Below are 125,636 nucleotides of genomic sequence, written 5' to 3'. Positions count from 1 at the left end.
AGGCTCAATAATCCAGTATATTTATGAAATATGCGACTCTAAGGTTTAAATGCATTAAATTGATCCTTTCTGGATAGTTGGATATTATGCCTGCAGGAAAATATTTGTGTATATGATAAATCTAGAATACAAACATAATACAAACATTTTATTTTCCAGAGTAAATCTTGGAATGCAAAGCGACAGGGCAGGTCACTCAGTTATATGGTAGTTAAGCATTCAAAGTAAATCAAATTATTAAATTAAATGTTGAACATTTCTATCAGGCAGCCTCATCTTAACAAACAAAAAGAAAAATCCACTCACACTGCATGGCAGGCAGCAGTCTGACCTGCACTCATCCACCCTCCTGTCTGATTTACTGCTTGTCTTATTTATGTCATGTCTGCTATTTTATTCTATTCTATTGTCATTTATCAGACGCTTTTATCCAAAGTGAGTTACATATGATACTGAGAACAACGCAAGCAGGAAATCAAACATTAGAGGACATCATAGGAAGGTGCTGGTGGACTGCTGACACGTAATGCAACAGGTGTCCCCACCCCCCACCCCCCAGACAATAATCATATTGATGAATCTCAACATGAATAACTGCAAACATCAAATACAGCTCAGTCTAGTGGTTTACTGTGTCCCTCCCAGTCTCCAACAGCCCATCCTGGAGCAACACAACCATACAAGACCACCGTCCTCATTAATACAAAACAACCCAAAAAGCTGAGATCATGATAAGACTGGTTTTCTATTCCAAATATATTGTAAAGCAACATGAGATGTAAAACCGTCTTTAACAGCTGACTTTACCTAAACAGCCAGAGACCTGCAGGTAAACAGTAAATAACATTATAATAAAGCAGACCTGCAGGTAAACAGTAAATAACATTATAATAAAGCAGAGACCTGCAGGTAAACAGTAAATAACATTATAATAAAGCAGAGACCTGCAGGTAAACAGTAAATAACATTATAATAAAGCAGAGACCTGCAGGTAAACAGTAAATAACATTATAATAAAGCAGACCTGCAGGTAAACAGTAAATAACATTATAATAAAGCAGACCTGCAGGTAAACAGTAAATAACATTATAATAAAGCAGACCTGCAGGTAAACAGTAAATAACATTATAATAAAGCAGAGACCTGCAGGTAAACAGTAAATAACATTATAATAAAGCAGAGACCTGCAGGTAAACAGTAAATAACATTATAATAAAGCAGAGACCTGCAGGTAAACAGTAAATAACATTATAATAAAGCAGAGACCTGCAGGTAAACAGTAAATAACATTATAATAAAGCAGAGACCTGCAGGTAAACAGTAAATAACATTATAATAAAGCAGAGACCTGCAGGTAAACAGTAAATAACATTATAATAAAGCAGACCTGCAGGTAAACAGTAAATAACATTATAATAAAGCAGACCTGCAGGTAAACAGTAAATAACATTATAATAAAGCAGACCTGCAGGTAAACAGTAAATAACATTATAATAAAGCAGAGACCTGCAGGTAAACAGTAAATAACATTATAATAAAGCAGAGACCTGCAGGTAAACAGTAAATAACATTATAATAAAGCAGACCTGCAGGTAAACAGTAAATAACATTATAATAAAGCAGACCTGCAGGTAAACAGTAAATAACATTATAATAAAGCAGAGACCTGCAGGTAAACAGTAAATAACATTATAATAAAGCAGAAACCTGCAGGTAAACAGTAAATAACATTATAATAAAGCAGAGACCTGCAGGTAAACAGTAAATAACATTATAATAAAGCAGACCTGCAGGTAAACAGTAAATAACATTATAATAAAGCAGAGACCTGCAGGTAAACAGTAAATAACATTATAATAAAGCAGACCTGCAGGTAAACAGTAAATAATATTATAATAAAGCAGACCTGCAGGTAAACAGTAAATAACATTATAATAAAGCAGAGACCTGCAGGTAAACAGTAAATAACATTATAATAAAGCAGAGACCTGCAGGTAAACAGTAAATAACATTATAATAAAGCAGAGACCTGCAGGTAAACAGTAAATAACATTATAATAAAGCAGACCTGCAGGTAAACAGTAAATAACATTATAATAAAGCAGAGACCTGCAGGTAAACAGTAAATAACATTATAATAAAGCAGACCTGCAGGTAAACAGTAAATAACATTATAATAAAGCAGAGACCTGCAGGTAAACAGTAAATAACTTTATAATAAAGCAGACCTGCAGGTAAACAGTAAATAACATTATAATAAAGCAGAGACCTGCAGGTAAACAGTAAATAACATTATAATAAAGCAGACCTGCAGGTAAACAGTAAATAACATTATAATAAAGCAGAGACCTGCAGGTAAACAGTAAATAACATTATAATAAAGCAGAGACCTGCAGGTAAACAGTAAATAACATTATAATAAAGCAGACCTGCAGGTAAACAGTAAATAACATTATAATAAAGCAGAGACCTGCAGGTAAACAGTAAATAACATTATAATAAAGCAGAGACCTGCAGGTAAACAGTAAATAACATTATAATAAAGCAGACCTGCAGGTAAACAGTAAATAACATTATAATAAAGCAGACCTGCAGGTAAACAGTAAATAACATTATAATAAAGCAGAGACCTGCAGGTAAACAGTAAATAACATTATAATAAAGCAGAGACCTGCAGGTAAACAGTAAATAACATTATAATAAAGCAGAGACCTGCAGGTAAACAGTAAATAACATTATAATAAAGCAGACCTGCAGGTAAACAGTAAATAACATTATAATAAAGCAGAGACCTGCAGGTAAACAGTAAATAACATTATAATAAAGCAGACCTGCAGGTAAACAGTAAATAACATTATAATAAAGCAGACCTGCAGGTAAACAGTAAATAACATTATAATAAAGCAGAGACCTGCAGGTAAACAGTAAATAACATTATAATAAAGCAGACCTGCAGGTAAACAGTAAATAACATTATAATAAAGCAGAGACCTGCAGGTAAACAGTAAATAACATTATAATAAAGCAGAGACCTGCAGGTAAACAGTAAATAACATTATAATAAAGCAGAGACCTGCAGGTAAACAGTAAATAACATTATACTAAAGCAGAGACCTGCAGGTAAACAGTAAATAACATTATAATAAAGCAGAGACCTGCAGGTAAACAGTAAATAACATTATAATAAAGCAGAGACCTGCAGGTAAACAGTAAATAACATTATAATAAAGCAGAGACCTGCAGGTAAACAGTATATAACATTATAATAAAGCAGACCTGCAGGTAAACAGTAAATAACATTATAATAAAGCAGACCTGCAGGTAAACAGTAAATAACATTATAATAAAGCAGAGACCTGCAGGTAAACAGTAAATAACATTATAATAAAGCAGAGACCTGCAGGTAAACAGTAAATAACATTATAATAAAGCAGAGACCTGCAGGTAAACAGTAAATAACATTATAATAAAGCTGAGACCTGCAGGTAAACAGTAAATAACATTATAATAAAGCAGACCTGCAGGTAAACAGCAAATAACATTATAATAAAGCAGAGACCTGCAGGTAAACAGTAAATAACATTATAATAAAGCAGACCTGCAGGTAAACAGTAAATAACATTATAATAAAGCAGAGACCTGCAGGTAAACAGTAAATAACATTATAATAAAGCAGAGACCTGCAGGTAAACAGTAAATAACATTATAATAAAGCAGACCTGCAGGTAAACAGTAAATAACATTATAATAAAGCAGAGACCTGCAGGTAAACAGTAAATAACATTATAATAAAGCAGAGACCTGCAGGTAAACAGTAAATAACATTATAATAAAGCAGACCTGCAGGTAAACAGTAAATAACATTATAATAAAGCAGACCTGCAGGTAAACAGTAAATAACATTATAATAAAGCAGAGACCTGCAGGTAAACAGTAAATAACATTATAATAAAGCAGACCTGCAGGTAAACAGTAAATAACATTATAATAAAGCAGAGACCTGCAGGTAAACAGTAAATAACATTATAATAAAGCAGAGACCTGCAGGTAAACAGTAAATAACATTATAATAAAGCAGAGACCTGCAGGTAAACAGTAAATAACATTATAATAAACCAGAGACCTGCAGGTAAACAGTAAATAACATTATAATAAAGCAGACCTGCAGGTAAACAGTAAATAACATTATAATAAAGCAGAGACCTGCAGGTAAACAGTAAATAACATTATAATAAAGCAGACCTGCAGGTAAACAGTAAATAACATTATAATAAAGCAGAGACCTGCAGGTAAACAGTAAATAACATTATAATAAAGCAGAGACCTGCAGGTAAACAGTAAATAACATTATAATAAAGCAGAGACCTGCAGGTAAACAGTATATAACATTATAATAAAGCAGACCTGCAGGTAAACAGTAAATAACATTATAATAAAGCAGACCTGCAGGTAAACAGTAAATAACATTATAATAAAGCAGAGACCTGCAGGTAAACAGTAAATAACATTATAATAAAGCAGAGACCTGCAGGTAAACAGTAAATAACATTATAATAAAGCAGTCCTGCAGGTAAACAGTAAATAACATTATAATAAAGCAGACCTGCAGGTAAACAGTAAATAACATTATAATAAAGCAGACCTGCAGGTAAACAGTAAATAACATTATAATAAAGCAGAGACCTGCAGGTAAACAGTAAATAACATTATAATAAAGCAGAGACCTGCAGGTAAACAGTAAATAACATTATAATAAAGCTGAGACCTGCAGGTAAACAGTAAATAACATTATAATAAAGCAGACCTGCAGGTAAACAGTAAATAACATTATAATAAAGCAGACCTGCAGGTAAACAGTAAATAACATTATAATAAAGCTGAGACCTGCAGGTAAACAGTAAATAACATTATAATAAAGCAGAGACCTGCAGGTAAACAGTAAATAACATTATAATAAAGCAGACCTGCAGGTAAACAGTAAATAACATTATAATAAAGCAGACCTGCAGGTAAACAGTAAATAACATTATAATAAAGCAGAGACCTGCAGGTAAACAGTAAATAACATTATAATAAAGCAGAGACCTGCAGGTAAACAGTAAATAACATTATAATAAAGCAGAGACCTGCAGGTAAACAGTAAATAACATTATACTAAAGCAGACCTGCAGGTAAACAGTAAATAACATTATAATAAAGCAGAGACCTGCAGGTAAACAGTAAATAACATTATAATAAAGCAGAGACCTGCAGGTAAACAGTAAATAACATTATAATAAAGCAGAGACCTGCAGGTAAACAGTATATAACATTATAATAAAGCAGACCTGCAGGTAAACAGTAAATAACATTATAATAAAGCAGACCTGCAGGTAAACAGTAAATAACATTATAATAAAGCAGACCTGCAGGTAAACAGTAAATAACATTATAATAAAGCAGAGACCTGCAGGTAAACAGTAAATAACATTATAATAAAGCAGACCTGCAGGTAAACAGTAAATAACATTATAATAAAGCAGAGACCTGCAGGTAAACAGTAAATAACATTATAATAAAGCAGAGACCTGCAGGTAAACAGTAAATAACATTATAATAAAGCTGAGACCTGCAGGTAAACAGTAAATAACATTATAATAAAGCAGACCTGCAGGTAAACAGCAAATAACATTATAATAAAGCAGACCTGCAGGTAAACAGTAAATAACATTATAATAAAGCAGACCTGCAGGTAAACAGTAAATAACATTATAATAAAGCAGAGACCTGCAGGTAAACAGTAAATAACATTATAATAAAGCAGAGACCTGCAGGTAAACAGTAAATAACATTATAATAAAGCAGACCTGCAGGTAAACAGTAAATAACATTATAATAAAGCAGAGACCTGCAGGTAAACAGTAAATAACATTATAATAAAGCAGAGACCTGCAGGTAAACAGTAAATAACATTATAATAAAGCAGACCTGCAGGTAAACAGTAAATAACATTATAATAAAGCAGACCTGCAGGTAAACAGTAAATAACATTATAATAAAGCAGAGACCTGCAGGTAAACAGTAAATAACATTATAATAAAGCAGACCTGCAGGTAAACAGTAAATAACATTATAATAAAGCAGAGACCTGCAGGTAAACAGTAAATAACATTATAATAAAGCAGAGACCTGCAGGTAAACAGTAAATAACATTATAATAAAGCAGAGACCTGCAGGTAAACAGTAAATAACATTATAATAAAGCAGAGACCTGCAGGTAAACAGTAAATAACATTATAATAAAGCAGACCTGCAGGTAAACAGTAAATAACATTATAATAAAGCAGAGACCTGCAGGTAAACAGTAAATAACATTATAATAAAGCAGACCTGCAGGTAAACAGTAAATAACATTATAATAAAGCAGAGACCTGCAGGTAAACAGTAAATAACATTATAATAAACCAGAGACCTGCAGGTAAACAGTAAATAACATTATAATAAAGCAGACCTGCAGGTAAACAGTAAATAACATTATAATAAAGCAGAGACCTGCAGGTAAACAGTAAATAACATTATAATAAAGCAGAGACCTGCAGGTAAACAGTAAATAACATTATAATAAAGCAGAGACCTGCAGGTAAACAGTAAATAACATTATAATAAAGCAGACCTGCAGGTAAACAGTAAATAACATTATAATAAAGCTGAGACCTGCAGGTAAACAGTAAATAACATTATAATAAAGCAGACCTGCAGGTAAACAGCAAATAACATTATAATAAAGCAGACCTGCAGGTAAACAGTAAATAACATTATAATAAAGCAGACCTGCAGGTAAACAGTAAATAACATTATAATAAAGCAGAGACCTGCAGGTAAACAGTAAATAACATTATAATAAAGCAGAGACCTGCAGGTAAACAGTAAATAACATTATAATAAAGCAGACCTGCAGGTAAACAGTAAATAACATTATAATAAAGCAGAGACCTGCAGGTAAACAGTAAATAACATTATAATAAAGCAGAGACCTGCAGGTAAACAGTAAATAACATTATAATAAAGCAGACCTGCAGGTAAACAGTAAATAACATTATAATAAAGCAGACCTGCAGGTAAACAGTAAATAACATTATAATAAAGCAGAGACCTGCAGGTAAACAGTAAATAACATTATAATAAAGCAGACCTGCAGGTAAACAGTAAATAACATTATAATAAAGCAGACCTGCAGGTAAACAGTAAATAACATTATAATAAAGCAGAGACCTGCAGGTAAACAGTAAATAACATTATAATAAAGCAGAGACCTGCAGGTAAACAGTAAATAACATTATAATAAAGCAGACCTGCAGGTAAACAGTAAATAACATTATAATAAAGCAGAGACCTGCAGGTAAACAGTAAATAACATTATAATAAAGCAGACCTGCAGGTAAACAGTAAATAACATTATAATAAAGCAGAGACCTGCAGGTAAACAGTAAATAACATTATAATAAACCAGAGACCTGCAGGTAAACAGTAAATAACATTATAATAAAGCAGACCTGCAGGTAAACAGTAAATAACATTATAATAAAGCAGAGACCTGCAGGTAAACAGTAAATAACATTATAATAAAGCAGAGACCTGCAGGTAAACAGTAAATAACATTATAATAAAGCAGAGACCTGCAGGTAAACAGTAAATAACATTATAATAAAGCAGAGACCTGCAGGTAAACAGTATATAACATTATAATAAAGCAGACCTGCAGGTAAACAGTAAATAACATTATAATAAAGCAGAGCCTGCAGGTAAACAGTAAATAACATTATAATAAAGCAGAGACCTGCAGGTAAACAGTAAATAACATTATAATAAAGCAGAGACCTGCAGGTAAACAGTAAATAACATTATAATAAAGCAGAGACCTGCAGGTAAACAGTAAATAACATTATAATAAAGCAGAGACCTGCAGGTAAACAGTAAATAACATTATAATAAAGCAGAGACCTGCAGGTAAACAGTAAATAACATTATAATAAAGCAGAGACCTGCAGGTAAACAGTAAATAACATTATAATAAAGCAGAGACCTGCAGGTAAACAGTAAATAACATTATAATAAAGCAGAGACCTGCAGGTAAACAGTAAATAACATTATAATAAAGCAGAGACCTGCAGGTAAACAGTAAATAACATTATAATAAAGCAGAGACCTGCAGGTAAACAGTAAATAACATTATAATAAAGCAGAGACCTGCAGGTAAACAGTAAATAACATTATAATAAAGCAGAGACCTGCAGGTAAACAGTAAATAACATTATAATAAAGCAGAGACCTGCAGGTAAACAGTAAATAACATTATAATAAAGCAGAGACCTGCAGGTAAACAGTAAATAACATTATAATAAAGCAGAGACCTGCAGGTAAACAGTAAATAACATTATAATAAAGCAGAGACCTGCAGGTAAACAGTAAATAACATTATAATAAAGCAGAGACCTGCAGGTAAACAGTAAATAACATTATAATAAAGCAGAGACCTGCAGGTAAACAGTAAATAACATTATAATAAAGCAGAGACCTGCAGGTAAACAGTAAATAACATTATAATAAAGCAGAGACCTGCAGGTAAACAGTAAATAACATTATAATAAAGCAGAGACCTGCAGGTAAACAGTAAATAACATTATAATAAAGCAGAGCCTGCAGGTAAACAGTAAATAACATTATAATAAAGCAGAGACCTGCAGGTAAACAGTAAATAACATTATAATAAAGCAGAGACCTGCAGGTAAACAGTAAATAACATTATAATAAAGCAGAGACCTGCAGGTAAACAGTAAATAACATTATAATAAAGCAGAGACCTGCAGGTAAACAGTAAATAACATTATAATAAAGCAGAGACCTGCAGGTAAACAGTAAATAACATTATAATAAAGCAGAGACCTGCAGGTAAACAGTAAATAACATTATAATAAAGCAGAGACCTGCAGGTAAACAGTAAATAACATTATAATAAAGCAGAGACCTGCAGGTAAACAGTAAATAACATTATAATAAAGCAGAGACCTGCAGGTAAACAGTAAATAACATTATAATAAAGCAGAGACCTGCAGGTAAACAGTAAATAACATTATAATAAAGCAGAGACCTGCAGGTAAACAGTAAATAACATTATAATAAAGCAGAGACCTGCAGGTAAACAGTAAATAACATTATAATAAAGCAGAGACCTGCAGGTAAACAGTAAATAACATTATAATAAAGCAGAGACCTGCAGGTAAACAGTAAATAACATTATAATAAAGCAGAGACCTGCAGGTAAACAGTAAATAACATTATAATAAAGCAGAGACCTGCAGGTAAACAGTAAATAACATTATAATAAAGCAGAGACCTGCAGGTAAACAGTAAATAACATTATAATAAAGCAGAGACCTGCAGGTAAACAGTAAATAACATTATAATAAAGCAGAGACCTGCAGGTAAACAGTAAATAACATTATAATAAAGCAGAGACCTGCAGGTAAACAGTAAATAACATTATAATAAAGCAGAGACCTGCAGGTAAACAGTAAATAACATTATAATAAAGCAGAGACCTGCAGGTAAACAGTAAATAACATTATAATAAAGCAGAGACCTGCAGGTAAACAGTAAATAACATTATAATAAAGCAGAGACCTGCAGGTAAACAGTAAATAACATTATAATAAAGCAGAGACCTGCAGGTAAACAGTAAATAACATTATAATAAAGCAGAGACCTGCAGGTAAACAGTAAATAACATTATAATAAAGCAGAGACCTGCAGGTAAACAGTAAATAACATTATAATAAAGCAGAGACCTGCAGGTAAACAGTAAATAACATTATAATAAAGCAGAGACCTGCAGGTAAACAGTAAATAACATTATAATAAAGCAGAGACCTGCAGGTAAACAGTAAATAACATTATAATAAAGCAGAGACCTGCAGGTAAACAGTAAATAACATTATAATAAAGCAGAGACCTGCAGGTAAACAGTAAATAACATTATAATAAAGCAGAGACCTGCAGGTAAACAGTAAATAACATTATAATAAAGCAGAGACCTGCAGGTAAACAGTAAATAACATTATAATAAAGCAGAGACCTGCAGGTAAACAGTAAATAACATTATAATAAAGCAGAGACCTGCAGGTAAACAGTAAATAACATTATAATAAAGCAGAGACCTGCAGGTAAACAGTAAATAACATTATAATAAAGCAGAGACCTGCAGGTAAACAGTAAATAACATTATAATAAAGCAGAGACCTGCAGGTAAACAGTAAATAACATTATAATAAAGCAGAGACCTGCAGGTAAACAGTAAATAACATTATAATAAAGCAGAGACCTGCAGGTAAACAGTAAATAACATTATAATAAAGCAGTGACCTGCAGGTAAACAGTAAATAACATTATAATAAAGCAGAGACCTGCAGGTAAACAGTAAATAACATTATAATAAAGCAGAGACCTGCAGGTAAACAGTAAATAACATTATAATAAAGCAGAGACCTGCAGGTAAACAGTAAATAACATTATAATAAAGCAGAGACCTGCAGGTAAACAGTAAATAACATTATAATAAAGCAGAGACCTGCAGGTAAACAGTAAATAACATTATAATAAAGCAGAGACCTGCAGGTAAACAGTAAATAACATTATAATAAAGCAGAGACCTGCAGGTAAACAGTAAATAACATTATAATAAAGCAGAGACCTGCAGGTAAACAGTAAATAACATTATAATAAAGCAGAGACCTGCAGGTAAACAGTAAATAACATTATAATAAAGCAGAGACCTGCAGGTAAACAGTAAATAACATTATAATAAAGCAGAGACCTGCAGGTAAACAGTAAATAACATTATAATAAAGCAGAGACCTGCAGGTAAACAGTAAATAACATTATAATAAAGCAGAGACCTGCAGGTAAACAGTAAATAACATTATAATAAAGCAGAGACCTGCAGGTAAACAGTAAATAACATTATAATAAAGCAGAGACCTGCAGGTAAACAGTAAATAACATTATAATAAAGCAGAGACCTGCAGGTAAACAGTAAATAACATTATAATAAAGCAGAGACCTGCAGGTAAACAGTAAATAACATTATAATAAAGCAGAGACCTGCAGGTAAACAGTAAATAACATTATAATAAAGCAGAGACCTGCAGGTAAACAGTAAATAACATTATAATAAAGCAGAGACCTGCAGGTAAACAGTAAATAACATTATAATAAAGCAGAGACCTGCAGGTAAACAGTAAATAACATTATAATAAAGCAGAGACCTGCAGGTAAACAGTAAATAACATTATAATAAAGCAGAGACCTGCAGGTAAACAGTAAATAACATTATAATAAAGCAGAGACCTGCAGGTAAACAGTAAATAACATTATAATAAAGCAGAGACCTGCAGGTAAACAGTAAATAACATTATAATAAAGCAGAGACCTGCAGGTAAACAGTAAATAACATTATAATAAAGCAGAGACCTGCAGGTAAACAGTAAATAACATTATAATAAAGCAGAGACCTGCAGGTAAACAGTAAATAACATTATAATAAAGCAGAGACCTGCAGGTAAACAGTAAATAACATTATAATAAAGCAGAGACCTGCAGGTAAACAGTAAATAACATTATAATAAAGCAGAGACCTGCAGGTAAACAGTAAATAACATTATAATAAAGCAGAGACCTGCAGGTAAACAGTAAATAACATTATAATAAAGCAGAGACCTGCAGGTAAACAGTAAATAACATTATAATAAAGCGAGACCTGCAGGTAAACAGTAAATAACATTATAATAAAGCAGAGACCTGCAGGTAAACAGTAAATAACATTATAATAAAGCAGAGACCTGCAGGTAAACAGTAAATAACATTATAATAAAGCAGAGACCTGCAGGTAAACAGTAAATAACATTATAATAAAGCAGAGACCTGCAGGTAAACAGTAAATAACATTATAATAAAGCAGAGACCTGCAGGTAAACAGTAAATAACATTATAATAAAGCAGAGACCTGCAGGTAAACAGTAAATAACATTATAATAAAGCAGAGACCTGCAGGTAAACAGTAAATAACATTATAATAAAGCAGAGACCTGCAGGTAAACAGTAAATAACATTATAATAAAGCAGAGACCTGCAGGTAAACAGTAAATAACATTATAATAAAGCAGAGACCTGCAGGTAAACAGTAAATAACATTATAATAAAGCAGAGACCTGCAGGTAAACAGTAAATAACATTATAATAAAGCAGAGACCTGCAGGTAAACAGTAAATAACATTATAATAAAGAAAGCAGAGACCTGCAGGTAAACAGTAAATAACATTATAATAAAGCAGAGACCTGCAGGTAAACAGTAAATAACATTATAATAAAGCAGAGACCTGCAGGTAAACAGTAAATAACATTATAATAAAGCAGACCTGCAGGTAAACAGTAAATAACATTATAATAAAGCAGACCTGCAGGTAAACAGTAAATAACATTATAATAAAGCAGACCTGCAGGTAAACAGTAAATAACATTATAATAAAGCAGAGACCTGCAGGTAAACAGTAAATAACATTATAATAAAGCAGAGACCTGCAGGTAAACAGTAAATAACATTATAATAAAGCAGACCTGCAGGTAAACAGTAAATAACATTATAATAAAGCAGAGACCTGCAGGTAAACAGTAAATAACATTATAATAAAGCAGACCTGCAGGTAAACAGTAAATAACATTATAATAAAGCAGAGACCTGCAGGTAAACAGTAAATAACATTATAATAAAGCAGAGACCTGCAGGTAAACAGTAAATAACATTATAATAAAGCAGACCTGCAGGTAAACAGTAAATAACATTATAATAAAGCAGAGACCTGCAGGTAAACAGTAAATAACATTATAATAAAGCAGACCTGCAGGTAAACAGTAAATAACATTATAATAAAGCAGAGACCTGCAGGTAAACAGTAAATAACATTATAATAAAGCAGAGACCTGCAGGTAAACAGTAAATAACATTATAATAAAGCAGAGACCTGCAGGTAAACAGTAAATAACATTATAATAAAGCAGAGACCTGCAGGTAAACAGTAAATAACATTATAATAAAGCAGACCTGCAGGTAAACAGTAAATAACATTATAATAAAGCAGACCTGCAGGTAAACAGTAAATAACATTATAATAAAGCAGAGACCTGCAGGTAAACAGTAAATAACGGACCGAGCCCTGATTGAAATGCATCCTTAATACGACAGCAGCTGATAGTAACATTATTTAGGGAATTTAAGGGATAACTGATTCACTCACCTCCGTCACCGACATGAAGCCGGACATCTTCATCACTGACAGCAGTTTCTCCCTAGTCCTCACATTCTGCAGCTCGCTGTCTGAAAGACAAAAACACAACTGGAGCACAAACAGGACCAGAACTACAAGCAGAACCTCGACCAAAACCAGCAACAGAACCACATCCCAGCAGCTTAAGGTCCTCTGTACGGCAGCGTACGGTAGATCTGCTTACGGCAGGACTGCATCCGTGTAGGGCAGGACTACGTCTGCGTAGGGCAGGACTACGTCTGCGTAGGGCAGGACTACGTCTGCTTACAGCAGGACTGCATCTGCGTAGGGCAGGACTGCGTCTGCGTAGGGCAGGACTACGTCTGCTTACAGCAGGACTGCATCTGCGTAGGGCAGGACTGCGTCTGCGTAGGGCAGGACTACGTCTGCGTAGGGCAGGACTGCGTCTGCGTAGGGCAGGACTGCGTCTGCGTAGGGCAGGACTGCGTCCGTGTAGGGCAGGACTGCGTCCGTGTAGGGCAGGACTACGTCCGTGTAGGGCAGGACTACGTCCGTGTAGGGCAGGACTGCATCCGTGTAGGGCAGGACTACGTCTGTGTAGGGCAGGACTGCATCTGCGTAGGGCAGGACTACGTCTGTGTAGGGCAGGACTACGTCTGCTTACGGCAGGACTACGTCTGCGTAGGGCAGGACTGCGTCTGCGTAGGGCAGGACTACGTCTGCGTAGGGCAGGACTGCGTCCGTGTAGGGCAGGACTGCGTCTGCGTAGGGCAGGACTACGTCTGCGTAGGGCAGGACTGCGTCCGTGTAGGGCAGGACTGCGTCTGTGTAGGGCAGGACTGCGTCCGTGTAGGGCAGGACTGCGTCCGTGTAGGGCAGGACTGCGTCCGTGTAGGGCAGGACTGCGTCCGTGTAGGGCAGGACTGCGTCTGTGTAGGGCAGGACTACGTCCGTGTAGGGCAGGACTGCCTCTGCGTAGGGCAGGACTACGTCTGTGTAGGGCAGGACTACGTCTGCTTACGGCAGGACTGCATCTGCGTAGGGCAGGACTGCCTCCGTGTAGGGCAGGACTGCGTCCGTGTAGGGCAGGACTACGTCTGCGTAGGGCAGGACTACGTCTGCGTAGCGCAGGACTGCGTCTGTGTAGGGCAGGACTACGTCTGCGTAGCGCAGGACTGCGTCTGCGTAGGGCAGGACTACGTCTGTGTAGGGCAGGACTACGTCTGCGTAGGGCAAGACTACGTCTGCGTAGGGCAGGACTACGTCTGCGTAGGGCAGGACTACGTCTGCGTAGCGCAGGACTGCGTCTGCGTAGGGCAGGACTACGTCTGCGTAGGGCAGGACTACGTCTGCGTAGGGCAGGACTACGTCTGCGTAGGGCAGGACTGCGTCTGTGTAGGGCAGGACTGCGTCTGCTTACGGCAGGACTGCGTCTGTGTAGGGCAGGACTGCGTCTGTGTAGGGCAGGACTACGTCTGTGTAGGGCAGGACTGCATCGCGTAGGGCAGGACTGCGTCTGCGTAGGGCAGGACTGCGTCTGTGTAGGGCAGGACTGCGTCTGCGTAGGGCAGGACTACGTCTGCTTACGGCAGGACTGCGTCCGCGTAGGGCAGGACTGCGTCCGCGTAGGGCAGGACTGCGTCCGCGTAGGGCAGGACTGCGTCCGCGTAGGGCAGGAATGCGTCCGCGTAGGGCAGGACTGCGTCTGCGTAGGGCAGGACTACGTCTGCGTAGGGCAGGACTACGTCTGCGTAGGGCAGGACTACGTCTGCGTAGGGCAGGACTACGTCTGCGTAGGGCAGGACTGCGTCCGTGTAGGGCAGGACTGCGTCCGCGTAGGGCAGGACTACTTCCGCGTAGGGCAGGACTGCGTCCGCGTAGGGCAGGACTGCGTCCGCGTAGGGCAGGACTGCGTCCGCGTAGGGCAGGACTGCGTCCGTGTAGGGCAGGACTACGTCCGTGTAGGGCAGGACTGCGTCCGTGTAGGGCAGGACTACGTCCGTGTAGGGCAGGACTACGTCCGTGTAGGGCAGGACTGCATCTGCGTAGGGCAGGACTGCGTCTGCGTAGGGCAGGACTGCATCTGCGTAGGGCAGGACTGCGTCTGCTTACGGCAGGACTGCGTCTGTGTAGGGCAGGACTACGTCTGCGTAGGGCAGGACTGCATCTGCGTAGGGCAGGACTGCGTCCGCGTAGGGCAGGACTGCGTCCGCGTAGGGCAGGACTACGTCTGCGTAGGGCAGGACTGCGTCCGTGTAGGGCAGGACTACGTCCGCGTAGGGCAGGACTACGTCCGCGTAGGGCAGGACTACGTCTGCTTACGGCAGGACTGCATCTGCGTAGGGCAGGACTGCGTCTGCGTAGGGCAGGACTGCGTCTGTGTAGGGCAGGACTACGTCTGCGTAGGGCAGGACTGCGTCTGCGTAGGGCAGGACTGCGTCTGTGTAGGGCAGGACTGCGTCTGCGTAGGGCAGGACTGCGTCTGCGTAGGGCAGGACTGCATCTGCGTAGGGCAGGACTACGTCTGCGTAGGGCAGGACTACGTCTGCGTAGGGCAGGACTGCGTCTGCTTACGGCAGGACTGCGTCTGTGTAGGGCAGGACTACGTCTGTGTAGGGCAGGACTGCATCGCGTAGGGCAGGACTGCATCTGCGTAGGGCAGGACTGCGTCCGCGTAGGGCAGGACTGCGTCCGCGTAGGGCAGGACTGCGTCCGCGTAGGGCAGGACTGCGTCCGCGTAGGGCAGGACTGCGTCCGCGTAGGGCAGGACTACGTCCGCGTAGGGCAGGACTACGTCTGCGTAGGGCAGGACTGCGTCTGCGTAGGGCAGGACTACGTCTGCGTAGGGCAGGACTGCGTCTGCGTAGGGCAGGACTGCGTCTGCTTACGGCAGGACTGCGTCTGTGTAGGGCAGGACTGCGTCTGTGTAGGGCAGGACTACGTCTGTGTAGGGCAGGACTGCATCGCGTAGGGCAGGACTGCATCTGCGTAGGGCAGGACTGCGTCTGCGTAGGGCAGGACTACGTCTGCTTACGGCAGGACTGCATCTGCGTAGGGCAGGACTGCGTCTGCGTAGGGCAGGACTGCATCTGCGTAGGGCAGGACTGCGTCTGCGTAGGGCAGGACTGCGTCTGCGTAGGGCAGGACTGCGTCTGCTTACGGCAGGACTGCGTCTGTGTAGGGCAGGACTACGTCTGCGTAGGGCAGGACTACGTCTGCGTAGGGCAGGACTGCGTCTGCGTAGGGCAGGACTGCGTCTGCTTACGGCAGGACTGCGTCTGTGTAGGGCAGGACTGCATCTGCGTAGGGCAGGACTGCGTCTGCGTAGGGCAGGACTGCGTCCGCGTAGGGCAGGACTGCGTCCGTGTAGGGCAGGACTGCGTCCGCGTAGGGCAGGACTACGTCCGCGTAGGGTAGGACTACGTCCGCGTAGGGTAGGACTGCGTCCGCGTAGGGCAGGACTGCGTCCGCGTAGGGCAGGACTACGTCCGCGTAGGGCAGGACTACGTCCGCGTAGGGCAGGACTACGTCTGCTTACGGCAGGACTGCATCTGCGTAGGGCAGGACTGCGTCTGCGTAGGGCAGGACTGCGTCTGTGTAGGGCAGGACTGCGTCTGTGTAGGGCAGGACTACGTCTGCGTAGGGCAGGACTGCGTCTGCGTAGGGCAGGACTGCGTCTGTGTAGGGCAGGACTGCGTCTGCGTAGGGCAGGACTACGTCTGCTTACGGCAGGACTGCATCTGCGTAGGGCAGGACTGCATCTGCGTAGGGCAGGACTGCGTCTGCGTAGGGCAGGACTGCATCTGCGTAGGGCAGGACTACGTCTGCGTAGGGCAGGACTGCGTCTGCGTAGGGCAGGACTGCGTCTGCTTACGGCAGGACTGCGTCTGTGTAGGGCAGGACTACGTCTGTGTAGGGCAGGACTGCATCGCGTAGGGCAGGACTGCATCTGCGTAGGGCAGGACTGCGTCCGCGTAGGGCAGGACTGCGTCTGCGTAGGGCAGGACTACGTCTGCTTACGGCAGGACTGCGTCCGCGTAGGGCAGGACTGCGTCCGCGTAGGGCAGGACTGCGTCCGCGTAGGGCAGGACTGCGTCCGCGTAGGGCAGGAATGCGTCCGCGTAGGGCAGGACTGCGTCTGCGTAGGGCAGGACTACGTCTGCGTAGGGCAGGACTACGTCTGCGTAGGGCAGGACTACGTCTGCGTAGGGCAGGACTACGTCTGCGTAGGGCAGGACTGCGTCCGTGTAGGGCAGGACTGCGTCCGCGTAGGGCAGGACTACTTCCGCGTAGGGCAGGACTGCGTCCGCGTAGGGCAGGACTGCGTCCGCGTAGGGCAGGACTGCGTCCGCGTAGGGCAGGACTGCGTCCGTGTAGGGCAGGACTACGTCCGTGTAGGGCAGGACTGCGTCCGTGTAGGGCAGGACTACGTCCGTGTAGGGCAGGACTACGTCCGTGTAGGGCAGGACTGCATCTGCGTAGGGCAGGACTGCGTCTGCGTAGGGCAGGACTGCATCTGCGTAGGGCAGGACTGCGTCTGCTTACGGCAGGACTGCGTCTGTGTAGGGCAGGACTACGTCCGCGTAGGGCAGGACTGCATCTGCGTAGGGCAGGACTGCGTCCGCGTAGGGCAGGACTGCGTCCGCGTAGGGCAGGACTACGTCTGCGTAGGGCAGGACTGCGTCCGTGTAGGGCAGGACTACGTCCGCGTAGGGCAGGACTACGTCCGCGTAGGGCAGGACTACGTCTGCTTACGGCAGGACTGCATCTGCGTAGGGCAGGACTGCGTCTGCGTAGGGCAGGACTGCGTCTGTGTAGGGCAGGACTACGTCTGCGTAGGGCAGGACTGCGTCTGCGTAGGGCAGGACTGCGTCTGTGTAGGGCAGGACTGCGTCTGCGTAGGGCAGGACTGCGTCTGCGTAGGGCAGGACTGCATCTGCGTAGGGCAGGACTACGTCTGCGTAGGGCAGGACTACGTCTGCGTAGGGCAGGACTGCGTCTGCTTACGGCAGGACTGCGTCTGTGTAGGGCAGGACTACGTCTGTGTAGGGCAGGACTGCATCGCGTAGGGCAGGACTGCATCTGCGTAGGGCAGGACTGCGTCCGCGTAGGGCAGGACTGCGTCCGCGTAGGGCAGGACTGCGTCCGCGTAGGGCAGGAATGCGTCTGTGTAGGGCAGGACTACGTCTGTGTAGGGCAGGACTGCATCGCGTAGGGCAGGACTGCATCTGCGTAGGGCAGGACTGCGTCCGCGTAGGGCAGGACTGCGTCTGCGTAGGGCAGGACTACGTCTGCTTACGGCAGGACTGCGTCCGCGTAGGGCAGGACTGCGTCCGCGTAGGGCAGGACTGCGTCCGCGTAGGGCAGGACTGCGTCCGCGTAGGGCAGGAATGCGTCCGCGTAGGGCAGGACTGCGTCTGCGTAGGGCAGGACTACGTCTGCGTAGGGCAGGACTACGTCTGCGTAGGGCAGGACTACGTCTGCGTAGGGCAGGACTACGTCTGCGTAGGGCAGGACTGCGTCCGTGTAGGGCAGGACTGCGTCCGCGTAGGGCAGGACTACTTCCGCGTAGGGCAGGACTGCGTCCGCGTAGGGCAGGACTGCGTCCGCGTAGGGCAGGACTGCGTCCGCGTAGGGCAGGACTGCGTCCGTGTAGGGCAGGACTACGTCCGTGTAGGGCAGGACTGCGTCCGTGTAGGGCAGGACTACGTCCGTGTAGGGCAGGACTACGTCCGTGTAGGGCAGGACTGCATCTGCGTAGGGCAGGACTGCGTCTGCGTAGGGCAGGACTGCATCTGCGTAGGGCAGGACTGCGTCTGCTTACGGCAGGACTGCGTCTGTGTAGGGCAGGACTACGTCCGCGTAGGGCAGGACTGCATCTGCGTAGGGCAGGACTGCGTCCGCGTAGGGCAGGACTGCGTCCGCGTAGGGCAGGACTACGTCTGCGTAGGGCAGGACTGCGTCCGTGTAGGGCAGGACTACGTCCGCGTAGGGCAGGACTACGTCCGCGTAGGGCAGGACTACGTCTGCTTACGGCAGGACTGCATCTGCGTAGGGCAGGACTGCGTCTGCGTAGGGCAGGACTGCGTCTGTGTAGGGCAGGACTACGTCTGCGTAGGGCAGGACTGCGTCTGCGTAGGGCAGGACTGCGTCTGTGTAGGGCAGGACTGCGTCTGCGTAGGGCAGGACTGCGTCTGCGTAGGGCAGGACTGCATCTGCGTAGGGCAGGACTACGTCTGCGTAGGGCAGGACTACGTCTGCGTAGGGCAGGACTGCGTCTGCTTACGGCAGGACTGCGTCTGTGTAGGGCAGGACTACGTCTGTGTAGGGCAGGACTGCATCGCGTAGGGCAGGACTGCATCTGCGTAGGGCAGGACTGCGTCCGCGTAGGGCAGGACTGCGTCCGCGTAGGGCAGGACTGCGTCCGCGTAGGGCAGGACTGCGTCCGCGTAGGGCAGGACTGCGTCCGCGTAGGGCAGGACTACGTCCGCGTAGGGCAGGACTACGTCTGCGTAGGGCAGGACTGCGTCTGCGTAGGGCAGGACTACGTCTGCGTAGGGCAGGACTGCGTCTGCGTAGGGCAGGACTGCGTCTGCTTACGGCAGGACTGCGTCTGTGTAGGGCAGGACTGCGTCTGTGTAGGGCAGGACTACGTCTGTGTAGGGCAGGACTGCATCGCGTAGGGCAGGACTGCATCTGCGTAGGGCAGGACTGCGTCTGCGTAGGGCAGGACTACGTCTGCTTACGGCAGGACTGCATCTGCGTAGGGCAGGACTGCGTCTGCGTAGGGCAGGACTGCATCTGCGTAGGGCAGGACTGCGTCTGCGTAGGGCAGGACTGCGTCTGCGTAGGGCAGGACTGCGTCTGCTTACGGCAGGACTGCGTCTGTGTAGGGCAGGACTACGTCTGCGTAGGGCAGGACTACGTCTGCGTAGGGCAGGACTGCGTCTGCGTAGGGCAGGACTGCGTCTGCTTACGGCAGGACTGCGTCTGTGTAGGGCAGGACTGCATCTGCGTAGGGCAGGACTGCATCTGCGTAGGGCAGGACTGCGTCCGCGTAGGGCAGGACTGCGTCCGTGTAGGGCAGGACTGCGTCCGCGTAGGGCAGGACTACGTCCGCGTAGGGTAGGACTACGTCCGCGTAGGGTAGGACTGCGTCCGCGTAGGGCAGGACTGCGTCCGCGTAGGGCAGGACTACGTCCGCGTAGGGCAGGACTACGTCTGCGTAGGGCAGGACTACGTCTGCTTACGGCAGGACTGCATCTGCGTAGGGCAGGACTGCGTCTGCGTAGGGCAGGACTGCGTCTGTGTAGGGCAGGACTGCGTCTGTGTAGGGCAGGACTACGTCTGCGTAGGGCAGGACTGCGTCTGCGTAGGGCAGGACTGCGTCTGTGTAGGGCAGGACTGCGTCTGCGTAGGGCAGGACTACGTCTGCTTACGGCAGGACTGCATCTGCGTAGGGCAGGACTGCATCTGCGTAGGGCAGGACTGCGTCTGCGTAGGGCAGGACTGCATCTGCGTAGGGCAGGACTACGTCTGCGTAGGGCAGGACTGCGTCTGCGTAGGGCAGGACTGCGTCTGCTTACGGCAGGACTGCGTCTGTGTAGGGCAGGACTACGTCTGTGTAGGGCAGGACTGCATCGCGTAGGGCAGGACTGCATCTGCGTAGGGCAGGACTGCGTCCGCGTAGGGCAGGACTGCGTCCGCGTAGGGCAGGACTGCGTCCGCGTAGGGCAGGACTGCGTCCGCGTAGGGCAGGACTACGTCTGCGTAGGGCAGGACTGCGTCTGCGTAGGGCAGGACTGCGTCTGCGTAGGGCAGGACTGCGTCTGCGTAGGGCAGGACTGCATCGCGTAGGGCAGGACTGCATCTGCGTAGGGCAGGACTGCGTCTGCGTAGGGCAGGACTGCGTCTGCGTAGGGCAGGACTGCGTCTGCGTAGGGCAGGACTACGTCTGCGTAGGGCAGGACTGCGTCTGCGTAGGGCAGGACTGCGTCTGCTTACGGCAGGACTGCGTCTGCGTAGGGCAGGACTACGTCTGCGTAGGGCAGGACTACGTCTGCGTAGGGCAGGACTGCGTCTGCGTAGGGCAGGACTGCGTCTGTGTAGGGCAGGACTGCATCTGCGTAGGGCAGGACTGCGTCTGCGTAGGGCAGGACTGCGTCCGCGTAGGGCAGGACTGCGTCCGCGTAGGGAGGGACTGCGTCCGCGTAGGGCAGGACTGCGTCCGCGTAGGGCAGGACTACGTCCGCGTAGGGTAGGACTACGTCCGCGTAGGGTAGGACTGCGTCCGCGTAGGGCAGGACTGCGTCTGCGTAGGGCAGGACTGCGTCCGCGTAGGGCAGGAATGCGTCTGCGTAGGGCAGGACTGCGTCTGCGTAGGGCAGGACTACGTCTGCGTAGGGCAGGACTACGTCTGCGTAGGGTAGGACTGCGTCCGCGTAGGGCAGGACTGCGTCTGCGTAGGGCAGGACTGCGTCCGCGTAGGGCAGGACTGCGTCCGTGTAGGGCAGGACTGCGTCTGCGTAGGGCAGGACTACGTCCGCGTAGGGCAGGACTGCGTCCGTGTAGGGCAGGACTGCGTCCGTGTAGGGCAGGACTGCGTCCGTGTAGGGCAGGACTACGTCCGTGTAGGGCAGGACTACGTCCGTGTAGGGCAGGACTACGTCCGTGTAGGGCAGGACTACGTCCGTGTAGGGCAGGACTGCATCTGCGTAGGGCAGGACTGCGTCTGCGTAGGGCAGGACTGCATCTGCGTAGGGCAGGACTACGTCTGCGTAGGGCAGGACTGCGTCTGCGTAGGGCAGGACTGCGTCTGCTTACGGCAGGACTGCGTCTGTGTAGGGCAGGACTACGTCTGTGTAGGGCAGGACTGCATCGCGTAGGGCAGGACTGCATCTGCGTAGGGCAGGACTGCGTCCGCGTAGGGCAGGACTACGTCTGCGTAGGGCAGGACTGCGTCCGTGTAGGGCAGGACTACGTCCGCGTAGGGCAGGACTACGTCTGCGTAGGGCAGGACTACGTCTGCTTACGGCAGGACTGCATCTGCGTAGGGCAGGACTGCGTCTGCGTAGGGCAGGACTGCATCTGTGTAGGGCAGGACTACGTCTGCGTAGGGCAGGACTGCGTCTGCGTAGGGCAGGACTGCGTCTGTGTAGGGCAGGACTACGTCTGCTTACGGCAGGACTGCATCTGCGTAGGGCAGGACTGCGTCTGCGTAGGGCAGGACTGCATCTGCGTAGGGCAGGACTACGTCTGCGTAGGGCAGGACTACGTCTGCGTAGGGCAGGACTGCGTCTGCTTACGGCAGGACTGCGTCTGTGTAGGGCAGGACTACGTCTGTGTAGGGCAGGACTGCATCGCGTAGGGCAGGACTGCGTCCGCGTAGGGCAGGACTGCGTCCGCGTAGGGCAGGACTGCGTCCGCGTAGGGCAGGACTGCGTCCGCGTAGGGCAGGACTGCGTCCGCGTAGGGCAGGACTGCGTCCGCGTAGGGCAGGACTGCGTCTGCTTACGGCAGGACTGCGTCTGCGTAGGGCAGGACTACGTCTGCGTAGGGCAGGACTGCGTCTGCGTAGGGCAGGACTGCGTCTGCTTACGGCAGGACTGCGTCTGTGTAGGGCAGGACTGCGTCTGTGTACGGCAGGACTACGTCTGTGTAGGGCAGGACTGCATCGCGTAGGGCAGGACTGCATCTGCGTAGGGCAGGACTGCGTCTGTGTAGGGCAGGACTGCGTCTGCGTAGGGCAGGACTACGTCTGCTTACGTCAGGACTGCATCTGCGTAGGGCAGGACTGCGTCTGCGTAGGGCAGGACTGCATCTGCGTAGGGCAGGACTGCGTCTGCGTAGGGCAGGACTACGTCTGCGTAGGGCAGGACTGCGTCTGCGTAGGGCAGGACTACGTCTGCGTAGGGCAGGACTACGTCTGCGTAGGGCAGGACTGCGTCTGCGTAGGGCAGGACTGCGTCTGTGTAGGGCAGGACTGCATCTGCGTAGGGCAGGACTGCATCTGCGTAGGGCAGGACTACGTCCGCGTAGGGCAGGACTGCGTCCGCGTAGGGCAGGACTGCGTCCGCGTAGGGCAGGACTACGTCCGCGTAGGGTAGGACTACGTCCGCGTAGGGTAGGACTGCGTCCGCGTAGGGCAGGACTGCGTCCGCGTAGGGCAGGACTGCGTCTGCGTAGGGCAGGACTGCGTCCGCGTAGGGCAGGAATGCGTCCGCGTAGGGCAGGACTGCGTCTGCGTAGGGCAGGACTACGTCTGCGTAGGGCAGGACTACGTCTGCGTAGGGCAGGACTGCGTCCGTGTAGGGCAGGACTGCGTCTGTGTAGGGCAGGACTACGTCTGCGTAGGGCAGGACTACGTCTGCTTACGGCAGGACTGCATCTGCGTAGGGCAGGACTGCGTCTGCGTAGGGCAGGACTGCGTCTGCGTAGGGCAGGACTACGTCTGCGTAGGGCAGGACTGCGTCTGCGTAGGGCAGGACTGCGTCTGCGTAGGGCAGGACTACGTCTGCTTACGGCAGGACTGCATCTGCGTAGGGCAGGACTGCGTCTGCGTAGGGCAGGACTGCATCTGCGTAGGGCAGGACTACGTCTGCGTAGGGCAGGACTACGTCTGCGTAGGGCAGGACTGCGTCTGCGTAGGGCAGGACTGCGTCTGCTTACGGCAGGACTGCGTCTGCGTAGGGCAGGACTACGTCTGCGTAGGGCAGGACTACGTCTGCGTAGGGCAGGACTACGTCTGCTTACGGCAGGACTGCGTCTGCGTAGGGTAGGACTGCGTCTGCTTACGGCAGGACTGCGTCCGCGTAGGGCAGGACTGCGTCTGCGTAGGATAGGACTGCGTCCGCGTAGGGCAGGACTGCGTCTGCGTAGGATAGGACTGGGTCCGTTTACAGTAGGACTGCGTCTGCGTAGGGCAGGACTGCGTCCGCGTAGGGCAGGACTGCGTCTGCGTAGGATAGGACTGGGTCCGTTTACAGTAGGACTGCGTCTGCGTAGGGCAGGACTGCGTCTGCTTACGGCAGGACTGCGTCTGCTTACGGCAGGACTGCGTCCGCGTAGGGCAGGACTGCGTCTGCGTAGGATAGGACTGGGTCCGTTTACAGTAGGACTGCGTCTGCGTAGGGCAGGACTGCGTCTGCTTACGGCAGGACTGCGTCTGCGTAGGGCAGGACTGCGTCCGCGTAGGGCAGGACTGCGTCTGCTTACGGCAGGACTGCGTCTGCGTAGGGCAGGACTGCGTCTGCTCACGGTACAACTGGGTCTGCGTACGGTAGGACTGCGTCTGCTTACGGTAGACCTGTGTCTGCGTAGGATAGGACTGGGTCCGGTCACAGTAGGACTGGCTCTTTTTACAGTAGGATTGCATCTGCGTACGGTAGGACTGTGTCTGCGTACGGTAGAACTGTGTCCGCGTATGGTAGGACTGGGTCTGCGTAGGGTAGAACTGTGTCCGCGTATGGTAGAACAGCGTCTGCGTACGGTAGGACTGCGTCTGCGTAGGGTAGGACTGCATCACCTTACGGTAGGACTGCGTCTACGTAAGGCAGAAATGCGTCCGCGTAGGGCAGGACTGCGTCTGCGTACGGTAGGAGTGGGTCTGCTTACGGTAGGATGGTATTTGTCTGACTCCGCTCCGCTTCTGCGTCTCCTTGGGGGTCCGTTTTTTCCTATACTGGGACTAACTAGTCTCCTTCCTCCTACATGGATAATGAAAATTCTCGCAGGTGGTCTCGTGTGTTGAAGTTGGACCTTACTAAGACTACACTGGTGTTCACTTTTAACACTACCTCTGAACCCCTTTTACAGCATCCTCCTCCTAGTCGGTATCGGGGTAACACTTTTAATAAGGTCTGCGTAGGGTAGGACTGGGTCTGCCTACGGTAGAACTGGGTCTGCGTACGGTAAAACTGTGTCCGCGTATGGTAGGACTGGGTCTGCGTAGGCTTATAGGACTGCGTCTGCGTAGGGTAGGACTGGGTCCGCGTAGGGTAGGACCGGGTCTGCGTAGGGTAGGACTGGGTCTGCGTAGGGTAGGACTGGGTCTGCTTACGTAGGACTGCGTCTGCGTACGGTAGAACAGCGTCTGCGTAGGGTAGGACTGCGTCTGCGTAGGGTAGGACCGGGTCTGCGTAGGGTAGGACTGGGTCTGCTTACGTAGGACTGCGTCTGCGTACGGTAGAACAGCGTCTGCGTAGGGTAGGACTGCGTCTGCGTAGGGTAGGACTGCATCACCTTACGGTAGGACTGCGTCTACGTAAGGCAAAAATGCGTCCGCGTAGGGCAGGACTGCGTCTGCATACGGTAGGAGTGGGTCTGCTTACGGTAGGACTGGGTCTGCTTACGGTAGGACTGGGTCTGCTTACGGTAGGAGTGGGTCTGCTTACGGTAGGACTGGGTCTGCTTACGGTAGGAGTGGGTCTGCTTACGGTAGGACTGGGTCTGCGTACGGTAGGAGTGGGTCTGCTTACGGTAGGACTGGGTCTGCGTACGGCAGGACTGGGTCTGCGTACGGTAGGAGTGGGTCTGCGTACGGTAGGACTGGGTCTGCGTACGGCAGGACTGGGTCTGGTTTTAATATGTTACTCATTTATTAAGCTTCTTTTATGTAGTACAAGTTTTATATTCTGCATAGTTTAGAGTAGTTCAGTAAGCTTGCTTTAGTAGATTCATGCATAAAACCAAGTGTTCTGTTCAAGGCCTGCTTCAGCTTTAACTGTTGTTATCTCCAAGCTAGCAGTTGTTTTGACTCGTGCTGCCAGGCAGAGGTTGTTTAGAGAATGCTGTAACACTCTGAGCAGGGGCAGAGCTCTCGAGACCTCTCGCTCGCAACATCTGTACATGATCAATAAATCTGAACAGAAAACAGTTGATTAATAGATTTATTTCTCATCGGATAAATTCCACGACAATTTGGTGTCAGAAGTGGGATCCCATGTGCTTCTTCCGGGACCGGACTGAGGGGCAGGCCACCTGGATCCAAACAGATTCATCCTCAAACCTCGCGTAGGCCTTGAGAGTGACGAGGGCCACAGTCAACGGTTTCGGTCGATCACGAGGGGATCTCAACCCACGTGTGGGTTTATCTGGTGAGAAGTATATTTTCCCAAATTATAATTCAGAGTGGTTTTGAAATAATATTATAGATTGAGTGATTCTTAATGCTAATCAAACTGAAACAGATTTGTTATGAAATTGTCGACTGTTTTCATAATACTGGTGGTTGCGCTTTTTTTCCCCAGGACTGACTTTGACAAATAGACACTTAGAGACATAGACTCTGTGAGATCAGGTTCCGAAACGAAGCCCTGTGAGTAGAAATACGAGATCAGGTTCCAAAAAGAAGCCCTGTGAGTAGAAATGCGAGATCAGGTTCCAAAAAGAAGCCCTGTGAGTAGAAATGCGAGATCAGGTTCCAAAAAGAAGCCCTGTGAGTACGAGATCAGGTTCCGAAACGAAGCCCTGTGAGTGCGAGATCAGGTTCCGAAATGAAGCCCTGTGAGTAGTACTACGAGATCAGGTTCCAAAACGAAGCCCTGTGAGTAGTACTACGAGATCAGGTTCCGAAACGAAGCCCTGTGAGTAGAAATGCGAGATCAGGTTCCAAAAAGAAGCCCTGTGAGTGCGAGATCAGGTTACTAAACGAAGCCCTGTGAGCAGACTTTTAGGACTGACATAACAGAAATATAAGATCAGGTGACGATGGGGAATATAGGGGGAAAGGAGGAGCAATCTAAACCAGATTCACCTATTATGATGTTGATGAAAAAGAAATATGGGAATGAATGTTGTGAATTTCTCGTTTTGTGGTGTGAAAAGTTCGGGTTTCCTGATGGTGGATCACTTAGTAAGAACCAGTTGAAGAAGTTGAGAGATGAACTAGAAAAGGAACGCTGTAAGATGTTGGAAAGAAAAACGGTTAAGAGTGAAGATGTGAAAATGATGTACAGAATGAATGAATGTCTAAAGAAATGGGAACAAGAGTGTGAATTAAGAGGAAGTAAGGGCCAGAAGAAAAGCCAGACAGTTATGTCTGGAGTAGCACATGGTGATAAGGGACAGGAGAGGCCTGCTAAGAAACCTAATGTTAAACCAGGAACCTCAGCTTCTCTTTATCCTTCAATACAGACATCCATGTGGGCATCTTCAGTCGACTACTCTCTGGACTCCACCCTTCCGCCTTATTGTCCAACTGATCAGCTCTATCGGGAGAGAAAAGATGATGGACCGAGCTCACAGCACAGCAGCGCGCAGCCATCATCGTCTGAGGCCGAGGCCTTGCCACGTGTCGCCACCCCATCACCTCCAGTACTCAGTCCAGTCCACCAGGCGTCGCCCGAGGCCGTGCCACGTGTCGCCACCCCATCACCTCCAGTACTCAGTCCAGTACACCAGGCGTCGCCCGAGGCCTTGCCACGTCTCGCCACCCCCCCACCTCCGGTACTCAGTCCAGTCCACCAGGCGTCGCCCGAGGCCGTGCCACGTGTCGCCACCCCATCACCTCCAGTACTCAGTCCAGTACACCAGGCGTCGCCCGAGGCCGTGCCACGTGTCGCCACCCCATCACCTCCAGTACTCAGTCCAGTACACCAGGCGTCGCCCGAGGCCTTGCCACGTCTCGCCACCCCCCCACCTCCGGTACTCAGTCCAGTCCACCAGGCGTCGCCCGAGGCCGTGCCACGTGTCGCCACCCCATCACCTCCAGTACTCAGTCCAGTCCAGCAGGCGTCGCCCGAGGCCGTGCCACGTGTCGCCACCCCATCACCTCCAGTACTCAGTCCAGTACACCAGGCGTCGCCCGAGGCCGTGCCACGTGTCGCCACCCCATCACCTCCAGTACTCAGTCCAGTCCAGCAGGCGTCGCCCGAGGCTGTGCCACGTGTCGCCACCCCATCACCTCCAGTACTCAGTCCAGTCCACCAGGCGTCGCCCGAAGCCGTGCCACGTGTCGCCACCCCATCACCTCCGGTACTCAGTCCAGTACACCAGGCGTCGCCCGAGGCCGTGCCACGTGTCGCCACCCCATCACCTCCAGTACTCAGTCCAGTCCACCAGGCGTCGCCCGAAGCCGTGCCACGTGTCGCCACCCCATCACCTCCGGTACTCAGTCCAGTACACCAGGCGTCGCCCGAGGCCGTGCCACGTGTCGCCACCCCATCACCTCCAGTACTCAGTCCAGTACACCAGGCGTCGCCCGAGGCCGTGCCACGTGTCGCCACCCCATCACCTCCGGTACTCAGTCCAGTACACCAGGCGTCGCCCGAGGCCGTGCCACGTGTCGCCACCCCATCACCTCCGGTACTCAGTCCAGTCCAGCAGGCGTCGCCCGAGGCCGTGCCACGTGTCGCCACCCCATCACCTCCGGTACTCAGTCCAGTCCACCAGGCGTCGCCCGAGGCTGTGCCACGTGTCGCCACCCCATCACCTCCGGTACTCAGTCCAGTCCAGCAGGCGTCGCTACAGGACAACCTTGCAGGGGCCTTTGGTGCACAATGCACCATCAGTTCCACACAGTCTGATCCTCCTATTTCCAGCCGTACTAGACAGCAGACGATGGCTCATGTTCCCCAACTGCCGATGGTACAGGTGGGGGGACCACATGGGGCTCCAATGTTTGTTTACCGAGCGTGGACTCCGAATGATATCATAAAGGCTGCAAAACACCTGCCGCCTCCTGAAAAGGGAGGAGATGTTCTTGCCAAGGCGTTGGAGGAGTTTATCCGGGATTTCACTCCCACCTCTGGTGAATTGGGTCGAGTCATGATGAACGTCCTCACCCCCTCCCAATTCTCTCCTCTGAGACCCCTGTTCAACATGCATTTCCAGCCGGCGACCCCTGCATGGAACCAGGAGTCCGCAAAGGACCAAGACCTTGACTACAGAGAGTGGGTTGTTCGGTTTCTGCAGTCTGTCAGAGACTTTTTCCCAGTTACCAGTGATCTTTCCAAGATCAGTCTTTGCACGCAGAAGCCAGGTGAAGCCGTGGAGGACTTCCTGGAACGTTTGCAAACTGTTTTTGATGCTCATAGTGGTTTAGAGAAACCCCTGGGGTACCCCGACGCTCGCATGGGCCCCTATGAGGGCCTTCTGAAGCAGCAGTTTCTCAGCAACATGGACCCCCGGCTTGCTGACGCGGTCAAGGACTCCTGTGTGGGTTGTTTTGATTCATCTGTGCGTCTGGCTGATGTGGTTCGCCATGCTAAACACCAGCAGCGCAGGCGGGATGACAAAGCTGCTAAGGACCAGCAGAAAAAGGAGGACACTCATCACAAGACGCAGCTCCACCTCCTCACACACGTGGGAACCCGTTATCCACCTCCTGACATGCAACAACGTGATGACGTTTGTTACTGTTGCTTCCAACCAGGCCACTGGGCTCTGCAGTGCCCCCTGAAATCTCGGCGTCGCAGGGGGAGAGGTCGTAGACGTGGCTACTTCCGCAGTGGGGAAAGGGGAGGACTTAGGGGACCGGCCAGACCCCAGTTGGCAGACTGAGAGGTGAAGCAGGGTGGAGCTTCAGAGGGGAGTTCGACTGAGGACCGCCCTTCTCTGGCGCCAGACCACACAGATAAGTGCTCACCCACACCAACACACACACTGCTGCAAACACCCACGGAAGAGAGTATTTTAAATCTGCCCACAATGATGTTGACTGTTGGAACAAAGAAACTCAGTTTTATTGTTGATTCTGGAGCAACGTTTTCAGTGATTCGCCACTCTGACCTGCTGAACACCAGCCTTAGTGGGAGGCATCTCTATTCTCTGGTTGCAAGTGGTTCGGAAGTAAAGGAAAACTTTACTGTTCCTCTTACTTGCTCCTCAGATGGTGCTCCCTCATTCAAACATTCATTCTTGCTTTCTAAATGCTGTCCATTTAATCTGCTGGGACGGGATCTTATGATTGCTATGAGTATTGAACTTCGTTCGACCCCACTTGGAGTGGAGGTCTATCCCAATTCTAAATCTGCCTACTCCTTAGTGAATCATGTATCTTCGGGCGGCGTGTTTATCTACCAGTGGTGGATAAACTCAGAGCAGTCTGAACAGCTGTGTTCTATGGCACGCGAGCGGCTTTCACATGCTGCACAGTACATGTCTGCAGAGCGTCTTCATTGCGCTGCACACGTGGCCTGTGCTCCTGACCTTGGCTTTGAAAAACATTTCTTTGCAGGCATAGAAGATGCTGTACACTCCCAAGATCTGTTTTGGTCCTCCACGAGATGTGCCCTCTCTATTCTGCTTAATCCAGACCAGCAGGAATTGTTTGATGTGCAGAATAGCAGTCATGTAGCTCTTGGGAAATCAGATGACTGGCAGGACCTAGGGCCCTGGATGAGGGCCTGTCTATCTGCATCAGATTGGCTGCCCACTTCTGACAGTTCGGTCTTGTTTTCTCCTTCCTTGAACGTCTGCAAAACCCCATGTCAGCTCCAGCTTCCAGCTCTGAGATCGCTTCACGTCATCCATACTTCTCTGACTGCCTCTCTTGTTTCTTCCCCTTCACAGGATGGCCAGTTCTCTGAATTGGGTTCGGTTCCTGACTGTGTGTGGGCTTCCCATCCCTATGATGTTGGACTCATAAAGAACTGTCAACCGTTGGTGGTCACGCCTAAGTCTCACTTTCGCCCTCGCCGGGCTCAGTATCCCCTGAGGCCTGAAGCAATTGCAGGCATACGGCCGGTTTTTCATTCACTCCTGCAGTCGGGTGTGGTAGTGCCTTGTGATGACTCTCCTGTTAACACGCCCATTCTGCCAATTAGGAAGTACCGTGAGCCCCCTGCACCAGAGGAGTGGTGTTTTATCCAGGATCTTACTGCCGTAAATGCAGCAGTGCATGCTCGCACTCTGGTGGTGCCAAATCCTCATACCATCTTGTCTACAGTTCCTCCGCATTCTAGGTGGTTTACGGTGATCGACCTAAGCAACGCCTTCTATAGCGTTCCTGTGGACAAGGGATCTCAGTTTTGGTTTGCATTTCAGTTTGCGGGCCGGGCTACACCTTCACTCGGATGCCACAGGGGTATTGTGAGTCACCCACTGTGTATAACCAGGCCCTGGTCGGTTCTCTGTCTTCTTTGGTTTTGACGGGGGGGTCTGCCCTCCTCCAGTACATGGATGATTTGCTTCTTTGTGCGCCGACGAGGGAGCAATGTGTAGCTGACACTGTGGCTCTGCTCTGCCACTTGGCGGCGGAGGGTCACAAGGTCAGCAAAAGGAAGATGCAGTTTGCTCAACCTGAGGTTGTGTTTCTGGGTCACTGCGTCTCTGGGCGGGGCAGGCGTCTCTCTTCGAAACATCTCACAGCGATTCAGAAGGCTCCCAAGCCTGAGACGGTGAGGCAGCTCCTTTCGTTCATAGGACTCTGTTCATACTGCCGAGCCTTTGTTCCTAACTTCTCAGAGTACTCCAACCCCTTCGTGCCCTGACACATTCCCTGCCCATGTCAGCGAGGCTGCGGTGGACTCCGGAGGCCTCATCGCCCTTTGAGGCCCTGAAGTCGGCCCTTCAGTCTCCTCCTACGCTGGGGCTCCCTGATCCGTCTAAGCCATTCACCCAGACCGTGAGTGGGCGTGGAGGTTGCATGACTTCTGTTCTCCTTCAGGACCACGGTGGCTCTATGAGACCAGTTGCTTGTTTCTCGTGTAAACTGGATCCGGTTGCTGCTGGTTTGCCTCACTGTCTGCGTGCTGTGGCTGCAGCTGACAGAGCTCTGGCTGCTTCAAGGGACATAGTTGGTTACTCTGATCTCACCTTGCTGGTCCCTCATGAAGTCCACCTGATCTTGTCCGAGCACAGAACTTCGCCCTTCTCCGCTCCGCGGTTCCTGAGATATCACACAAGCCTCTTGGGCCTCCCTAATGTCACTGTGAAGCGTTGCACTGTTCTCAATCCGGCCACCCTCCTGCCCACTCCTGACGATGGCACACCCCATGACTGTGTGGCTGAACTGACCATCCTTTGCACCCCCAGGCCTGACCTTTCTGACCGGCCTCTGGTGGGTCCTGACTTGGTTTTTTATGTTGACGGCTCTGCTTCTCGGGACTCTGACACAGGAGTTAGTTATGCTGGGTATGCCGTTTGCTCCGCTACTGATGTCGTGGAGGCTGCTGCTCTCCCGGCTCATTTCTCGTCGCAGGCTGCTGAACTCGTGGCACTCACTCGCGCTTGCTCGTTGGCTCGGGACAGGACGGTGACCGTGTGGACTGACTCGCGTTACGCATTTGGGGTTGTGCATGATTTTGGGGCGCTCTGGAAACACCGTGGTTTCCTCAGGTCGGACGGTAAACCTGTGCTCCATCATGCTCTGATCGACAGGCTTTTATCTGCTGTTTTGCTTCCTTCACAGATTGCTGTATGTAAGTGCTCTGCTCACACTAACGGTTCAGACCCCGTTTCTACAGGGAATGCACGGGCGGATGCTGCTCGGGGCCCCCTGTCCTCTCGGATGTCTTTTTTTGCTCTTGTTGCAGTGTCTTCAGAGGTTCCGTCCTCCCTCTCTGCGATGCAGTCCCTGGCTTCGCAGGATGATAGGCGTCTATGGAGGAAAGCGGGTGCCACCTGCTCTGATGCGGGCTGGTTTGGGCCTGGTGGTAAACCTTGCTTGCCCTCTGCTTTGTTTCATCATTTTGCTAAGTTGTCACATGGTTTGGACCATGTGTCCAAAGGGGGAATGATGGACATGGTGGCGGCGCATTGGTTCACAAGGGGTTTCACGGCGTGTGCTCAGCGGTACTGCCAGGCGTGCTTGGTTTGTGCTTCCCACAATCCGGGCAGGCAGGCACGGGACGCTCACAGTGCGGCACATCCACCCCCTGCAGGGCCGTTTGAACATGTGATGATGGACTTCATTGAACTCTCGCCCTCTGAAGGAAAGAGGTATTGTCTTGTTGTTGTGGACATGTGGTCTAAGTGGGTTGAGGCTTTTCCCACTTCGAAGGCAGATGCGTCTGCTGTGGCGCGGGCCCTACTGTGTGAAATAATTCCTCGCTGGGGTCTCCCTGGACGTCTGTCCAGTGACTGGGCAACTCATTTTGCTAATGAGGCACTGTCTCAGATTTCCCTGCATCTAGGCATTGATGTCAGGAAACACTGCTCCTACAGTTCGACGAGTGGGGGAGCAATTGAGAGGGAAAATGGGACCCTGAAGAACAAACTGGCGAAGTACTGTGCAGAATCAGGCCTCCCTTGGACGAAGGCCCTTCCCATTGTGCTGATGTATATGCGCATGCGTAGGAGGGAAAGATCTAACCTCAGTCCTTTTGAGATTCTGTTTGCAGCTCCACCGAACGTTGGGATGGGCCCACCCAAGGCGCCGCCTCCTGATACGGCTCTGTGTGAGAGCAACATGTTGTCGTATTGTGCTAACCTGACTAAAACTCTTTCAGGAATCCGCTCACAGGTGTCAGCATCCCTCCCTTTGCCCGCGGAGGGACAGCTCCATTTGTTTAGACCTGGGGACTTCGTTCTGGTTAAGAGCTTCAAGAGACGGAGGTGGAATCAACGGCATTGGGAGGGGCCCTTCCAGGTTCTCCTGATCACTCAGACTGCAGTGAAGGTGGGGGAGAGAGCCACGTGGGTGCACGCGACTCATTGCAGGAAGGTGCCTCCTCCCGCTGAGGATCCTCCAGCTGCTTCTGGTCCACCCTAGCAGCGTTGTCACCCCACTCAACATAGGGGCAGAATAATCCCCTGTGGTGGTGTTGGATGTGAGAAGGTCTACTCTCACATCTGAAGACTTGTGGCCTTCACTTCTGTACATCCTCAGTGTAAGGTGAACTCTGCTCTTCGTCTTGCTGCTACCTCTGTCGCAGCAGTGTAACGCACCACCCAGCAGAGGGCAGAATAATCCCTGTGGTAGCGTGGGTAGTGAGACAGTCTACTCTCACACCTGAAGACCAGCCGCCGTTCTCAAACAATATCAGTGTGGAGTGAAACTAGCGTCCACCTGCAACAGTAGCGTGCCAAGCTCCAACGCAAGTTCCGCCCACCCGGTGTCATGGAGAGGAATCGACCCTGGCACCCATTCAGGGTTCATGGTCGGTCATTAAAAGGCTCAATGTGTTGCTTGGTCATTTTTGCTGTAATCATTGTGTTCCCTATTGTCTTCTTTAATCAATCTGCTTTGCCTCTTGTTAACCTCACTGTGGCAACCACCCCTCTGCCTCTCCCTACAGCGTCTCCTTTATCCCGTGGTCGCCGGGTGTCTAGGTGGATTCCGATAAGCAAGCCCATCTACTCTTATACCCCGATTGCCGTTCTTCAGAGCCCCTGCTCGGGCTCTTCCTCCTCCATGTTTGAGACGTCTGCGCCTTATGTGTGTTACAATACCCTTTCATTTTCTGCCACGGTGACTCTTCCTCTGTCCTCTCTCCGGTTCTTTGAGAAGCGCGGTGATCAGTGGACTGGTTACCAGTGGTATTTGTCTGACTCCGCTTCTGCATCTCCTTGGGGGTCCGTTTTTTCCTATACTGGGACTAACTAGTCTCCTTCCTCCTACATGGATAATGAAAATTCTCGCAGGTGGTCTCGGGTGTTGAAGTTGGACCTTACTAAAACTACACTGGTGTTCACTTTTAACACTACCTCTGAACCCCTTTTACAGCATCCTCCTCCTAGCCGGTATCGGGGTAACACTTTTAATAAGGTCTGCGTCTGCGTAGGGTAGGACTGGGTCCATTTACGGTAGGACTGGGTCCATTTACGGTAGGACTGGGTCCATTTACGATAGGACTGCGTCTGCGTAGGGTAGGACTGGGTCCGTTTACGGTAGGACTGCGTCTGCGTAGGGTAGGACTGGGTCGGTTTACGGTAGGACTGGGTCCGTTTACGGTAGGACTGGGTCCATTTACGGTAGGACTGGGTCCATTTACGATAGGACTGCGTCTGCGTAGGGTAGGACTGGGTCCGTTTACGGTAGGACTGCGTCTGCGTAGGGTAGGACTGGGTCCGTTTACGGTAGGACTGCGTCTGCGTAGGGTAGGACTGGGTCCGTTTACGGTAGGACTGGGTCGGTTTACGGTAGGACTGGGTCCGTTTACGGTAGGACTGGGTCCATTTACGATAGGACTGCGTCTGCGTAGGGTAGGACTGGGTCCGTTTACGGTAGGACTGCGTCTGCATAGGGTAGGACTGGGTCCGTTTACGGTAGGACTGCGTCTGCGTAGGGTAGGACTGGGTCCGTTTACGGTAGGACTGGGTCCATTTACGATAGGACTGCGTCTGCGTAGGGTAGGACTGGGTCCGTTTACGGTAGGACTGCGTCTGCGTAGGGTAGGACTGGGTCCGTTTACGGTAGGACTGCGTCTGCGTAGGGTAGGACTGGGTCCGTTTACGGTAGGACTGCGTCTGCGTAGGGTAGGACTGGGTCCATTTACGGTAGGACTGCGTCTGCGTAGGGTAGGACTGGGTCCGTTTACGGTAGGACTGCGTCTGCGTAGGGTAGGATTGGGTCCGTTTACGGTAGGACTGGGTCCATTTACGGTAGGACTGCGTCTGCGTAGGGTAGGACTGGGTCCGTTTACGGTAGGCTTGGGTCCATTTACGATAGGACTGCGTCTGCGTAGGGTAGGACTGGGTCCGTTTACGGTAGCACTGTGTCTGCGTAGGGTAGGACTGGGTCCGTTTACGGTAGGACTGGGTCTGCGTAGGGTAGGACTGGGTCCGTTTATGGTAGGACTGGGTCCGTTTACGGTAGGACTGGGTCCGTTTACGATAGGACTGCGTCTGTGTAGGGTAGGACTGGGTCCGTTTACGGTAGGACTGCGTCTGCGTAGGGTAGGACTGGGTCCGTTTACGGTAGGACTGCGTCTGCGTAGGGTAGGACTGGGTCCATTTACGGTAGGACTGCGTCTGCGTAGGGTAGGACTGGGTCCGTTTACGGTAGGACTGCGTCTGCGTAGGGTAGGATTGGGTCCGTTTACGGTAGGACTGGGTCCATTTACGGTAGGACTGCGTCTGCGTAGGGTAGGACTGGGTCCGTTTACGGTAGGCTTGGGTCCATTTACGATAGGACTGCGTCTGCGTAGGGTAGGACTGGGTCCGTTTACGGTAGCACTGTGTCTGCGTAGGGTAGGACTGGGTCCGTTTACGGTAGGACTGGGTCTGCGTAGGGTAGGACTGGGTCCGTTTACGGTAGGACTGGGTCCGTTTACGGTAGGACTGGGTCCATTTACGATAGGACTGCGTCTGTGTAGGGTAGGACTGGGTCCGTTTACGGTAGGACTGCGTCTGCGTAGGGTAGGACTGGGTCCGTTTACGGTAGGACTGCGTCTGCGTAGGGTAGGACTGGGTCCATTTACGGTAGGACTGCGTCTGCGTAGGGTAGGACTGGGTCCATTTACGGTAGGACTGCGTCTGCGTAGGGTAGGATTGGGTCCGTTTACGGTAGGACTGGGTCCATTTACGGTAGGACTGCGTCTGCGTAGGGTAGGACTGGGTCCGTTTACGGTAGGCTTGGGTCCATTTACGATAGGACTGCGTCTGCGTAGGGTAGGACTGGGTCCGTTTACGGTAGCACTGTGTCTGCGTAGGGTAGGACTGGGTCCGTTTACGGTAGGACTGGGTCCATTTACGGTAGGACTGCGTCTGCGTAGGGTAGGACTGCATAAACACAAAGTGTCATGTTTTTCAGAGGAAACTAGCAGATGGACATGAGGTCCACTTTTACCAGCCTGCTCCCTCTACCCATCTTTACCTGTGACTGGTTCGTCCAGGACCAGCCTCCCACCAGGTTTCAGCACTCTGACCATCTCTGCCAACGTCTCTGACGCATGGATGGAGGAGCTGTCGACTAGGAGACAGGACAACACCCAGTCGAAGCTGGAAGCTGCATGAGATGCTGAAAAAGAGAGGAAAGAAACTGAGTCTTCTTCGTGAGCTGGTTGTTATGGGTTTCTGTTAAACGGGACTTGGTATGAAGTATTCCGATTCCAGGCTTTTCTTTACAGGTGTTAAAACTCAAACTTTATCAGATGAGTAACTCACAAAGCAACAGTCTCTCCATGTTCTCCACAGACACCTTCCCATCTGCACCGACGACAGCAGTGACTTCCTCAGCAAAGCCTTTCAGGGCTGCTGGAGCCGAAGGCCGAGTCCAGACCAGCAGCACATCGTCTCCGGGTCTGATGCCAAGTTCTGCCATGACTTCCTCCACAAAACTTCACGTCTCGTTGCTGCAAGTGTGGCGAGAACAACTCTGATTATGTGCCGTAAACATCTGGAGACATTTGTTGTAATCGACTGTGAGTCGCAGCGTTAGGGCCTGCAGGTTTACAGAATGCGGACAAGACTTCCCCCCCCTCCACCCTACCTTCCAACACAAAGCTGAGAGGGGGATGTTCCCAAAATGGCGGTCTGGTCCAGACAACCTCTAAAAAGCTTTTCGGTACATGAACAAGATAAAACGAAGGAGGTCTGCCGGCGTACGCCGGGTTTTGTGCGACAGCTTTATAAATATTTTATATTTACCCTATATTTTTGCTCTTTCAAGGCTTGTTATGATGAGTCTCCATGGCAACGAAAGACATGTTTACAATCAGGATCAACTGATTAACCTCTCCCAAATCAGGATTATCAGCGAAACGACACATCAAATCCCGATGGAGTTGAAAAGAAAGAGAAGAGGATGCAGAGCGGGAGTCAGAGAGCGAAGAAAGCGATGGAGATTTAAACCATTTTTACCGACCGTCTAAATGGGTAATGTGAGATCGCTAGCTAACAAAACGGACGACCTCGAGATGCCAACAAGGTCTCAGAAAGAATACAGAGAGTGCAGTATTATGTGCTTCACCGAGATATGGCTGCATGAACACATCCCTGACTGTAATGTGTCTGTACCGGGCTTTAAAACGGTCTGTGCAGACCGCAGTAGACAAGGAAGAAGTTAGAAAGTCAGCTCCAGCAGAATAACCTGAGGGATGTGTGGTCTGGAATGAAGAAGATCACCGGCTTCAAGTTAAAGGGGGACCAGCCTGATGGAGGTCTGGACAGAGCTAATGAGCTGAACATATTCTTCAACAGGTTCAGTTCACCCCCTACCTCCAGCCCAACAGACCACACACCCTCCATAAGCCCACTGCTTTCCTGTCACGCCTCCAATCTGTCCCCCTGCAGCTCAGTCATGGACCAGAACACAGCTTCATCTCCCTCCACATCAGGACATCCTGAGACCTCCACCTTGTTTGTCTCCTGCAATCAGGTTAAGAAGCAACTTGAGAAACTGAACCAGAACAAGGCTGCAGGTCCAGATGGTATCAGTCCCAGAGTTCTCAAGACCTGCTCAGAACAACTATGTCCGATTCTCCAGCACCTTTTCAACACCAGTCTGAGACAAAATAGAGTCCCAGTGCTGTGGAAAACCTCCTGCCTTGTTCCAGTGCCTAAAAAACACAACCAGCTGAACCAAGTGACTACAGACCAGTTGCCCTGACATCTCACATCATGAAAGTCCTGGAGAGACTCTTACTGGCTCACCTCAACAAGCAAGTAAACACCTTTCAGGACCCATTCCAGTTTGCATATCGTAATGGACTTGGGGTGGAAGATGCCATCATATACCTGCTCCAGAGAACACACTCTCATCTGGACCATTCAGGCAGCACTCTGAGGGTCATGTTCTTTCATTTCTCAGTGCTTTTAATACCATTCAGCCTGCTTTGTTATGTGAGAAGCTCCATAAATTCCAGGTGGATACCTCCACAACCACCTGGATCTATGACTACCTCACAAACAGACCCCAGTTTGTGAGACTGAAAGGTTGTGTGTCTGAGATGGAGGTCAGCAGCACTGGTGCACCACAAGGAACTGTACTCTGGCCATTCCTCTTCACTCTGTACACCTCAGACTTCCAGTACAACTCTGAGTCCTGTCATCTGCAGAAATACTCTGATGACTCTGCAGTTGTGGGGTGTATCAGGGATGGACAAGAAGCAGAGTACAGAGAACTGGTCAGTCAGTTTGTTAAATGGTGCGGTGACAATCATCTCATATTAAATAGCAGCAAAACAAAAGAGATGATTGTTGACTTCAGGAGGAAGAAGAATAAACAAAGCACTGTTTCCATCCTGGGAGAGGAGGTGGAGGTGGTGGAGGAATACAAGTACCTTGGAGTTCAGCTGGACAACAAACTGGACTGGAAATGCAACACTGACTACATCTACAAGAAAGGTCAGAGCAGACTGTACTTCTTAAGGAAGCTGAGATGGTTTAACGTCTGCACCAAGATGTTGCATATCTTCTAGAAGTCTGTTGTGGAGAGTGCAGTCAGCTTTGCAGCATCTGCTGGGGTAGTAGCATCAGAACCAGAGACTTGAAGAGAATCAACAAACTGATCCAGAAAGCTGCTTCTGTGCTTGGAGTAACTCTGGAGCCGCTGGAGCTGATTGTCCAAAGAAGAATGCTGCACAAGCTGATGAAGATGATGATCAACCCTGGTTATCTGGTTAACCAGGGTTACCTGGTGACCACGGAGGGAAACTGTGACGCAGTAGAGACGTGATAAACTGTGACGTAGTCTGTACGTCATAAATCAGCCCGAAGCCTCCACAGAATCATTATAAACCTCCAGAAGCTTCTTTACTTCAGGAAAACGCAGTCTTACCTGAAATTCGCCTGCAGTCTGAACGCAGCTTGGTCGGAACTCCAGTTCTGCGACAACAACCAGTTTCCGGTTTTTATTTTCAAAATAAACTTTTAGGAAAAGAATAACGTCGTCTGGGACATTCACTATGTCTCAGAAAAGAGAAACTGTAGCGTTAACACACATCATACTGAAAATAATAAGTACTTCAGGCACATAAATGTACTTTTCTTTATTAAAAAACAATTTAAGAATATTTATTTGATGATTGAACTTTTGTTTTGTTAGTGTACTCCGCTTCGGCAGGACTTCCGGTATATAGCGTCGCATTTTCATGACGTAACTGTGAAGCAGCTGGACATGGCGGCGTTCCTGAGAGGCGTTGGAGGGCTCGTGCGGGTCAGAGGGCTCCTGCGGGGTTTGCGGGGGCTGGGCTGCGGTGAGAACTGGATTATTCTTCAGGTTCATGACTTTACAGGAGGCAGTTTCTCTGCATTTAGACAGACTGCTGCTGCAAAGTAAAGGAAAGTGAAGGACAGAAACCTGCAGCATCACGTGGTTCCTGACCAGAGCCACGTAGTAAAAGAGTTACGACACTCTGAACTCGCCGACATGCGGTCATGTGGTTCATGTAGCTCTCAGTAGTTCCAAACAACTCAGCGCCGTCAGTCCATTTTAGTGGGTTTCTGGCGGTAGGCGGCGCAAATACATCAATTTTCCTCCCACTTTACCCTCAGTATTGCCCAATAATGTGTATTGATTACTATACTGTCTATAAAATTTATCAAAGCTTTATTTTTGGAAGCAGCAGAGACGAAATTTATCATCAACAGGAACGAGATGGTAAACACACCAGAAAATAAATCTGCTGACTATATTTAACGATCTTTTATACACACACACACACACACACACACACACACACACATATATATATATATATATATATATATATATATATATATATATATATATATATATATATAGGGTTTACTTCAGGATTTGCAGTCTCCAAACGCTCCAGCAATGGAAACCAGTCAGTCAGTCTGTTCTAACTGGTGTCAGATGGGAAATGAGCTGAATGGCAGAGAGGATCTTAATAAATCATTTTAAAGATGTTACTAACATTAAATCAGTTTATCACGTCTTAATAAACTCAACTTTCAATCAAACAGACAACAATAAAACATTTTTATACAGTATAACTTGACAGTCTGACTGTGTGCAGGCTGGATGAGAAGGTAACCACGGCAACGCGGAGCTGCTGGGAGGAACTGGGAAGCTATCTGAGGATGTGACTGGTCTTACTGGAGCAGCAACACATTTCTAGGTTTCATGTTGATGCAGAAGATGGAAAAGACTGGAAAACTACATCAGACAGAGGAAACCTGGAGGTTCACCAGGCTCTGACATCCACTGGAAAACATTAAACACACATTAATACCATCAAATATTTCTTATTTAACTCAGAACATGCAGATTTCTCCAGCAGGACCAGGCTGTCTCTGCATCCATGCTGCTGAGACTTTATCTCTTCATGGATGTAAAACTCCAACTAAATTCACCTCATTAGTCTCAGTAAAAAAGTTCTGTCTGTAGTTCATATTATAATGTCTAGTTTACAAGCAGGAATTAAAACCAGGGAAACTAATTCAGCCATCACCAAAGGATAAATCTACAATCCAACAAAATCTTTCCATGCGAACAAACAGCTGATAACTGCAATAAAATCATGATGAAAACAGATTTACTGATGTCGTCTGGAGTCTGGTTGCTGTTAACTAACCGCAGTTTAAACTACCACTAGCTGGTTAATTACACAACTAATAAACTTAAACTGGGCCAATTCTAATAACACAGTTGACTTGATTTGTTGCAGGATATTTAGGTAATGACGCACGACACCAAACACTGTCGTCATTTCACTTACCTGGAAAATGCTTCCAAAACAGCGAAACTGAATGACGGTCGGCGGACCAATCGGTTGCTCCATGAACCACGTGACTTCCACGTTCGTTCTGTAGGCGGCGATGGGAGCGTTGCCACTCGCTGGAGGGTTAGGGCTCCGGTGACGATATATATCATTGTGCTGTTTTCACGTCCTCAGTTTGAGTTTGTTTTGTGAGAGAAAACTGGTCGTGTGAAATATTCTTCTAGAAATGTATTTGATGCCTGTTATTGATCAACCAGGAGCTGATCAGAGAGTTTCCTTCCCGGCAGCAGCGCCGCCGCCGTGCAGCAGCCTGAGACGAAGCTTCCACTGCGCAGCGCTGAGGCTGCAGGACAAACCCTCGTCCTCCTCCACGACGTACCATGAGCACGACCAGGCTCCGTCCGCGCACGCCGCTTCCCAGCAGGACCCTGATCCAGCAGCAGAAACCGCCAGCAGGTCAGTCAGCAGGAAGGCTTCGTTCCTCCTCCCGAACACCGTCCCATCCTCAGAACTCTGTTTCTCTGTGAAGTGGCCAGAGCGAAGACCAGGACGAGGACTACGAGACGGAGGAGCAGCTTCAGGCTCGGATCCTGACGGCGGCGCTGGAGTTTGTCCCTCAGCATGGCTGGTCCGTGGAGGCCATCGCAGCCGGAGCTGAGGTGAGTCTAAACCGGTTTCAGTCTGATTCCCATTTCAGCACGTCGGACCACTTCAACACAAGGTCAGGTTGGAAGGAAGAGAGGGATCAGGAAGGTCTCCAGCTGGTGAAACGGACAGCAACCAGGCCAGGGGGTGGGCACGCCGTTAAAATGTGTCCACTGGTCATCGGGGGAATTAAAGACTGATTTCTGATTAATTCTTAATATTTTGTCTTTAAGGAAAATAGAAAGCCAGTGTTTCCTCATGCAGTGGTTCCACTGGGAAAGATGACAACTCCAGCATCATTCCAAACATAAACTGATTAAAATAAAATGTCAGTCCATTTTTAACGGTCGATTTATGAATCTTCTTGTGTTTCTGGTTTAACTTTGCATTTACAAAATTTTGGAGTTTCCTTGTGATTCCAGTGAAGTCCTGAAACGTCGGCTGTCGCTCCCAGTCTCTAGGTTTGTCCTCTGCGTCCTCGGGGATGTTCTACAACGGTGCCGGAGACCTGGTCCTGCATTTCATCGCTCGCTGCAACGCTCAGCTGACGGAGGTCCTGTCTGAGCAGCACGACCAGCTGCAGCTGGGTCAGGCCGAGTACGCAATCCAGCCGTCCCCACATCCAGAGCCCGTTTGACCACAGACACGCCCCACATCCAGAGCCCGTTTGACCACAGACACGCCCCACATCCAGAGCCCGTTTGACCACAGACACGCCCCACATCCAGAGGCCGTTTGACCACAGACACGCCCCACATCCAGAGCCCGTTTGACCACAGACACGCCCCACATCCAGAGGCCGTTTGACCACAGACACGCCCCACATCCAGAGGCCGTTTGACCACAGACACGCCCCACATCCAGAGCCCGTTTGACCACAGACACGCCCCACATCCAGAGCCCGTTTGACCACAGACACGCCCCACATCCAGAGCCCGTTTGACCACAGACACGCCCCACATCCAGAGCCCGTTTGACCACAGACACGCCCCACATCCAGAGCCCGTTTGACCACAGACACGCCCCACATCCAGAGCCCGTTTGACCACAGACACGCCCCACATCCAGAGCCCGTTTGACCACAGACACGCCCCACATCCAGAGCCCGTTTGACCACAGACACGCCCCACATCCAGAGGCCGTTTGACCACAGACACGCCCCACATCCAGAGCCCGTTTGACCACAGACACGCCCCACATCCAGAGCCCGTTTGACCACAGACACGCCCCACATCCAGAGGCCGTTTGACCACAGACACGCCCCACATCCAGAGCCCGTTTGACCACAGACACGCCCCACATCCAGAGCCCGTTTGACCACAGACACGCCCCACATCCAGAGCCCGTTTGACCACAGACACGCCCCACATCCAGAGCCCGTTTGACCACAGACACGCCCCACATCCAGAGCCCGTTTGACCACAGACACGCCCCACATCCAGAGCCCGTTTGACCACAGACACGCCCCACATCCAGAGCCTGTTTGACCACAGACACGCCCCACATCCAGAGCCTGTTTGACCACAGACACGCCCCACATACAGAGATTTCACGGTTTTAGTCTTTAATTCATAGTCAGGCAGAAGATTCAACGTCTAAATTTACCAGGACGAAGCAGAACATCAGATAAACATAAACATCCGTAAAGTTTTGGGATTTATTGTGTAAACAGTTTAGAAGTTGACAAAATCACCTCATTTTATGTTTTATTCTGGAATCAACGAGTTAACAGAAAACAAGACCTCCTGTAAGGACTGATAACTGTCTGATCTCAGTTTCTCAGAAAAAAAGTTTTTTATATATTTATTAAGCTTCATTACTGTAATGAATAACTGAATATGAATATAATATAAACATGATGGACATGGTTGATAAGCGAAGGGATAGAAGCTGTTTACATGCGGTCAATATCTTTTTGGAAAATTGAGGTGTGGGAAGACCATGGTCATCCTTGGACATCTTTAAATCCAGAAAGTTGATGATGGTTAAATTCCAAGATAAATTTGAGATGATCTTTTGTAATATTTGCAAAAACATGAAAGTCTAAAAGTTTGTTGTCAGAGCCTGAGAAAACTAAAATGACACCGTCTATGCGGTTCTGAGTGGTGGTTGTCTGAAATGTGTCCCGTTGTCCCAAAGCATTATTATGGAAGCGGCAGACACATGGAAGCTCATCACGGTCGCGATAAAACGCTTCCTGCTTGGATGAAAGCATCAGGTTGTTTTTCCAGGAGTCTCTGCTTTAAATCAGGACCAGAGAAAACATTCAGATATGAAAATAAAAGCTGGTTTCACAGATTTACCTGTGAAATGAACTTTCAGCTGCATTTACAGGAGAAAGAAGACCTCTGAGTTTCTCCGCGACACTGTGGAGACTAGGCTACGGATGTACATCCCCTATATCGAAACATGGCCGCAGGTAAACATTCCTACTTGTTCCCAGCACAAAAACCTGGCTTTCTGTGTGCCAGGACACCACTTCTTCATTCTTCACTTTGCATGTTTGTCTTTAGGCGATGAGCATCCTGCTGCTTCCTCACAACATCCCGCAAAGCCTGAAGCACCTGTCCACCATGGTGGACGACATCTGGTACTACGCTGGAGACCGCTCCACTGATGTGAGTCGGTCTTATCACCCCCCATTCGCCTCCTCGACTGCACATACCTTCCTGTCCGCCTTCCATCACTACCCCCGCAGTATCCGGCCGGGCTCCTCGCGCCATGGTGCTGCACCAATATTTCTGACACTGTCAGAAGTATTATATAGCGTACGTCTGCACTCTACGTCCCAGGTCCTACGTAGCGTACATCTGTAGTCTACGTCCCAGGTCCTACGTAGCGTACATCTGTAGTCTACGTCCCAGGTCCTATGTAGCGTACGTCTGCACTCTACGTCCCAGGTCCTACGTAGCGTACGTCTGCACTCTACGTCCCAGGTCCTACGTAGCGTACATCTGCACTCTACGTCCCAGGTCCTACGTAGCGTACGTCTGCACTCTACGTCCCAGGTCCTACGTAGCGAACGTCTTTAGTCTACTTCCCAGGTCCTACGTAGCGTACATCTGTAGTCTACATTCGTGATCCTACGTAGCGTACGTCTGTAGTCTACGTCCCAGGTACTACGTAGCGTACATCTGTAGTCTATGTCCCAGGTCCTATGTAACGTATATCTGTTGTTTACGTCCCAGGTCCTACGTACCGTACGTCTTTAGTCTACGTCCGAGATCCTACGTAGCGTACGTCTGTAGTCTACTTCCCAGGTCCTACGTAGCGTACGTCTGTAGTCTACGTCCCAGGTACTACGTAGCGTACATCTGTAGTCTATGTCCCAGGTCCTACGTAACGTATATCTGTTGTTTACGTCCCAGGTCCTACGTACCGTACGTCTTTAGTCTACGTCCGAGATCCTACGTACCGTACGTCTGTAGTCTATGTCCCAGGTCCTACGTAACGTATATCTGTTGTTTACGTCCCAGGTCCTACGTACCGTACGTCTTTAGTCTACGTCCCAGGTCCTACGTAGCGTACGTCTGTAGTCTACTTCCCAGGTCCTACGTAGCGTACGTCTGTAGTCTACGTCCCAGGTCCTACGTAGCGTACGTCTGTAGTCTACGTCCCAGGTCCTACGTAGCGTACGTCTGTAGTCTACGTCCCAGGTCCTACGTAGCGTACGTCTGTTGTCTACGTCCCAGGTCCTACGTAGCGTACGTCTGTAGTTTACGTCACAGGTCCTACGTAGCGTACGTCTGTAGTCTATGTCCCAGGTCCTACGTAGCGTACATCTGTAGTCTACGTCCCAGGTCCTACGTAGCGTACGTCTGTAGTCTACGTCCCAGGTCCTACGTAGCGTACATCTGCACTCTACGTCCCAGGTCCTACGTAGCGTACGTCTGCACTCTACGTCCCAGGTCCTACGTAGCATACGTCTGCACTCTACGTCCCAGGTCCTACGTAGCGTACGTCTGCACTCTACGTCCGAGGTCCTACGTAGCGTACGTCTGTAGTCTACGTTCGAGGTCCTACGTAGCGTACATCTGTAGTCTACTTCCCAGGTCCTACGTAGCGTACGTCTGCACTCTACGTCCCAGGTCCTACGTAGCGTACGTCTGTAGTCTACGTCCCAGGTCCTACGTAGCGTACGTCTGTAGTCTACGTTCGAGGTCCTACGTAGCGAACGTCTTTAGTCTACTTCCCAGGTCCTACGTAGCGTACGTCTGCACTCTACGTCCCAGGTCCTACGTAGCGTACATCTGTAGTCTACGTCCCAGGTCCTACGTAGCGTACATCTATAGTCTACGTCCCAGGTCCTACATAGCGTACGTCTGTAGTCTACGTTCGAGGTCCTACGTAGCGAACGTCTTTAGTCTACTTCCCAGGTCCTACGTAGCGTACGTCTGCACTCTACGTCCCAGGTCCTACATAGCGTACGTCTGCACTCTACGTCCCAGGTCCTACGTAGCGTACGTCTGCACTCTACTTTCCAGGTCCTACGTAGCGTACATCTGTAGTCTACGTTCGAGGTCCTACGTAGCGTACATCTGTAGTCTACGTCCCAGGTCCTACGTAGCGTACGTCTGTAGTCTACGTCCCAGGTCCTACGTAGCGTACGTCTGTAGTTTACGTCACAGGTCCTACGTAGCGTACGTCTGTAGTCTACGTCCCAGGTCCTACGTAGCGTACGTCTGTAGTTTACGTCCCAGGTCCTACGTAGCGTACGTCTGTAGTCTATGTCCCAGGTCCTACGTAGCGTACATCTGTAGTCTACGTCCCAGGTCCCACGTAGCGTACGTCTGTAGTCTACGTCCGAGATCCTACGTAGCGTACGTCTGTAGTCTACTTCCCAGGTCCTACGTAGCGTACGTCTGCACTCTACGTCCCAGGTCCTACATAGCGTACGTCTGCACTCTACTTCCCAGGTCCTACGTAGCGTACATCTGTAGTGTACGTTCGAGGTCCTACGTAGCGTACATCTGTAGTCTACGTCCCAGGTCCTACGTAGCGTACATCTGTAGTCTACGTCCCAGGTCCTACGTAGCGTACATCTGTAGTCTACGTCCCAGGTCCTACGTAGCGTACATCTGTAGTCTACGTCCCAGGTCCTACGTAGCGTACGTCTGTAGTCTACGTCCCAGGTCCTACGTAGCGTACGTCTGTAGTTTACGTCACAGGTCCTACGTAGCGTACGTCTGTAGTCTACATCCCAGGTCCTACGTAGCGTACGTCTGTAGTCTACGTCCCAGGTCCTACGTAGCGTACGTCTGTAGTTTACGTCCCAGGTCCTACGTAGCGTACGTCTGTAGTCTATGTCCCAGGTCCTACGTAGCGTACATCTGTAGTCTACGTCCCAGGTCCCACGTAGCGTACGTCTGTAGTCTACGTCCCAGGTCCTACGTAGCGTACGTCTGCACTCTACGTCCCAGGTCCTACGTAGCATACGTCTGCACTCTACGTCCCAGGTCCTACGTAGCGTACGTCTGCACTCTACGTCCGAGGTCCTACGTAGCGTACGTCTGTAGTCTACGTTCGAGGTCCTACGTAGCGTACATCTGTAGTCTACTTCCCAGGTCCTACGTAGCGTACGTCTGCACTCTACGTCCCAGGTCCTACGTAGCGTACGTCTGTAGTCTACGTCCCAGGTCCTACGTAGCGTACGTCTGTAGTCTACGTTCGAGGTCCTACGTAGCGAACGTCTTTAGTCTACTTCCCAGGTCCTACGTAGCGTACGTCTGCACTCTACGTCCCAGGTCCTACGTAGCGTACATCTGTAGTCTACGTCCCAGGTCCTACGTAGCGTACATCTATAGTCTACGTCCCAGGTCCTACGTAGCGTACGTCTGTAGTCTACGTTCGAGGTCCTACGTAGCGAACGTCTTTAGTCTACTTCCCAGGTCCTACGTAGCGTACGTCTGCACTCTACGTCCCAGGTCCTACATAGCGTACGTCTGCACTCTACGTCCCAGGTCCTACGTAGCGTACGTCTGCACTCTACTTTCCAGGTCCTACGTAGCGTACATCTGTAGTCTACGTTCGAGGTCCTACGTAGCGTACATCTGTAGTCTACGTCCCAGGTCCTACGTAGCGTACGTCTGTAGTCTACGTCCCAGGTCCTACGTAGCGTACGTCTGTAGTTTACGTCACAGGTCCTACGTAGCGTACGTCTGTAGTCTACGTCCCAGGTCCTACGTAGCGTACGTCTGTAGTTTACGTCCCAGGTCCTACGTAGCGTACGTCTGTAGTCTATGTCCCAGGTCCTACGTAGCGTACATCTGTAGTCTACGTCCCAGGTCCCACGTAGCGTACGTCTGTAGTCTACGTCCGAGATCCTACGTAGCGTACGTCTGTAGTCTACTTCCCAGGTCCTACGTAGCGTACGTCTGCACTCTACGTCCCAGGTCCTACATAGCGTACGTCTGCACTCTACTTCCCAGGTCCTACGTAGCGTACATCTGTAGTGTACGTTCGAGGTCCTACGTAGCGTACATCTGTAGTCTACGTCCCAGGTCCTACGTAGCGTACATCTGTAGTCTACGTCCCAGGTCCTACGTAGCGTACATCTGTAGTCTACGTCCCAGGTCCTACGTAGCGTACATCTGTAGTCTACGTCCCAGGTCCTACGTAGCGTACGTCTGTAGTCTACGTCCCAGGTCCTACGTAGCGTACGTCTGTAGTTTACGTCACAGGTCCTACGTAGCGTACGTCTGTAGTCTACATCCCAGGTCCTACGTAGCGTACGTCTGTAGTCTACGTCCCAGGTCCTACGTAGCGTACGTCTGTAGTTTACGTCCCAGGTCCTACGTAGCGTACGTCTGTAGTCTATGTCCCAGGTCCTACGTAGCGTACATCTGTAGTCTACGTCCCAGGTCCCACGTAGCGTACGTCTGTAGTCTACGTCCCAGGTCCTACGTAGCGTAAGTCTGTAGTCTACGTCCGAGATCCTACGTAGCGTACGTCTGTAGTCTACTTCCCAGGTCCTACGTAGCGTACGTCTGCACTCTACGTCCCAGGTCCTACATAGCGTACGTCTGCACTCTACTTCCCAGGTCCTACGTAGCGTACATCTGTAGTCTACTTCCCAGGTCCTACGTAGCGTACATCTGTAGTCTACGTCCCAGGTCCTACGTAGCGTACATCTGTAGTCTACGTCCCAGGTCCTACGTAGCGTACGTCTGTAGTCTACTTCCCAGGTCCTACGTAGCGTACATCTGTAGTCTACATTCGTGATCCTACGTAGCGTACGTCTGTAGTCTACGTCCCAGGTCCTACGTAGCGTACATCTGTAGTCTACTTCCCAGGTCCTACGTAGCGTACGTCTGCACTCTACGTCCCAGGTCCTACGTAGCGTACGTCTGTAGTCTACGTCCCAGGTCCTACGTAGCGTACGTCTGTAGTCTACGTTCGAGGTCCTACGTAGCGAACGTCTTTAGTCTACTTCCCAGGTCCTACGTAGCGTACGTCTGCACTCTACGTCCCAGGTCCTACGTAGCGTACATCTGTAGTCTACGTCCCAGGTCCTACGTAGCGTACATCTATAGTCTATGTCCCAGGTCCTACGTAGCGTACGTCTGTAGTCTACGTTCGAGGTCCTACGTAGCGAACGTCTTTAGTCTACTTCCCAGGTCCTACGTAGCGTACGTCTGCACTCTACGTCCCAGGTCCTACATAGCGTACGTCTGCACTCTACGTCCCAGGTGCTACGTAGCGTACGTCTGCACTCTACTTTCCAGGTCCTACGTAGCGTACATCTGTAGTCTACGTTCGAGGTCCTACGTAGCGTACATCTGTAGTCTACGTCCCAGGTCCTACGTAGCGTACATCTGTAGTCTACGTCCCAGGTCCTACGTAGCGTACGTCTGTAGTCTACGTCCCAGGTCCTACGTAGCGTACGTCTGTAGTTTACGTCACAGGTCCTACGTAGCGTACGTCTGTAGTCTACGTCCCAGGTCCTACGTAGCGTACGTCTGTAGTTTACGTCCCAGGTCCTACGTAGCGTACGTCTGTAGTCTATGTCCCAGGTCCTACGTAGCGTACATCTGTAGTCTACGTCCCAGGTCCCACGTAGCGTACGTCTGTAGTCTACGTCCGAGATCCTACGTAGCGTACGTCTGTAGTCTACTTCCCAGGTCCTACGTAGCGTACGTCTGCACTCTACGTCCCAGGTCCTACATAGCGTACGTCTGCACTCTACTTCCCAGGTCCGACGTAGCGTACATCTGTAGTCTACTTCCCAGGTCCTACGTAGCGTACGTCTGTAGTCTACGTCCCAGGTCCTACGTAGCGTACGTCTGTAGTCTACGTCCCAGGTCCTACGTAGCGTACGTCTGTAGTCTACGTCCCAGGTCCTACGTAGCGTACATCTTTAGTCTACTTCCCAGGTCCTACATAGCGTACGTCTTTAGTCTACGTCCCAGGTCCTACGTAGCGTACGTCTGTAGTCTACGTCCCAGGTCCTACGTAGCGTACGTCTGTTTTCTACGTCCCAGGTCCGACGTATCGTACGTCTGTAGTCTACGTCCCAGTTCCTACATAGCGTACGTCGGTAGTCTACTTCCCAGGTCCTACGTACCGTACGTCTGTTGTCTACGTCCCAGGTCCTACGTAGCGTACGTCTGTAGTCTACGTCCCAGGTCCTACGTAGCGTACGTCTGTTTTCTACGTCCCAGGTCCGACGTATCGTACGTCTGTAGTCTACGTCCCAGTTCCTACATAGCGTACGTCTGTAGTCTACTTCCCAGGTCCTACGTACCGTACGTCTGTTGTCTACGTCCGAGATCCTACGTAGCGTACGTCTGTAGTCTACGTCCGAGATCCTACGTAGCGTACGTCTGTTTTCTATGTCCCAGGTCCTACGTAACGTACGTCTGTAGTGTACGTCCAGGTCCTACGTAGCGTACGTCTGTAGTCTACTTCCCGGTTCCTACGTAGCGTAGGTCTGTAGTCTACTTCCCAGGTCCTACGTAGCGTACATCTGTAGTCTGCTTCCCAGGTCCTACGTAGCGTACATCTGTAGTCTACGTTCGAGGTCCTACGTAGCGTACATCTGTAGTCTACTTCCCAGGTCCTACGTAGCGTACGTCTGTAGTCTACTTCCCAGGTCCGACGTAGCGTACATCTGTAGTCTACTTCCCAGGTCCTACGTAGCGTACGTCTGTAGTCTACGTCCCAGGTCCTACGTAGCGTACGTCTGTAGTCTACTTCCCAGGTCCTACGTAGCGTACGTCTGTAGTCTACTTCCCAGGTCCTACGTAGCGTACGTCTGTAGTCTACGTCCCAGGTCCTACGTAGCGTACGTCTGTAGTCTACTTCCCAGGTCCTACGTAGCGTACGTCTGTAGTCTACGTCCCAGGTCCTACGTAGCGTACGTCTGTAGTCTACGTCCCAGGTCCTACGTAGCGTACGTCTGTTTTCTACGTCCCAGGTCCGACGTATCGTACGTCTGTAGTCTACGTCCCAGTTCCTACATAGCGTACGTCGGTAGTCTACTTCCCAGGTCCTACGTACCGTACGTCTGTTGTCTACGTCCCAGGTCCTACGTAGCGTACGTCTGTAGTCTACGTCCCAGGTCCTACGTAGCGTACGTCTGTTTTCTACGTCCCAGGTCCGACGTATCGTACGTCTGTAGTCTACGTCCCAGTTCCTACATAGCGTACGTCTGTAGTCTACTTCCCAGGTCCTACGTACCGTACGTCTGTTGTCTACGTCCGAGATCCTACGTAGCGTACGTCTGTAGTCTACGTCCGAGATCCTACGTAGCGTACGTCTGTTTTCTATGTCCCAGGTCCTACGTAACGTACGTCTGTAGTGTACGTCCAGGTCCTACGTAGCGTACGTCTGTAGTCTACTTCCCGGTTCCTACGTAGCGTAGGTCTGTAGTCTACTTCCCAGGTCCTACGTAGCGTACATCTGTAGTCTGCTTCCCAGGTCCTACGTAGCGTACATCTGTAGTCTACGTTCGAGGTCCTACGTAGCGTACATCTGTAGTCTACTTCCCAGGTCCTACGTAGCGTACGTCTGTAGTCTACTTCCCAGGTCCGACGTAGCGTACATCTGTAGTCTACTTCCCAGGTCCTACGTAGCGTACGTCTGTAGTCTACGTCCCAGGTCCTACGTAGCGTACGTCTGTAGTCTACTTCCCAGGTCCTACGTAGCGTACGTCTGTAGTCTACTTCCCAGGTCCTACGTAGCGTACGTCTGTAGTCTACGTCCCAGGTCCTACGTAGCGTACGTCTGTAGTCTACTTCCCAGGTCCTACGTAGCGTACGTCTGTAGTCTACGTCCCAGGTCCTACGTAGCGTACGTCTGTAGTCTACGTCCCAGGTCCTACGTAGCGTACATCTGTAGTCTACGTCCGAGGTCCTACGTAGCGTACATCTGTAGTCTACGTCCCAGGTCCGACGTATCGTACGTCTGTAGTCTACGTCCCAGTTCCTACATAGCGTGCGTCTGTAGTCTACTTCCCAGGTCCTACGTAGCGTACATCTGTAGTCTACGTTCGTGGTCCTACGTAGCGTACATCTGTAGTCTACATCCAAGGTCCTACGTAGCGTACGTCTGTAGTCTACTTCCCAGGTCCTACGTAGCGTACGTCTGTCGTCTACGTCCCAGGTCCTACGTAGCGTACGTCTGTAGTCTACGTCCCAGGTCCTACGTAGCGTACGTCTGTAGTCTACGTCCCAGGTCCTACGTAGCGTACATCTGTAGTCTACTTCCCAGGTCCTACGTAGCGTACTTCTGTCGTCTACGTTCGTGATCCTACGTAGCGTACGTCTGTAGTCTACTTCCCAGGTCCTACGTAGCGTACGTCTGTTGTCTACGTCCCAGGTCCTACGTAGCGTACGTCTGTAGTCTACTTCCCAGGTCCTACGTAGCGTACATCTGTAGTCTACATTCGTGATCCTACGTAGCGTACGTCTGTAGTCTACGTCCCAGGTACTACGTAGCGTACATCTGTAGTCTATGTCCGAGATCCTACGTACCGTACGTCTTTAGTCTACGTCCCAGGTCCTACGTACCGTACGTCTGTAGTCTATGTCCCAGGTCCTACGTAACGTATATCTGTTGTTTACGTCCCAGGTCCTACGTACCGTACGTCTTTAGTCTACGTCCCCGGTCCTACGTAGCGTACGTCTTTAGTCTACGTCCGAGATCCTACGTACCGTACGTCTGTAGTCTATGTCCCAGGTCCTACGTAACGTATATCTGTTGTTTACGTCCCAGGTCCTACGTACCGTACGTCTTTAGTCTACGTCCCAGGTCCTACGTAGCGTACGTCTTTAGTCTACGTCCGAGATCCTACGTACCGTACGTCTGTAGTCTATGTCCCAGGTCCTACGTAACGTATATCTGTTGTTTACGTCCCAGGTCCTACGTACCGTACGTCTTTAGTCTACGTCCCAGGTCCTACGTAGCGTACGTCTATAGTCTACTTCCCAGGTCCTACGTAGCGTACGTCTGTAGTCTACGTCCCAGGTCCTACGTAGCGTACGTCTGTAGTCTACGTCCCAGGTCCTACGTAGCGTACGTCTGTAGTCTACGTCCCAGGTCCTACGTAGCGTACGTCTGTAGTCTACGTCCCAGGTCCTACGTAGCGTACGTCTGTAGTCTACGTCCCAGGTCCTACGTAGCGTACGTCTGTAGTCTACGTCCCAGGTCCTACGTAGCGTACATCTGCACTCTACGTCCCAGGTCCTACGTAGCGTACGTCTGCACTCTACGTCCCAGGTCCTACGTAGCGTACGTCTGCACTCTACGTCCCAGGTCCTACGTAGCGTACGTCTGCACTCTACGTCCCAGGTCCTACGTAGCGTACATCTGCACTCTACGTCCGAGGTCCTACGTAGCGTACATCTGCACTCTACGTCCGAGGTCCTACGTAGCGTACATCTGCACTCTACGTCCCAGGTCCTACGTAGCGTACATCTGCACTCTACGTCCCAGGTCCTACGTAGCGTACGTCTGCACTCTACGTCCCAGGTCCTACGTAGCGTACGTCTGCACTCTACGTCCCAGGTCCTACGTAGCGTACATCTGCACTCTACGTCCGAGGTCCTACGTAGCGTACGTCTGCACTCTACGTCCGAGGTCCTACGTAGCGTACATCTGCACTCTACGTCCCAGGTCCTACGTAGCGTACGTCTGCACTCTACGTCCCAGGTCCTACGTAGCGTACGTCTGCACTCTACGTCCCAGGTCCTACGTAGCGTACGTCTGCACTCTACGTCCCAGGTCCTACGTAGCGTACATCTGCACTCTACGTCCCAGGTCCTACGTAGCGTACGTCTGCACTCTACGTCCCAGGTCCTACGTAGCGTACGTCTGCACTCTACGTCCGAGGTCCTACGTAGCGTACATCTGCACTCTACGTCCCAGGTCCTACGTAGCGTACGTCTGCACTCTACGTCCCAGGTCCTACGTAGCGTACGTCTGCACTCTACGTCCCAGGTCCTACGTAGCGTACGTCTGCACTCTACGTCCCAGGTCCTACGTAGCGTACGTCTGCACTCTACGTCCCAGGTCCTACGTAGCGTACGTCTGCACTCTACGTCCCAGGTCCTACGTAGCGTACGTCTGCACTCTACGTCCCAGGTCCTACGTAGCGTACGTCTGCACTCTACGTCCGAGGTCCTACGTAGCGTACGTCTGCACTCTACGTCCGAGGTCCTACGTAGCGTACATCTGCACTCTACGTCCGAGGTCCTACGTAGCGTACATCTGCACTCTACGTCCCAGGTCCTACGTAGCGTACATCTGCACTCTACGTCCCAGGTCCTACGTAGCGTACGTCTGCACTCTACGTCCCAGGTCCTACGTAGCGTACGTCTGCACTCTACGTCCCAGGTCCTACGTAGCGTACATCTGCACTCTACGTCCGAGGTCCTACGTAGCGTACGTCTGCACTCTACGTCCGAGGTCCTACGTAGCGTACATCTGCACTCTACGTCCCAGGTCCTACGTAGCGTACGTCTGCACTCTACGTCCCAGGTCCTACGTAGCGTACGTCTGCACTCTACGTCCCAGGTCCTACGTAGCGTACATCTGCACTCTACGTCCGAGGTCCTACGTAGCGTACATCTGCACTCTACGTCCGAGGTCCTACGTAGCGTACATCTGCACTCTACGTCCGAGGTCCTACGTAGCGTACATCTGCACTCTACGTCCCAGGTCCTACGTAGCGTACATCTGCACTCTACGTCCCAGGTCCTACGTAGCGTACGTCTGCACTCTACGTCCCAGGTCCTACGTAGCGTACATCTGTAGTCTACGTCCCAGGTCCTACGTAGCGTACGTCTGTAGTCTACGTTCGAGGTCCTACGTAGCGAACGTCTTTAGTCTACTTCCCAGGTCCTACGTAGCGTACATCTGTAGTCTACGTCCCAGGTCCTACGTAGCGTACGTCTGTAGTCTACGTTCGAGGTCCTACGTAGCGAACGTCTTTAGTCTACTTCCCAGGTCCTACGTAGCGTACGTCTGCACTCTACGTCCCAGGTCCTACGTAGCGTACGTCTGCACTCTACTTCCCAGGTCCTACGTAGCGTACGTCTGCACTCTACTTCCCAGGTCCTACGTAGCGTACGTCTGCACTCTACGTCCCAGGTCCTACATAGCGTACGTCTGCACTCTACTTCCCAGGTCCTACGTAGCGTACATCTGTAGTCTACGTTCGAGGTCCTACGTAGCGTACATCTGTAGTCTACGTCCCAGGTCCTACGTAGCGTACGTCTGTAGTCTACGTTCGAGGTCCTACGTAGCGAACGTCTTTAGTCTACTTCCCAGGTCCTACGTAGCGTACATCTGTAGTCTACATTCGTGATCCTACGTAGCGTACATCTGTAGTCTACGTCCCAGGTCCTACGTAGCGTACATCTGTAGTCTACGTCCCAGGTCCTACGTAGCGTACATCTGTAGTCTACGTCCGAGATCTTACGTAGCGTACATCTGTAGTCTACGTCCCAGGTCCTACGTAGCGTACGTCTGTAGTCTACGTCCGAGATCCTACGTAGCGTACATCTGTAGTCTACGTCCCAGGTCCTACGTAGCGTACGTCTGTAGTCTACGTTCGAGGTCCTACGTAGCGAACGTCTTTAGTCTACTTCCCAGGTCCTACGTAGCGTACATCTGTAGTCTACATTCGTGATCCTACGTAGCGTACGTCTGTAGTCTACGTCCCAGGTACTACGTAGCGTACATCTGTAGTCTATGTCCCAGGTCCTATGTAACGTATATCTGTTGTTTACGTCCCAGGTCCTACGTACCGTACGTCTTTAGTCTACGTCCGAGATCCTACGTACCGTACGTCTGTAGTCTATGTCCCAGGTCCTACGTAACGTATATCTGTTGTTTACGTCCCAGGTCCTACGTACCGTACGTCTTTAGTCTACGTCCCAGGTCCTACGTAGCGTACGTCTGTAGTCTACTTCCCAGGTCCTACGTAGCGTACGTCTGTAGTCTACGTCCCAGGTCCTACGTAGCGTACGTCTGTAGTCTACGTCCCAGGTCCTACGTAGCGTACGTCTGTAGTCTACGTCCCAGGTCCTACGTAGCGTACGTCTGTTGTCTACGTCCCAGGTCCTACGTAGCGTACGTCTGTAGTTTACGTCACAGGTCCTACGTAGCGTACGTCTGTAGTCTATGTCCCAGGTCCTACGTAGCGTACATCTGTAGTCTACGTCCCAGGTCCTACGTAGCGTACGTCTGTAGTCTACGTCCCAGGTCCTACGTAGCGTACATCTGCACTCTACGTCCCAGGTCCTACGTAGCGTACGTCTGCACTCTACGTCCCTGGTCCTACGTAGCATACGTCTGCACTCTACGTCCCAGGTCCTACGTAGCGTACGTCTGCACTCTACGTCCGAGGTCCTACGTAGCGTACGTCTGTAGTCTACGTTCGAGGTCCTACGTAGCGTACATCTGTAGTCTACTTCCCAGGTCCTACGTAGCGTACGTCTGCACTCTACGTCCCAGGTCCTACGTAGCGTACGTCTGTAGTCTACTTCCCAGGTCCTACGTAGCGTACATCTGTAGTCTACGTCCCAGGTCCTACGTAGCGTACGTCTGTAGTCTACGTCCCAGGTCCTACGTAGCGTACGTCTGTAGTCTACGTTCGAGGTCCTACGTAGCGAACGTCTTTAGTCTACTTCCCAGGTCCTACGTAGCGTACGTCTGCACTCTACGTCCCAGGTCCTACGTAGCGTACATCTGTAGTCTACGTCCCAGGTCCTACGTAGCGTACATCTATAGTCTACGTCCCAGGTCCTACGTAGCGTACGTCTGTAGTCTACGTTCGAGGTCCTACGTAGCGAACGTCTTTAGTCTACTTCCCAGGTCCTACGTAGCGTACGTCTGCACTCTACGTCCCAGGTCCTACATAGCGTACGTCTGCACTCTACGTCCCAGGTCCTACGTAGCGTACGTCTGCACTCTACTTTCCAGGTCCTACGTAGCGTACATCTGTAGTCTACGTTCGAGGTCCTACGTAGCGTACATCTGTAGTCTACGTCCCAGGTCCTACGTAGCGTACGTCTGTAGTCTACGTCCCAGGTCCTACGTAGCGTACGTCTGTAGTTTACGTCACAGGTCCTACGTAGCGTACGTCTGTAGTCTACGTCCCAGGTCCTACGTAGCGTACGTCTGTAGTTTACGTCCCAGGTCCTACGTAGCGTACGTCTGTAGTCTATGTCCCAGGTCCTACGTAGCGTACATCTGTAGTCTACGTCCCAGGTCCCACGTAGCGTACGTCTGTAGTCTACGTCCGAGATCCTACGTAGCGTACGTCTGTAGTCTACTTCCCAGGTCCTACGTAGCGTACGTCTGCACTCTACGTCCCAGGTCCTACGTAGCGTACGTCTGCACTCTACTTCCCAGGTCCTACGTAGCGTACATCTGTAGTGTACGTTCGAGGTCCTACGTAGCGTACATCTGTAGTCTACGTCCCAGGTCCTACGTAGCGTACATCTGTAGTCTACGTCCCAGGTCCTACGTAGCGTACATCTGTAGTCTACGTCCCAGGTCCTACGTAGCGTACATCTGTAGTCTACGTCCCAGGTCCTACGTAGCGTACGTCTGTAGTCTACGTCCCAGGTCCTACGTAGCGTACGTCTGTAGTTTACGTCACAGGTCCTACGTAGCGTACGTCTGTAGTCTACATCCCAGGTCCTACGTAGCGTACGTCTGTAGTCTACGTCCCAGGTCCTACGTAGCGTACGTCTGTAGTTTACGTCCCAGGTCCTACGTAGCGTACGTCTGTAGTCTATGTCCCAGGTCCTACGTAGCGTACATCTGTAGTCTACGTCCCAGGTCCCACGTAGCGTACGTCTGTAGTCTACGTCCCAGGTCCTACGTAGCGTACGTCTGCACTCTACGTCCCAGGTCCTACGTAGCATACGTCTGCACTCTACGTCCCAGGTCCTACGTAGCGTACGTCTGCACTCTACGTCCGAGGTCCTACGTAGCGTACGTCTGTAGTCTACGTTCGAGGTCCTACGTAGCGTACATCTGTAGTCTACTTCCCAGGTCCTACGTAGCGTACGTCTGCACTCTACGTCCCAGGTCCTACGTAGCGTACGTCTGTAGTCTACGTCCCAGGTCCTACGTAGCGTACGTCTGTAGTCTACGTTCGAGGTCCTACGTAGCGAACGTCTTTAGTCTACTTCCCAGGTCCTACGTAGCGTACGTCTGCACTCTACGTCCCAGGTCCTACGTAGCGTACATCTGTAGTCTACGTCCCAGGTCCTACGTAGCGTACGTCTGCACTCTACGTCCCAGGTCCTACATAGCGTACGTCTGCACTCTACGTCCCAGGTCCTACGTAGCGTACGTCTGCACTCTACTTTCCAGGTCCTACGTAGCGTACATCTGTAGTCTACGTTCGAGGTCCTACGTAGCGTACATCTGTAGTCTACGTCCCAGGTCCTACGTAGCGTACGTCTGTAGTCTACGTCCCAGGTCCTACGTAGCGTACGTCTGTAGTTTACGTCACAGGTCCTACGTAGCGTACGTCTGTAGTCTACGTCCCAGGTCCTACGTAGCGTACGTCTGTAGTTTACGTCCCAGGTCCTACGTAGCGTACGTCTGTAGTCTATGTCCCAGGTCCTACGTAGCGTACATCTGTAGTCTACGTCCCAGGTCCCACGTAGCGTACGTCTGTAGTCTACGTCCGAGATCCTACGTAGCGTACGTCTGTAGTCTACTTCCCAGGTCCTACGTAGCGTACGTCTGCACTCTACGTCCCAGGTCCTACATAGCGTACGTCTGCACTCTACTTCCCAGGTCCTACGTAGCGTACATCTGTAGTGTACGTTCGAGGTCCTACGTAGCGTACATCTGTAGTCTACGTCCCAGGTCCTACGTAGCGTACATCTGTAGTCTACGTCCCAGGTCCTACGTAGCGTACATCTGTAGTCTACGTCCCAGGTCCTACGTAGCGTACATCTGTAGTCTACGTCCCAGGTCCTACGTAGCGTACGTCTGTAGTCTACGTCCCAGGTCCTACGTAGCGTACGTCTGTAGTTTACGTCACAGGTCCTACGTAGCGTACGTCTGTAGTCTACATCCCAGGTCCTACGTAGCGTACGTCTGTAGTCTACGTCCCAGGTCCTACGTAGCGTACGTCTGTAGTTTACGTCCCAGGTCCTACGTAGCGTACGTCTGTAGTCTATGTCCCAGGTCCTACGTAGCGTACATCTGTAGTCTACGTCCCAGGTCCCACGTAGCGTACGTCTGTAGTCTACGTCCCAGGTCCTACGTAGCGTACGTCTGTAGTCTACGTCCGAGATCCTACGTAGCGTACGTCTGTAGTCTACTTCCCAGGTCCTACGTAGCGTACGTCTGCACTCTACGTCCCAGGTCCTACATAGCGTACGTCTGCACTCTACTTCCCAGGTCCTACGTAGCGTACATCTGTAGTCTACGTTCGAGGTCCTACGTAGCGTACATCTGTAGTCTACGTCCCAGGTCCTACGTAGCGTACATCTGTAGTCTACGTCCCAGGTCCTACGTAGCGTACGTCTGTAGTCTACGTTCGAGGTCCTACATAGCGAACGTCTTTAGTCTACTTCCCAGGTCCTACGTAGCGTACATCTGTAGTCTACATTCATGATCCTACGTAGCGTACGTCTGTAGTCTACGTTCGAGGTCCTACATAGCGAACGTCTTTAGTCTACTTCCCAGGTCCTACGTAGCGTACATCTGTAGTCTACATTCGTGATCCTACATAGCGAACGTCTTTAGTCTACGTCCCAGGTCCTACGTAGCGTACATCTGTAGTCTACGTCCCAGGTCCTACGTAGCGTACGTCTGTAGTCTACTTCCCAGGTCCTACGTAGCGTACGTCTGCACTCTACGTCCCAGGTCCTACGTAGCGTACGTCTGTAGTCTACGTCCCAGGTCCTACGTAGCGTACGTCTGTAGTCTACGTTCGAGGTCCTACGTAGCGAACGTCTTTAGTCTACTTCCCAGGTCCTACGTAGCGTACGTCTGCACTCTACGTCCCAGGTCCTACGTAGCGTACATCTGTAGTCTACGTCCCAGGTCCTACGTAGCGTACATCTATAGTCTATGTCCCAGGTCCTACGTAGCGTACGTCTGTAGTCTACGTCCCAGGTCCTACGTAGCGTACGTCTGTAGTTTACGTCCCAGGTCCTACGTAGCGTACGTCTGTAGTCTATGTCCCAGGTCCTACGTAGCGTACGTCTGTAGTTTACGTCACAGGTCCTACGTAGCGTACGTCTGTAGTCTACGTCCCAGGTCCTACGTAGCGTACGTCTGTAGTTTACGTCCCAGGTCCTACGTAGCGTACGTCTGTAGTTTACGTCACAGGTCCTACGTAGCGTACGTCTGTAGTCTACGTCCCAGGTCCTACGTAGCGTACGTCTGTAGTTTACGTCCCAGGTCCTACGTAGCGTACGTCTGTAGTCTATGTCCCAGGTCCTACGTAGCGTACATCTGTAGTCTACGTCCCAGGTCCCACGTAGCGTACGTCTGTAGTCTACGTCCGAGATCCTACGTAGCGTACGTCTGTAGTCTACTTCCCAGGTCCTACGTAGCGTACGTCTGCACTCTACGTCCCAGGTCCTACATAGCGTACGTCTGCACTCTACTTCCCAGGTCCTACGTAGCGTACATCTGTAGTGTACGTTCGAGGTCCTACGTAGCGTACATCTGTAGTCTACGTCCCAGGTCCTACGTAGCGTACATCTGTAGTCTACGTCCCAGGTCCTACGTAGCGTACATCTGTAGTCTACGTCCCAGGTCCTACGTAGCGTACATCTGTAGTCTACGTCCCAGGTCCTACGTAGCGTACGTCTGTAGTCTACGTCCCAGGTCCTACGTAGCGTACGTCTGTAGTTTACGTCACAGGTCCTACGTAGCGTACGTCTGTAGTCTACATCCCAGGTCCTACGTAGCGTACGTCTGTAGTCTACGTCCCAGGTCCTACGTAGCGTACGTCTGTAGTTTACGTCCCAGGTCCTACGTAGCGTACGTCTGTAGTCTATGTCCCAGGTCCTACGTAGCGTACATCTGTAGTCTACGTCCCAGGTCCCACGTAGCGTACGTCTGTAGTCTACGTCCCAGGTCCTACGTAGCGTACGTCTGTAGTCTACGTCCGAGATCCTACGTAGCGTACGTCTGTAGTCTACTTCCCAGGTCCTACGTAGCGTACGTCTGCACTCTACGTCCCAGGTCCTACATAGCGTACGTCTGCACTCTACTTCCCAGGTCCTACGTAGCGTACATCTGTAGTCTACGTTCGAGGTCCTACGTAGCGTACATCTGTAGTCTACGTCCCAGGTCCTACGTAGCGTACATCTGTAGTCTACGTCCCAGGTCCTACGTAGCGTACGTCTGTAGTCTACGTTCGAGGTCCTACATAGCGAACGTCTTTAGTCTACTTCCCAGGTCCTACGTAGCGTACATCTGTAGTCTACATTCATGATCCTACGTAGCGTACGTCTGTAGTCTACGTTCGAGGTCCTACATAGCGAACGTCTTTAGTCTACTTCCCAGGTCCTACGTAGCGTACATCTGTAGTCTACATTCGTGATCCTACATAGCGAACGTCTTTAGTCTACGTCCCAGGTCCTACGTAGCGTACATCTGTAGTCTACGTCCCAGGTCCTACGTAGCGTACGTCTGTAGTCTACTTCCCAGGTCCTACGTAGCGTACGTCTGCACTCTACGTCCCAGGTCCTACGTAGCGTACGTCTGTAGTCTACGTCCCAGGTCCTACGTAGCGTACGTCTGTAGTCTACGTTCGAGGTCCTACGTAGCGAACGTCTTTAGTCTACTTCCCAGGTCCTACGTAGCGTACGTCTGCACTCTACGTCCCAGGTCCTACGTAGCGTACATCTGTAGTCTACGTCCCAGGTCCTACGTAGCGTACATCTATAGTCTATGTCCCAGGTCCTACGTAGCGTACGTCTGTAGTCTACGTCCCAGGTCCTACGTAGCGTACGTCTGTAGTTTACGTCCCAGGTCCTACGTAGCGTACGTCTGTAGTCTATGTCCCAGGTCCTACGTAGCGTACGTCTGTAGTTTACGTCACAGGTCCTACGTAGCGTACGTCTGTAGTCTACGTCCCAGGTCCTACGTAGCGTACGTCTGTAGTTTACGTCCCAGGTCCTACGTAGCGTACGTCTGTAGTCTATGTCCCAGGTCCTACGTAGCGTACATCTGTAGTCTACGTCCCAGGTCCCACGTAGCGTACGTCTGTAGTCTACGTCCGAGATCCTACGTAGCGTACGTCTGTAGTCTACTTCCCAGGTCCTACGTAGCGTACGTCTGCACTCTACGTCCCAGGTCCTACGTAGCGTACGTCTGCACTCTACTTCCCAGGTCCTACGTAGCGTACATCTGTAGTGTACGTTCGAGGTCCTACGTAGCGTACATCTGTAGTCTACGTCCCAGGTCCTACGTAGCGTACATCTGTAGTCTACGTCCCAGGTCCTACGTAGCGTACATCTGTAGTCTACGTCCCAGGTCCTACGTAGCGTACATCTGTAGTCTACGTCCCAGGTCCTACGTAGCGTACGTCTGTAGTCTACGTCCCAGGTCCTACGTAGCGTACGTCTGTAGTTTACGTCACAGGTCCTACGTAGCGTACGTCTGTAGTCTACATCCCAGGTCCTACGTAGCGTACGTCTGTAGTCTACGTCCCAGGTCCTACGTAGCGTACGTCTGTAGTTTACGTCCCAGGTCCTACGTAGCGTACGTCTGTAGTCTATGTCCCAGGTCCTACGTAGCGTACATCTGTAGTCTACGTCCCAGGTCCCACGTAGCGTACGTCTGTAGTCTACGTCCCAGGTCCTACGTAGCGTACGTCTGCACTCTACGTCCCAGGTCCTACGTAGCATACGTCTGCACTCTACGTCCCAGGTCCTACGTAGCGTACGTCTGCACTCTACGTCCGAGGTCCTACGTAGCGTACGTCTGTAGTCTACGTTCGAGGTCCTACGTAGCGTACATCTGTAGTCTACGTCCCAGGTCCTACGTAGCGTACATCTGTAGTCTACGTCCCAGGTCCTACGTAGCGTACGTCTGTAGTCTACGTCCCAGGTCCTACGTAGCGTACGTCTGTAGTTTACGTCACAGGTCCTACGTAGCGTACGTCTGTAGTCTACGTCCCAGGTCCTACGTAGCGTACGTCTGTAGTTTACGTCCCAGGTCCTACGTAGCGTACGTCTGTAGTCTATGTCCCAGGTCCTACGTAGCGTACATCTGTAGTCTACGTCCCAGGTCCCACGTAGCGTACGTCTGTAGTCTACGTCCGAGATCCTACGTAGCGTACGTCTGTAGTCTACTTCCCAGGTCCTACGTAGCGTACGTCTGCACTCTACGTCCCAGGTCCTACGTAGCGTACGTCTGCACTCTACTTCCCAGGTCCTACGTAGCGTACATCTGTAGTGTACGTTCGAGGTCCTACGTAGCGTACATCTGTAGTCTACGTCCCAGGTCCTACGTAGCGTACATCTGTAGTCTACGTCCCAGGTCCTACGTAGCGTACATCTGTAGTCTACGTCCCAGGTCCTACGTAGCGTACATCTGTAGTCTACGTCCCAGGTCCTACGTAGCGTACGTCTGTAGTCTACGTCCCAGGTCCTACGTAGCGTACGTCTGTAGTTTACGTCACAGGTCCTACGTAGCGTACGTCTGTAGTCTACATCCCAGGTCCTACGTAGCGTACGTCTGTAGTCTACGTCCCAGGTCCTACGTAGCGTACGTCTGTAGTTTACGTCCCAGGTCCTACGTAGCGTACGTCTGTAGTCTACGTCCCAGGTCCTACGTAGCGTACATCTGTAGTCTACGTCCCAGGTCCCACGTAGCGTACGTCTGTAGTCTACGTCCCAGGTCCTACGTAGCGTACGTCTGCACTCTACGTCCCAGGTCCTACGTAGCATACGTCTGCACTCTACGTCCCAGGTCCTACGTAGCGTACGTCTGCACTCTACGTCCGAGGTCCTACGTAGCGTACGTCTGTAGTCTACGTTCGAGGTCCTACGTAGCGTACATCTGTAGTCTACTTCCCAGGTCCTACGTAGCGTACGTCTGCACTCTACGTCCCAGGTCCTACGTAGCGTACGTCTGTAGTCTACGTCCCAGGTCCTACGTAGCGTACGTCTGTAGTCTACGTTCGAGGTCCTACGTAGCGAACGTCTTTAGTCTACTTCCCAGGTCCTACGTAGCGTACGTCTGCACTCTACGTCCCAGGTCCTACGTAGCGTACATCTGTAGTCTACGTCCCAGGTCCTACGTAGCGTACATCTATAGTCTACGTCCCAGGTCCTACGTAGCGTACGTCTGTAGTCTACGTTCGAGGTCCTACGTAGCGAACGTCTTTAGTCTACTTCCCAGGTCCTACGTAGCGTACGTCTGCACTCTACGTCCCAGGTCCTACATAGCGTACGTCTGCACTCTACGTCCCAGGTCCTACGTAGCGTACGTCTGCACTCTACTTTCCAGGTCCTACGTAGCGTACATCTGTAGTCTACGTTCGAGGTCCTACGTAGCGTACATCTGTAGTCTACGTCCCAGGTCCTACGTAGCGTACGTCTGTAGTCTACGTCCCAGGTCCTACGTAGCGTACGTCTGTAGTTTACGTCACAGGTCCTACGTAGCGTACGTCTGTAGTCTACGTCCCAGGTCCTACGTAGCGTACGTCTGTAGTTTACGTCCCAGGTCCTACGTAGCGTACGTCTGTAGTCTATGTCCCAGGTCCTACGTAGCGTACATCTGTAGTCTACGTCCCAGGTCCCACGTAGCGTACGTCTGTAGTCTACGTCCGAGATCCTACGTAGCGTACGTCTGTAGTCTACTTCCCAGGTCCTACGTAGCGTACGTCTGCACTCTACGTCCCAGGTCCTACATAGCGTACGTCTGCACTCTACTTCCCAGGTCCTACGTAGCGTACATCTGTAGTGTACGTTCGAGGTCCTACGTAGCGTACATCTGTAGTCTACGTCCCAGGTCCTACGTAGCGTACATCTGTAGTCTACGTCCCAGGTCCTACGTAGCGTACATCTGTAGTCTACGTCCCAGGTCCTACGTAGCGTACATCTGTAGTCTACGTCCCAGGTCCTACGTAGCGTACGTCTGTAGTCTACGTCCCAGGTCCTACGTAGCGTACGTCTGTAGTTTACGTCACAGGTCCTACGTAGCGTACGTCTGTAGTCTACATCCCAGGTCCTACGTAGCGTACGTCTGTAGTCTACGTCCCAGGTCCTACGTAGCGTACGTCTGTAGTTTACGTCCCAGGTCCTACGTAGCGTACGTCTATAGTCTATGTCCCAGGTCCTACGTAGCGTACATCTGTAGTCTACGTCCCAGGTCCCACGTAGCGTACGTCTGTAGTCTACGTCCCAGGTCCTACGTAGCGTACGTCTGTAGTCTACGTCCGAGATCCTACGTAGCGTACGTCTGTAGTCTACTTCCCAGGTCCTACGTAGCGTACGTCTGCACTCTACGTCCCAGGTCCTACATAGCGTACGTCTGCACTCTACTTCCCAGGTCCTACGTAGCGTACATCTGTAGTCTACGTTCGAGGTCCTACGTAGCGTACATCTGTAGTCTACGTCCCAGGTCCTACGTAGCGTACATCTGTAGTCTACGTCCCAGGTCCTACGTAGCGTACGTCTGTAGTCTACGTTCGAGGTCCTACATAGCGAACGTCTTTAGTCTACTTCCCAGGTCCTACGTAGCGTACATCTGTAGTCTACATTCGTGATCCTACGTAGCGTACGTCTGTAGTCTACGTTCGAGGTCCTACATAGCGAACGTCTTTAGTCTACTTCCCAGGTCCTACGTAGCGTACATCTGTAGTCTACATTCGTAATCCTACATAGCGAACGTCTTTAGTCTACGTCCCAGGTCCTACGTAGCGTACATCTGTAGTCTACGTCCCAGGTCCTACGTAGCGTACGTCTGTAGTCTACTTCCCAGGTCCTACGTAGCGTACGTCTGCACTCTACGTCCCAGGTCCTACGTAGCGTACGTCTGTAGTCTACGTCCCAGGTCCTACGTAGCGTACGTCTGTAGTCTACGTTCGAGGTCCTACGTAGCGAACGTCTTTAGTCTACTTCCCAGGTCCTACGTAGCGTACGTCTGCACTCTACGTCCCAGGTCCTACGTAGCGTACATCTGTAGTCTACGTCCCAGGTCCTACGTAGCGTACATCTATAGTCTATGTCCCAGGTCCTACGTAGCGTACGTCTGTAGTCTACGTTCGAGGTCCTACGTAGCGAACGTCTTTAGTCTACTTCCCAGGTCCTACGTAGCGTACGTCTGCACTCTACGTCCCAGGTCCTACATAGCGTACGTCTGCACTCTACGTCCCAGGTGCTACGTAGCGTACGTCTGCACTCTACTTTCCAGGTCCTACGTAGCGTACATCTGTAGTCTACGTTCGAGGTCCTACGTAGCGTACATCTGTAGTCTACGTCCCAGGTCCTACGTAGCGTACGTCTGTAGTCTACGTCCCAGGTCCTACGTAGCGTACGTCTGTAGTTTACGTCACAGGTCCTACGTAGCGTACGTCTGTAGTCTACGTCCCAGGTCCTACGTAGCGTACGTCTGTAGTTTACGTCCCAGGTCCTACGTAGCGTACGTCTGTAGTCTATGTCCCAGGTCCTACGTAGCGTACATCTGTAGTCTACGTCCCAGGTCCCACGTAGCGTACGTCTGTAGTCTACGTCCGAGATCCTACGTAGCGTACGTCTGTAGTCTACTTCCCAGGTCCTACGTAGCGTACGTCTGCACTCTACGTCCCAGGTCCTACATAGCGTACGTCTGCACTCTACTTCCCAGGTCCGACGTAGCGTACATCTGTAGTCTACTTCCCAGGTCCTACGTAGCGTACGTCTGTAGTCTACGTCCCAGGTCCTACGTAGCGTACGTCTGTAGTCTACGTCCCAGGTCCTACGTAGCGTACGTCTGTAGTCTACGTCCCAGGTCCTACGTAGCGTACATCTTTAGTCTACTTCCCAGGTCCTACATAGCGTACGTCTTTAGTCTACGTCCCAGGTCCTACGTAGCGTACGTCTGTAGTCTACGTCCCAGGTCCTACGTAGCGTACGTCTGTTTTCTACGTCCCAGGTCCGACGTATCGTACGTCTGTAGTCTACGTCCCAGTTCCTACATAGCGTACGTCGGTAGTCTACTTCCCAGGTCCTACGTACCGTACGTCTGTTGTCTACGTCCCAGGTCCTACGTAGCGTACGTCTGTAGTCTACGTCCCAGGTCCTACGTAGCGTACGTCTGTTTTCTACGTCCCAGGTCCGACGTATCGTACGTCTGTAGTCTACGTCCCAGTTCCTACATAGCGTACGTCTGTAGTCTACTTCCCAGGTCCTACGTACCGTACGTCTGTTGTCTACGTCCGAGATCCTACGTAGCGTACGTCTGTAGTCTACGTCCGAGATCCTACGTAGCGTACGTCTGTTTTCTATGTCCCAGGTCCTACGTAACGTACGTCTGTAGTGTACGTCCAGGTCCTACGTAGCGTACGTCTGTAGTCTACTTCCCGGTTCCTACGTAGCGTAGGTCTGTAGTCTACTTCCCAGGTCCTACGTAGCGTACATCTGTAGTCTGCTTCCCAGGTCCTACGTAGCGTACATCTGTAGTCTACGTTCGAGGTCCTACGTAGCGTACATCTGTAGTCTACTTCCCAGGTCCTACGTAGCGTACGTCTGTAGTCTACTTCCCAGGTCCGACGTAGCGTACATCTGTAGTCTACTTCCCAGGTCCTACGTAGCGTACGTCTGTAGTCTACGTCCCAGGTCCTACGTAGCGTACGTCTGTAGTCTACTTCCCAGGTCCTACGTAGCGTACGTCTGTAGTCTACTTCCCAGGTCCTACGTAGCGTACGTCTGTAGTCTACGTCCCAGGTCCTACGTAGCGTACGTCTGTAGTCTACTTCCCAGGTCCTACGTAGCGTACGTCTGTAGTCTACGTCCCAGGTCCTACGTAGCGTACGTCTGTAGTCTACGTCCCAGGTCCTACGTAGCGTACATCTGTAGTCTACGTCCGAGGTCCTACGTAGCGTACATCTGTAGTCTACGTCCCAGGTCCCACGTAGCGTACGTCTGTAGTCTACGTCCCAGTTCCTACATAGCGTACGTCTGTAGTCTACTTCCCAGGTCCTACGTAGCGTACATCTGTAGTCTACGTTCGTGGTCCTACGTAGCGTACATCTGTAGTCTACATCCAAGGTCCTACGTAGCGTACGTCTGTAGTCTACTTCCCAGGTCCTACGTAGCGTACGTCTGTCGTCTACGTCCCAGGTCCTACGTAGCGTACGTCTGTAGTCTACGTCCCAGGTCCTACGTAGCGTACGTCTGTAGTCTACGTCCCAGGTCCTACGTAGCGTACATCTGTAGTCTACTTCCCAGGTCCTACGTAGCGTACTTCTGTCGTCTACGTTCGTGATCCTACGTAGCGTACGTCTGTAGTCTACTTCCCAGGTCCTACGTAGCGTACGTCTGTTGTCTACGTCCCAGGTCCTACGTAGCGTACGTCTGTTGTCTACGTCCCAGGTCCTACGTAGCGTACGTCTGTAGTCTACGTCCCAGGTCTGACGTAGCGTACGTCTGTTGTCTACGTCCGAGATCCTACGTAGCGTACGTCTGTAGTCTACGTCCGAGATCCTACGTAGCGTACGTCTGTTTTCTATGTCCCAGGTCCGACGTATCGTACGTCTGTAGTCTACGTCCCAGTTCCTACATAGCGTACGTCTGTAGTCTACTTCCCAGGTCCTACGTAGCGTACATCTGTAGTCTACGTTCGAGGTCCTACGTAGCGTACATCTGTAGTCTACTTCCCAGGTCCTACGTAGCGTACGTCTGTAGTCTACTTCCCAGGTCCGACGTAGCGTACATCTGTAGTCTACTTCCCAGGTCCTACGTAGCGTACGTCTGTAGTCTACGTCCCAGGTCCTACGTAGCGTACGTCTGTAGTCTACTTCCCAGGTCCTACGTAGCGTACGTCTGTAGTCTACTTCCCAGGTCCTACGTAGCGTACGTCTGTAGTCTACGTCCCAGGTCCTACGTAGAGTACGTCTGTAGTCTACTTCCCAGGTCCTACGTAGCGTACGTCTGTAGTCTACGTCCCAGGTCCTACGTAGCGTACGTCTGTAGTCTACGTCCCAGGTCCTACGTAGCGTACATCTGTAGTCTACGTCCGAGGTCCTACGTAGCGTACATCTGTAGTCTACGTCCCAGGTCCGACGTATCGTACGTCTGTAGTCTACGTCCCAGGTCCTACGTAGCGTACGTCTGTCGTCTACGTCCCAGGTCCTACGTAGCGTACGTCTGTAGTCTACGTCCCAGGTCCTACGTAGCGTACGTCTGTAGTCTACGTCCCAGGTCCTACGTAGCGTACATCTGTAGTCTACTTCCCAGGTCCTACGTAGCGTACTTCTGTCGTCTACGTTCGTGATCCTACGTAGCGTACGTCTGTAGTCTACTTCCCAGGTCCTACGTAGCGTACGTCTGTTGTCTACGTCCCAGGTCCTACGTAGCGTACGTCTGTTGTCTACGTCCCAGGTCCTACGTAGCGTACGTCTGTAGTCTACGTCCCAGGTCTGACGTAGCGTACGTCTGTTGTCTACGTCCGAGATCCTACGTAGCGTACGTCTGTAGTCTACGTCCGAGATCCTACGTAGCGTACGTCTGTTTTCTATGTCCCAGGTCCGACGTATCGTACGTCTGTAGTCTACGTCCCAGTTCCTACATAGCGTACGTCTGTAGTCTACTTCCCAGGTCCTACGTAGCGTACATCTGTAGTCTACGTTCGAGGTCCTACGTAGCGTACATCTGTAGTCTACTTCCCAGGTCCTACGTAGCGTACGTCTGTAGTCTACTTCCCAGGTCCGACGTAGCGTACATCTGTAGTCTACTTCCCAGGTCCTACGTAGCGTACGTCTGTAGTCTACGTCCCAGGTCCTACGTAGCGTACGTCTGTAGTCTACTTCCCAGGTCCTACGTAGCGTACGTCTGTAGTCTACTTCCCAGGTCCTACGTAGCGTACGTCTGTAGTCTACGTCCCAGGTCCTACGTAGCGTACGTCTGTAGTCTACTTCCCAGGTCCTACGTAGCGTACGTCTGTAGTCTACGTCCCAGGTCCTACGTAGCGTACGTCTGTAGTCTACGTCCCAGGTCCTACGTAGCGTACATCTGTAGTCTACGTCCGAGGTCCTACGTAGCGTACATCTGTAGTCTACGTCCCAGGTCCGACGTATCGTACGTCTGTAGTCTACGTCCCAGTTCCTACATAGCGTACGTCTGTAGTCTACTTCCCAGGTCCTACGTAGCGTACATCTGTAGTCTACGTTCGTGGTCCTACGTAGCGTACATCTGTAGTCTACATCCAAGGTCCTACGTAGCGTACGTCTGTAGTCTACTTCCCAGGTCCTACGTAGCGTACGTCTGTCGTCTACGTCCCAGGTCCTACGTAGCGTACGTCTGTAGTCTACGTCCCAGGTCCTACGTAGCGTACGTCTGTAGTCTACGTCCCAGGTCCTACGTAGCGTACATCTGTAGTCTACTTCCCAGGTCCTACGTAGCGTACTTCTGTCGTCTACGTTCGTGATCCTACGTAGCGTACGTCTGTAGTCTACTTCCCAGGTCCTACGTAGCGTACGTCTGTTGTCTACGTCCCAGGTCCTACGTAGCGTACGTCTGTTGTCTACGTCCCAGGTCCTACGTAGCGTACGTCTGTAGTCTACGTCCCAGGTCTGACGTAGCGTACGTCTGTTGTCTACGTCCGAGATCCTACGTAGCGTACGTCTGTAGTCTACGTCCGAGATCCTACGTAGCGTACGTCTGTTTTCTATGTCCCAGGTCCGACGTATCGTACGTCTGTAGTCTACGTCCCAGTTCCTACATAGCGTACGTCTGTAGTCTACGTCCGAGATCCTACGTAGCGTACGTCTGTAGTCTACTTCCCAGGTCCTATTTAGCGTACATCTGTAGTCTCCGTTCGTCATCCTACGTAGCGTACGTCTGTAGTCTACGTCCGAGATCCTACATAGCGTACGTCTGTAGTCTACTTCCCAGGTCCTACGTAGCGTAGGTCTGTAGTCTACGTCCCAGGTCCTATGTAGCGTACATCTGTAGTCTACTTCCCAGGTCCTACGTAGCGTACATCTGTAGTCTACTTCCCAGGTCCCACGTAGCGTACATCTGTAGTCTACGTTCGAGGTCCTACGTAGCGTACATCTGTAGTCTACTTCCCAGGTCCTACGTAGCGTACGTCTGTAGTCTACTTCCCAGGTCCGACGTAGCGTACATCTGTAGTCTACTTCCCAGGTCCTACGTAGCGTACGTCTGTAGTCTACGTCCCAGGTCCTACGTAGCGTACGTCTGTAGTCTACTTCCCAGGTCCTACGTAGCGTACATCTGTAGTCTACGTCCCAGGTCCTACGTAGCGTACATCTGTAGTCTACGTCCCAGGTCCTACGTAGCGTACGTCTGTAGTCTACTTCCCAGGTCCTACGTAGCGTACGTCTGTAGTCTACGTCCCAGGTCCTACGTAGCGTACATCTGTAGTCTACGTCCGAGATTCTACGTAGCGTACGTCTGTAGTCTACGTCCCAGGTCCTACGTAGCGTACGTCTGTAGTCTACGTCCCAGGTCCTATGTAGCGTACATCTGTAGTCTACGTCCGAGATCCTACGTAGCGTACGTCTGTAGTCTACTTCCCAGGTCCTATGTAGCGTACATCTGTAGTCTACGTTCGTGATCCTACGTAGCGTACGTCTGTAGTCTACGTCCCAGGTCCGACGTAGCGTACGTCTGTTGTCTACGTCCCAGGTCCTACGTAGCGTACGTCTGTAGTCTACGTTCGTGATCCTACGTAGCGTACATCTGTAGTCTACGTCCCAGGTCCTATGTAGCGTACATCTGTAGTCTGCGTTCGTCATCCTACGTAGCGTACGTCTGTAGTCTACGTCCCAGGTCCGACGTAGCGTACGTCTGTTGTCTACGTCCCAGGTCCTACGTAGCGTACGTCTGTAGTCTACGTTCGTGATCCTACGTAGTGTACGTCTGTAGTCTACTTCCCAGGTCCTATGTAGTGTACGTCTGTAGTCTACTTCCCAGGTCCTACGTAGCGTACGTCTGTAGTCTACTTCCCAGGTCCTACGTACCGTACGTCTGTTGTCTACGTCCGAGATCCTACGTAGCGTACGTCTGTAGTCTACATTCGAGTTCCTACGTAGCGTACGTCTGTAGTCTACTTCCCAGGTCCTACGTAGCGTACGTCTGTAGTCTACTTCCCAGGTCCTATGTAGCGTACATCTGTAGTCTACGTTCGTGATCCTACGTAGCGTACGTCTGTAGTCTACATTCGTGATCCTACGTAGCGTACGTCTGTAGTCTACTTCCCAGGTCCTATGTAGCGTACATCTGTAGTCTACGTTCGTTATCCTACGTAGCGTACGTCTGTAGTCTACGTCCGAGATCCTACGTAGCGTACGTCTGTAGTCTACTTCCCAGGTCCTATGTAGCGTACATCTGTAGTCTACTTCCCAGGTCCTATGTAGCGTACATCTGTAGTCTACGTTCGTGATCCTACGTAGCGTACGTCTGTAGTCTACATTCGTGATCCTACGTAGCGTACGTCTGTAGTCTACTTCCCAGGTCCTACGTAGCGTACGTCTGTAGTCTACTTCCCAGGTCCTACGTAGCGTACGTCTGTAGTCTACGTCCCAGGTCCTACGTAGCGTACGTCTGTAGTCTACGTCCCAGGTCCTACGTAGCGTACATCTGTAGTCTACGTCCGAGGTCCTACGTAGCGTACATCTGTAGTCTACGTCCCAGGTCCGACGTATCGTACGTCTGTAGTCTACGTCCCAGTTCCTACATAGCGTACGTCTGTAGTCTACTTCCCAGGTCCTACGTAGCGTACATCTGTAGTCTACGTTCGTGGTCCTACGTAGCGTACATCTGTAGTCTACATCCAAGGTCCTACGTAGCGTACGTCTGTAGTCTACTTCCCAGGTCCTACGTAGCGTACGTCTGTCGTCTACGTCCCAGGTCCTACGTAGCGTACGTCTGTAGTCTACGTCCCAGGTCCTACGTAGCGTACGTCTGTAGTCTACGTCCCAGGTCCTACGTAGCGTACATCTGTAGTCTACTTCCCAGGTCCTACGTAGCGTACTTCTGTCGTCTACGTTCGTGATCCTACGTAGCGTACGTCTGTAGTCTACTTCCCAGGTCCTACGTAGCGTACGTCTGTTGTCTACGTCCCAGGTCCTACGTAGCGTACGTCTGTTGTCTACGTCCCAGGTCCTACGTAGCGTACGTCTGTAGTCTACGTCCCAGGTCTGACGTAGCGTACGTCTGTTGTCTACGTCCGAGATCCTACGTAGCGTACGTCTGTAGTCTACGTCCGAGATCCTACGTAGCGTACGTCTGTTTTCTATGTCCCAGGTCCGACGTATCGTACGTCTGTAGTCTACGTCCCAGTTCCTACATAGCGTACGTCTGTAGTCTACTTCCCAGGTCCTACGTACCGTACGTCTGTTGTCTACGTCCGAGATCCTACGTAGCGTACGTCTGTAGTCTACGTCCGAGATCCTACGTAGCGTACGTCTGTAGTCTACTTCCCAGGTCCTATTTAGCGTACATCTGTAGTCTACATCCGAGTTCCTACGTAGCGTACGTCTGTAGTCTACTTCCCAGGTCCTACGTAGCGTACGTCTGTAGTCTACTTCCCAGGTCCTATGTAGCGTACATCTGTAGTCTACGTTCGTGATCCTACGTAGCGTACGTCTGTAGTCTACATTCGTGATCCTACGTAGCGTACGTCTGTAGTCTACTTCCCAGGTCCTATGTAGCGTACATCTGTAGTCTACGTTCGTTATCCTACGTAGCGTACGTCTGTAGTCTACGTCCGAGATCCTACGTAGCGTACGTCTGTAGTCTACTTCCCAGGTCCTATGTAGCGTACATCTGTAGTCTACTTCCCAGGTCCTATGTAGCGTACATCTGTAGTCTACGTTCGTGATCCTACGTAGCGTACGTCTGTAGTCTACATTCGTGATCCTACGTAGCGTACGTCTGTAGTCTACTTCCCAGGTCCTACGTAGCGTACGTCTGTAGTCTACTTCCCAGGTCCTACGTAGCGTACGCCTGTAGTCTACTTCCCAGGTCCTACGTAGCGTACGTCTTTAGTCTACTTCCCAGGTCCTACGTAGCGTACGTCTTTAGTCTACTTCCCAGGTCCTACGTAGCGTACGTCTTTAGTCTACTTCCCAGGTCCTACGTAGCGTACATCTGTAGTCTACGTCCCAGGTCTGACGTAGCGTACGTCTGTAGTCTACGTCCCAGGTCCTACGTAGCATCCATCTGTAGTCTACGTCCGAGGTCTTACGTAGCGTACGTCTCAATCAATCAATCAATACTTTATTAGGTCCCCGAAGGGCAATTTGTGTGCAGCCGGTAGCATAAAAGTGCAATCAGTCAACAACAACAAACAATAAAAATAGTAAAATAATAAAATAAAAATAGTAAAATAATAAAATAATAATAAAATAATATAATAAAATAATAAAAGGCAAGTTAAATAACAGTGGAAACATGGTAAGATGAGAACATCACAGCACATAAAGCGACGCTAAAAGTAGCAAATTAACAACTATGATTTATTTAAAAATCCAATGGCTCTTGGGATGAAGGAGTTTCTGACTCTATTGGTTTTAAACTTAGGCACGCAATATCTCCTGCCTGAGCGCAATGGCTGAAACTGCCTGTGCAGAGGATGGGCAGGATCTGCAAGGATTTTCTTTGCCTTGCATACAGCCCTGCATTTGTAAAGGTCCCACAAATCACTTAACTGACAGCCAGTAATTTTACTGCACTCTTTAACTATGCTTTGTAAGCGGTTTCGATGTAGTCTGTAGACTACATTCGAGGTCCTACATAGCGTACGTCTGTAGTCTACTTCCCAGGTCCTACATACCGTACGTCTGTTGTCTACGTCCGAGATCCTACGTAGCGTACGTCTGTAGTCTACGTCCGAGATCCTACGTAGCGTACGTCTGTTTTCTACGTCCCAGGTCCGACGTATCGTACGTCTGTAGTCTACGTCCCAGTTCCTACATAGCGTACTTCTGTAGTCTACTTCCCAGGTCCTACGTACCGTACGTCTGTTGTCTACGTCCGAGATCCTACGTAGCGTACGTCTGTAGTCTACGTCCGAGATCCTACGTAGCGTACGTCTGTAGTCTACTTCCCAGGTCCTATGTAGCGTACATCTGTAGTCTACGTTCGTCATCCTACATAGCGTACTTCTGTAGTCTACTTCCCAGGTCCTACGTACCGTACGTCTGTTGTCTACGTCCGAGATCCTACGTAGCGTACGTCTGTAGTCTACGTCCGAGATCCTACGTAGCGTACGTCTGTAGTCTACTTCCCAGGTCCTACGTAGCGTACATCTGTAGTCTACGTTCGAGGTCCTACGTAGCGTACATCTGTAGTCTACTTCCCAGGTCCTACGTAGCGTACGTCTTTAGTCTACTTCCCAGGTCCGACGTAGCGTACATCTGTAGTCTACTTCCCAGGTCCTACGTAGCGTACGTCTGTAGTCTACGTCCCAGGTCCTACGTAGCGTACGTCTGTAGTCTACTTCCCAGGTCCTACGTAGCGTACGTCTTTAGTCTACGTCCCAGGTCGTACGTAGCGTACGTCTGTTTTCTACGTCCCAGGTCCGACGTATCGTACGTCTGTAGTCTACGTCCCAGTTCCTACGTACCGTACGTCATTTGTTTACGTCCCAGGTCCTACGTAGCGTACGTCTGTTGTCTACGTCCCAGGTCCTTCGTAGCGTACGTCTGTAGTCTACGTCCCAGATCTGACGTAGCGTACGTCTGTAGTCTACGTCCCAGGTCCTACGTAGCGTACATCTGTAGTCTACGTTCGAGGTCCTACGTAGCGTACATCTGTAGTCTACTTCCCAGGTCCTACGTAGCGTACGTCTTTAGTCTACTTCCCAGGTCCTACGTAGCGTACATCTGTAGTCTACTTCCCAGGTCCTACGTAGCGTACGTCTGTAGTCTACGTCCCAGGTCCTACGTAGCGTACGTCTGTAGTCTACTTCCCAGGTCCTACGTAGCGTACATCTTTAGTCTACTTCCCAGGTCCTACATAGCGTACGTCTTTAGTCTACGTCCCAGGTCCTACGTAGCGTACGTCTGTAGTCTACGTCCCAGGTCGTACGTAGCGTACGTCTGTTTTCTACGTCCCAGGTCCGACGTATCGTACGTCTGTAGTCTACGTCCCAGTTCCTACATAGCGTACGTCGGTAGTCTACTTCCCAGGTCCTACGTACCGTACGTCTGTTGTCTACGTCCCAGGTCCTACGTAGCGTACGTCTGTAGTCTACGTCCCAGGTCCTACGTAGCGTACGTCTGTTTTCTACGTCCCAGGTCCGACGTATCGTACGTCTGTAGTCTACGTCCCAGTTCCTACATAGCCTACGTCTGTAGTCTACTTCCCAGGTCCTACGTACCGTACGTCTGTTGTCTACGTCCGAGATCCTACGTAGCGTACGTCTGTAGCGTACGTCTGTAGTCTACGTCCGAGATCCTACGTAGCGTACGTCTCTCGTCTACGTCCCACGTCCTACGTAGCGTACGTCTGTAGTGTACGTCCCAGGTCCTACATAGCGTACATCTGTAGTCTACTTCCCAGGTCCTATGTAGCGTATGTCTTTAGTCTACTTCCCAGGTCCTACATAGCGTACGTCTTTAGTCTACTTCCCAGGTCCTACGTAGCGTACATCTGTAGTCTACGTCCCAGGTCCTACGTAGCGTACATCTGTAGTCTACGTCCCAGGTCCTATGTAGCGTACGTCTCTAGTCTACGTTCGTGATCCTACGTAGCGTACGTCTGTAGTCTACGTTCGTGATCCTACGTAGCGTACGTCTGTAGTCTACTTCCCAGGTCCTACGTACCGTACGTCATTTGTTTACGTCCCAGGTCCTACGTAGCGTACGTCTGTTGTCTACGTCCCAGGTCCTTCGTAGCGTACGTCTGTAGTCTACGTCCCAGATCTGACGTAGCGTACGTCTGTAGTCTACGTCCCAGGTCCTACGTAGCGTACATCTGTAGTCTACGTTCGAGGTCCTACGTAGCGTACATCTGTAGTCTACTTCCCAGGTCCTACGTAGCGTACGTCTTTAGTCTACTTCCCAGGTCCGACGTAGCGTACATCTGTAGTCTACTTCCCAGGTCCTACGTAGCGTACGTCTGTAGTCTACGTCCCAGGTCCTACGTAGCGTACGTCTGTAGTCTACTTCCCAGGTCCTACGTAGCGTACGTCTGTAGTCTACTTCCCAGGTCCTACGTAGCGTACGTCTGTAGTCTACGTCCCAGGTCCTACGTAGCGTACGTCTGTAGTCTACTTCCCAGGTCCTACGTAGCGTACGTCTGTAGTCTACGTCCCAGGTCCTACGTAGCGTACGTCTGTAGTCTACGTCCCAGGTCCTACGTAGCGTACATCTGTAGTCTACGTCCGAGGTCCTACGTAGCGTACATCTGTAGTCTACGTCCCAGGTCCGACGTATCGTACGTCTGTAGTCTACGTCCCAGTTCCTACATAGCGTACGTCTGTAGTCTACTTCCCAGGTCCTACGTAGCGTACATCTGTAGTCTACGTTCGTGGTCCTACGTAGCGTACATCTGTAGTCTACATCCAAGGTCCTACGTAGCGTACGTCTGTAGTCTACTTCCCAGGTCCTACGTAGCGTACGTCTGTCGTCTACGTCCCAGGTCCTACGTAGCGTACGTCTGTAGTCTACGTCCCAGGTCCTACGTAGCGTACGTCTGTAGTCTACGTCCCAGGTCCTACGTAGCGTACATCTGTAGTCTACTTCCCAGGTCCTACGTAGCGTACTTCTGTCGTCTACGTTCGTGATCCTACGTAGCGTACGTCTGTAGTCTACTTCCCAGGTCCTACGTAGCGTACGTCTGTTGTCTACGTCCCAGGTCCTACGTAGCGTACGTCTGTTGTCTACGTCCCAGGTCCTACGTAGCGTACGTCTGTAGTCTACGTCCCAGGTCTGACGTAGCGTACGTCTGTTGTCTACGTCCGAGATCCTACGTAGCGTACGTCTGTAGTCTACGTCCGAGATCCTACGTAGCGTACGTCTGTTTTCTATGTCCCAGGTCCGACGTATCGTACGTCTGTAGTCTACGTCCCAGTTCCTACATAGCGTACGTCTGTAGTCTACTTCCCAGGTCCTACGTAGCGTACATCTGTAGTCTACGTTCGAGGTCCTACGTAGCGTACATCTGTAGTCTACTTCCCAGGTCCTACGTAGCGTACGTCTGTAGTCTACTTCCCAGGTCCGACGTAGCGTACATCTGTAGTCTACTTCCCAGGTCCTACGTAGCGTACGTCTGTAGTCTATGTCCCAGGTCCTACGTAGCGTACGTCTGTAGTCTACTTCCCAGGTCCTACGTAGCGTACGTCTGTAGTCTACTTCCCAGGTCCTACGTAGCGTACGTCTGTAGTCTACGTCCCAGGTCCTACGTAGCGTACGTCTGTAGTCTACTTCCCAGGTCCTACGTAGCGTACGTCTGTAGTCTACGTCCCAGGTCCTACGTAGCGTACGTCTGTAGTCTACGTCCCAGGTCCTACGTAGCGTACATCTGTAGTCTACGTCCGAGGTCCTACGTAGCGTACATCTGTAGTCTACGTCCCAGGTCCGACGTATCGTACGTCTGTAGTCTACGTCCCAGTTCCTACATAGCGTACGTCTGTAGTCTACTTCCCAGGTCCTACGTAGCGTACATCTGTAGTCTACGTTCGTGGTCCTACGTAGCGTACATCTGTAGTCTACATCCAAGGTCCTACGTAGCGTACGTCTGTAGTCTACGTTCGTTATCCTACGTAGCGTACGTCTGTCGTCTACGTCCCAGGTCCTACGTAGCGTACGTCTGTAGTCTACGTCCCAGGTCCTACGTAGCGTACGTCTGTAGTCTACGTCCCAGGTCCTACGTAGCGTACGTCTGTAGTCTACGTCCCAGGTCCTACGTAGCGTACATCTGTAGTCTACTTCCCAGGTCCTACGTAGCGTACTTCTGTCGTCTACGTTCGTGATCCTACGTAGCGTACGTCTGTAGTCTACTTCCCAGGTCCTACGTAGCGTACGTCTGTTGTCTACGTCCCAGGTCCTACGTAGCGTACGTCTGTAGTCTACGTCCCAGGTCTGACGTAGCGTACGTCTGTTGTCTACGTCCGAGATCCTACGTAGCGTACGTCTGTAGTCTACGTCCGAGATCCTACGTAGCGTACGTCTGTTTTCTATGTCCCAGGTCCGACGTATCGTACGTCTGTAGTCTACGTCCCAGTTCCTACATAGCGTACGTCTGTAGTCTACTTCCCAGGTCCTACGTACCGTACGTCTGTTGTCTACGTCCGAGATCCTACGTAGCGTACGTCTGTAGTCTACGTCCGAGATCCTACGTAGCGTACGTCTGTAGTCTACTTCCCAGGTCCTATTTAGCGTACATCTGTAGTCTCCGTTCGTCATCCTACGTAGCGTACGTCTGTAGTCTACGTCCGAGATCCTACATAGCGTACGTCTGTAGTCTACTTCCCAGGTCCTACGTAGCGTAGGTCTGTAGTCTACGTCCCAGGTCCTATGTAGCGTACATCTGTAGTCTACTTCCCAGGTCCTACGTAGCGTACATCTGTAGTCTACTTCCCAGGTCCCACGTAGCGTACATCTGTAGTCTACGTTCGAGGTCCTACGTAGCGTACATCTGTAGTCTACTTCCCAGGTCCTACGTAGCGTACGTCTGTAGTCTACTTCCCAGGTCCGACGTAGCGTACATCTGTAGTCTACTTCCCAGGTCCTACGTAGCGTACGTCTGTAGTCTACGTCCCAGGTCCTACGTAGCGTACGTCTGTAGTCTACTTCCCAGGTCCTACGTAGCGTACATCTGTAGTCTACGTCCCAGGTCCTACGTAGCGTACATCTGTAGTCTACGTCCCAGGTCCTACGTAGCGTACGTCTGTAGTCTACTTCCCAGGTCCTACGTAGCGTACGTCTGTAGTCTACGTCCCAGGTCCTACGTAGCGTACATCTGTAGTCTACGTCCGAGATTCTACGTAGCGTACGTCTGTAGTCTACGTCCCAGGTCCTACGTAGCGTACGTCTGTAGTCTACGTCCCAGGTCCTATGTAGCGTACATCTGTAGTCTACGTCCGAGATCCTACGTAGCGTACGTCTGTAGTCTACTTCCCAGGTCCTATGTAGCGTACATCTGTAGTCTACGTTCGTGATCCTACGTAGCGTACGTCTGTAGTCTACGTCCCAGGTCCGACGTAGCGTACGTCTATTGTCTACGTCCCAGGTCCTACGTAGCGTACGTCTGTAGTCTACGTTCGTGATCCTACGTAGCGTACATCTGTAGTCTACGTCCCAGGTCCTATGTAGCGTACATCTGTAGTCTGCGTTCGTCATCCTACGTAGCGTACGTCTGTAGTCTACGTCCCAGGTCCGACGTAGCGTACGTCTGTTGTCTACGTCCCAGGTCCTACGTAGCGTACGTCTGTAGTCTACGTTCGTGATCCTACGTAGTGTACGTCTGTAGTCTACTTCCCAGGTCCTATGTAGTGTACGTCTGTAGTCTACTTCCCAGGTCCTACGTAGCGTACGTCTGTAGTCTACTTCCCAGGTCCTACGTACCGTACGTCTGTTGTCTACGTCCGAGATCCTACGTAGCGTACGTCTGTAGTCTACATCCGAGTTCCTACGTAGCGTACGTCTGTAGTCTACTTCCCAGGTCCTACGTAGCGTACGTCTGTAGTCTACTTCCCAGGTCCTATGTAGCGTACATCTGTAGTCTACGTTCGTGATCCTACGTAGCGTACGTCTGTAGTCTACATTCGTGATCCTACGTAGCGTACGTCTGTAGTCTACTTCCCAGGTCCTATGTAGCGTACATCTGTAGTCTACGTTCGTTATCCTACGTAGCGTACGTCTGTAGTCTACGTCCGAGATCCTACGTAGCGTACGTCTGTAGTCTACTTCCCAGGTCCTATGTAGCGTACATCTGTAGTCTACTTCCCAGGTCCTATGTAGCGTACATCTGTAGTCTACGTTCGTGATCCTACGTAGCGTACGTCTGTAGTCTACATTCGTGATCCTACGTAGCGTACGTCTGTAGTCTACTTCCCAGGTCCTACGTAGCGTACGTCTGTAGTCTACTTCCCAGGTCCTACGTAGCGTACGTCTGTAGTCTACGTCCCAGGTCCTACGTAGCGTACGTCTGTAGTCTACGTCCCAGGTCCTACGTAGCGTACATCTGTAGTCTACGTCCGAGGTCCTACGTAGCGTACATCTGTAGTCTACGTCCCAGGTCCGACGTATCGTACGTCTGTAGTCTACGTCCCAGTTCCTACATAGCGTACGTCTGTAGTCTACTTCCCAGGTCCTACGTAGCGTACATCTGTAGTCTACGTTCGTGGTCCTACGTAGCGTACATCTGTAGTCTACATCCAAGGTCCTACGTAGCGTACGTCTGTAGTCTACTTCCCAGGTCCTACGTAGCGTACGTCTGTCGTCTACGTCCCAGGTCCTACGTAGCGTACGTCTGTAGTCTACGTCCCAGGTCCTACGTAGCGTACGTCTGTAGTCTACGTCCCAGGTCCTACGTAGCGTACATCTGTAGTCTACTTCCCAGGTCCTACGTAGCGTACTTCTGTCGTCTACGTTCGTGATCCTACGTAGCGTACGTCTGTAGTCTACTTCCCAGGTCCTACGTAGCGTACGTCTGTTGTCTACGTCCCAGGTCCTACGTAGCGTACGTCTGTTGTCTACGTCCCAGGTCCTACGTAGCGTACGTCTGTAGTCTACGTCCCAGGTCTGACGTAGCGTACGTCTTTTTTCTACGTCCGAGATCCTACGTAGCGTACGTCTGTAGTCTACGTCCGAGATCCTACGTAGCGTACGTCTGTTTTCTATGTCCCAGGTCCGACGTATCGTACGTCTGTAGTCTACGTCCCAGTTCCTACATAGCGTACGTCTTTAGTCTACTTCCCAGGTCCTACGTACCGTACGTCTGTTGTCTACGTCCGAGATCCTACGTAGCGTACGTCTGTAGTCTACGTCCGAGATCCTACGTAGCGTACGTCTGTAGTCTACTTCCCAGGTCCTATTTAGCGTACATCTGTAGTCTCCGTTCGTCATCCTACGTAGCGTACGTCTGTAGTCTACGTCCGAGATCCTACATAGCGTACGTCTGTAGTCTACTTCCCAGGTCCTACGTAGCGTAGGTCTGTAGTCTACGTCCCAGGTCCTATGTAGCGTACATCTGTAGTCTACTTCCCAGGTCCTACGTAGCGTACATCTGTAGTCTACTTCCCAGGTCCCACGTAGCGTACATCTGTAGTCTACGTTCGAGGTCCTACGTAGCGTACATCTGTAGTCTACTTCCCAGGTCCTACGTAGCGTACGTCTGTAGTCTACTTCCCAGGTCCGACGTAGCGTACATCTGTAGTCTACTTCCCAGGTCCTACGTAGCGTACGTCTGTAGTCTACGTCCCAGGTCCTACGTAGCGTACGTCTGTAGTCTACTTCCCAGGTCCTACGTAGCGTACATCTGTAGTCTACGTCCCAGGTCCTACGTAGCGTACATCTGTAGTCTACGTCCCAGGTCCTACGTAGCGTACGTCTGTAGTCTACTTCCCAGGTCCTACGTAGCGTACGTCTGTAGTCTACGTCCCAGGTCCTACGTAGCGTACATCTGTAGTCTACGTCCGAGATCCTACGTAGCGTACGTCTGTAGTCTACGTCCCAGGTCCTACGTAGCGTACGTCTGTAGTCTACGTCCCAGGTCCTATGTAGCGTACATCTGTAGTCTACGTCCGAGATCCTACGTAGCGTACGTCTGTAGTCTACTTCCCAGGTCCTATGTTGCGTACATCTGTAGTCTACGTTCGTGATCCTACGTAGCGTACGTCTGTAGTCTACGTCCCAGGTCCGACGTAGCGTACGTCTGTTGTCTACGTCCCAGGTCCTACGTAGCGTACGTCTGTAGTCTACGTTCGTGATCCTACGTAGCGTACATCTGTAGTCTACGTCCCAGGTCCTATGTAGCGTACATCTGTAGTCTGCGTTCGTCATCCTACGTAGCGTACGTCTGTAGTCTACGTCCCAGGTCCGACGTAGCGTACGTCTGTTGTCTACGTCCCAGGTCCTACGTAGCGTACGTCTGTAGTCTACGTTCGTGATCCTACGTAGTGTACGTCTGTAGTCTACTTCCCAGGTCCTATGTAGTGTACGTCTGTAGTCTACTTCCCAGGTCCTACGTAGCGTACGTCTGTAGTCTACTTCCCAGGTCCTACGTACCGTACGTCTGTTGTCTACGTCCGAGATCCTACGTAGCGTACGTCTGTAGTCTACATCCGAGTTCCTACGTAGCGTACGTCTGTAGTCTACTTCCCAGGTCCTACGTAGCGTACGTCTGTAGTCTACTTCCCAGGTCCTATGTAGCGTACATCTGTAGTCTACGTTCGTGATCCTACGTAGCGTACGTCTGTAGTCTACATTCGTGATCCTACGTAGCGTACGTCTGTAGTCTACTTCCCAGGTCCTATGTAGCGTACATCTGTAGTCTACGTTCGTTATCCTACGTAGCGTACGTCTGTAGTCTACGTCCGAGATCCTACGTAGCGTACGTCTGTAGTCTACTTCCCAGGTCCTATGTAGCGTACATCTGTAGTCTACTTCCCAGGTCCTATGTAGCGTACATCTGTAGTCTACGTTCGTGATCCTACGTAGCGTACGTCTGTAGTCTACATTCGTGATCCTACGTAGCGTACGTCTGTAGTCTACTTCCCAGGTCCTACGTAGCGTACGTCTGTAGTCTACTTCCCAGGTCCTACGTAGCGTACGCCTGTAGTCTACTTCCCAGGTCCTACGTAGCGTACGTCTTTAGTCTACTTCCCAGGTCCTACGTAGCGTACGTCTTTAGTCTACTTCCCAGGTCCTACGTAGCGTACGTCTTTAGTCTACTTCCCAGGTCCTACGTAGCGTACATCTGTAGTCTACGTCCCAGGTCTGACGTAGCGTACGTCTGTAGTCTACGTCCCAGGTCCTACGTAGCATCCATCTGTAGTCTACGTCCGAGGTCTTACGTAGCGTACGTCTCAATCAATCAATCAATACTTTATTAGGTCCCCGAAGGGCAATTTGTGTGCAGCCGGTAGCATAAAAGTGCAATCAGTCAACAACAACAAACAATAAAAATAGTAAAATAATAAAATAAAAATAGTAAAATAATAAAATAATAATAAAATAATATAATAAAATAATAAAAGGCAAGTTAAATAACAGTGGAAACATGGTAAGATGAGAACATCACAGCACATAAAGCGACGCTAAAAGTAGCAAATTAACAACTATGATTTATTTAAAAATCCAATGGCTCTTGGGATGAAGGAGTTTCTGACTCTATTGGTTTTAAACTTAGGCACGCAATATCTCCTGCCTGAGCGCAATGGCTGAAACTGCCTGTGCAGAGGATGGGCAGGATCTGCAAGGATTTTCTTTGCCTTGCATACAGCCCTGCATTTGTAAAGGTCCCACAAATCACTTAACTGACAGCCAGTAATTTTACTGCACTCTTTAACTATGCTTTGTAAGCGGTTTCGATGTAGTCTGTAGACTACATTCGAGGTCCTACATAGCGTACGTCTGTAGTCTACTTCCCAGGTCCTACATACCGTACGTCTGTTGTCTACGTCCGAGATCCTACGTAGCGTACGTCTGTAGTCTACGTCCGAGATCCTACGTAGCGTACGTCTGTTTTCTACGTCCCAGGTCCGACGTATCGTACGTCTGTAGTCTACGTCCCAGTTCCTACATAGCGTACTTCTGTAGTCTACTTCCCAGGTCCTACGTACCGTACGTCTGTTGTCTACGTCCGAGATCCTACGTAGCGTACGTCTGTAGTCTACGTCCGAGATCCTACGTAGCGTACGTCTGTAGTCTACTTCCCAGGTCCTATGTAGCGTACATCTGTAGTCTACGTTCGTCATCCTACATAGCGTACGTCTGTAGTCTACGTCCCAGGTCCTACGTAGCGTACGTCTGTTGTCTACGTTCGAGGTCCTACGTAGCGTACGTCTGTAGTCTACTTCCCAGGTCCTACGTACCGTACGTCTGTTGTCTACGTCCGAGATCCTACGTAGCGTACGTCTGTAGTCTACGTCCGAGATCCTACGTAGCGTACGTCTGTAGTCTACTTCCCAGGTCCTATGTAGCGTACATCTGTAGTCTACGTTCGTCATCCTACATAGCGTACGTCTGTAGTCTACGTCCCAGGTCCTACGTAGCGTACGTCTGTTGTCTACGTTCGAGGTCCTACGTAGCGTACGTCTGTAGTCTACTTCCCAGGTCCTACGTAGCGTACATCTGTAGTCTACGTTCGAGGTCCTACGTAGCGTACATCTGTAGTCTACTTCCCAGGTCCTACGTAGCGTACGTCTTTAGTCTACTTCCCAGGTCCGACGTAGCGTACATCTGTAGTCTACTTCCCAGGTCCTACGTAGCGTACGTCTGTAGTCTACTTCCCAGGTCCGACGTAGCGTACATCTGTAGTCTACTTCCCAGGTCCTACGTAGCGTACGTCTGTAGTCTACGTCCCAGGTCCTACGTAGCGTACGTCTGTAGTCTACTTCCCAGGTCCTACGTAGCGTACGTCTTTAGTCTACGTCCCAGGTCGTACGTAGCGTACGTCTGTTTTCTACGTCCCAGGTCCGACGTATCGTACGTCTGTAGTCTACGTCCCAGTTCCTACGTACCGTACGTCATTTGTTTACGTCCCAGGTCCTACGTAGCGTACGTCTGTTGTCTACGTCCCAGGTCCTTCGTAGCGTACGTCTGTAGTCTACGTCCCAGATCTGACGTAGCGTACGTCTGTAGTCTACGTCCCAGGTCCTACGTAGCGTACATCTGTAGTCTACGTTCGAGGTCCTACGTAGCGTACATCTGTAGTCTACTTCCCAGGTCCTACGTAGCGTACGTCTTTAGTCTACTTCCCAGGTCCTACGTAGCGTACATCTGTAGTCTACTTCCCAGGTCCTACGTAGCGTACGTCTGTAGTCTACGTCCCAGGTCCTACGTAGCGTACGTCTGTAGTCTACTTCCCAGGTCCTACGTAGCGTACATCTTTAGTCTACTTCCCAGGTCCTACATAGCGTACGTCTTTAGTCTACGTCCCAGGTCCTACGTAGCGTACGTCTGTAGTCTACGTCCCAGGTCGTACGTAGCGTACGTCTGTTTTCTACGTCCCAGGTCCGACGTATCGTACGTCTGTAGTCTACGTCCCAGTTCCTACATAGCGTACGTCGGTAGTCTACTTCCCAGGTCCTACGTACCGTACGTCTGTTGTCTACGTCCCAGGTCCTACGTAGCGTACGTCTGTAGTCTACGTCCCAGGTCCTACGTAGCGTACGTCTGTTTTCTACGTCCCAGGTCCGACGTATCGTACGTCTGTAGTCTACGTCCCAGTTCCTACATAGCCTACGTCTGTAGTCTACTTCCCAGGTCCTACGTACCGTACGTCTGTTGTCTACGTCCGAGATCCTACGTAGCGTACGTCTGTAGCGTACGTCTGTAGTCTACGTCCGAGATCCTACGTAGCGTACGTCTCTCGTCTACGTCCCACGTCCTACGTAGCGTACGTCTGTAGTGTACGTCCCAGGTCCTACATAGCATACATCTGTAGTCTACTTCCCAGGTCCTATGTAGCGTATGTCTTTAGTCTACTTCCCAGGTCCTACATAGCGTACGTCTTTAGTCTACTTCCCAGGTCCTACGTAGCGTACATCTGTAGTCTACGTCCCAGGTCCTACGTAGCGTACATCTGTAGTCTACGTCCCAGGTCCTATGTAGCGTACGTCTCTAGTCTACGTTCGTGATCCTACGTAGCGTACGTCTGTAGTCTACGTTCGTGATCCTACGTAGCGTACGTCTGTAGTCTACTTCCCAGGTCCTACGTACCGTACGTCATTTGTTTACGTCCCAGGTCCTACGTAGCGTACGTCTGTTGTCTACGTCCCAGGTCCTTCGTAGCGTACGTCTGTAGTCTACGTCCCAGATCTGACGTAGCGTACGTCTGTAGTCTACGTCCCAGGTCCTACGTAGCGTACATCTGTAGTCTACGTTCGAGGTCCTACGTAGCGTACATCTGTAGTCTACTTCCCAGGTCCTACGTAGCGTACGTCTTTAGTCTACTTCCCAGGTCCGACGTAGCGTACATCTGTAGTCTACTTCCCAGGTCCTACGTAGCGTACGTCTGTAGTCTACGTCCCAGGTCCTACGTAGCGTACGTCTGTAGTCTACTTCCCAGGTCCTACGTAGCGTACATCTTTAGTCTACTTCCCAGGTCCTACATAGCGTACGTCTTTAGTCTACGTCCCAGGTCCTACGTAGCGTACGTCTGTAGTCTACGTCCCAGGTCGTACGTAGCGTACGTCTGTTTTCTACGTCCCAGGTCCGACGTATCGTACGTCTGGAGTCTACGTCCCAGTTCCTACATAGCGTACGTCGGTAGTCTACTTCCCAGGTCCTACGTACCGTACGTCTGTTGTCTACGTCCCAGGTCCTACGTAGCGTACGTCTGTAGTCTACGTCCCAGGTCCTACGTAGCGTACGTCTGTTTTCTACGTCCCAGGTCCGACGTATCGTACGTCTGTAGTCTACGTCCCAGTTCCTACATAGCGTACGTCTGTAGTCTACTTCCCAGGTCCTACGTACCGTACGTCTGTTGTCTACGTCCGAGATCCTACGTAGCGTACGTCTGTAGTCTACGTCCGAGATCCTACGTAGCGTACGTCTGTTTTCTACGTCCCAGGTCCTACGTAACGTACGTCTGTAGTGTACGTCCAGGTCCTACGTAGCGTACGTCTGTAGTCTACTTCCCGGTTCCTACGTAGCGTAGGTCTGTAGTCTACTTCCCAGGTCCTACGTAGCGTACGTCTGTAGTCTACGTCCCAGGTCCTACGTAACGTACGTCTGTAGTGTACGTCCAGGTCCTACGTAGCGTACGTCTGTAGTCTACTTCCCGGTTCCTACGTAGCGTAGGTCTGTAGTCTACTTCCCAGGTCCTACGTAGCGTACATCTGTAGTCTACTTCCCAGGTCCTACGTAGCGTACATCTGTAGTCTGCTTCCCAGGTCCTACGTAGCGTACATCTGTAGTCTACGTTCGAGGTCCTACGTAGCGTACATCTGTAGTCTACTTCCCAGGTCCGACGTAGCGTACATCTGTAGTCTACTTCCCAGGTCCTACGTAGCGTACGTCTGTAGTCTACGTCCCAGGTCCTACGTAGCGTACATCTGTAGTCTACTTCCCAGGTCCTACGTAGCGTACATCTGTAGTCTGCTTCCCAGGTCCTACGTAGCGTACATCTGTAGTCTACGTTCGAGGTCCTACGTAGCGTACGTCTGTAGTCTACGTCCCAGGTCCTACGTAGCGTACGTCTGTAGTCTACTTCCCAGGTCCTACGTAGCGTACGTCTGTAGTCTACGTCCCAGGTCCTACGTAGCGTACGTCTGTAGTCTACGTCCCAGGTCCTACGTAGCGTACATCTGTAGTCTACGTCCAAGGTCCTACGTAGCGTACGTCTGTAGTCTACTTCCCAGGTCCTACGTAGCGTACGTCTGTCGTCTACGTCCCAGGTCCTACGTAGCGTACGTCTGTAGTCTACGTCCCAGGTCCTACGTAGCGTACGTCTGTAGTCTACGTCCCAGGTCCTACGTAGCGTACATCTGTAGTCTACTTCCCAGGTCCTACGTAGCGTACGTCTGTAGTCTACTTCCCAGGTCCTACGTAGCGTACGTCTGTAGTCTACGTCCCAGGTCCTACATAGCGTACGTCTGTAGTCTACTTCCCAGGTCCTACGTAGCGTACATCTTTAGTCTACTTCCCAGGTCCTACGTAGCGTACGTCTGTTGTCTACGTCCCAGGTCCTACGTAGCGTACGTCTGTAGTCTACGTCCCAGGTCTGACGTAGCGTACGTCTGTAGTCTACGTCCGAGATCCTACGTAGCGTACGTCTGTTTTCTACGTCCCAGGTCCGACGTATCGTACGTCTGTAGTCTACGTCCCAGTTCCTACATAGCGTACGTCTGTAGTCTACTTCCCAGGTCCTACGTACCGTACGTCTGTTGTCTACGTCCGAGATCCTACGTAGCGTACGTCTGTAGTCTACGTCCGAGATCCTACGTAGCGTACGTCTGTAGTCTACTTCCCAGGTCCTATTTAGCGTACATCTGTAGTCTACGTTCGTCATCCTACGTAGCGTACGTCTGTAGTCTACGTCCGAGATCCTACGTAGCGTTTGTCTGTAGTCTACTTCCCAGTTCCTACGTAGCGTAGGTCTGTAGTCTACTTCCCAGGTCCTACGTAGCGTACATCTGTAGTCTACTTCCCAGGTCCTACGTAGCGTACATCTGTAGTCTACGTTCGAGGTCCTACGTAGCGTACGTCTGTAGTCTACGTCCGAGGTCCTACGTAGCGTACGTCTGTAGTCTACTTCCCAGGTCCTACGTAGCGTACGTCTGTAGTCTACTTCCCAGGTCCTACGTAGCGTACATCTGTAGTCTACGTCCCAGGTCCTACGTAGCGTACATCTGTAGTCTACGTCCCAGGTCCTACGTAGCGTACATCTTTAGTCTACTTCCCAGGTCCTACATAGCGTACATCTGTAGTCTACTTCCCAGGTCCTATGTAGCGTACATCTGTAGTCTACGTCCCAGGTCCTACGTAGCGTACGTCTGTAGTCTACGTCCCAGGTCCTACGTAGCGTACGTCTGTAGTCTACGTCCCAGGTCCTACGTAGCATAAATCTGTAGTCTACTTCCCAGGTCCTACGTAGCGTACATCTGTAGTCTACTTCCCAGGTCCTATGTAGCGTACATCTGTAGTCTACGTCCCAGGTCCTACGTAGCGTACGTCTGTAGTCTACGTCCCAGGTCCTACGTAGCGTACGTCTGTAGTCTACGTCCCAGGTCCTTCGTAGCATAAATCTGTAGTCTACTTCCCAGGTCCTACGTAGCGTACGTCTGTAGTCTACGTCCCAGGTCCTACGTAGCGTACGTCTGTAGTCTACGTCCCAGGTCCTACGAAGCGTACGTCTGTAGTCTACGTCCCAGTTCCTACGTAGTGTACGTTTGTAGTCTACGTCCCAGTTCCTACGTAGTGTACGTCTGTAGTCTACGTCCCAGTTCCTACGTAGCGTACATCTGTAGTCTACGTCCAAGGTCTTACATAGCGTACGTCTGCAGTCTACTTCCCAGGTCCTACGTAGCGTACATTTGTAGTCTACGTTCGAGGTCCTACGTAGCGTACGTCTGTAGTCTACGTTCGAGGTCCTACGTAGCGTACGTCTGCAGTCTACTTCCCAGGTCCTACGTAGCGAACGTCTTTAGTCTACTTCCCAGGTCCTACGTAGCGTACGTCTGCACTCTACGTCCCAGGTCCTACGTAGCGTACATTTGTAGTCTACGTTCGAGGTCCTACGTAGCGTACGTCTGCAGTCTACTTCCCAGGTCCTACATAGCGTACGTCTGCAGTCTACTTCCCAGGTCCTACGTAGCGTACATTTGTAGTCTACGTTCGAGGTCCTACGTAGCGAACGTCTTTAGTCTACTTCCCAGGTCCTACGTAGCGTACGTCTGTAGTCTACGTCCCAGGTCCTACGTAGCGTACGTCTGTAGTCTACGTCCCAGGTCCTACGTAGCGTACATCTGTAGTCTACGTCCAAGGTCTTACATAGCGTACGTCTGCAGTCTACTTCCCAGGTCCTACGTAGCGTACATTTGTAGTCTACGTTCGAGGTCCTACGTAGCGTACGTCTATAGTCTACGTTCATGGTCCTACGTAACGTACGTCTGTAGTCTACGTCAATAAAAAAAAAAATTCGAGTCTAAGAATTAAAAATATTTTTATCCTTATTCTGACTAAACTTCTTTCTTCATAACTTGGTGGCGTTTAGTTTTATGATCTCCCCGCAAAGCATGTTCATTTATTTAAATCTGTTTTAATATTACAATGTAACTTTATGTTTAAAGTGCATCATAAATAAAGTTGACCAAAGTGCATCAATCTGCAGAGTTAAAACGAGAATAAATAGCGTATAAGCGGACATGAAATTGTCAAATACTAGAAAGAAGAGTAAAACAATCAGTCATCTATCAAAATGTCAACAGCCACTGTAATAGGTCAGATGATTCTTTAGCAGAGATTTAACAGGTGAAGTGGAGGCGTGTCTAACATACGAACGAAGCTCATTCTGTCGTCTAGGTGTCGCCACCTTGCCTCTCTGAGCTTCCGGTCGTGTTTGGTAAAGTCAGTGGAAATACAGAAAGTTTAACCCTGTTTTCATTTCCTTTCACGTCTCCTTGCTTGTTATGAAACATCTTCCACGTCTCCTGTCTTTTCAGTTAAAGCTCTTTGAATTTTCAGTTAAATCTGTCAAAAACAAGGACATGATGTTTCTGTGTTCTGCAGATGAACTGGTACACCAAGCGAGCCGTGCTGACGGGCATCTATAACACCACGGAGCTGGTCATGGTTCAGGATTCCTCACCGAATTTTCAGGAAACCTGGAACTTCTTGGATAACCGCATTCAAGATGTGGTCAACTTGGCCTCCACAGCCAAACAGGTAGAGAAGAACAGTCTAGTAAGGGTGGGTTGGAGCATTGAAGAGTATCAAAGTATTATTTTTCCTGAAAGGGTATAAATGATGCAACAAACATCCAAATGAGGAAACAGGAGAGAAAAGACGCTGTTTAAAAGTTTGCTTTATGGTCTACAGGCGCAATCGACTGGAGAAGCTGTGGTGCAGGGCTTGATGGGAGCTGCTCTTACTGTGAGTATATGTCACTCCCGCGCCGCTTAGCGCCTCTGTCTACGTCTACCTCTGTCGGCGCGCCGGACTCCGGTCGGCGCCTCTGTCGGCGCACCGGACTCTGGTCGGTGCCTCTGTCGGCGCGCCGGACTCCGGTTGGCGCCGGACTCCGGTCGGCGGTTAGTTTAGAGCAGCCTCTCTCGGGGGTCCTCTTGTGATTTGATTGGCAGCTTTGTTGTTTTCACACACAACTCTTGTTAACAGGACAATTGAGTTTTTTAGCCATGTTGAAGATGAAGCAGCAGAAATGTAAAATCAGATGTATCTATAAATATTTATCTGGATGTTTTTTTCTTCCAGCTCAAGAACCTGACAGGTGTGAACCAGAAGCGATGATGTCAGACATCTATCAGTCGCAGCTCATCGTGTCATAAACTAAAGATCCGGTTTCATTTCCATCTTCATTCTGTCTGACTGACTCAAAGTGTTGAATTCTGGTTTGTCAGCAGCTGCCGGTATCTTCTACACCTGCAGCGCCTGCTGTAGCTTTTTGGTTGTTTTGTTTAACAACATTTTAGTCGTGCTCTAATCCCGCCTGTACAGAAGTAATCCTTCATCTGTAATTTAGTTGTTGAATCACAAATTCAATAAAGTATAAGCTATATATTTAACGTTTTGTCCTATTTGTTCCTAATAAACCAGCTTCTCAAAAAACTCTTGTATTTTCTCATGTTCTTCAGATAAAATAAACTGGTTTAAAACTGGTCGTAAGGATCTGTAGCTGCTATTTATTCTGTTAATTATGGTCACAACTGCCTTCTTTACATTTATAGAAATCTTTCTGAAGATGGAACTAAAGGACTGTTTATCTTTTATTTTGCTCTTTTGAACTTTTAAGAGTTATTTTATGAGAAAATAAAGTCTGTCGGAAAAACAAAACTTGACCCGGAAGTGAACGGAAACCCGCCTCCAGCTGATCATAAGAACCAATCAGAGACCTCCACTGGATCCCCTGTCCAATCAGCAGCCGGTGATTATTTCCGTGGAGGCAGTCGATGCGGAGCCGCGTTTCTCATCAGATTTACGGTTAAAAACTTATCATGCCGTATGCTAATCAGCCCACGGTTAAAATCACAGAGCTCACGGACGAAAATGTCAAGTTTGTCATTGAAAACACGGATTTAGCGTAAGTATTTACAGTATTCGCATGTAAAATGCGCCGTTTAGACCAGAGAGCCGCCATAACGCTAGACTTTAATCAGAACAAACTTCTAGTTTATCCTGATAAATTTAGATTATCTGGTAATATCTGTAAATAACAGGGTTTTCTGGACGTCAACATATTGATCTGTTAACAGATAATAGAGAAAGATCGATGAAGCTTTGAGGCTTTATAAAGGAGCGACACCTGGTGGTCAGAGGGAGTTACTGCAGGCACAGTTATTTCTCCAGCTTTTACTTCTAACACTTTAATTTTTATCTGTTTATTCTGAGGAGTACTCTGTATAATACCATGCTGCATTCTCAGTATTGTGGCTCAACGTGTTAATGTTTTACAGGATGTAGATGCAGCGTTTGCTCCGTGAAACCAGATGAAAATGTGAAAACTAGTGTATTGGATCTGTGATGGTTTGGGAGAAATGCGCATGCATCTCAATGGGAATTTCTTAGAACAATCTTTAATTTATATGCTTTCTCCTGATTTCTGAATGATTAAATGGCCTCATCAGTCAGCAACACCCTGAACGTCATGAAATTTTATATTAAAATATTAACTAATCTTCTGTTATGCTAGCTGATGGCACTGAGAGATATTTAGTAATACCATATGATACTAAACACAACACTACATTAACAATTATACCAAGAACTCTGGAATCTAATGCTATTTAATTTTTTGCCGTATTATTATCCTCCTTCCTTTGTGGAAGTTTTCCCATAAACGTGTTTTCTTCCACTAGAAGTGTCCATGGGAACAGTTTTCTCTCTCAGCCTGTCGGGCGTTGAGCGGGAGGGAACGCCGGGCGTTTCCCGTCTCGATAGATGATGTGGCACCTCAGATCGGACCGGGCCTCAGATCGGACTGGGTCTGGCGGTCCTGATGGCAATGCAGCCTTTAACAAGTTGTGATAAAGCGGGTCTGAAGTGATTTCAGTGGTTTTCCTCCCCTAACATGTTTTTGTCCTCCTCAGGGTCGCCAACTCTCTCCGCCGCGTCTTCATGTCAGAAGTTCCAACAATAGGTAGAGAAAGATTCGTCGCTGCTTTGCTGTCGGTTTGTTTTTGAGTCCAGACAGAAATAAATCCTGTAAAAGTTCGGGCCAGAAGCACGGCAGCAGCCGACTCGTTCCTCAACACTTCATAAACAAGGCGTGAACAGAACTCTGCGGCTAATCCCACGTCTCCTGCCTTTCCTTCAGCCATCGACTGGATCCAGATCGATGCCAATTCGTCGGTGTTGCACGACGAGTTCATCGCGCACCGAGTCGGTACGTTCGCTGCAGCTGCTGCCACGACGCCAATTTCAGTGCCGATGCTAACATTTCACTCTTTGCTGTTGCACCAGGCCTCATCCCGCTGACCAGCGACGACATCGTGGATAAAATGCAGTATTCCAGAGTGAGTGGGCTTAAACGTGATTGGCTGAGAGTGAAGTATGACATCACAGCCTGGAGTTCCGATGGAAACGACGGATTTGCGACGAATGAATAATTTTATCACAGAAGTCTGAAATATTATCCTGTTAGCTGGAAGTCAACGCTTCGTTTTTATTACCCTGCGTAGACGTTTCCTCTGGTTTCCAACCAGTTTGCTCCGGTTCACACTGGTATCCAACCAGTTTGCTCCGGTTCACACTGGTTTCCAACCAGTTTGCTCCGGTTCACACTGGTTTCCAACCAGTTTGCTCCGGTTCACACTGGTTTCCAACCAGTTTGCTCCGGTTCACACTGGTTTCCAACCAGTTTGCTCCGGTTCACACTGGTTTCCAACCAGTTTGCTCCGGTTCACACTGGTTTCCAACCAGTTTGCTCCGGTTCACACTGGTTTCCAACCAGTTTGCTCCGGTTCACACTGGTTTCCAACCAGTTTGCTCCGGTTCACACTGGTTTCCAACCAGTTTGCTCCGGTTCACACTGGTTTCCAACCAGTTTGCTCCGGTTCACACTGGTTTCCAACCAGTTTGCTCCGGTTCACACTGGTTTCCAACCAGTTTGCTCCGGTTCACACTGGTTTCCAACCTTGTTTTTATTGTTAGGTTGGTACATCAGTGTTTAGATGTAAACATCAAACCTAAAATGAAGTCAGATAAACGGAAAACAAACTTTAGAGACAGAAATGGTTTCTGCTCATCCTGCAGGACTGTACCTGTGATGATTTCTGTCCTGAATGCTCTGTGGAGCTCACCCTGGACGTCCGATGCACTGAGGATCAGACTCGTCACGTCACCTCGCGCGATCTGTTGTCAAACAACCCCCGAGTCATCCCGGTGGGTCTTTCCTTCTGCAACTCATGAACTTGAAGTTGATGCCGAGTAGAAACCTGACGTGTAGTTTTGTGACTTTTCAGGTGACATCCAGGAGCAGAGACAGTGATCCTAACGACTACGTAGAGCAAGATGGTAAAATCTCATCTTCATTTTCACAGGTTAAAACTCTCATCAGGTTTGTTTCTTCCCTCATTTCTGTCCTGCCTCCTTCTGTCATCTGCTGACGCATCGCAGACATTTTATTGGTGAAGCTTCGTAAAGGTCAGGAACTTCGCCTCCGGGCGTACGCCAAGAAAGGTTTTGGAAAGGAACACGCCAAGTGGAACCCAACAGCAGGGGTGTCTTTCGAATACGACCCAGACAATGCACTCCGACACACCGTCTATCCACGACCAGAGGAATGGTATGTCTACACATCTAAACCTGTCTACACGTCAACGCGTCTAAACCTGTCTACACGTCAACGCGTCTAAACGTGTCTACACGTCAACGCGTCTAAACGTGTCTACACGTCAACGCGTCTAAACGTGTCTACACGTCAAGGCGCCTAAACGTGTCTACACGTCAACGCGTCTAAACGTGTCTACACGTCAACGCGCCTCAACGTGTCGACACGTCAACGTGTCTAAACGTGTCGACACGTCAACGCGCCTCAACGTGTCTACACGTCAAGGCGCCTCAACGTGTCTACACGTCAAGGCGCCTCAACGTGTCTACACGTCAAGGCGCCTCAACGTGTCTACACGTCAAGGCGCCTAAACGTGTCTACACGTCAACGCGCCTCAACGTGTCTACACGTCAACGCGTCTAAACGTGTCAAAGCGCCTCAACGTGTCTACACGTCAACGCGCCTCAACGTGTCTACACGTCAACGCGTCTAAACGTGTCAAAGCGCCTCAACGTGTCAACGCGCCTAAACATGTCCGAAATTCAACGCCTCTAAACGTGTCAATCAATCAATCAATCAATCAAATTTTATTTATAAAGCGCTTCACAACAACCTTAGTTGACCAAAGTGCTGAACAAAGATAAAAACAAGTAAAAATATAAAATAGCAGTTCATTCACATGTAAAAATCTCAACAGCCAAAGGCTGATCTAAACAGATGAGTCTTTAGCCTTAAACAGAGGCAGGTCCATGATGGAGCGTAACTCCAGAGGCAGAGAGTTCCAGAGTTTGGGCCCTGCCACTGCGAAGGCCCGATCGCCCCACTGTTTATACCTAGACCGAGGGACCACCAGGAGGTGCTGATCAGAGGAGCGCAGGGCTCTGCTGGGCTGGTGAGGAGTCAGGAGGTCACAAAGGTACGGAGGTGCAAGGCCATGGATGGAGCAGAAAACAAACAAGGATTTTGAACTGAATTCTGAACTGAAGCGGGAGCCAGTGTAGAGAGAACAGTACAGGGGAGATATGGTCATGTTTGCGTGTGTTGGTGAGAAGGCGGGCAGCTGCATTCTGCACAAGCTGTAGACGGTGCAGAGAAGCCTGGCTGAGTCCAATGTAGAGGGCGTTGCAATAGTCCAAACGTGAACTGATGAAGGCGTGGATGGCTGTTTCAAGGTCTTGACGAGTGAGAAAGGATCTGATTTTGGCCAACTGGCGAAGCTGAAAAAAGCTTGCCCTGACCACAGAGTCTATTTGTTTATTGAGTCTGAGATTATTGTCCAACGTCACTCCAAGGTTCCTAACTGTCTGACTGAGATGGTTGGTGAGAGGTGTGAACAATGGAGCTGCATTTGCTGGGCTGGGGGCACCAAAGAGGATAAATTCAGATTTTGACTCATTCAGACAGAGGAAGTTTTGCGATAGCCACTGCTTAATGTCATCCAGACACCTGTAGATGGACTGTGTGTCTGAGGAGTTCTGGGAAACTGGCAGATAGATTTGGAGATCGTCTGCATACAAGTGGAATGAGACATTATGGCGGGATATCACAGAGCCGAGGGGCAACATATACAAAGAGAACAGAACAGGGCCAAGAATGGAACCCTGTGGCACACCGGAAGACAGAGGAGCTGAAGATGAAGAGAGGTCATTAATCATTACTGAGAAAGATCTATCAGTCAGGTATGACTTGAACCATTGGAGCACAGGTCCCTGAAGACCCACTTGCTGGGCTAAGCGAGTGAGAAGGACAGAGTGGTCCACTGTGTCAAATGCTGCGGTAAGATCAAGCATTACCAACAGCACAGGTTGCTTTAAATCCAGGGAGAGCAAGACGTCATTTTGCACCTTAAGGAGTGCTGACTCTGTGCTGTCAACGCATCTAAACGTGTCAACGCGACTAAACGTGTCAACGCATCTAAACGTGTCAACGCATCTAAACGTGTCAACGCGACTAAACGTGTCAACGCGACTAAACGTGTCAACGCATCTAAACGTGTCAACGCGACTAAACGTGTCAACGCGACTAAACGTGTCAACGCGACTAAACGTGTCAACGCATCTAAACGTGTCAACGCGACTAAACGTGTCAACGCGACTAAACGTGTCTACACGTCTAAACGTGTCTACACGTCTAAACGTGTCTACACGTCTAAACGTGTCTACACGTCTAAACGTGTCTACACGTCAACGCGACTAAACGTGTCAACGCGACTAAACGTGTCAACGCGACTAAACGTGTCAACGCGACTAAACGTGTCAACGCGACTAAACGTGTCAACGCGTCTAAACGTGTCTACACGTCAACGCGACTAAACGTGTCAACGCGACTAAACGTGTCAACGCGACTAAACGTGTCAACGCGACTAAACGTGTCAACGCGACTAAACGTGTCAACGCGACTAAACGTGTCAACGCGACTAAACGTGTCAACGCGTCTAAACGTGTCTACACGTCAACGCGACTAAACGTGTCAACGCGACTAAACGTGTCAACGCGACTAAACGCGTCAACGCGACTAAACGCGTCAACGCGTCTAAACGTGTCTACACGTCTAAACGTGTCTACACGTCAACGCGACTAAACGTGTCAACGCGACTAAACGTGTCAACGCGACTAAACGTGTCAACGCGACTAAACGCGTCAACGCGTCTAAACGTGTCAACGCGACTAAACGTGTCAACGCGACTAAACGTGTCAACGCGACTAAACGTGTCAACGCGTCTAAACGTGTCTACACGTCAACGCGACTAAACGTGTCAACGCGACTAAACGTGTCAACGCGACTAAACGTGTCAACGCGACTAAACGTGTCAACGCGACTAAACGTGTCAACGCGACTAAACGTGTCAACGCGACTAAACGTGTCAACGCGACTAAACGTGTCAACGCGTCTAAACGTGTCTACACGTCAACGCGACTAAACGTGTCAACGCGACTAAACGTGTCAACGCGACTAAACGTGTCAACGCGACTAAACGTGTCAACGCGACTAAACGTGTCAACGCGTCTAAACGTGTCTACACGTCAACGCGACTAAACGTGTCAACGCGACTAAACGTGTCAACGCGACTAAACGCGTCAACGCGACTAAACGCGTCAACGCGTCTAAACGTGTCTACACGTCTAAACGTGTCTACACGTCAACGCGACTAAACGTGTCAACGCGACTAAACGTGTCAACGCGACTAAACGTGTCAACGCGTCTAAACGTGTCAACGCGACTAAACGTGTCAACGCGACTAAACGTGTCAACGCGTCTAAACGTGTCTACACGTCAACGCGTCTAAACGTGTCTGCTACCCTAACCCTAAGCCTCGACGTGCTGAAGCACAAGTTAATTAAAGCTTGTTTTTCAGGCCGAAGAGCGAGTACTCAGAGATCGAGGAGGACGAGGTTCAGGCTCCCTACGACCCAAATGGAAAGCCAGAAAGGTGAAGAGTATCGTGTTCTTTTCTCCGACATGAACATATTTCCCAGACTAAAGAAAAGACGGTGGATATGTGTATGAAGGCCGTAGGCGTGGTCAGTGCAGCGATAGTTACATTACTCAGTATAAATCCTGTCCAGGAAGTGAGAGTCCTTTTATAGACACGTTTCATACTATATCTACAGAACCTCAGGGGGTTCTTCGATGTGGAGGTGACATTGGACTCATCTGGCTCCGGCTCGCGCTGCTAAAAAAGAAACAAACTGGTATTATTGATGTTTGGAGGGACTTTAACCCATCTAGTTGGGATTACACGTACCGCAATCCACTGGAAGACCGGAGACGGAGCCTGAAGACCGGAGACCAGAGACGGGAGACCAGAGACGGGAGACCAGAGACGGGAGACGGGAGACCGGAGACCGGAGACCGGAGACCGGAGACGGAGCCGGAAGACCGGAGACGGGAGACGGGAGACCAGAGACGGAGCCGGAAGACAGGAGCTGGAAGACGATAAGCAATTCTCTGAAGGGGCTCAGATGATCACTGATAGTCCAATGGGAAAGAAGATGAAGGTGATTGAGTTGTCAGAAGGGAAACGGGGTATTGGGGGGGGCTGGCACATGAGATCACTGGTGTGTCCGAGCAATCCACAGTTAAGAGCAAGACAGAAGCAAATGGAGGACTGTACAGGGTGTAGATTGAACGTTTGCTGGACTTGCTGTTTGTGGTTTCGAGCAGAAGGGAGCTGGAAAAACTTGGAAAGGTGTGAGAGTGAGAACAAAGACCTCTTCAGGTATTTACAGACAGGCCAGCGGTTGAAGCAGATCCTGGCTGAGGGATGCAACATGTTTCTGTGACAGCTTCTATGTTTGGGAATAGACATGGAATATAATGTAGACTCCGCAAACACTCAGTGTGGGGGGGCAAAGGAGGGGAGGGTCTCTGTGAATCGCATAGAAAACGACTCGGTCTTCCAACAGGAGGGAATCTGGGTGGTGAGGTACTCCATTTCTCGGCTCAAAAGGCGCTTCAAGGCGCTGGTACAAGTTGTTGGGGGTTAAGCCAATTGCCATGTTTTCTGTCCAGAAATCTGTTGGGCGAAACGTTCATAAAACATTTGGAACCTTTTAAATGGAAAAATTATGTATGTTTTATTGTTTTAGTTCCCTGCGGCGTTGTCTGTATGTCCGAACATCTTTGGAAATGTTGACTTTAGATGAGCCGTTGACTAACATTATGACATGTATGCAGACGGATGTACCGTGATTGCTTTGAACTGATTTGTACCTTATCCTGGTAAAAATAAAATTAAACCTGGTTTCAGGTTCTACTACAACGTGGAGTCCTGTGGATCCCTTCGACCGGAGACCATCGTCATGTCGGCGCTGGCCGTCCTGAAGAAGAAGCTGAGCGACCTGCAGACACAGCTGAGTCATGAAATCCAGAGCGACGTTCTCACCATCAACTGAAGACCCTCCAGCAGAACCAGTAACCTCCAGCAGAGCCAGTAACCTCCAGCAGAGCCAGTAACCTCCAGCAGAGCCAGTAACCTCCAGCAGAGCCAGTAACCTCCAGCAGAGCCAGTAACCTCCAGCAGAGCCAGTAACCTCCAGCAGAGCCAGTAACCTCCAGCAGAACCAGTAACCTCCAGCAGAACCAGTAACCTCCAGCAGAACCAGTAACCCGCCTCCCTGTTGAACCGGATCCGACCAAAAAAAACAGGGTCTGTTACCGGAAGACTTCGCCTGGAAAACGGCTCCTAATGTTTCATTTCTGCTTTTTGTAGTTTTACAGGCAATTTCAGGCAGGGGGGGCGGCAGGTAAACGGCAGGCTGGGGGGGGGCGTACCTGCGGCAGGTAAACGGCAGGCTGGGGGGGGCGTACCTGCGGCAGGTAAACGGCAGGCTGGGGGGGGCGTACCTGCGGCAGGTAAACGGCAGGCTGGGGGGGGGGCGTACCTGCGACAGGTAAACGGCAGGCTGGGGGGGGGCGTACCTGCGACAGGTAAACGGCAGGCTGGGGGGGGCGTACCTGCGGCAGGTAAACGGCAGGCTGGGGGGGGGGGGCGTACCTGCGACAGGTAAACGGCAGGTTTGGGGGGGGGGGGTACCTGCGACAGGTAAAGGGATTGCTGGGGGGGGTACCTGTGACAGGTAAACGGCAGGCTGCGGGGGGGGGGGTACCTGCGACAGGTAAAGGGATTGCTGGCTGTGGAAATGTAGTTCAGGATGATTCTTTAATTTGTCTTTATTTAAAATAAACCTGTTTTGCGGATCGGTGTCGTTGCTTCACTGCTCTGGTTCACATTTAGTTTTTTTCGAGAAGGAAAATGATGATGATGGTGATGAACTGAGGAAGACGTTTTTATGAATGGAAATGAATTAATGCACATCTTATTCGAACCTCAGAACTGAACTGAAGGTGGCGCTGTATGCACACGACCTCTCCTTTTCTTTTGTCCAAGTTGTCACATTCTATTGTTGCTGCTTTCGCAATCCTACATGAATTTGGCAGTCTCTGGATGTTGACTTGATCTTCATGAAAAGTAAAATGTTTAATATTTGAGGAAGGGCAAATTAAAACTCAGTGTATGTTACCAAAATATTGGTGAAAATCTATCAGAAAAACTTTATAAAAATCAAAGTTATTATGGAGCGATGATGATTACTAAACCTTTCTACAGCTGCCAGAATCAATGCAGTTTAAATGAATATTCTCCAACAGTTTTTACACTTATTTCAATGCATTGTGATCTTCCTTCATCGTTTATTTTTTCAAAAAGTTGAAACTTTGGAAACTTCTAGACAGGTGTTTCTTTATCCTGGTCCTCAGGGCAAAATGTCCTGCAGGTAACCCTACTTTAACAAACCTCACTCAAATCAATGGCTCATCAAATTTCCAGAGAACTTGGCAAGCAGTTAATCTGCATCAGGTGTTCTGGAGTTGGTAGGAACTAAGACATGTGGGGTGGTGGGTCTCGGGGACCAGGATTAAGAAACACTGCCCAAGACTTTGTTGACAAAGCTTGCTTAAAGTTAGAAAGGAAGTCTGCTGCCCAAAACCCGACTGGGATCTGGTTCTATGAGAGAGGAGCCTCCACTCGACGACACCCACCCCAGCCCTCCATGAGGACAATCTCTGCCTAGCCCGGCCCAGATTGAACCTCAAACTCATTCCAGTAGTCAGAGATTTATTGCAGCCTCCGGACAAGATAAAACTCAAATCAACAATAGACTCACCAAAGCATGGGCATCTCGATCAGCTGAGATCCCGTCAACAAGGCCCGGCGGCTGTTAGCTAGCTGCTAACGTTTACAGGATGCTCAAAATGGCTCTGTTCACCACTCGGTCCCCCTCCGGTTGTTTCGGTTGTTTGCACCTGGCCGAAAAAATGGCTGAACTGGAGTCACGGATATCAAATCTGCATCGGATCCGAGAAGCTGAGATCTTTTTTTTGTTTGTTTGTTTTTTTCCTGCTCTCGGAGAGGACAGATGTTTTTTCTCTCCCTGCTGTTCCCATCTGAGCCTTTCTCCATTTCCTTCTGAATTTATATCATGGATCTGGTCAGTTGGTCTCTCATCAATCCCACAGGGATCCCGCAGGTGCATGCTGCTGGAAACGTGATGAAGGTCATGTGTCTCACTTCTTTCTTTGGAGGATTTCTACACAATTGGATATGATAACGTTAAACCAGTTAACTATGATAACTGGTTTCCGCTGGTTACTGTGTTCGGTTTCCTGGTGTCTGGCAAATTTTGGAAGATCAGTGATGGACTATGCCGAGCAAATAGCACTCGAACTCATGCGTGACAGTGCTGGACCGCGACTGGATGCCAGTCTGGCCCGACCTGGCAGGCTGTTTGTGGTTCTGGAGCTCATCCGTAAGTGGGAAACATCATGGTTTTGGTAGAAACTGACCCGATTCGGCTGTTTTAGGAGTCTGACAGAGACCACTAAAGACTCAAAGCTGAGCCAAACAAAGCTTAGCTTGACCCAAAACAAAGCTGTTATTTGATTCTAGCTCCCTGCACTGGCCTTGGGATTTCAGATTTCAGATTGTAAATGTAAATGACGAGTCTTCCTCTCACACCAGGGTAAGTCATGGAGTTCCTCAGGGTTCTGTACTTGGACTAATACTTTTCACATTATACATGGTCTTGACACGCTGACGTTGCGGTAACGTATTGTGTAATTTCCTGTTTCTCTAGCGTGTGTCTCTGTGCATTGCCATGAGCCCATTGGCTTCTTTAACCTTTTTCTAACTGCTATCTATTGTTAACCAACCACTCACTTTAACGCACAATATCTTCCCAAACCACTGTTTTATATGTTTAATTTATTTTAAGCATCTTTGGCTTTCTGTTTACTGACTTAAACAGCTCAAGCACTTGGTTTTAGCATGGCTGCTAGCTCTCTTCCCACACCCCGGTTCCCTGCCTTTTCTTGCTCGGTGTGTCTGATGTTTAGCTACTCCTCCGCCTCCTTTAGTGGAAAAGCAGAACGTAAGTGAAGGAAAACAAACTGTCAGATCCATTATGAGCTGTACAAACAAAACCTGCAAGATTATAACAATGAGCTGTGCAGGGCCAGAGAGCGGTATCTATCTCACATGATTAACAAGAATGTCAACACTCTGTTTGCTATGATAGAAAAACTTACAAATCCTCTGAAACAGTTCAACCCAGACCTCCTCTCCACTGAGACATGCAATGAATTTGCACACTTTTTTTATGGAAAAAATTAAAACAATTTGACCTTAAATCAAATAAATGTCACATATTCAAGCAAGAAAGCCAGCCTGTGTCCAAAACTTAGAAATAACTCTGTTATGTCAGAATTTAATAAGATTGATTTAAAATTATACAAGAAACAGTTTCGCATCTGAAATCAACAACATGCTCCTTGGACATGATACCATCCGGCTTCTTAGTAGTAGTTTTTACCTGTAGAAAGTATCTCCCGCTGATTGTCAACAGCTCACTGGCATCAGGTATTTTCCCAAGTCTAAAGATAGCTGCTATTAAGCCTCCTAAAGGACTCTGGATGCCTCTGTGATGAACAACTACAGACCTGTCTCTAACCAGCTATAGACCTGTCTCTAACCAGTTACAGACCTGTCTCTAACCAGTTACAGACCTGTCTCTAACCAGCTACAGACCTGTCTCTAACCAACTAAAGACATGTCTCTAACCAGCTACAGACCTGTCTCTAACCAACTACAGACATGTCTCTAACCAACTACAGACATGTCTCTAACCAGCTGTAGACCCGTCTCTAACCAGTTACAGACCTGTCTCTAACCAGCTATAGACCTGTCTCTAACCAGTTACAGACCCGTCTCTAACCAGTTACAGACCTGTCTCTAACCAGTTACAGACCCGTCTCTAACCAGCTGTAGACCTGTCTCTAACCAGTTACAGACCCGTCTCTAACCAGCTGTAGACCTGTCTCTAACCAACTACAGACATGTCTCTAACCAACTACAGACATGTCTCTAACCAGCTACAGACCTGTCTCTAACCAGCTGTAGACCCGTCTCTAACCAGTTACAGACCTGTCTCTAACCAGCTACAGACAGGTCTCTAACCAGTTACAGACCTGTCTCTAACCAGTTACAGACCTGTCTCTAACCAGCTACAGACCTGTCTCTAACCAGCTATAGACCTGTCTCTAACCAGTTACAGACCCGTCTCTAACCAGTTACAGACCTGTCTCTAACCAGTTACAGACCCGTCTCTAACCAGCTGTAGACCTGTCTCTAACCAACTACAGACATGTCTCTAACCAGCTGTAGACCTGTCTCTAACCAACTACAGACATGTCTCTAACCAACTACAGACATGTCTCTAACCAGCTGTAGACCCGTCTCTAACCAGCTACAGACCTGTCTCTAACCAACTACAGACCTGTCTCTAACCAGTTACAGACCCGTCTCTAACCAGCTACAGACCCGTCTCTAACCAGTTACAGACCCGTCTCTAACCAGTTACAGACCCGTCTCTAACCAGCTACAGACCTGTCTCTAACCAGTTACAGACCCGTCTCTAACCAGTTACAGACCCGTCTCTAACCAGCTACAGACCTGTCTCTAACCAGTTACAGACCTGTCTCTAACCAGTTACAGACCCGTCTCTGACCAGCTACAGACCTGTCTCTAACCAACTACAGACATGTCTCTAACCAACTACAGACATGTCTCTAACCAGCTGTAGACCTGTCTCTAACCAACTACAGACATGTCTCTAACCAGCTGTAGACCCGTCTCTAACCAGCTACAGACCTGTCTCTAACCAGTTACAGACCTGTCTCTAACCAGTTACAGACCTGTCTCTAACCAGTTACAGACCCGTCTCTAACCAGCTACAGACCCGTCTCTAACCAGTTACAGACCTGTCTCTAACCAGTTACAGACCCGTCTCTAACCAGTTACAGACCCGTCTCTAACCAGCTACAGACCTGTCTCTAACCAGTTACAGACCCGTCTCTAACCAGTTACAGACCCGTCTCTAACCAGCTACAGACCCGTCTCTAACCAGTTACAGACCTGTCTCTAACCAGCTACAGACCTGTCTCTAACCAGTTACAGACCTGTCTCTAACCAACTACAGACCTGTCTCTAACCAGTTACAGACCTGTCTCTAACCAGTTACAGACCCGTCTCTAACCAGTTACAGACCCGTCTCTAACCAGCTACAGACCTGTCTCTAACCAGTTACAGACCCGTCTCTAACCAGTTACAGACCCGTCTCTAACCAGCTACAGACCCGTCTCTAACCAGTTACAGACCTGTCTCTAACCAGTTACAGACCTGTCTCTAACCAGTTACAGACCCGTCTCTGACCAGCTACAGACCTGTCTCTAACCAACTACAGACCTGTCTCTAACCAGCTACAGACCTGTCTCTAACCAGCTACAGACCTGTCTCTAACCAACTAAAGACATGTCTCTAACCAACTACAGACCTGTCTCTAACCAACTACAGACCTGTCTCTAACCAACTAAAGACATGTCTCTAACCAACTACAGACCTGTCTCTAACCAACTAAAGACATGTCTCTAACCAGCTACAGACCTGTCTCTAACCAACTACAGACCTGTCTCTAACCAACTAAAGACATGTCTCTAACCAACTACAGACCTGTCTCTAACCAACTACAGACCTGTCTCTAACCAGCTACAGACCTGTCTCTAACCAACTACAGACCTGTCTCTAACCAACTACAGACCTGTCTCTAACCAACTACAGACCTGTCTCTAACCAACTACAGACCTGTCTCTAACCAACTAAAGACATGTCTCTAACCAACTACAGACCTGTCTCTAACCAACTAAAGACATGTCTCTAACCAACTACAGACCTGTCTCTAACCAACTAAAGACATGTCTCTAACCAACTACAGACCTGTCTCTAACCAACTACAGACCTGTCTCTAACCAACTAAAGACATGTCTCTAACCAACTACAGACCTGTCTCTAACCAACTACAGACATGTCTCTAACCAGCTACAGACCTGTCTCTAACCAACTAAAGACATGTCTCTAACCAACTACAGACCTGTCTCTAACCAACTAAAGACATGTCTCTAACCAGCTACAGACCTGTCTCTAACCAACTACAGACCTGTCTCTAACCAACTACAGACCTGTCTCTAACCAACTACAGACATGTCTCTAACCAGCTGTAGACCTGTCTCTAACCAACTACAGACCTGTCTCTAACCAGCTGTAGACCTGTCTCTAACCAACTACAGACCTGTCTCTAACCAGCTGTAGACCTGTCTCTAACCAACTACAGACATGTCTCTAACCAGCTACAGACCTATCTCTAACCAACTACAGACATGTCTCTAACCAACTACAGACATGTCTCTAACCAACTACAGACATGTCTCTAACCAGCTACAGACCTATCTCTAACCAACTACAGACATGTCTCTAACCAACTACAGACCTGTCTCTAACCAACTACAGACCTGTCTCTAACCAGCTACAGACCTATCTCTAACCAACTAAAGACATGTCTCTAACCAGCTACAGACCTGTCTCTAACCAGCTACAGACCTGTCTCTAACCAGCAGACAGGTCTCTAACCAGCTACAGACCTGTCTCTAACCAACTACAGACCTGTCTCTAACCAACTACAGACCTGTCTCTAACCAGCTACAGACCTGTCTCTAACCAGCAGACAGGTCTCTAACCAGCTACAGACCTGTCTCTAACCAACTACAGACCTGTCTCTAACCAGCTACAGACCTGTCTCTAACCAACTACAGACCTGTCTCTAACCAGCTACAGACAGGTCTCTAACCAACTACAGACCTGTCTCTAACCAGCTACAGACCTATCTCTAACCAACTAAAGACATGTCTCTAACCAGCTACAGACCTGTCTCTAACCAGCTACAGACCTGTCTCTAACCAACTACAGACCTGTCTCTAACCAGTTACAGACATGTCTCTAACCAGTTACAGACCCGTCTCTAACCAGCTACAGACATGTCTCTAACCAGTTACAGACCCGTCTCTAACCAGCTACAGACCTGTCTCTAACCAACTACAGACATGTCTCTAACCAACTACAGACCTGTCTCTAACCAGTTACAGACCCGTCTCTAACCAACTAAAGACATGTCTCTAACCAGTTACAGACCCGTCTCTAACCAGCTACAGACATGTCTCTAACCAGTTACAGACCCGTCTCTAACCAGCTACAGACCTGTCTCTAACCAACTACAGACCTGTCTCTAACCAGTCACATACCCGTCTCTAACCAACTAAAGACATGTCTCTAACCAGTTACAGACCCGTCTCTAACCAACTAAAGACATGTCTCTAACCAGTTACAGACCCGTCTCTAACCAACTACAGACCCGTCTCTAACCAGCTACAGACCCGTCTCTAACCAACTACAGACCTGTCTCTAACCAGCTACAGACCCGTCTCTAACCAGTTACAGATGCGTCTCTGACCAACTACAGACCTGTCTCTAACCAGTTACAGACCCGTCTCTAACCAACTACAGACTTGTCTCTAACCAGTTACAGACCCGTCTCTAACCAGCTACAGACCCGTCTCTAACCAACTACAGACCTGTCTCTAACCAGCTACAGACCCGTCTCTAACCAGTTACAGACGCGTCTCTAACCAACTACAGACTTGTCTCTAACCAGCTACAGACCCGTCTCTAACCAGTTACAGACCCGTCTCTAACCAACTACAGACCTGTCTCTAACCAGCTACAGACCCGTCTCTAACCAGCTACAGACCTGTCTCTAACCAACTAAAGACATGTCTCTAACCAGCTACAGACCTGTCTCTAACCAACTACAGACCTGTCTCTAACCAACTAAAGACATGTCTCTAACCAGCTACAGACCTGTCTCTAACCAACTACAGACCTGTCTCTAACCAGTTACAGACCCGTCTCTAACCAGCTACAGACCTGTCTCTAACCAACTAAAGACATGTCTCTAACCAGCTACAGACCTATCTCTAACCAACTACAGACCTGTCTCTAACCAACTAAAGACATGTCTCTAACCAGTTACAGACCTGTCTCTAACCAGCTACAGACCTGTCTCTAACCAACTAAAGACATGTCTCTAACCAGCTACAGACCTGTCTCTAACCAGCTACAGACCCGTCTCTAACCAGCTACAGACCTGTCTCTAACCAACTAAAGACATGTCTCTAACCAGCTACAGACCTGTCTCTAACCAACTACAGACCTGTCTCTAACCAACTAAAGACATGTCTCTAACCAGCTACAGACCTGTCTCTAACCAACTACAGACCTGTCTCTAACCAGTTACAGACCCGTCTCTAACCAGCTACAGACCTGTCTCTAACCAACTAAAGACATGTCTCTAACCAGCTACAGACCTATCTCTAACCAACTACAGACCTGTCTCTAACCAACTAAAGACATGTCTCTAACCAGTTACAGACCTGTCTCTAACCAGCTACAGACCTGTCTCTAACCAACTAAAGACATGTCTCTAACCAGCTACAGACCTGTCTCTAACCAACTAAAGACATGTCTCTAACCAGCTACAGACCTGTCTCTAACCAACTACAGGCCTGTCTCTAACCAACTACAGACATGTCTCTAACCAGCTACAGACCTATCTCTAACCAACTACAGACATGTCTCTAACCAGCTACAGACCTGTCTCTAACCAACTAAAGACATGTCTCTAACCAACTACAGACCTGTCTCTAACCAACTAAAGACATGTCTCTAACCAACTACAGACCTGTCTCTAACCAACTAAAGACATGTCTCTAACCAGCTAAAGACCTGTCTCTAACCAACTACAGACCTGTCTCTAACCAGTTACAGACCTGTCTCTAACCAGTTACAGACCCGTCTCTGACCAGTTACAGACACGTTTCTAACCAGTTACAGACCCGTCTCTGACCAACTACAGACTTGTCTCTAACCAGTTACAGACCTGTCTCTAACCAGTTACAGACCCGTCTCTAACCAACTACAGACCTGTCTCTAACCAGCTACAGACCCGTCTCTAACCAACTACAGACCTGTCTCTAACCAACTAAAGACATGTCTCTAACCAACTACAGACCTGTCTCTAACCAGTTACAGACCCGTCTCTAACCAGCTACAGACCCGTCTCTAACCAACTACAGACCTGTCTCTAACCAACTAAAGACATGTCTCTAACCAACTACAGACCTGTCTCTAACCAGTTACAGACCCGTCTCTGACCAGTTACAGACACGTTTCTAACCAGTTACAGACCCGTCTCTGACCAACTACAGACTTGTCTCTAACCAGTTACAGACCTGTCTCTAACCAGTTACAGACCCGTCTCTAACCAGCTACAGACCCGTCTCTAACCAGTTACAGACGCGTCTCTGACCAACTACAGACTTGTCTCTAACCAGTTACAGACCTGTCTCTAACCAGTTACAGACGCGTCTCTGACCAACTACAGACTTGTCTCTAACCAGTTACAGACCTGTCTCTAACCAGCTACAGACCCGTCTCTAACCAGTTACAGACCCGTCTCTGACCAGCTACAGACCTGTCTCTAACCAGCTACAGACCTGTCTCTAACCAACTAAAGACATGTCTCTAACCAGCTACAGACCTGTCTCTAACCAACTACAGACCTGTCTCTAACCAACTAAAGACATGTCTCTAACCAGCTACAGACCTGTCTCTAACCAACTACAGACCCGTCTCTAACCAGTTACAGACACGTTTCTAACCAGTTACAGACCTGTCTCTGACCAACTACAGACCTATCTCTAACCAGTTACAGACCTGTCTCTAACCAGCTACAGACCCGTCTCTAACCAGTTACAGACCCGTCTCTAACCAACTACAGACCTGTCTCTAACCAACTACAGACATGTCTCTAACCAACTACAGACATGTCTCTAACCAGCTACAGACCTATCTCTAACCAACTACAGACATGTCTCTAACCAACTACAGACATGTCTCTAACCAACTACAGACCCGTCTCTGACCAGTTACAGACACGTTTCTAACCAGTTACAGACCCGTCTCTGACCAACTACAGACTTGTCTCTAACCAGTTACAGACCTGTCTCTAACCAGTTACAGACCCGTCTCTAACCAACTACAGACCTGTCTCTAACCAGCTACAGACCCGTCTCTAACCAACTACAGACCTGTCTCTAACCAGCTACAGACCCGTCTCTAACCAGTTACAGACGCGTCTCTGACCAACTACAGACTTGTCTCTAACCAGTTACAGACCTGTCTCTAACCAGTTACAGACCCGTCTCTAACCAACTACAGACCTGTCTCTAACCAGCTACAGACCCGTCTCTAACCAGTTACAGACCCGTCTCTGACCAGCTACAGACCTGTCTCTAACCAGCTACAGACCTGTCTCTAACCAACTAAAGACATGTCTCTAACCAGCTACAGACCTGTCTCTAACCAACTACAGACCTGTCTCTAACCAACTACAGACCTGTCTCTAACCAACTAAAGACATGTCTCTAACCAGTTACAGACCTGTCTCTAACCAGCTACAGACCTGTCTCTAACCAACTAAAGACATGTCTCTAACCAGCTACAGACCTGTCTCTAACCAGCTACAGACCTGTCTCTAACCAACTAAAGACATGTCTCTAACCAGCTACAGACCTGTCTCTAACCAACTACAGACCTGTCTCTAACCAACTAAAGACATGTCTCTAACCAGTTACAGACCTGTCTCTAACCAGCTACAGACCTGTCTCTAACCAACTAAAGACATGTCTCTAACCAGCTACAGACCTGTCTCTAACCAGCTACAGACCTGTCTCTAACCAACTACAGACATGTCTCTAACCAACTACAGACATGTCTCTAACCAACTACAGACATGTCTCTAACCAGCTACAGACCTATCTCTAACCAACTACAGACATGTCTCTAACCAGCTACAGACCTGTCTCTAACCAACTACAGACCTGTCTCTAACCAGCTACAGACCCGTCTCTAACCAGTTACAGACGCGTCTCTGACCAACTACAGACTTGTCTCTAACCAGTTACAGACCTGTCTCTAACCAGTTACAGACCTGTCTCTAACCAACTACAGACATGTCTCTAACCAACTACAGACATGTCTCTAACCAGCTACAGACATGTCTCTAACCAACTACAGACATGTCTCTAACCAACTACAGACATGTCTCTAACCAGCTACAGACATGTCTCTAACCAACTACAGACATGTCTCTAACCAACTACAGACCTGTCTCTAACCAACTACAGACATGTCTCTAACCAGCTACAGACATGTCTTTAACCAACTACAGACATGTCTCTAACCAACTACAGACTTGTCTCTAACCAGTTACAGACCTGTCTCTAACCAGTTACAGACCCGTCTCTAACCAGCTACAGACCCGTCTCTAACCAGTTACAGACGCGTCTCTGACCAACTACAGACTTGTCTCTAACCAGTTACAGACCTGTCTCTAACCAGTTACAGACGCGTCTCTGACCAACTACAGACTTGTCTCTAACCAGTTACAGACCTGTCTCTAACCAGCTACAGACCCGTCTCTAACCAGTTACAGACCCGTCTCTGACCAGCTACAGACCTGTCTCTAACCAGCTACAGACCTGTCTCTAACCAACTAAAGACATGTCTCTAACCAGCTACAGACCTGTCTCTAACCAACTACAGACCTGTCTCTAACCAACTAAAGACATGTCTCTAACCAGCTACAGACCTGTCTCTAACCAACTACAGACCCGTCTCTAACCAGTTACAGACACGTTTCTAACCAGTTACAGACCTGTCTCTGACCAACTACAGACCTATCTCTAACCAGTTACAGACCTGTCTCTAACCAGCTACAGACCCGTCTCTAACCAGTTACAGACCCGTCTCTAACCAACTACAGACCTGTCTCTAACCAACTACAGACATGTCTCTAACCAACTACAGACATGTCTCTAACCAGCTACAGACCTATCTCTAACCAACTACAGACATGTCTCTAACCAACTACAGACATGTCTCTAACCAACTACAGACCCGTCTCTGACCAGTTACAGACACGTTTCTAACCAGTTACAGACCCGTCTCTGACCAACTACAGACTTGTCTCTAACCAGTTACAGACCTGTCTCTAACCAGTTACAGACCCGTCTCTAACCAACTACAGACCTGTCTCTAACCAGCTACAGACCCGTCTCTAACCAACTACAGACCTGTCTCTAACCAGCTACAGACCCGTCTCTAACCAGTTACAGACGCGTCTCTGACCAACTACAGACTTGTCTCTAACCAGTTACAGACCTGTCTCTAACCAGTTACAGACCCGTCTCTAACCAACTACAGACCTGTCTCTAACCAGCTACAGACCCGTCTCTAACCAGTTACAGACCCGTCTCTGACCAGCTACAGACCTGTCTCTAACCAGCTACAGACCTGTCTCTAACCAACTAAAGACATGTCTCTAACCAGCTACAGACCTGTCTCTAACCAACTACAGACCTGTCTCTAACCAACTACAGACCTGTCTCTAACCAACTAAAGACATGTCTCTAACCAGTTACAGACCTGTCTCTAACCAGCTACAGACCTGTCTCTAACCAACTAAAGACATGTCTCTAACCAGCTACAGACCTGTCTCTAACCAGCTACAGACCTGTCTCTAACCAACTAAAGACATGTCTCTAACCAGCTACAGACCTGTCTCTAACCAACTACAGACCTGTCTCTAACCAACTAAAGACATGTCTCTAACCAGTTACAGACCTGTCTCTAACCAGCTACAGACCTGTCTCTAACCAACTAAAGACATGTCTCTAACCAGCTACAGACCTGTCTCTAACCAGCTACAGACCTGTCTCTAACCAACTACAGACATGTCTCTAACCAACTACAGACATGTCTCTAACCAACTACAGACATGTCTCTAACCAGCTACAGACCTATCTCTAACCAACTACAGACATGTCTCTAACCAGCTACAGACCTGTCTCTAACCAACTACAGACCTGTCTCTAACCAGCTACAGACCCGTCTCTAACCAGTTACAGACGCGTCTCTGACCAACTACAGACTTGTCTCTAACCAGTTACAGACCTGTCTCTAACCAGTTACAGACCTGTCTCTAACCAACTACAGACATGTCTCTAACCAACTACAGACATGTCTCTAACCAGCTACAGACATGTCTCTAACCAACTACAGACATGTCTCTAACCAACTACAGACATGTCTCTAACCAGCTACAGACATGTCTCTAACCAACTACAGACATGTCTCTAACCAACTACAGACCTGTCTCTAACCAACTACAGACATGTCTCTAACCAGCTACAGACATGTCTTTAACCAACTACAGACATGTCTCTAACCAACTACAGACCTGTCTCTAACCAACTACAGACCTGTCTCTAACCAACTACAGACATGTCTCTAACCAACTACAGACATGTCTCTAACCAGCTACAGACATGTCTCTAACCAACTACAGACATGTCTCTAACCAACTACAGACATGTCTCTAACCAGCTACAGACATGTCTCTAACCAACTACAGACATGTCTCTAACCAACTACAGACCTGTCTCTAACCAACTACAGACCTGTCTCTAACCAACTACAGACATGTCTCTAACCAACTATAGACATGTCTCTAACCAACTATAGACCTGTCTCTATCCAACTATAGACCTGTCTCTAACCAACTACAGACATGTCTCTAACCAACTACAGACCTGTCTCTAACCAACTACAGACATGTCTCTAACCAACTATAGACATGTCTCTAACCAACTATAGACCTGTCTCTATCCAACTATAGACCTGTCTCTAACCAACTATAGACATGTCTCTAACCAACTACAGACATGTCTCTAACCAACTACAGACCTGTCTCTAACCAACTACAGACATGTCTCTAACCAGCTACAGACATGTCTCTAACCAACTACAGACCTGTCTCTAACCAACTACAGACCTGTCTCTAACCAACTACAGACCTGTCTCTAACCAGCTACAGACATGTCTCTAACCAACTACAGACATGTCTCTAACCAACTACAGACATGTCTCTAACCAGCTACAGACATGTCTCTAACCAACTACAGACATGTCTCTAACCAACTACAGACCTGTCTCTAACCAACTACAGACATGTCTCTAACCAGCTACAGACATGTCTCTAACCAACTACAGACATGTCTCTAACCAACTACAGACCTGTCTCTAACCAACTACAGACCTGTCTCTAACCAACTACAGACCTGTCTCTAACCAACTACAGACATGTCTCTAACCAACTACAGACATGTCTCTAACCAGCTACAGACATGTCTCTAACCAACTACAGACATGTCTCTAACCAACTACAGACATGTCTCTAACCAGCTACAGACATGTCTCTAACCAACTACAGACATGTCTCTAACCAACTACAGACCTGTCTCTAACCAACTACAGACCTGTCTCTAACCAACTACAGACATGTCTCTAACCAACTATAGACATGTCTCTAACCAACTATAGACCTGTCTCTATCCAACTATAGACCTGTCTCTAACCAACTACAGACATGTCTCTAACCAACTACAGACCTGTCTCTAACCAACTACAGACATGTCTCTAACCAACTATAGACATGTCTCTAACCAACTATAGACCTGTCTCTATCCAACTATAGACCTGTCTCTAACCAACTATAGACATGTCTCTAACCAACTACAGACATGTCTCTAACCAACTACAGACCTGTCTCTAACCAACTACAGACATGTCTCTAACCAGCTACAGACATGTCTCTAACCAACTACAGACCTGTCTCTAACCAACTATAGACCTGTCTCTATCCAACTATAGACCTGTCTCTAACCAACTATAGACATGTCTCTAACCAACTACAGACATGTCTCTAACCAACTACAGACCTGTCTCTAACCAACTACAGACATGTCTCTAACCAACTACAGACCTGTCTCTAACCAACTACAGACCTGTCTCTAACCAACTACAGACATGTCTCTAACCAACTACAGACCTGTCTCTAACCAACTACAGACATGTCTCTAACCAACTATAGACATGTCTCTAACCAACTATAGACCTGTCTCTAACCAACTACAGACCTGTCTCTAACCAACTACAGACATGTCTCTAACCAACTACAGACCTGTCTCTAACCAACTACAGACATGTCTCTAACCAACTATAGACATGTCTCTAACCAACTATAGACCTGTCTCTAACCAACTATAGACCTGTCTCTAACCAACTATAGACCTGTCTCTATCCAACTATAGACCTGTCTCTAACCAACTATAGACCTGTCTCTATCCAACTATAGACCTGTCTCTAACCAACTATAGACCTGTCTCTAACCTCTCTTTTATATCCAAGATCATTGAGAAAGTTGTGTTCAATCAGCTTCATGACTTCTTAAATTAAAGTGGAAATCTTGATAAATTCCAGTCAGACTTTCGATCTCATCACAGCATCCCCTTTGAAACCAAAGTTGGAAGTGATTACCCCGTGACAAAAGTGGCATTGTCGGCAGGATTGGTTCTTTGGGTTGAGCCTCTATATTGAATCAACATGTCAACTGAGGAGATGCGGCCGGGTGGACAGCCCATGATGATGATGCCTTTTTTATGGGGGGTCCCTGGGTACCCAAGTTTAGCGGGGCACAGCCTGATATTAAATTTGGAGAATGGCGTAGTCAAATGGAAACTATGTTAACGTTTCAACCTCTTAGAGATTCTCAGAGAGCTGTTTTTGTCCTTGGATTCTTAGATGGGGAAGCGAAACGGGAAATCTTGGCATTGGACAGAACTGACAGAGACACATCCCAGAAGATTTTTGACTTGCTGTCTGAACTATATGGAGACAATACGCATGTCTCCACTTTAAGAACTCTATTTTAAAACATCAGACAAGAGTCTAATCAGTAATTGAGAGCTTTCTCCTTAAGATTATGTGAACTCTAGGTTAAAGCAGAAAGACATGATGGGGTTAGAACAAGGAGATTTGGTTTTAAGGGACCAGTTTGTGATGGGCTTGAAGGAGGGCCCCATCCGTCAAGAGCTCAGGCAGCAGGTGCGTAAATGACCACAGCTTACCTTTGAGGAACTAAAAATGGAGGCTCTGACACTAGAGGAGGAACAGGGAGAACCCTGGTCTCCATATGACTGTTTAGCGATCGGTGGGAAATCACCTTCAGGCCCAAAGTTGGCAACCAACTGGAAGCAACAGTTCTGTGCTGAAATTATGAATGACGTGAAAGAAAAAATGTCTGCTATAACAAAGACTATTTTAGAAGAGTTAAGAGGAACAGCTGCACCCCTTTCCGATGTCCCTCGGCATCCAAATCAAAACCTCAGACCTAGGATGCCTCATAACAAGTTTAAGTGGGACCCCCAAGGTCACCCTATATGCAGTTTTTGTGAACAAATTGGTCATATCAGACACAGGATCTCAGGTTACTGTATTTAGCGAGAGTGTCTGCAAGAGCCTCCTTGGGAGTAATCAAGTTAAAGACTGTATGGAATTGCCCTGGCTTAAACTGAAGGCTGCAAATGGGCTTAACATCCCATGGGTGGGGTACATGGTGGCAGACTTTGTGGTCCATGGGGTACAGGTGCCAGCGTGTGGCATTATGGTGGCTAAAGACGATTGCATTGGAGCTAATAAAGCCATCCTGGGAATGAAAGTTCCAGAGACTTTGCTCAGCACCTTCAACACTTGGAGTCAGCCTTTCGGTCCTTGGGCCACTTTGGCCTTAAACTTCGACCTGAGAAGGGCCAGCTATTCCAGAAGCAGATGAAATTTCTGGGGCACTTGGTCAGCAGCCAGGGAATTTCACCAGACCCAGAAAAAGTGGCAGCTGTGGCCAATTGGCAACCCCCTACTACAATGACACAAACTACAGCTCATTTAAACTCGAGCTACTTGCCATGAAGTGGGCAGTAGTCGAGAAATTTAAGGACTATCTTTGGGGAGCCAAGTTTGCTGTGGTGACTGACAATAATCCGCTGGTACATCTGCAGACTGCAAAGCTGGGAGCCGTTGAGCAGAGATGGGTCGCAAAGTTGGCAAACTTTGATTACTCCATCCGGTACCGTCCAAGGAAAGAAAATACAAATGCTGACGTCCTCTCTAGATTCCCTACCATGTCACCAAACCAGGCCCCTAGCGGAGCAGCAGCAGCAGCAACGGGTTGGGGCAGTGGAGACTGCCATTCCTCCAGGGACTCTGGCCAGTGACTGTGGCTGGGACCTAGAACGGTGGAGAGAGCTGCAAAGAGAGGACTCGGATCTGTGTAAGATCAAGGAACATATCGAGAGAGGTATGCTCCCAAGTGCTACAGAGAGGCAATCCTTGGCTCACCAAACTAAGATTTTGCTAAGGCATTGGAGGAAACTAGAGTTAAAACAGAGCATTGTGTGTGCGGTGGTCACCAGATTGTTGTCCCAGTAGCTCAGGCACAGCAATTGTGGACCATGTATCACGAGCGGATGGGACACGCAGGGCTGGACAAATCATTGGTCCTACTGCAGAGGAAGTTTTACTGGGCACAGATGGAGGACATGATTAACACCTGGTTACAAGGCTGCCCACGTTGTGTATTACACAAGCCTGGACCCCAAGGTAAAGCCCCCCTAGTGCCATTTAATGCAAAAGCCCCAATGCACATTGTTGCCATTGATTTCCTGACGTTGAGTCGCCCAACTGACAGGTACCAGAATATTCTTGTTGTGACGGATTTGTTCACAAAATTTGCATGGGCAATCCCCACCTTGGATCAAACAGCCCTTACGACAGCCCGCGCCCTATGGTCCTATGTTATTCAGCCATTCGGCTGTCCTGAAATATTTCACTCTGACCATGGTGCCAATTTTGAGTCCAGGTTGATGCAGGAACTCTGTCGGACTTATGGGTGTCATAAAAGCCGAACAACCCCATACCATCCTATGGGGAATGGAGCCTGCAAACGGTTCAATCAGACTGTGTTGACTCTCCCTGGGACTCTCGAAGCGGAGAAACAACAGGTGGAGTATTTACCGGGGCTCATTCAAGCCTATAACAATACTGTTCATTCATCTACAGGATATGCACCTGCCTTTCTGATGTTTGGCCGCCACATGAGGACTCCTGTAGACTTGCTGGCTAGGGGCTTGGAGACAGAGGCCCCTGTGGATGTTACAGACTGGGTAGACAAGCACCAGGGACAACTGGCTTATGCCTACAAAAGGACATCTGATAGCCTCCAGAAAACAGGCCAGAAGAACAAAAGACTTTACAATCGTCCTGCCTGGAGAGAGAGTCCTTGTGCGAGACCATTGGAGACGGCAAGCTGGAAAGCTCAGTGACCACTGGGAAAAGAAACTTTATGTTATCGTCACCAGACTCCATCCGGAACGCCCTGTTTACAGAATACATCCTGAAGGGAAAGATGGTCCTGAACGTGTCATTCATCGCAGTAATCTGCAACCATGTCTTCGCTACATGTTCACGGAGACGGAGTCCACAGAACCTGCAGACATACCAGCTGCTAAATACCAGCTGATTTGTACTGCCGGGGGGGGGGGTGTTGATGAAGGGCCCACACCCCAATTTGGACCAAGGAGGTCCCACAGAACTAATTTGGGAGTACGGCCTCAGAGGTATATGGACTAAGACTGTACGAATGGTGTTCCAGGGACTACAACACACTGGTCAGGGGGGATGTCACGCGGTGACTGGTGTGTGTGCGTGTGTCGGAGTGTGTGGCAGTAACAGCAGGTGGGTGTGGCTGTAACCCTGCCCCGTTATCAGGTATAATTAGGAACAGGTGAAGTCAATCAGGAGCGCGTGTGACAGATCTGGAGACGCTGCGGACGCATGAAGATGGGAAGAGGATCCCGTGGTGGAGCTGGAGGCGACAAAGAAGGAGCCAGTGACAGGATGCGTCGTTGGATAAACGGAGGGGGAGAGTTTGACAACCCCCCTCCTCTAAGCTAAGTGTTGTTTTGTTGGAGTGGCGACATGGCAGGGCAGGGCTCTGTTTTACATGGTTTTAGTGCTTTTTCTTTTAGACTTGCTGTGGTGATTTTAGGAGCCCTGCTTTGACCAGTCAAGTAGCACCTGAGTCTCCATCTGTCTCTGGCCTGTTGAGATCGTGGTTTGTTCTCCCTTCAGCATCTCCTGTCGGCGCAGCGGAACGGAGGACGAGCGACCGAGGAGTGGCGGAGATTGAGAAAGTGAAGTGTCGGTGGAACAGCGGAGGGGGAGAGTTTGACAACCCCCTCCTCTCAGCTAACTTCTCCCTCTTTTCCTGCGGGTGGTGATTAATGTCCCACCCCTTCAGGCAGACTAGCAGGCCCATCCAGCTGCTGATCACGTGTCCGTCACACAGATCCCTCCCCGGAACGAAATCGGAGACACATCAAGAGACTGGGGAGAAAAAGGAGCGACATCGCAAAGTGACTCCATTAAAGGGCCGTGGCTGACGACCCTTTTTAGTTCACCTTCGGGACGTTTTTATTTTTTTTTAATTTTTTTTTTTTTTATACAAAGGTTAATAAATACTTGCGGACAAACAAACTTAAATCTCTTCTTGCATGTTTATTCATATAAAGTGCTCCCCTTAGAAACCAAAGTTGGAGGTTATTACCCCGTGACATAAACACCTGGAGACTCGAACTCTCAAAACCACCAATCCAGTCTGTAACCTTGGAGTGTTGATAGACTCAGATCTGACTTTCAGCAGCCACATCAAAGCTGTCCCTAAGAAGCTTTTTACCAGCTGAGAAACATCAACAGAATTAAAAGTTTAGTCTCCCAGAAAGATCAGTAGAAACTCATCCATGCATTCATCTCCAGCAGACTGGATTACTGGAACGGTCTTTTAACAGGACTTCCTAACAAGAGCATTAAACATCTGCAGCTCATCCTGAATGCTGCTGCTAGAGCTTTAACTAGAACTAAGAGGTCTGAACACATTGCACCAGTTTTAAAATCTTTACACTGGCTTCCAGTTTATACTGGTTTCCAGTCAATCACAGGATAGATTTCAAAACCTGCTGATTGTTTACAGAATCCCAGAATGGTTTCGGACCAGAATCCATCTGTGATATGTGCAGAGAATATAAACCAAGCAGAGCTCTTCAATCCAAAGACTCGGGTCAACTAGTCCGGACCAGAGTGCAGACCTAACATGGAGAAGCGGCATTTAGCTGTTACGCTGCAAAACAAGTGGAACAAACTGCCAGTGGAGATTAAACTTTCACCAAATGTAGAAACTTTTAAATCCAGGTTAAAAACTTTTCTTTTCTCATGTCTATGCATGACATCTGCACAATAACTTTTACTTTATTCTGCTTGTAATTTTAATATAATTTATGATTTTATTATGATTTTGTTATTTGTATGTTCTTTTGTGCTTTTTTTTTTCTGTAATGCTTTTAATGTTTCATGTTAGCACTTTGAATTGTCTTGTACATAAAAGGTGCTATACAAATAATCTGGCCTTGTCTTGCCTTGCCTAGTGATAACGGTAGGTGTATTAAGTGTAGCAGCTTGGCAGCCTTGGAGGCGAGGCTCTGTGAGTTAGAAGCCCAGCTCCGCACTCAGTTAGGGAAGCAGTTAGTCAGCAAGCCCCCATTAGCCAGTGCGGAGCTACCAGCCAGGGCAGCTAGCCCACCTAGCGGTCCCTCAGCAGTTCCCGTGCAGCCGGGAGCCGAGGCGGGCTGGACGACGGTCAGGCGGAAGCGTAGCCCCAAACCAAAACCCACTGGCCACCACCGACCTGTTCACGTTTCTAACAGATTTTCCCCGCTCGGCGACACACCCGCTGAGGCAGAAACCCTGATTATAGGTAGTTCCATAGTCAGAAACGTGGCTCTAGAGACACCGGGGACCATAGTCAAATGCATTCCTGGGGCCAGAGCGGGCCACGTCGAATCGTATTTGAAACTGCTGGCTAAGGCTAAACGTAAATATCGTAAGATTGTAATTCACGTCGGCGGTAACGACACCCGGTTACGCCAATCGGAGGTCACTAAAATGAATGTTGCTTCGGTGTGTAACTTTGCCAAGAGCATGTCGGACTCCGTAGTTTTCTCTGGTCCCTTGCCAAATTTAATTATTTATTTATATTTTTTAACATTTTTATTTTTGTTCTTGCATAGATAACACACCTTGGGAGTAATACAATGTCTCTAAGCAGCAAAAACATCTGCACACAAATATTCATAAAATGCTTGCTTACATATACATCACCAGTCATTTGTATTTAGCAGACTTGGACATTAGTTTCTCTCAGTTCTGTCCGCTTCCCTTTTCTCTTTCTTTTACCCCCTACTCCCTTTTTCTTCCCTTTTCTTCTTCTCTCTCTTGCTTTTTTTTATAAAGGAAAAAAAAAATTTTTTTAAAGTAAATAAAAATAAATGAAAACATACAGCAGAGATAAGTGAACATATAGAACAATGGCAATAAAACTTACAAATATGAACAATATGGACAGTGGTGTTATCTTAACATTTTTGGAGTATCTCTATGATATTACACTTCAGCTAAACAAAATCCCTTCTTATGTCTCTGATATATTGGGTCCATTTGAGCCAGACCTGGTCAAATGTATCCCTCTGGAGTCGGAGAAACATAGTCAGTTTCTCCATGACATGTCTGGTATTGTATAGTTCCTGTATTCCAGGTGCATCTGCTTGGAGCCATTTTCTAGTCAGGGTTTTCTTTGCTGCCATTAAGATGATTCTTAATAAGTGATTATCTGGTTGAGAATTTATATTGGGAATTTCCAACCCCAGGTATAAATGCAAAAAGTCAAATGGGATCTGTGTATGAAAAATCTTTTCAAGACATTTGTGGGCAGCTTGCCAGAATGGGAAAATTTTGGGACAGACCCAAAATAAATGGAAATAATGGCTAGCTTCTGGACTGCCACACAATCTCCTGCAGCCGGTACCTCTATTTTGGTATTTTCTTTGGGCTGGGGTAATAAAAAAACTAATTATATTTTTCAACTAAACTCTCCAGTTAGTTAAACAAGTGGTTTTCCATTGCATCTTAAATATATCAATTCCCAATCTTTATTACTATTATTACTACTGAACCTGCATCTTTTTGCCATTTTGTTTTTACATATATGGTATTAATGGGTTTGTCTACTTGAAATGCTTGATATAACCTTGCGACAGTTTTCTGAACCGTATTAGTGCTGTAGGTCAAGTAAAATATTCTTAAAATCCCATTTTCCATTTTCGCAGAGTCTGACCTCTTAATTTCCTTATATCTGTTTCTCATCTGAAGATAACTCAAGAAATCCTGGTTAGTTAGGTCATATTTTGCTTTAAGTGTTTGGAAATCTGCTAGTTCCCCTTTGTGGGTAAATGTGAAGTCGGAGGTAAGGCCTTTCAATATCAATTCTTGAAATTTCGTGTCAGTACAGTTAGGCAAAAAATCTGTTTCAAAAGCACACCATCTCAATATCATTTCAGCCTTATTTAATTTAAGTTCTTTACAAACTTGGTTCCATATCTTGAAAGTAAATTTTATCCAAGGATTGTAAGATCTCTCAGATGTGAGTGCACCCTTCTATCTGCTATCACGGCCTGTATTGGGGGGCCATTGGTGGCTTGCTCCTCAATGTTCTTCCATCTGGATTTAAACATTGTATCACATAAGGCAACTAATGGTTTTAGTTGGGCAGAGTAGTAGTAATCTCTCAAACATGGGAGAGATAAACCTCCTCTATCCTTTGGTAGCTGCAATATCTTACTCTAGGTTTTTTACCTAGCCAGATAAAACGGGAAATTATCTTGTCCCATTCTGAAAACTGTCTTTGGGGGACTTCAAGATTCCTTTAACTTGGGTGTCTTGCCTTATATGTTGGCTGAGGGGTTCAATAAGGTTGGTAAGAGGCGGCAACCCTGACAACATGATCTTTCAAGGTTGAATGGTTTTGATAGACTGCCATTTATTTTAATTTTGGCTGTTGGTCTATTGTAAATTGACTGAACTAGTTTGGTCCAGATTGATAAGGTTAGGTACAACATTCTAAAGTCATTTGGCCATTATGGATGTGAAGATTTTATAATCCACATTTAAAACTGATATTGGTCGGTAATGGTTACAGATCATCTTTACCTTCCTTCGGGATGACTGAAATTATTTCTTTTTTCCACGAAGGGGGGGCCTCTCCTCCTTTGAGGACCCAATTACAAGCATCTTTTAATCTAGGGATCAAGTGCCAGGGCTTTTGTGTGGTTTTAATCTTATTGCTGCGTTAATTTCCTTGTCTGTAATTTCCTTTATTAAGAAATTATTCTCCTGTTCTGTAACTTTGGGAAGGTTCAAAGACTTTAGAAATTTTTCAATATGGTCATCATTGTTTAGCTCAGGTTGAGAGTAAAGGTCTTTATAGTACGTTTCAAAACTCTGTTGTATTCCATTAATGTCATTGTGTATCGTGCCTTATTTTGGGTGTTTAATTTTATAAATTGCAGCTTGCTGCTTCCTGAGCTTAAACGCTAACCATTTTGTTGACTTCCCACCCACCACATAGTAACTTTGTTTTAGGGTTAGGGTTGGGCTTAGACACTTTTTTCTGCCTCGTCAGAATATAATGCGTCAATTTCATTTTGTATTCTTTTTATTTCTGTTCTTTTGTCATTATCAAGAGTATTATTTTCATATCGTTGTAAATCCCTTAAATACAGTTGAAATTTTTCTAATTTTCTTTGTTTCAATTTTTTAATTACTGAAGTGTAAGCAATAATTTTCCCCCGCAGAACTGCCTTACGTGCATCCCATAGTATGGTCGGTGACACTTCCCCTCTGTCATTTTCATAAAAGTTAAGTTGTTCCTTAAGTTTTGTATCATTCAAAATGCTTGAATTAAGTCTCCAGGAAGTTGATGGGGAGAGGAAAAATACTCATGATTGGTGGGGTGGGAATCCCTCTATATATCAATAATTCCTGATTCATCCATAATATTGTTTATTTTCCTTATTAATGGTTTTTG

The 125,636-nt window shown here is 49.2% G+C and overlaps 3 protein-coding genes across 5 annotated transcripts; 2 read left to right on the top strand and 1 right to left on the bottom strand.

The window, feature by feature from the left end:
* Positions 1-13,301: 13,301 nt before the first annotated feature.
* ciapin1 (cytokine induced apoptosis inhibitor 1) lies at positions 13,302-39,984 on the bottom strand (the record flags this gene model as incomplete). The annotated part of the gene is made up of 4 exons (XM_079258448.1): positions 39,919-39,984; positions 37,305-37,492; positions 37,015-37,158; positions 13,302-13,405 (listed from the first exon to the last, which is right to left on the bottom strand). The coding sequence occupies exons 2-4, from the start codon at positions 37,459-37,461 to the stop codon at positions 13,302-13,304; spliced, it is 405 nt and encodes a 134-aa protein (XP_079114574.1). The 5' UTR covers positions 37,462-37,492; positions 39,919-39,984.
* A 254-nt stretch (positions 39,985-40,238) lies between these two features.
* On the top strand, positions 40,239-93,537 carry coq9 (coenzyme Q9 homolog). 2 transcript variants are annotated; one of them, XM_079248106.1, is made up of 9 exons: positions 40,239-40,336; positions 42,088-42,286; positions 42,360-42,489; positions 42,930-43,072; positions 44,810-44,894; positions 44,989-45,093; positions 92,490-92,645; positions 92,799-92,852; positions 93,192-93,537. In XM_079248106.1, the coding sequence occupies exons 1-9, from the start codon at positions 40,258-40,260 to the stop codon at positions 93,225-93,227; spliced, it is 987 nt and encodes a 328-aa protein (XP_079104232.1). In that variant the 5' UTR covers positions 40,239-40,257; the 3' UTR covers positions 93,228-93,537. The 2 variants fall into 2 exon arrangements, with proteins under 2 accessions (XP_079104232.1, XP_079104233.1); XM_079248107.1 differs by having other exon boundaries at positions 40,240-40,336; positions 42,121-42,286.
* Positions 93,538-93,874: 337 nt separating this feature from the next.
* On the top strand, positions 93,875-101,956 carry polr2c (RNA polymerase II subunit C). 2 transcript variants are annotated; one of them, XM_079255753.1, is made up of 9 exons: positions 93,875-94,017; positions 95,024-95,073; positions 95,251-95,319; positions 95,397-95,449; positions 96,189-96,317; positions 96,398-96,449; positions 96,552-96,720; positions 100,061-100,135; positions 101,456-101,956. In XM_079255753.1, the coding sequence occupies exons 1-9, from the start codon at positions 93,932-93,934 to the stop codon at positions 101,598-101,600; spliced, it is 828 nt and encodes a 275-aa protein (XP_079111879.1). In that variant the 5' UTR covers positions 93,875-93,931; the 3' UTR covers positions 101,601-101,956. The 2 variants fall into 2 exon arrangements, with proteins under 2 accessions (XP_079111879.1, XP_079111880.1); XM_079255754.1 differs by lacking the exon at positions 100,061-100,135.
* Positions 101,957-125,636: the final 23,680 nt, after the last annotated feature.

The sequence above is a fragment of the Telmatherina bonti genome, assembly GCF_933228915.1.
Source record: "Telmatherina bonti genome assembly, chromosome: 2".
Taxonomy (NCBI): Eukaryota; Metazoa; Chordata; class Actinopteri; order Atheriniformes; family Telmatherinidae; genus Telmatherina; species Telmatherina bonti.
The sequence above is the reverse complement of the archived record's forward strand: the minus strand, read 5'-3'. Positions and strand labels throughout refer to the sequence as shown.

What these genes read in the sequence shown, in the direction of transcription:
- polr2c (XM_079255753.1), top strand. Translation starts at nt 93,932, where the DNA reads ATGCCGTATGCTAATCAGCCCACGGTTAAAATCACAGAGCTCACGGAC. An exon ending in ATTGAAAACACGGATTTAGC is followed by an intron (nt 94,018 to 95,023) that starts GTAAGTATTTAC and finishes TGTCCTCCTCAG; the next exon opens with GGTCGCCAACTCTCTCCGCC. An exon ending in ATAAAATGCAGTATTCCAGA is followed by an intron (nt 95,450 to 96,188) that starts GTGAGTGGGCTT and finishes CTCATCCTGCAG; the next exon opens with GACTGTACCTGTGATGATTT.
- coq9 (XM_079248106.1), top strand. Translation starts at nt 40,258, where the DNA reads ATGGCGGCGTTCCTGAGAGGCGTTGGAGGGCTCGTGCGGGTCAGAGGG. An exon ending in CCATCGCAGCCGGAGCTGAG is followed by an intron (nt 42,490 to 42,929) that starts GTGAGTCTAAAC and finishes TGTCGCTCCCAG; the next exon opens with TCTCTAGGTTTGTCCTCTGC. An exon ending in TGGCCTCCACAGCCAAACAG is followed by an intron (nt 92,646 to 92,798) that starts GTAGAGAAGAAC and finishes TATGGTCTACAG; the next exon opens with GCGCAATCGACTGGAGAAGC.